The sequence below is a fragment of the Xyrauchen texanus genome, chromosome 20 (genome assembly GCF_025860055.1).
Source record: "Xyrauchen texanus isolate HMW12.3.18 chromosome 20, RBS_HiC_50CHRs, whole genome shotgun sequence".
Classification (NCBI taxonomy): Eukaryota; Metazoa; Chordata; class Actinopteri; order Cypriniformes; family Catostomidae; genus Xyrauchen; species Xyrauchen texanus.
The window spans coordinates 7,089,157-7,191,055 of NC_068295.1; the positions used below are offsets into that span (position 1 = coordinate 7,089,157).

Genomic DNA, 101,899 nt, shown 5'->3' on the forward strand with positions numbered 1-101,899 from the left:
AGATCATTGGCATTCTAGCTGTCAGTTTGTCCAGATACTCAGGTGACATTTCACCTCACCCTTCTTGTTGGGCACTTCTCACACACCTTACAGTCTAGCTGATCCCACAAATGCTCAATGGGGTTAAGATCCATAACACTCTTTTCCAATTATATGTTGTCCAATGTCTGTGTTTCTTTGCCCACTCAAACCTTTTATTTTTGTTTTTATGTTTCAAAAGTGGCTATTTCTTTGCAATTCTTCCCATAAGGCCTGCTCCCCTGAGTCTTCTCTTTACTGTTGAACATGAAACTGGTGTTGAGCGGGTAGAATTCAATGAAGCTGTCAGCTGAGGACATGTGAGGCGTCTATTTCTCAAACTAGAGACTCTGATGTACTTATCCTCTTGTTTAGTTGTACATCTGTCCTTCCACATTTCTTAATGTCCTTGTTAGAGCCAGTTGTCCTTTGTCTTTGAATACTGTAATGTACACCTTTGTATAAAATCTTCTTTTGGCATTTTTGACCTAATATTGACCTTAAGACATGCCAGTCTATTGCATTCTGTGGCAACTCAAAATTAAACTCAAAGACAATGTTAATCTTCATTTAACGAACCAAATAGCTTTCAACTGTGTTTGATGTAATGGCAAGTGATTTTCTAGTACCAAATTAGCAATTTATCATGATTACACAAGGATAAGATGTTGGAGTAATGGCTGCTGGAAATGGGTCCGTCTAGATTTGATCAAAAATGACTTTTTTCAAATAGTGATGGTGCTGTTTTTACATCAGTAATGTCCCGACTATACTTTGTGATCAGTTGAATGCCACTTTGGTGAATTAAATTACCAATTTCCTTTAACTTTTCTTCAGCCTTTTCTTAAAAAATTTAATAAAATCTGGGTTCCAGTGAGGCACTTACAATGGAAGTGAATCGGGCAAATCCGTAAATGTTAAAATACTCACTGTTTCAAAAGTATAGCCACAAGACGTGTTCTCATTCAGTTAAGGATATGCGTGTTTACATGATTTTTAAGTGATAAAATCGCTTACTAAGCTTTTCTGTGTAGGTATTTCCAATTTTACAACTTACTTGCCGTGACAACGCAACACTGTAAACACTAATACGACTGTTAAATGATGATTTAAACAAGATAAGTCACTTTTATTTGTATAGCGTCTTTCACAACACACATCGTTTCAAAGCAGCTTTACAGAAGATCAGGCATTAACAGAAGATAAAACTGTAATATCTATAATGTCTATGAGTCATTGATATGTAATTAGATAAAATACGATTTTGAATTGTGTTTAAAAATAAGTAATTAAATAATAATTGTATTTATAACCCCAGTGAGCAAGCTGAAGGCGCCTGTGGTAAGGAACACAAAACTCCATATGATGTTGGTTAATGGGAGAAAAATAACCTTGGGAGAAACCAGACTCACTGTGGGGGCCAGTTCCCCTCTGGCAAACATCATGAATATAATGACAAAATTACTTTTTATAGTGCAAGTCATCGTTTAAAATTATTACAACTTTAGAGCTCAAATAATACAACAATTTTGACAGAAGAATTAGTGTAATTGCTTTTTTAATTATAAGCTTCACGTGTCTGCCTTTTAAAAAAATTGGCCCTATTCAGTTTAATTGTAAGTGCCTCGGTGCAATCTCATTTGTTTCTTTAAAGTGTCTACATAATCTTTTGTGGTAATTCAACATTATGCCTCAAATGCTGTGCATTGAGCTTAATATTTAATCTAAAACTACCTTCAAATTTTCTCTATAAAAAATAAAATCCGTTTTGGAAAAACATGTTGGTTAATAATGACAGAATCTTCCAGGGTGAACTAATTCTTGAAAATAGTGAGTTCAGTTGCTACACTAGAGAATGACAACTAAGCTTTCCAAAAGATCAGACCTACAAAAGTCAGCCTGTTGTCCAGATGGATGTCCAACACTCTCATGTTGATAACATGCATCACCAAACTTACATCCTAACATAACATTATAAACTCTGAGTGTTACTACTACTACTGTATGTTGAACTGGCAGCAATTCCTCTTTCATCTGTCATTACTCAAAGGAACACATTCAAGATGTTTAGCAATTAACAGAGTTTTATTTGCTTCTTGAATAAATATCTAGGGGTGAAAACCCTCGTGCACTTCTCACGCGCCCATGGCAACCCGCTGGTTTACCCTCATGCACTCAGATGACACATTAATAAATAACGGCACGCGCAGCAGGCCCCCGCAACTTACTACGCTGAAAACTTTACGCAAAAAACAAAACAAAAAAATAACAACGATTAAAAACACACACACATACGCCAATAAACTATACAACAAACGCAAATTTTTATATATATATATATATATATATATATATATATATATATATATATATATATATATATATATATATATATATATATATATTATCCAAGCGAGAATAACGCATTAACTTGTTAGAATACAGTGACTATAGGAGACGACGAGCCCTGACTTTGTCTTTTTATTTTTCAATGCAGCGTCTCAGGTCTCTGACAAGAAATCATAAAGAATCCCCAAAAATATTACGAGCTCATAGAAACTGAACGGCCAATGTTAAGATTAGTTATATAATTAGTGTCTAATTTTCTAATACATCTATGTGATGCTGAAGTAGCTAAAAGTAGCTGTTATCTATGGTCAATAGTTTTCCAGTGAGAGCGAGTAAGATGCTAGAGGTTGTCCGATTTGTCTATCTGAGCTCCTACCTGCTGCCTCCTGATCAGTCCGACACGAGCGTGCTTGACAACCGACCGTCCGACCGCTGATCCTGCTGCTGAGAGAGTGCTGATGCTCACCGTGCCTCTCTCTCTCTCTCTCTCTCTCTCTCCTCTCTCTCTCTCTCTCGGTCTCTCTCGCTCTCAATTCAATTCAGCTTTATTGGCATGACAATTGGAATATAGAGTTGCAAAAGCATTTTAAGGTTATGTAAATACAAACAGTTTTAAATAATATATATATATATATATATATATATATATATATATATATATATATATATATATATATATATATATATATATATATAAAGACCATTTAAACATTTAAATACTAAGAATGATTTAATAAAATAAAAATATATATATGATATGCAAAATAGGAATATATACCATATGAATGAAATGTATACAGTGAATTAGTCATGTCTAACAGTGCTAGACACATAGTATGCAGCTCTGGCTGTGCTGTCGTCCTCTCTGAGTAGGCTATATAGGCGATTTTCTCTGTATCACTGAGTATAAGGAATGATGGATTCAGTGTTTCAAATTTGGGGAAAAACATTTCTCTCACAGTGTGATACTTGTGAAAGTCTCTCTCTCTCTCTCTCTCTCTCTCTCTCTCTCTCTCTCTCTCTCTCTCTCTCTCTCAAATTGAAATGAGCTTTATTGGCATGACAAATTGTACATTGTATTGCCAAAACATTTATATAAGCATGAAAAATAAAAAAATAAATAAAAATGAACAAAGTACAACAAATTCTGTATTGAACAAGTGTGGAAAAACAGGAAAAAAAACAGTGTATATACTTTCAGTGGTGTGTGTGTTTGCATATGTGTGTATGTGTGTGTGTACAAAAGTTTGTGTGAGTTCACATGTATTTGTGTGTGTGTGTGTGTGTGTGTGTGTGTGTGTGTGTGTGTGTGTGTGTGTGTGTGTGAGCGTGTATTTATCACTTTGTGGGGACCAAATGTCCCCATAAGGATAGTAAAACCCGAAATTTTTGACCTTGTGGGGACATTTTGTCGGTCCCCATGAGGAAAACAGCTTATAAATCATACTAAATTATGTTTTTTGAAAATGTAAAAATGCAGAATGTTTTCTGTGAGGGTTAGGTTTAGGGGTAGGGTTAGGTTTAGGGGATAGAATATAAAGTTTGTACAGTATAAAAACCATTAAGTCTATGGAAAGTCCCCATAAAACATGGAAACACAACGTGTGTGTGTGTGTGTGTGTGTGTGTGTGTGTGTGTGTGTGTGTGTGTGTGTGTGTGTGTGTGTGTGTGTGTGTGTGTGTGTGTGTGTGTGTGTGAGTAAATGGGAGCATCACTGTTTGGTCGACTCTTTCCTCTTTTTGTGGCAGGAATTGATGTACTTTGCTGCTAGTGACATGTAGTCTCTTTGTTCACCAAGTAAATATTGAGCTTGTGCATCATTCTTCAACTTTTTGAAGTTGGTACAAATAATTTCAAATTTGGGAAAGAAGTGTTTTTGAATTTCATTATAATTAGGGCAGGTGGTTAAGAATTGCAGTTCTGTTTCTATTTGTCCTTGGCTACAGTACGGGCATAACTTGCTCTCTCTGGGCATCCAGCTCTGTCTGTAACTGCCCTTCTCTATAGTCAGGCTGTGGCTCTCTCTCTCTCGCTCTCTCCCTCTCTCATCATTTTGTGGTTTCAAGTTTAAAACAAGTTGAACGTTGCCGAGAGAAAGAGAGCAAAGTCAATTAATCTGCTGATATTTTGGATGTTTTTGTCAGTCAGGCCTGTTTGGCCGATTAGCAGAAGTGGTCATTTGCGTATGTGTCAGTTCCAAAACTTACCCACAGCTTTGCCAAAAGATATACGTGAACATTTTCTGTTTTCAAATATTTGAGATAAGTTTGAGTAATAAGAGTAAAACATGTGTATATATTCAGTATATTCAAGAAAAGTGTGTACATCTTTGTTATCATTAGCCTACTTTATATTGTGCATATAACGGCCAAACCGTTATCGCTTATTAGTCAACCACTTTCTTTAGATGTGACTAATCGCAGCCTGTGACTGTGTATGCCTGTATTCTGTTCATTTGCAGCCACCCTGTATAATACATAAGATCACAAGGTGAATTATAGAAGCTTAAAAAGTACAAAAACACCATGAAGTCATCATCAAAGTAGTATTTACAACACGTGTGCATTTTTCAAGTCTTGTTCTGGAGTCATATCATAGATCGAAAAACAGAGCGAATCCATTTTTCATGGACAAATCTTCCCATCAGCCTAAGATTTAAAAATAACGCCTTTTAACAAGCAGGTTTGTTGTCACTGGCATCAAAAGCTAGTCATAAATATTCATAAAACCAACTGAAAAAAATAACTGTGTGCTCACAACACCCTTGACATAATATTTAACAAGTTATTCATGCCAATACATACAATATGCTGTATAGCAGTGGTTCCCAACCCTGTTCCAGGAGGTCCACCAATGCTGCACATTTGTATATCTCCCTTTTCAGACACAACCAGTTCAGATCTTGGAGTCTCCACTAATGAGCTGATGAGCTGAATAAAGTGTGATTGATTAGGGAGATATCCAAAATATGTAGTGTTGGGGGCCTCCAGGAACAGGGTTGGGAACCATTGGTATAGACCTTTGCTTACCACATTCAGTTTGATGGTTGATCCTGTTTCTGAGAGCACATTATGTCCTAGTTTGAATCCTATACAGACAGTTATAAATCATTCTCCATTGTCAATAAACGTACGTGGTGCTTGTTTTTTTAAATGAAAATGGGATGTTGACTGTAATTTGGCATGTCATTTTTAGTTTTTGGTTAGTCAGCCCTCAAGAAAAAAGTGAATTATCTTATCTTTGAGCGTTGGGTAGCTATTTGGTTTATGAGTTTCACAGATTTTGAATGTGGACTCAGTAACTTTTGTCTTTGTGTCATCTTACACTGACACTTAGTGGCTTGGATGGAGCATCATTTAGAATCAATGGTATTCCTTTTCAGATGCCATTGTAGAAATGTTGTATTCACAGTCAGCCATGATTACTTTAATCTGAGCATGTTTACATGCACGTTTTTAACAAGTTAAGGTTGTGCAAATAGGAGGCGGGAACCGGAAGATCCATCAAAATAATGTTTAATGAAAATGTAAAAAACCATACAAATTACACACATGCATGCATGTGGCTCTCTCTCTCAAACTGCCGCATCCCGCTGCACTTATCTCTCTCCTCGGCTGATTAGCTCTCCTCCTCACACACCTCACTCCTTTGCCTCAGGCCGGGGAACCCGAAAAAAAAAAAATAATTTGCCTGTTCCCTGACACGCTGTCGCCTGTTCCTTGATCACCCCTCAACCCACTGGAATACAACAGCCGCTCCTCCCCGGGCAGACCGGAGCGAGTCCTCTGAACCCTGGCGGATAGAACACCCCTCCGTGTCAGCGGTAGCGAGCCCCTCCGCCCCTTGCAGCGGCTCCACCACTCCAGGCGGCTGTCAGCAAGCCCCTCCTCCCCTCGCGGAGGGCGGCCATTCCGCCGCGTCCAGGCAACCAGCAGCGAATCCTCCATCCTATGGTTCCTTTGGGCAGGTGGCAGAGGCGAGGACTCCATGACAGCAAATCCCTCCTCCTTCCCGGGATTTGGCACCAAAGTAACACGGTTAAAATGGGAAAGGGGAGGTGGGAACCAGACTAACCATCAAAAAAATGTTCAATGAAAACACAAACAAATACACACACGGCAGCTGTGTGTGGCTCTCTCTCTCTCGAACTGCCGCATCCCACTGCACTTATCCCTCTCCTCAGCTGACTGGATTTTAGAGAGTAATCAGTGTATTGGTGTGCATGTAAACGTGCTCAATGAGTGAAAGTGTCAAATGACAGAACGGCTACTCAGACTAAGCGAGTAGTATTCGGCTGGTCATGTGATTCTAACATGGCAGCCCCCATGAGGGGGACCCTCTCCATGTAGAATAAAACAGCTTTTATTTATTGTATTTTTTTCTCCCCTTTTCTCCCAATATGGAATGCCCAATTCCCACAACTTAGTAGGTCCTCATGGTGGCGTGGTTCCTCGCCTCTATCCGGGTGGTGGAGGACAAGTCTCAGTTGCTTCCGCTTCTGAGACCATCAATCCGTGCATCTTATCTCGCGGCTCGTTGTGCATGACACTGCAGATGCTCCGTATGTGGAGGCTCATGCTGCTCTCCACACAACCAAGTGCACGACTGAGAGAACCACTAATTGCAACCACAAGGAGGTTACGCCATGTGGCTCTACCCTGCCTAGCAACCAGGCCAATTTGGTTGCTTTGGATACCTGGCTGGAGTCACTCAGCACACCCTGGATTCAAACTCACAACTTTAGGGGTGGTAGTCAGCTTCAATACTCACTGAGCTACCCAGACCCCTCCATAAAACAGCTTTTATAAGGTTACTGATATGACTGCAGTCTTCATTATAATGTGAGTCATGATTTCCTACATATATATTTAACTCCTAAAGACATGAACTGGACTTTTGCAATATATATATAGCAAATAACAATTAATGTCTATAGGAGTTAAACTTTTTTAATGAGGAAATAAATTGCACCTTTAAACTGTCATTTGCAAGCTCCTCAGAACATAACACTCCACTTTAATACTCAAACCAGCCCTTCTGGCAGTGGTCAAGTGAGTGTATTTATGCATGTTTTTGCTACGGGTATATTCAAAATGAACTCCCGAACCCAGCTTCTTTATGGAGTTCTAAACTAAATTTCAGGAGGAACACGTTCATCTAATCTCGCAATCTCACCTGGAGTATATTAGGCTCGCTTACCTCTCTCCAGCGACAATCCTTCAGGCATCCCTTCTCCACCCCATCTCCTCCATTATCATTCAATATAACTCCTCATGTAGTCTGGGGGGAAAACTTGGAGCGCGAGTCAAGTCTTGCTCTCAAAACCTTCAATCGCAGACAGCAAGCCAAACCAGTTTAACCATTTACTGCTATCTCAAGATTATGTGAACACGTGAACTTGTGAGTTTATGGCTGGATAATATAACACATGATATAAATACACGTAATGTGCATTAAGTAAAACAGGTATAGCATAAAATATTGTGCATAACATTTTAAATAATATTAAAGAACACACAGCCTCATGGTCTTTACTTTATTTTATTATTGCATATTTGTATTGAATTCAGGGTTTCTTGTGCATGGTGTGAAAAAAGAGCACCGTTACAGGAATGTTTTATGTGTTATTTGTTAGAGCTGTCAGAATTAACTCATGCATGCGATTAAATAAAAAGGTTTAATGTGTTAATTTTTCTTAATGGTGATAAACGCATTTACCGTTAATACAGAATAAACACTGGTGTGAAGGGTGGAACCTTTGTATGTCTCCACCAGGAGTCATTACACTGATGCACGTGTCACAAACAGACAGCACCAGAGCCCTTCTACCAGCCCACAAGTTAAATATATAATGTGGATGTCCCATAGACATTCTATTGGCGGTACTGTCGTAACACACTCCTTTGAAAGAGCCGCAGAGTTTATATCAGAAAATAAAAGAATCTCTGACGCTTCCCTGTCAGTGATAAAATGATGGAGAAAGGAGCTCTCATAGCTAATTGATGTACAAAAAAAGCCCAGATGGGACTTGTGAGGAGACGTGTTATCTGCACGTGCTTTTAATGGTTTTTCAAGTTTAAACATTTATATTTATTCATTTGGCATATACGTTTATCCAAAGCGACTTACAAAAGAGGAATACATTATAAGCGAGTCATCTTAAGGAGACAGTGGTACAAAAAGTGCTGCATTACATAGTTCCACTAACATCAGAATAGTAGTATTCAAGACAGAATAAAGTGCAACAAGATTTGTATTTTCTTTTAGTGACTGGTTAAGTGCTCATTGAAAGATGTATTTTTAGCCATATTTTGAAGAGAGAAAGTGAGTCAGCTACACGGATGGATTTGGGAAGGTCATTCCACCAACATGGTACGATAAAACTGAAAGTCCAGGAAAGTGTTTTGGTGCCTCTTTGTGTTGGAACAACAAGGCGCCGTTCCATGGCTGACCGCAAGCTTCTGGTGGGAATGTAGCACTGCAGAAATTATTTTAGGTATGCTGGAGCAGACCCAGTGACTGTTCTGTATACCAGAATCAGAGCCTTGAATTTGATACGTGCATCAACCTGCAGCCAGCGAAGAGAGACAGTGAGTGGTGTAACATGTGCTCTCTTTGGTTCAATAAAGACCAGACGTGCTGCGTCGGTCACTAGTGAACCTCTTGAGGTTAGTAGAGTGAGGTTTATACACAATGGACAGCTTTCTATCAGCTGGCCACTATTAAACTCACCCCCCATCCGGGTCACGGCACCATTGTGACACTCCTGTTCTGCCCTCTCCATATGGGACTCAAACTGCCGTCTCTGGCATGGGAGGCAGGTGCGCTAACAAGGAGGCTAAAGGCTACAGCCTCTTGAGTCAGTCGCTAGTGCACCACTTGAGGTCAGGAGAGTGAAGTTCTATCAGCTGGGCACCATTGCAAATGCAGCTTCACGATTGCTGTAGGAAAGCGGATAGCCACAGTCAACTGGCAGATTAATATTATGGAGGATAATGGTTTAAGAGATTTAATGCCCATTTCAATGAATATGCAAACAATGGGGAAACTGGTTATTTTAATTAGTCAAACTCCCACTTATATTTTGGGAAAGGTTTATAAAACATTATATTGTTACATATTGTTTTCTTTTCTTTCCTAAAATGGAAATAAATGTATTTTGACAAGAAAATATGTATACAGTATAGTCAAATTTCACCACTTTATGCTATTAATCCCGATTAACTACAAAAATGTATGCGATTAATTGTGATTAAAAAAATTATCGACTGACAGCACTAGATATTTTATCCTTGCAATAAAACTAGCAGTGCGGTTCAGCGATTCGTTTTTCTGCACTTGTAGAAAGGAACTCTTATTATAAGAGTCTGATTATGTGAGTCCAAACGTATTGCAGAACCCCACAGCTATTTTTAATGGCTGAATAATATAACAGACACAGTAATAGGTATACACATATAAAATAATATACATTAAGAGAAAACACCAAGTATATTATATAAAATATCAAGTATTCTTTACAGGGTATGAAATTGAATTTTTTGCCCACCAAATGGGAGAATGCCCAATTTTACCAGCCATTTTGGTTTTGCAGACATGTACTGTGCGTGTGTGTGTGTGTGTGATATAAAAAATACCAAAATGCATAATTCCATAGTATTATTATTATCATATTATAATTTTGCAACATACAAATGGAAGCTAAAGAGTACACAAGCACAGAAGAGAAACTTTTCTCTTAAATTGGAGTGTTCCCACCTGTATTAAACTAAGCAGGGTAGATTGCCTCAAAGATGTCTTTTATATTCAAGAAACTCTGAGTAAACAAAGCTAGTGGCGTTGTATCCAAGTTAACGTAGAGTTTCAAGGTCTTTGACACTCTACTACCCTCTGTTGGTCACACATAAAAAATACACTGGCAGCCAAAAGTTTGGAATAATGTAAAGATTTTTCTCTTATGGAAAGAAATGTGTACTTTTATTCACCAAAGTGGCATTCAACTGATCACAATATATAGTTCAAACATTAATAACGTTAAAAATTACTATTACAATTTGAAAGAAATGTTCAGAACTTCTTAAACTACTTCAAAGAGTTCTCATTAAAAAATCCTCCATGTGCAGCAATGACAGCTTTGCAGATACTTGGCATTCTAGCTGTCAGTTTGTCCAGATACTCAGGTGATATTTTACCCCACACTTCCTGTAGCACTTGACATAGATGTGGCTGTCTTGTCGGGCACTTCTCACCCACCTTACAGTCTAGCTGATCCCACAAAAACACAATGGGGTTGAGATCCATAACACTCTTTTCCAATTATCTGTAGTCCAATGTCTGTGTTTCTTTGCCCACTCTAACATTTTCTATTTGTTTTCTGTTTCAAAAGTGGCTTTTTCTTTGCAATTCTTCCCATAAGACCTGCACCTCTGAGTCTTTACTTTACTGTTGAAAATGAAACTGGTGTTGAGAGGGTAAAATTCAATGAAACTGTCAGCTGAGGACATGTGAGGCATCTATTTCTCAAACTAGAGACTCTGATGTACTTATCCTCTTGTTTAGTTGTACATCTGGTCTTCCACATCTCTTTCTTTCCTTGTTAGAGCCGGTTGTCCTTTGTCTTTGAAGACTGTAGTGTTCACCTTTGGATGAAATCTTCAGTTTTTTTTAGTTTTTTTTTTGGCAATTTCAAGCATTGTATAGGCTTCACTCCTCAAAACAATGATTGACTGATAAGTTTCTAGAGAAAGCTGCTTCATTTTTTGCCATTTTTGACCTTTTATTGACCTTAAGGCATGCCAGTCTATTGCATACTGTGGCAACTCAAAAACAAACACAAAGACAATGTTAATCTTCATTTAATGAACCAAATAACTTTCAGCTGTGTTTGATGTAATGGCAAGTGGTTTTCTAGAACCAAATTAGCAATTTAGCATGATTACTCAAAGATAATGGAAATGGGGCCTGTCTAGATTTGATCAAAAATAACTTTTTTCAAATAGTGATGGTGCTGTTTTTTACATCAGTAATATCCTGACTATACTTTGTGATCAGTTGAATGCTACATTGGTGAATTAAAGTACCAATTTCCTCCAGAAACAGCAAAATCTGTAAATTATTCCAAACTTTTGGTCACCAGTGTATATGTTAATTTATTTTATTACTCCTAGCTGAGATTTATACTTCTTTCTCTCCTAGAAAGAAAAACGTATTCTCAAATTGACTATAAAACTGTCTCTCCTCATCTAAATCAGTGTGTTTATTGTACAGACTTCCTTACAATTATACTTTCTGATCATGTCCCACTTTTACATATTTTAAGCCACATTTAACCTCTCTCACTATCACATGTAACTTGTGTGGTAATATCATCCACGTGTTTTCTTTTCCATGGTAATCACTATGAAAATAAACTGTCCATTTTGTAATGATCACCGAGGAGCTATACCTCACCTAATCCTTAAAATTGCTTTTGTTGGTGTAACCTCATGTAATAGTTCATTCCAGTAGTCTAAATGTAAATTTGCCCACCTTCTGGTCTGCTGTGTACAGAACACAAGAGGGCAGTAGCAGCTCATCACATAAAAAAAAAACGACCTATCTTCAGCATTCTTCAACATTTGTAATATACAATACATGTGTGTACATAGTTTAATTGGACTTTGTTTTGCGTAATTAGCGGCATGTTTAAAGGATGTCGTGTCAAGAAGTTCCAACTTTGAAAAAGTCGTCTCGAGTCTGACGCATCTACATCAACAACAATTAAAAGAGTGCACGAGCGTGTCCCGTGTGAACGTCTCCCAAGTTTGGACAACATATGATAACAACGCGTTGAAACTTTGAACAAACTCGTGCCCCTTTTGCATTCCGTTAAAACTCCGTCCATCTGTTTTTGAACGCAGCATCGACGCGTAATGTGTATGTGGACGGCCCCTAAAATTGTAGGCTCTCGCGACCACGCCTGTCCTTAAAGGAGGCGTAGATGGAGTAAAAAGAAACATTTCACTGTCAGAAAAGTAACTGGAGAAAACTTTTCTGTTGAAAATGGCCGGAGTGGCATCCACACTCGCCAAAAAGAGAGCCTTGGCGGCTGGTTTTGGGACGAATACCAATGCCGTGAAATATTTGAACCAGAACTTTGAGGGTCTCCGAAGTGAGTGTCTGAGCCGCGGGGAATTGTTCTGTGATCCAACATTCCCACCCATACCTGAATCTCTAGGCTTTAAAGAACTCGGTTCAAAATCACCTAAAACCAAAGGCATTCAATGGAAAAGACCTAAGGTGAGTTCCTATCAGATCATCATAACTATTGATGTAGGGTGACCACAGTTAATGCACAACGCATTTAGCTATAAACCGATATAGATGAGTGTAGGCCTAATTATGTGTAAATTGTCATTGTGCATTTTCCCCGTTTATTAGCGGAATTAGAATCGGGGAGAGTTGTTAATTTGAGCAGTGTTAAACTCTTCCTCAAAATTTTTTATTTTGCAATATATGCAAACAAATGACTCATAACTGAAGTATTTGAATGCAAAAGATGCATCATTGCGTGTTTAACCATGAATCCAGATGCTTATTTAGTTAAAACTGATTTCTCAAAGCTCAAAAACATGGGGTGTGATTTCTTTTTTTTTTTTTTTTTTTTTTTTGTGGAAAATATGTTAATGTCAATGCTTTTCTACTTCCTGTAGGAACTGACCTCCAATCCTGAGTTTATTGTTGGAGGGGCTACAAGAACAGATATTTGCCAAGGAGGTTTAGGTGAGTGTATTTCTTACGTTTTTGCACACAGTTTTTCTAAGTAAATTTTAATGGTTGGAATAAATCACAAATAATATTTAATTATAAACTAGAGCATTCATTCAAGTACAAATGTAGAATTTACTTATTATTTGCAAGTGTAAGCTAAAACGAACTTATTCGATTAGAAAGTTATTAATCTTTTCTGCTATATTGACTTCACCACAAAATTGTGTTTTTATTTCTTCTTCAGTGTATAGTCTAGACTACTGCTATAAAGTTCTAACTGTCCAGAAACAAAATGGTACTGTTTTGAAGAATGACATGAAGATGTGCATGTGACATTGCACATCTTTTACCAGGCATGTCTTGCATTTTGAAAAGTTATTTGTCTTTGTGTAAATCCATTCTCAACACATCAGGAAACAATTTAAGAAGCGTCTAACCACACATCCACTATTTTTGATGATTGTGTTCAACTATTATTAAACCATTTTTTAATGGTTTAATAATCAGTTAAACTGATGTCACCAAATTGTTCATCTTGCACACGTTCACAATGAAGTAATATTGCACTGATGTCTAATTATGTCTAATAACGCATGTTTTGTAGTTGCTCACATGTCAAAGAAGCCTTTGTGCATTTTTTGGGTTGAATCCCAGCCTCTGCTGTTTTCAGCCCCAGATTCGAAATGCTTTTCTTTGTATCTTTTTTGTATCTGATATTAAAGAGGAGTGTCTTTAAGTACCATTGTGTAAGAACAGGAAGGGATTACATTTCTGCTAGTGGGGTGTGTGGGAACAATATACATTTTGGATTTCATCTTATTTGTATATATTTAAACAAATGTATTTAACTGCATATGTGTATGTGTAGATCAATGAAGATTGAGAAACTAGGACAAAAAGCCTCCAAAGTTTGTATCTGACACCTGAAACTGAATACCCCAGTGATTTTATAAATGTGATGGGCGTGCAAGCTGTGATTTGATAATGAAATTTGCAACTTGGACCAGATTTTGCATCATACAGTGCATAAGCACAATATTTAAGGATTTTTATTTTACAGTATACTTACTGTAAAATAAGTAGTAGTTAGGCATATATAGTTATAGGCATTTCGAAGCTGATGTAGCAGGGGAGAATCTGAAAGATGCTTATATCGAGGAAGCCAGCTTAACTGAGTTTTCTTTGTGAAGACTGTGGAAAGTGAAGGACTCTTAGGCAGGACAAACAGTGCAGGCTTACAGAACAGTAAACTGCTAGAGGACAGAATCTCAATTCTGTCATTGGGCAAGTCATAGGAGGAGTTCACCAAGAATGAATTGTGCCCACTGTTTGCGTGGAGTATCTGCACACACTGGAGTAAAAAAACATACAAACAAAAAAACATACCTTTTAAGACAATTCTGTTTACCCCATGTTTTCCACGGGTGGTAAAAGTACAATGTTAATTAAAGCAGGCAAATAAGGCTGAGTTTTGTGAATAAGGTAACATTTATAATAAATGTAATTTACACTAATTGAGCACTTTATTAGGAACACCTGTACACCTACATATTCATATGATTATCTAATCAGCTAATCGTTTGGCAGCAGTGTAATGCATAAAATCATACTGATAAGGGTCAGGAGCTCCAGTTAATGTTCACATCAACCATCAGAATGGAGTTAAATGTGATCTCAGTGATTTTGACCATGGCAGGATTGTTGGTGCCAGATGGGCTTGTTTGAGTATTTCTGTAACTGCTGATCTCCTGGGATTTTCATGCACAACAGTCTCTAGAGTTTACTCAGAATGATGCCAAAAACAAAAAACTTTGGAAATGGAAACGTCTTATTGACGAGAGAGGTCAACAGAGAATGGCCAGATTGGTTTGAGGTGACAGAAAGGCTACAGTAACTCAGATAACCACTCAGTACAATTGTAGTGAGCAGAATAGCATCTTAGAATGCACATGTCGAACATTGAGGCGGATGGGCTACAACTGCAGAAGGCCTTCGGGTACTTTATTAGGAACATAGTGTTTCAAATAAAGTGCTAAGTGAGTGCACGTTGAAGGAGTTGTGTTTGCACTGACAAATATTAAAGTAATAAAGTAATTTAAATACTTATGACACAGTTGTATTTTAGTTCATTTAACACCTGGTTAAACTGGATGGCGAATGGTTAATGAGTGAATAAGACACAGTTTTCTGTGCTGAAATACTGCACTTAAAAGTGGTAACTTTTAATTGACTTAGCGTTTTTGTCACTAACTTAACTCCTTTATGTTTTCCCTTTGGACATAATCAGAGCCATATACAGAGAGTTGCGACAACGGAAGTTCTAAATGCTTGATCGTCACGTGATTCACGTAGACTTCAGATAGTTCCAGGAAGTGCTTTTGCGGTCATTCCAAACTGTTAGAGTAGAGTGACAGAACTGCGATTTCTGGTAATTAGTAGTCAATAAATGCATTTATTTTATATATTTATGTAACACACCAACATATGTATGTAGCATGAGTATGTTGTTACAGCGATGTTGTTTTTTTAAAGATCAAATCAGCTAATATTTGAGGATTAGTGTTCAGCTACCGTTATTTGCCTCAACTTATTTCAGGCTAGGGTTTCTGTTGCCTTTTTATGTTACCTCATGTTCATTGTTTTCACTAATCTCATGGTAACTAATGTCATATTTATGACTTTTCAGATAGTACAGAGACAGGCTGGTGACAGGTGATTTCCAGCTCGCACCGCACAATGGGTCAATTAACTATTAACTATTAGCAGCAGTTACGTAAAGGTAAAATTTAGTGAAATGAAGCTTATTGTTTACAATTCTTACATTTCTATATATAGTAATATAATTATTTATGTATTATAAATATTATATATCTAATGTATAATTCTTACAATACTTATTCATATACACAATATATTCAGCTTTAAAACAACTTAAGCATACTCATATATAAACTGCCGATCAAAAGTAATGAGGCTGAAAATTCAGCTTGGCATCACAGGAGTAAATTACATTTTAAAATACATTAAAATAGAAAACAGTTATTTTAAATTGTAATAATATATTACGATATTACTTTTTGTATTTTTATTCAAATAAATGCAATAACTATTTACAGCAATTCATGAATACATTTCTAATAAATTAAATAGCATGCCAAGCATTTTGTATGTGTCCTTTCTTTCATGTTGTCGTTGCATAGTCTTCACCATGGTTTGCTGTGCTACATGGGGATGCTCCAATCAGCTCAGAGAAAGGTGTGCTGAATGTATGGCTTCCCCACTGACATGGAGAGGAGAAAAAATGGTTGGCTCAAGTCAGCAGGAGCAATCTAAATATAAATAAAAATTACAACAACAAAAAAATGTGTGAGGTATTTGCAAAGATTTTACAATTAATAGGGTGTTCAGTTACTAACTGTTATCCAGCTCCAATCCTTGCCTAATCTGTTAGTTATCCGATAACATCCTTTATCTCCTAATTTAATGAGTAATACTCAACTATAAGGTTTTAATTTACAACTTATTTTTATTTAGATGTACTGATAATATACAGAATAAGATAATATTATTCTTTAAACGTCTCACCTTTTAAAAGTGCGTCGCAAACGGTTTGTTCTGCTGCATCTCTACGGCGCGGCATGTGTTTGCTGCTACTTCCGGGAACTATTGAGAGGCTCCACGAGCCGCCATTGCTGTAAAAAAAAAACGTTCCATTGGAGTCAATGGAGTTGTCGCAACTCTCTCTCTATATGGCTCTGGACATTATTAAGTGTTACTCATGATTATTAAAATTCATTATACCTTTGCAGTTGTTTATTCCAACATGGTAAAGTTGATCAAACCTCCACAACTGAGTTTGTTTATTAATTTCAGGTGATTGCTGGCTCTTAGCGGCCATTGCCTCCCTAACCCTCAATGAGGAGGTTCTGGCTCGGGTCGTACCATCTGACCAGGGCTTTGGGCAAGACTATGCTGGTATTTTCCACTTTCAGGTAAAAATACTCTTGTAGATTAGCAAACTGGTGGATTATGAGTCATCTAGCATTTCTCAAATTTTTCTTGAGAGGTATTCATGGTGTGACATTCACACCAATACAATGATTAAAGCCTTGCCTGAAGTTTAAAACTATTTGAAGGTTAGTTTGAAGGTTACATAGGTCTTTTGTAGTTTGAATACTTGTCAAGTTTGGAGTGAGATTTGAAATGAAAAATGGATGTACTTTCTTGGGCTGTTTGAAGAGAGTTTTACAGTGTGAAGGGATGTACAGTAGGCCTTGCTAAGAGTTTGATAAATTGTTTGTTGTGGCAGTTGCTAGGTTGCCTATTTCTGGTTGCCAGGCTGTTGCTAGATAGACAGTCTTCCCCATATTTTCTCACTCAGAATTTGCTTTCTTCTAAAGGGTGGGGTGGTGATATATTTTAGTCAGGGCAGGAAGTCGTACTGACTCAGATAACTGAACAACATTGAACCTAGAGGAAGAACCCACCCAATGTGTGAGATTTACTGAGCTTTACTTTGCAGTTTTATTATTATTATTTTCCAGATTCCATCGTTTCCAATGCCACTGACCTAAATTATTAAATCAAGTAGTTCCCAGATTGTTACTGTAAGTCATGCCTTGCTATACATGTTTCACAGAGCTATGCTGAAGTGTACAAGTTTCACAGGTCTTTCAAATTTAGAAGGCATATCAGATGGTGCTTTGGCTATTGATGCTGTAAAATAGTGCTATCACGTGGATTTGGTTGTATTTTGCTGTAATCTGCTGTGAATTCCTCTTTAATTAAAGTATGTGTTATTTTAATGGTTGCAGTTTTGGCAGTTTGGGGAATGGGTGGATGTGGTGGTGGATGACCGATTGCCTACAAGAGATGGGGAACTGCTGTTTGTTCATTCAGTCACAGGCTCCGAGTTCTGGAGTGCCCTGCTGGAGAAGGCCTATGCCAAGTGGGTTTGGAATTTCAACCACAATTCTGGTCTTTCTTTCTTTCTTTCTTTCTTTCTTTCTTTCTTCATTGTTTTATGATACCTCATCTTGCTTGTCATCTCTTCTGTTATTTAGGGTGAACGGATGCTATGAAGCTTTGTCTGGAGGTTCCACCACAGAGGGTTTTGAGGATTTCACTGGAGGAATTGCAGAAATATACGAGTTGAAAAGTGCTCCACCCAACATTTTTCAAATCATCAGGAAGGCTCTGGACTCTGGAGCTCTGTTGGGATGCTCCATAGATGTATGAGCTCTTTAGCATGGATACAGATTAAAAATACATAATTATTTATTCTCCCTCATGCTGTTGCAAACGTGTATACTGTCATTTTTTCAGTGGAAACAAAAGGATAAATTTCAAGAATCTTCACGCAGCTCTTAAACATACAACAACGATTCAGTGCTGTTACTGAATTGACCAATGCTGTCAAGCTCCAAAAAGGACAAACAAAAACACAAATAAATATGCCATATAATTCATCCATTATATAATATACAATTTCTATTACAAATGATGACACACATTGACGTTTAAAGGAATATTTCAGGTTCAAAACAAGTTAAGCTCAATTAACAGCTTTTGTGGCAAAACGTTCATTACCAAAGAAAATATTTCTTTTGTTTTGTATCTCATTTTCTTTAAAAAAAGTAAAACTTTGGGTTAAAAATATTCGCTATTTCAAAAGTATAGACTCAAGATGTAAACAATATGCATTAACATGATTTTAGTGCAATAAATTGTAGTTATATCCAATTTTACAACTTGACCATTGCCATGACGACTTAAAGTTGTAAAGACGTAAACCATCTAATCCTACAAAAACAACAATACACAAGCTTTTAACAGAAGAATTTATGTACGTTCTTTTGATTTTTAACATTGGAAGTGTCTCGCTGTTACCTCAATTGTAGCTTTTTATAGAAAAAGAAGGTAAAGTCTAATACATTTTTTAGGTAATAGTCAACATTATGACGATGCTGTCGATTGAGTTTAACTTGTATTGAACGCAGAATATTTCTTTAAGATGACATGATGATATTTTTTAATCTAAATGCAAACACGGATGAGATTTCATAGCTTTGACATTGAATAATGAGTTTAATTTAGCTTTGTTTTTCCACACAAATCTATTGTATGTCTTCAGAATTTAGCTTGATAGCTGTGGTCACCATGAACTGTCCTGCATACATTTACCATTTGTGTTCCACGAAAAAATAACATATGGGTTTGAAATGACATGAGAGTGAGTTTCTTCAAGAAAGATATAGAAAAGATAAGTAAAGATATACTGTATATAAATAGTGCCTTTATTAATAGTTCTCCTCTTCCTACAGATCACCAGTGCTGCAGACTCTGAGGCCATCACTTCTCAGAAACTAGTGAAAGGACATGCATACTCTCTAACTGGGGCAATTGAGGTTATTTATTTGAGTGTTTCCTAATTTTTGGGTATCTTTTAACTTATGTATAACCACATTCTAATTGTAAGAATTTTACCTTATCAGGTTAATTACAGAGGCCAAAAGGTGAAGCTGGTTAGAGTTCGTAATCCTTGGGGTCAGGTAGAATGGACGGGAGCCTGGAGTGACAAGTAAGTGCATATTCAACAATTCAAAACAACAAGAGACATTAATTTGATTAAAACCTATATCATACACTTGCATGAGCTTGTAAGGGAACTATTATGACACAGTACTATTACCTAAACTGTTGTGCAGTGGTAATATATATATATCTGCATTTATACACATTTAGCTCTTCTGAGTGGAACGCTGTCAGTCCATCTGAACGTGAGAATGTGAAGGCAGACGATGGAGAGTTCTGGTAAAAATCTAATTAATTTAAAAACCCTACTGGATTTGGCATCACCAAAGCGCTTCTTGACAGATTTATTTACCTTCTGTTCCTTGTGCAGGATGTCATTTTCAGATTTTGTGAGGCATTATAACCGTCTGGAGATCTGCACTCTGACTCCGGACACACTGACCTCTGACTCGGTCAAACACTGGAGTGCGTGTAAATTTGATGGCAGCTGGAGAAGAGGCTCTACAGCTGGTGGCTGCAGGAATCATCCCTGTGAGAATCTTTAATGGATGTTTATGATTTTATCCTAAAGGGGGACAACAACTTATAGTGAACTATAAAAATAAAAAGTCTAACATTAATTTAGCAATCCTCATGTTGTTGCAAACCTGAATAACTTTCTTTTGCTGTGGAACACAAAAGGTGTTTGGCAGAATGTTAGTCTCAGTCACCATTCACTTCCATTGCATCTTTTTCTATGTAATTAATGTGAAAGGTGACTGAGGCTGTCATGAGGCATGTTTATGTGTTTGTGTTCCACAGAAGAAAGAAATGCAGGTTTTTATTTTTGTGTAAACTATTCCTTTAAATGTTTAGTGTGTAATGTTTTCTGCATAAATCCATGTGAAAAGATGCTTTATATGAAATTATGCAGTGTAACCTGTTGCATTTATTGTCAGCTGATACTTTGTTCGCTTCCACAGACACATTCTGGATGAATCCTCAGTTTAAGATTAAACTGGATGAGGAAGATGATGATCCGGATGATGATGAAGTGGGCTGCAGTTTAGTCATTGGCCTGATCCAGAAGAACCGACGCAGGATGAGGAAGGCTGGAGAGGACATGCACACCATTGGCTATGCCATCTATGAGGTAGGGTTGCTAAGATATCATTTCATTAGTTATTTGTTGTAGTGTTTATGACATGTGTTGGGAGCCGTTTATTCATTTCTTTTCCCTTTTATTTCAGGTGCCTCCTCAGGTAAGCAATGGACTTATTTAAAAGTCAGGATTTCTGCAAATGGAGCATCAACATACTAATTATAGTACAAAGAAAACATTATTACATAAAATACTCTCTATGATTTTTTTTAACGTTCTTTCTGATCATCTCGTTGCAGTTCCATGGGCAAAAGGAGGTTCATCTGGATAAGAACTATTTTCTGACGCATGCTCAGAAAGCTCGATCTGAGACTTTCATCAACTTGAGAGAAGTCAGCACCCGCTTTAAACTTCCTCCTGGAGAATATCTCATCGTTCCCTCTACCTTCGAGCCGAACAAGAATGGAGATTTCTGTGTGCGTGTATTCTCAGAGAAACAGTCCGAGATGCAGTAAGGACCCTAAAACATTTTAGGTTTATATTTAGAGGGGTTTACTAAGGATATTTGTTTTATGGGATATTGAGATTTTAACTATCCCCTAACCCTAAGTATTAGACTTACTGTAAGTGTTTTACTTGTCCACACTGTTTGTGAAACAGACATTAATGATACCTCAAATGATGTGGCTTGTTGAGGTGTGCAATTACTTTTCTAAACAATCAAACTTACAATTTTTACTATGGCGGATGATAAAACGGGTGAAAAAATACACAAACTTATATTGAAGAATTTAAAATGTAGTCATTGACAATGTTGGGTGTAATTGGATTACAAAGTAATTAGTTACTGTAATCAAATTACTTTTAGGTACAAATGTGTTGTAATGAGTTACATTTTAAATTCTTGTAATCAGATTACAGTTACTGACTTTCAATGAATGTAATTACTTTTAAGTACATTAATTGGGTTACAAATATTTAAAAAATAATAATTATGCGTAATAAAAAATGTGAATTGATATGTACGTCTGTTTGCGTTTCTGTGACAGCTGAAGGTTGTGCGACAATGAACAAGGAGAAAATAGAAATTATTTTGAATTTGATCGGAGAACCATTGTTTGTGACAAATGTTTTAGAAATGAACTTAAAAGTAAAGTGATTAGTAATGTGGTTACTTTTGCAATTAAGTAATTATTTAAGTAATCTGATTATCATTTTTTAGAGAAGTAATTAGTAATTTGTAGTGGATTACTTTTTTTAAAAGTAACTTACCCAGCATTGGTCATTTATAAAATCAAGTATCATGTTCATCATATTTTCCAAAAAAGTGAATTATAATGAATATTACAAGTGATTCTATGTGATACACCAGCTATTATCTTTCCTCCAGACAATGTGATGACCCGGTGGAGGCAAATCTAGAAGATGTAAGTCACATTTTCCCTGTGTCTCACTTATAATCTTACTAATGATTGTATTACTGTGGATAGCACTGATATAAGTTTTGTCTCCTCAGGAGACCGTATCAGAAGAGGACGTGGATGCTGGTTTTAGGGGCCTTTTTACCAAACTTGCAGGAGATGTGAGTTATATCAGACCATGCTTAATGCTGATGGATAACTTTACTTGATAATTGTGAAACATGTTTAAAAAATTCAGTATATAAATATGAAATCATTCATGTTTGTTCTTGCAATAGGACATGGAGATCTCTGCCACTGAGCTGCAGACAATTTTCAACAAAATCGTTTCAAAACGTGAGTTGTCTTTTTTTTTTATATATATATATATACACATTATTGACAAATGAACAAAAGTATCCTATATTGAAAGATGACGTGTGTAGCTTCACCAAACAGAATTGCAAAAAAATGCCATTGGTCAAAAAAGAGATAGCCCAACCTAAAACTCACACCATTAGTTGAGACAGTGTTGCCATGTCAGACTGGTTGGAATGCTCAAACAAACGGAGCAATGTTTCGATAGTCCCATTCTGTTTATACTTTGAGGAATTAGCCTATGTTTGGATTACTTTTTCTTGTCTGCATATTACAGTGGGATAGGAGGATTTTAACAGCTGATAATTCTTTAGATTTAAAGATATTAATGGAACAATTTTCTTCTCTGTACAGGGACCGATATAAAGACGGATGGTTTCAGTATGGATACGTGTAGGGTCATGGTGAACCTTATGGATGTATCCTTTACAAATAGTCAACCAAGCAGTTTTTTTTTAAAGGTGTCCAATAGCCTTTTATAAGATATTTGAGAGTCTGAATCAGTTTTTATTTAACTCTAGTACAGGACAGTGGCAATGGTAAACTGGGAATAGCTGAGTTTGCCTCTCTTTGGAAGAAAATTCAAAAGTATCTGGTAAGTTTGTCTCAAAAGCTGCATTCAAACTCAAAAAGTTGACTGGCAAATTTGGTTGTCTTGCTAATGTCATCCTCCTCCTCCTATTTTTAGGCAATCTACAAGAAGAATGATATGGATGGGTCTGGCTGCATGAGTACACCAGAGATGCGAATGGCTTTGAAGGAAGCAGGTGCACTGACCTTTTGACCTTCATTTAGACTTTATTGGCAGTAATGAATTAGTTTATGAAAGTAACTGGATTTATTGGTGATCACTGCACAGGGTTCTCTCTGAATGACTGCCTTCATCAGATTCTGGCAGCACGTTATGGAGCAGATGACATGACCATTGACTTTGATAATTTTGTGGCCTGTGTGATGCGTCTGGAGATGATGTTCAGTAAGAGCACAGTCACATGAATACATTTAGTACACACCTCTCTGGAACACTTCATTTTGATTGGTCAATTGTGGCATTCTGCACTTAAAGTATATTCTGGGTTTAATACAAGTTAAGCTCAATCACCAGCATGTGTGGCATAATGTTGATTACCACAAAAAAAATATTTTGACTCGTCCAAACTATTCTTACAAAAAGCAAAAATCGAGGGTACAGTGAAAGAGAATGGAGTCTGTTTTTGGAGGGTTTAAAGGCAGAAATGTGAAGCTTATAATTTTATATAAGCACTTTCATTAATTCTTCTGTTAAAACCTGTGTGTTATTTGAGCTGTAAAGTTGTTTAAATCGTCATTTTAACAGTTTTAGGGTTTGTTGACATTCCATCATCATGTCAACAAAGTTGTTAAATTAGCATATAACTGACGCTGACTACATCTGGTGTTGCAAGTTTGAATCCAGGGCGTGCTGAGTGACTCCAGTCAGACTTCATAAGCAACCAAATTGGCCCGGTTGCTAGAGTGGGTAGAGTACCGTTGGGTTAACCTCCTTGTGGTCACTACAATGTGTGGTTCTCGCTCTCGGTGGGGCACGTGGTGAGTTGTGGGTGGATGCCGCAGAGAATAGTGTGAAGCTTCCACATGCGCTAGGTCTCCGCGGTAACACGCTGAACAAGCCACGCGATAACACGGATTGACGGTCTCAGACGAGGAGGCAACTAGGACTCCACCACCCAAATTGACGCGCCACCGCAAGGATTTAGAGCACATTGGGTATTGGACATTGCAAATTGGGGAGAAAAAAAGAACGAAAAAATAAATCTGTTATTTGTGCATTAAAATGTGATTGGAATATTATTGAAATATTATTTTAAATAAGCGTGGTTGTCTCTGGTTGAACTGCGGTTCAATTAAATAACCATGATCAGATGGTTGTTTAATAATCGCAACAGGCCTAATCTTGTATCTATACTTTTGAAACAGAGAGTTTTTTAATGTTTACAGATTGGCCCCTTTCAATTTTATTGCAAATGCCTCAATTTTTTGTTTTTTAAGAAGAGGATGGGATGAGTCAAAATTACATTTTGTGTATAATGTATGCAAAGCTGTTTAATTGACCGTTGTCCCAGGCAACCATTTCCCACATAGATATGCTAGTTTAATATTGCTTAAACATAAGTTGAATGTACAGTACATTAAGATAGACAGACAGACAGACAGACAGACAGACTATATAACAATAAGTATATTTTTTTCTTTGTATGCTTTAATATTTTATAACTGTCAAGCAGCAAATTCTTCTGGTTTACTTTTTGTAGAAGTGTTCAAGAAGATCGACATAGACAGCAGTGGCTTTATTGAGTTAGACTTCAGCCAGGTACTGTATATCTCACTATGCACAGTACATGTACTCTATGTCTCAGTCTTTCTTTTTGTGTGTGTGTTTGAGTATATGCTTAACGTGTTATTTTATCTTTCTTTCAGTGGCTGACATTTGCCATGATTTAAAGGAACAGGATTTTGAAATAAACTTGTATTCTATTAGTTACACAATTATATACCTAAACGCTTCATTTGAATTGTGGACCACCTGGCTTTTGTAAATGTTTGGAAGGAGAAACAAGTAAAGTTACCTGTTTTATTTGTAATGCACTTTTACAGTTATTGTAGTGCTAGTAATCACTGCATTATTATTTTTCTTGTTAGAGGTGCTTGCTGTTACTGTGTTTCAAACTTGGTTTAAGTCTTAAATTTTATATATAATATATATATATATATATATAGTTTTATATGACATTTTTTTAAACCAAGCCAGAAACTTACAAACACTGGTATTTCCTTGTAAATGCAAATGTAGTTTGTATTGTGTGCCACCTGAAATTTACATTTAATAAAGTCTGATTTTAATTTTGTAATGCACTTGTCCGCTATTTCATTTCAAGTGTTCTTGTCGGTGTGATTGACGTGTGCAGTGGCTCCGCCCCCTCTGCACTTAAACACACACTGAGCGTCTCTCTAATACACACCAGTGCATCGCTGGTATTTCAGGCCTAAATAACGGTTTATACAGTGTAACATATCACCCTGACAGAAGAGACAGACAGTACCGCAGTTATAAGGCAAGTTGAAAAGTCTCTTTTGTCGCTATGAATGATTCATGTCGGGAGTTATTTTAGTCAGTCAGTGTTGGTCTCCGTCGGCCTCTTGTTAATCTGTCGTATATACACTGTTTTTAATGTCCTATGTGAATATGTTTGACGCATTTATGATCAGAAATGTAAACTTTAATCCTTGGCGTAGTTTCGCGTCAACCCAGTTAAAATTATTAATTAATTCGACCGCCGTGATTTAATGATAGTTTTAGACAACAGCAACGACCAAATGTTTTGCATTCCATAAGTAGCTTTTGGAAAAGAAACGAAGTGAACAATCTTTTAAACTTTGTTAATTAGTTTTATAATGGTAAATCTAACCAATATATACCATTTGAAACAGTCCTGTAATAGCCTATGTTTCTGTCTTCATTTTTACCAGATTTACTGTAAAGCATTTGGGTTTTGGTGTGTGTCTGATTTCTGTGCTGAATGAATGGGAGGCATTTATCTGGAGTATTGAGGCCAGCTGCACAATGCAACCACTGACATTAACTGTTTGTTGGAAACAGATTGAGATAGCAAATACTAGGTGTAAATGGTTTTGCCAATATGAATACACCGTTATTTGCCATGCATATCGTATACAAGTGCATTAAGTCTGGCACTGGAAATTGCAAGAGCAGCTGCAAAGGACATGATCTAACTTGTGCAGACATTGTGTACATATTTACATATTTCACTGAGCATGAGCCATAGAGCAGCATTCATCATAGTTATCAAAGAGAGCCTTTTATTTCTCTCCACCCACATTACTTTAAGTGCTAAAGATCTTTAAATACACCATTTAATTTGAGATAATATCCTTATATATATATTGCATGACTTTATCATTAATTTTAAAGCCAGATTTAGTATGACCTTTTTTGCATTAGATAACAAAATATCAACCCATGTGGCATCTGCAAGCAAATTATGTCTTTTATACTTTTTGGAGCCCTTTTTGCAATTATAAATATATATATATTTATTTTTTACATTAAAAGTAATTGGTCCCATGGTAATTCTTAGAGGACGTGTGAAGTCAGTTCACATGTGTCCTAGCAGAGTTAATAATGGTGTAGTCAACACACTCTCCCGACGAAACCGTCTGGACTCCTATGACTTTTCTAAATTTGGCTAATTCGTATGATATCGTACGACTGCACTCGTTTGAATTCTTACGAATTTTACTACATCTTGTGACATCGCTTGACATTGTTTCTATCTAATACGAGACAATTAAATGCTTCTGTCACACACAACAGCTTCTTATCTTGTTTACACACTCTACTGATGGGTTAAGTTTAGATAAGGGGTTTGGGTAAGGGCAAAATATTAATAAGCATGTCCTTAACGCCTCGTACGCGGAACTCGCGCTTCCGCATTAGACATCCGGGAATTTGCACACGATGAAGTCGTACAAGTTTATGCGAACAACTTCGTGCGAGACCATACGAAATTATGTACGGATTATGCTGCTTACGTCCTGCTCATGGAGAATATGTGAAACCGATTTATGCACTGAACACAGAATGTTGCACTTCAGGGCGATCCTCGCTGCACATTCGAAATCGCTCTTCAGGGTGACATCTAGTTACACATCTATTTCGACATCGAGCAGTTTAAACATTTTTATTGCAACAAATTATTTAATCAGTGACAGACAGAATCCGCAAAACACTTTAATCTCTCCACAGCACCTCACAAATATGGGAACATACTCACAGCAGAGCAGAGGATTTCATGTTCGACAGTGATCGTCTTGTAATGTATTGTTGTTGTGGCGTTTTGCTGTAACAGTTCATAAAAAGACTAAACCTTAAGCATTAAAAAGATCAATGTTCTTTCAGATGGTTTTTACTGTGCTGACTGTTATACATTTTTAAGCAGAGCAAGCTATCATCACACAAAAACACTCTGTAAGAAGTTGTGTCCCTCAGCTAATTTGAGATTTGCCATTTACCATTAAAACCACCACCACTAAAAATATTAATGTTAGTATTCGACCCCACTAATCGACTAGTCAGTTTTTTGACATCTAGTCGATTAGTTGACCACCCTTGCACATCCTTATTGAATACGGAGACATACAATACTCCTCATAATGTCTTTACAACGTAACAAAAAGTATGAGAAATTTAGAGTGAGGCTTAAATGTTGAGTGAGTGTGAATCATCTTGGAATCAGTTTTGCTATTTATACCCGCTTTGCATCTCACCACTCCAGCATGTACTCATATGGAGGGATCTCGGCACATATCAGTGCTAACAGACTGAAGGCAGAGGGCATGGGCTCTTTTGAGCAGGCCATGCACTTCCAGAACCAGGACTTTGAGGCCCTCAGACAGGAGTGTTTGGAAGGCGGATATCTTTTTGAAGATCCCCTCTTCCCCGCTGAGCCACCCTCTCTTGGCTTTAAAGAACTCGCCCCGTATTCCTCCAAAACCTCCGATGTGGAGTGGATGCGTCCAACGGTGAGGGGAAAAAGATAATGCTTTGGGTGTTGGCCATGCTTATGTTGTCAAATATTCTCTGTTTAATGTTTAAGATGTTGTCTTAAGGAACAAACATTTCCAACATAACCAAGATATTTTGGAAGAGATGTTCGCTCTTATTAATGGCAAAGTGTGTAATTTCAGCACCACTAGTGGCATCAAAGGTAACTGCAAAAATTATTTGCCGAACAGGTTTGCCAATATGTATACACTCACTGAGCACTTTATTATCAGTCTGTAAACGTTAAAATACACACTGTTTCAAAAGTATAGCCACAAGACATTAACATTATACGTGTTAACATGGTTTTAGTGTGACAAAATCTTACTAACCTTATCTGTGTGTATATCCAATATTACACATACATTGCCATGGCATCATAACACCGGCAATCTGATAAACGCTGTAACGCTGGTAAATCCTTTATCTTTAATTGAACCCGGAAGATTCCTTTAACATAAAAAATTCACCTTTAAGGGTTAAAATTGATTGACTAGGTTTAACTCGCTTTCAGTCAGTTAAATATAGTCTGTTACCATACAACAGAAAACAATCTTGCTGTTAAATACTACGTGCAATGAGCTTCTGTACTGTTGCAGTATGCTGCATGTGCTAATGGGTACTTTCATTTTAAGGCATTCATCCATAACACTGAACAAACAATGTGCATTATAGAGGGTCTAGATAACAACATGCCTGTGAGTGTGGGCACACATATTCCTGCTACAGAGAATGAGAATGTGCCCACATTTAACCAAGCTGACCCCTCCCATCTCTCTCTTTAGCAGCTGTTGTTACACAAGCATGTATAATAAAGTTTCTGTAGCCACACTTAGTCATCGAACATGTGATTCATATCAAGGGTGGCAGTATTACTGTTTTTGTGTTGAATATGATAATGTTGCCCTGACAACATAGGTCTGGTTGCTGTCTCTTACACGTAAACTTAAAAACGTGCACTGAAGCCTCCATGGAATAGTTCACCCAAAAATTTACATTCTGTCAATATTTACTCTTATATCCTTCAAGACCGATGTCACTTTGAATTCAACAACAGAAGGTCAAAATTCCTGAGTCTGGGTTGAAATGTCCACAGAGAGGCACCAAAAAGAGTTGAAAAGTGAGTTGTTTTTAGTTTAGTTTACAGTAAACAGGAAGGGATATTTTTAACTATATGCCCTAACCCACACCTTAACCCAAAGCCTGAATGTCCATGGAGTACAAATGTAATCTTAGAGGGAAAAAAAGGCAACCTCGTTATTGCGCTGATTACTGATTATGTGAACACAATTACATCCTGGTTTCCACAGACCAGACCCCTTGTCTCTAAGGCTGTATGCGCAATGCGGTATCAGTAGTGCCACATAAAAAAACTAAACTCAGTTGGAATTGATGCAAAGATGTCTGCAGGGAGATGTCGCTTGTCAGTAACTCAGCAGAATGGGGCTGATGCAGGGCTGGACTAGAAAGTCGTCAACCTTTATTTATAGCACATTTAAAACAACAGAAGTTGACCCAAAGTGCTTTACAGATCAAACAAACAAAATATATAAAAACAGATGGATTTAAATATATAAAACATAATAAAAAAAAATAATACTTGAAATACAACATCAAAATTGCTAATGATGAAGCTGACCTCACATGTAAAGGTAGACTATTCCATAGGTACGGACCTATTACAGAAAAGGCACGGTCACCCTTAGATTTATAATGGCAACGAGGAACCTTCAATAGACGTTGATCAGAAGACCTAAGCGCTCTGGTGGGAAGATAAATCGTCCCGGGATTTTACATGGCAACTGGCCCAAAACTCGCTGTCTTTTTCTGCATATCGCGGTGGCGTTTTGTTGTCCGTTCTGCATAACGCGGCGGCTCATTTTAGCTTATCGCGGCCCATTCGGCACATTTCGCGGCCATCCCACGGTCCCGCTCTGTTCTCCTGATTGCCAGTCCACCCCTGATCGACCCCAAAGTGCGTCGGCCCACCAGGAAATAGCCCGGTATGTCAGATTACAAGTCCAGCCCGGTGCTGACCAAAACCTTTGGTAGCAATGTTGAGTTCCTGTGTGATCATGGTGGTCATTCTAAAGTTGTATGCTGCTATTTTTTAAACTAAAATGGAGAACGCCACTCTTTTCCATGCAAAATAAAAAAAGGGGGGAAAAAAACTATTATGCATTGCACCATTTCCATTATAAAAAAATAACAGTTTAAGGGTGTGGAACGACATGAGGGTGAGTAAATAATCACAGAATTTCAATTTTGGGGTAAACTTAAGATCTTGCTTCATTTAAACCTAGAGGGCTCAACACATAAAGAACAAAGACCCTAGGGTTCCTCGATTCCAGTTTGGACCCTTCTAATCCCTCTTTTCCCACAGGAGCTCTGTGATGATCCACAGTTCATTTTGGGCGGAGCAACAAGGACAGACATCTGTCAAGGAGCTCTGGGTAAGTTTCTGTTTTTACATGAGTTCTCCATGTTTCTCTTATTAGGTGCTCTGCAGTTATTATATAACATGGAATCCTGTGAAAATGATTACTTGGGTCTACCAGCAAACTCAAAGCATTAGTCATGACAGAAAGAGCTGCCCTTATAACTGGCCTGGGGCGCGTCTGCATGTGAATCACCCGTTTCCTGCTGACCTTGAGTCAGCGCGTGTTTGAAATCATGCCACGTTTTTTTTCCTCCTCCTTTTTACTACCCTACTGGCCTTATACAGTGGCCCCAAAAAGGATTTGCACACTTAATCCACACTATCATTTCCATTGCATATTTCAGTGTTTCACAATCCTGGTTCTGATGTATCACCAGCACTACTCAGTTTGTATGTTTCCCTTATCTAACAGGCTTCATGACCTGTACTAGGTGTGTCAAATAAGGTAAACATCCAGGATTAGATACTAAAATATCAAACCAACTGGTATCTGCACACTCAAAAAAAGATTTTTTTTTGTGCTATTTGTTCACTTTACTTAATAAAATGAACTATAGCAACACAAGTTTAGACTGTTTGGTTATAATTTGATTTCATTGCTTTCAGTCTATTTGTAAAAAAGGAAGTTTACTTAATCCATTTGAGTTGGGACTACATGAACACCTTTTTGTGGTGTTAATGTAGCATTGATTAAACTGGGCAGGGGATTTCCATTTCCCAGCATGCATTGGACTGGATAGAGAACAAGTGTTGAAATTATGTGTTATTTTATTCATTTTTGAATGTGAATTGGAGGAGATTTTTTAATGTTTAATGTTCTGTTAATGAGTGTCTGTTATGGTGGTTACCATTGTGGTGAATAGCTTGTGCTTAGTTTGAAGATGGACTTTCACTTTCAAGGGTATACTTGATTTGAGTGCTGCTTATAAGCATCTGCTATTAACTTGACATTGCAACAGTTTCACTGTACTTACACTTTCTCACCGGGCATATACTTACGATTAATAAGATCAATTAAATTGAACAAACGTAAGAAAATTTATTAAATAAACCTTAGTAAATCGAGTCTGACAAACCTAATTAAGATGGGTGTCCTGTTTCATGGGACGTCACCATATGACCGCGCCTCCATGTTTGTGACCAAAATTCCATTTACCTTTATCGCTCATAGCTCGCAAGTAAAGATGCCGACTACCACACTTGGTATCACAAGTTTGAATCCAGGGTGTGCTGAGTGACTCCAGTCAGGCTTCCTAAGCAACCAGTTGGCCCGGTTGTTAGGGAGGGTAGAGAGTCACATGGGGTAAACTCCTTGTGGTCGCTATAATGTGGTTCTCGGTCTCAGTGGGGCACGTGGAGAGTTGTGCTTGGATTCTGCTGAGAATAGCGTTAAGCCTCCACACACGCTAGGTCTCTGTGGCAACTTGCGCAACAAGCCACGTGATAAGATGCGCCGGATTGACGGTCTCAGACGTGGAGGAAACTGAGATTTGTCCTCCGCCACCTGGATTGAGGCGAGTCACTATGCCACCACGAGGACCTAGAGCACATTGGGAATTGGGTATTCCAAATTGGGGAGAAAAAAAAAATAGACCAGAAATTGTTCTTTGTGTGCAGTGGAACAATGTGTGCAACAATGGAAATGAATTGTTAAAAATGCGTGGAAACCCAAAATTCATCACAATAACTGTGGACATGTTCCAAAAAGTTTGACAAAAAAATTTTAACACTGTTTTATCATTTAAAGCCTTTTTTTTTTTTGTGAAATTTGTTCTTTGAAAACTGTGTCTAATGCAAGGACCTTCCAACATTTTTAAGTGTGATTAAATATCCAAATAACTTTTGGGGCCAATGTAAATTTGTTTGCTTCTTTGCAGTCAGCTGGTATAAAACTATCAAATGCATTCAGTCTGCTATTGGCCCTCACACAGTTTTGAGGCTCTGGAAAATTCCTCTGCTCTGAGTTGGAGATGGTAAACAGGAATTTGTGTGCACAGGCCTCACAGGGGAAATAAACACCATGTCCTTCCTTCTGTCCCCCTGCTGGTTGGTTAAGGCAGTTAAACTGCTGTGTTGTTATCAGAAGGCAAAATATTAATGTTGGCATTTTATTCAGGAATTCTAATGACACAGTCCTAATTGCTTTTTTCTCTTTGACTCATCTGTTTTTTTTTTATTTTCTCTGGTCAGGTGACTGCTGGCTCCTTGCTGCTATAGGATCGCTGACTCTAAATGAAAAACTTCTCCACAGGGTTGTGCCTCATGGACAGAGCTTTCAGGATGGCTATGCAGGAATTTTCCACTTTCAGGTTCTGAAACACACTATGCATATTCTAGAGCTAATAAAAATTATTAGATGGCTCTCTGGAAACTTTATTCTGGTAATTTGGGGGGCAAATTTTTTTTTCTGTTGTTTTTGCTGAACTTTGCAATTGACCGTTGTCCCCAGCAACCGATTTCCTTCATGGTCGTGCAAGTTAATGTCTCTCGTATGACTCTGGAGGCTCTTTTATCACACGTTAATAAAATAGTATAAACATAAATCAATATTTCAAGTCCATTTGTTTGGCAAGTAGCCATATTATAAGTGCTATTTTGTTTTAGTATATTCTATACAAGTTTGTGAGCATTTAAAGGGATAGTCCACCCAAAAATGAAACTTCTGTCATAATTTACTCACCCTCATGTTCCAAACTTATGTGACTCTCTTTCTTACATAGAACACAAAAGGGAATTTTCAGCAGGATGTTGATTTTTAATTTTTTTTTGCCATGCAATGAAAGTGAAAGGTGACTGAGGCTAACATTCTGCCTAACATCTCCTTTTGTGTTCAATATGGAAGAAAGTCATACAGGTTTGGAACAACATGTGAGTGAGAAAATAATGATAGAACATGCATTTTTGGTTATCCCCAACGGTCCCTTTAAGATTACAGTTTTGAACTGATAAGAGTGTATCTAATGCAGCTTTATAGTTTTTTGTATTTGTAGTACCTCGCAGTATATTCTTCAAGCTGTCTATCCACAGTGCTTAGTTCATTATGGTTATGCTTCTTCTGTTGTACAGTTCTGGCAGTTTGGTGAGTGGGTGGACGTTGTGATTGACGACCGGCTCCCCGTCAAATGTGGAGAGCTCATGTTTGTCCACTCAGCAGAGGGGAATGAGTTCTGGAGTGCCTTGGTGGAAAAAGCCTATGCTAAGTATGTCCGAATTTACATACTTGGCATACATACTTAATCCTTAGGAAAAATATCAAAGGGATAGTTCACCCAAAAATGAAAAGTCTCTCATTTACTCATGCCATTTCAGATGTGCATGACTTTCTTTCTACTGCTGAACACAAACAAAGATTATAAGAAGAATATTTCAGCTCTGTAGGTCCATTCAATCCAAGTGAATTGTGGCCAGAACTTTGAAGCTCCAAAAAGTATATCAAGGTGACATAAAAGTGACCCATATGATGCCAGTGGTTAAATCCACATCTTCAGAAGTGATATGATTGTTGTTGGTGAGAAACAGATAAATATTTAAGTTCTTTATTACCAAATTCTCCACTCTCAGTTTTACTTCCACATTCTTCTTCTTTTGTTTTTGGTGATTTCCATTCTTTGTGCATATCGCCACCAACTAAAATATTGATCTGTTTCTCACCCACACCTATCAGATCACTTCAGAAGATATGGATTAAATCACAGGAGTAAATTGATTTATTTTATGCTGCCTTTATATGCTTTTTGGAGCTTCAAAGTTCTGGCCACCATTCACTTGCATTTTATGGACCTTCTGAGCTGAGATATTCTTCGGAAAATCTTTGTTTGTGTTCAGAAGAAGAAAGAGAGTTATACGCATGTGGGATTGCATGAAGGTGATTTTGTTTTGATGAGAGATGAGATGAATGAGAGAATTTTCATTTTTTGGGTGAACTGTCTCTTTAATATTCTGAATATTTTGCAGTGAAACAATTATGTAGTGAAACATTTGTTGATAATTTTCTTTGAAAGGTAGTTTTCTCTTTGCCAGTGTTGCCTCGAGAAATAAGTTTTAAGTTTTAATTTACAATAACATTATAAATAAACTCAATTGTTATCCATCATGGTCTAAGGACACAATTTCCCCCACTTATGCTTATTGCTAAATGTATAGCATGAATCACAGTGATAAAGATGTGTTTGTTTATGTTTTTGCCAGGCTAAATGGCTCCTATGAAGCTCTGTCTGGAGGTTCCACTACTGAGGGTTTTGAGGATTTCACTGGTGGGGTCTCAGAGATGTACGAGCTCAAGAAGCCTCCCAAAGACCTGTACCGAATCATTAGCAAAGCCTTGGAGAGAGGCTCCCTGCTGGGCTGCTCAATTGATGTGAGAAAAACATTGATAATCATACTTTAGCCAATTATGAAAATTGTCATAACAGAATGTCCAAGCTTCTCTTTTCCATTCAATGAAAGTGAAAATTGACTGGGCCATCAAGCTCCAAAAAGGACAACAAGCACCACAAAAGTAGTCCAAATGACTTTGCACTATATTGTCTAAAGTCATCTGATAGCTTTGTGTGATCAACAGACAGATAATTAAGTGGTTATTCAATATAAATCATAAGATCTGCTGTAGCGCAGAAATCTCTTCCACACAAAAATCTGGTGTGTTCTTATTAGGGATGCACCGATCCGATGCCTGGATTGGTATCGGCTCCGATACTGACATTTTTAAACGGATCGGGTATCGGTCCGATGAACCCGATCCAAATCCGATACTGTTGTTAGTCATGTTCATTACTGTCAAGCTCAAAAAATGACATAAAGAACCATTAAAACACAATTAGAGTAGTTCATATGACTCGTGCATTTTATTCAAAGCCACTTGAATATGTGCAATAGCTCTGTGAATCACTAAAGGCTGTGTTTAATAAGTAAATATATCAAATGCACGCGTTGGTGTGCGTTGGTGAATGGCACTGATCTTTTTACACACACTCCCAGCTTTTATCCGTCACGGTGGTGTGCAATATTTGAGCGGTACTCGTGAACAACATCTCCGACGTAGGTGCTCAAAAGTTCGGTTCACTTATAATATGCATTTAGAATGGCACTGGAGGTGCATTTTACCAGAATTTGAACTGTGAATTTGCTTACAAACAGACACACTTAAAGGACTTCCTGGAGAGTTCAGAATGTCAAAATAAAAGCGTGAGGGTTTAAAAGTTAAAGGTGCATGATTGAGATATATAACTGTATATTACTATTATAATATATTATAATTTTTTTTACAAATGATAATCAGATTTAAGTTGAACGGGTTCCAAAAAAATAACTGTGTGAAGGAAAAGTTGACTGATATCTTACAACTAAATTGAACAAAAAAGAGATCCGAATCCTTTAAAGTCCAGATATAAAAAACGGCGTCTTGTCCTCATGACTTATACTGGAATTACTGTTAATTTTGCTGCTACATTATCCAGTATGCTAGTTAATAATAAAGTGTTTCTTAATAAGCTATACATTTATATTGAAATAATGTGTAGTTTGAGGTTTGTATTTCTTTACATATTAAAGAGTACTCCCAATTAGTTCCACACAATAATGTAAAGATACTCTAAACTGATTATGCAAAAAAACAACACTGGTATCGGATCGGAAGAGAAAAAGTGATATCGGTGCATCCCTAGTTCTTATATTGCTATATAACTCCTTTTGTGTACAACTGAAGAATTTGTTTTTATATTTTTCAACCAACACGAGTGTAAAAAGTGAGTGGTGGTGGTGTAGTGGTCTAAAGAACATATCTGGTAATCTGGTAATCAGAAGGTCGCTGGTTCGATCCCCACAACCACCACCTTTGTGTCCTTGAGCAAGGCACTTAACTCCAGGTTGCTCCGGGGGGGATTGTCCCTGTAATAAGGGCTCTGTAAGTCGCTTTGGATAAAAGGGTCTGCCAAATGCATAAATGAAAATGTAAAAAAAAAAACATTTTTGGGTAAAATATAAGTGATAGTTCACCCACAAATGATAGTTCTGTCAACGTTTACTCAGCCTCTAATGTTGTTCCATACCTATGTGATTTGTTTTTTCTTCCGTGGAACACAAAAGGAGATGTTAGGCAGAATACTAGCCTCAGTTACCATTCACTTTCAGTGCATCTTTTTTAAATACAATGAAAGTGAATGGTGCCTGAGGCTGACATTAAGCCTAACATCTCCATTGTGTTCCACAGAAGAAAGTAAGTCATTAGGGTTTGGCACAACATGAGGATGTGTAAATGATGACAGAATTATCATTATTTGGTGAAATATTCCTTTAAGTACTTGTGCATGTACATTTAAATTGCACACATGGATGTATTACTGTAATAGCAGTAATACAGATCACTATAGTTTGCTCTAGACAACTATTTGCCTCATTCTAGATTTAGATTAACTCCATTATTTATGATTTTGTACCAGATCACCAGTGCATTTGACATGGAAGCTGTGACGTTTAAAAAGCTGGTTAAGGGTCATGCTTACTCGGTGACTGGTCTCAAACAGGTAATACCCCAGTGTATGTTGATTATAGATGCCATGGTTTGATTCTGTATTCCTTCTTGTGCAAGATCTCTCTTCTCTTTAACAGTTGGAATTTAGGGGTCATTTGGAGAGGCTTATCCGTATCCGTAACCCGTGGGGTCAGGTAGAATGGACAGGGGCATGGAGCGATAAGTGAGTAAGAGCTCTCACAGACTTTCTAATTTCAGTCCAAATTGAGTAAGAAGAGCGCTATATGTTCCCCCTCCAGCTCCCCTGAATGGGACGAGATAGACCCATCTGAGAAAGACGACTTTCACTTACAAATGGAGGATGGAGAGTTCTGGTGAGATTTATCAGCGACTGAAATAAAATTAAATGCATTTAAAGACCAACAAAGCATTCTGTACTCTGGCAACATAAAGAAACAGATTTCTTTCTCCACCAGGATGGCTTTTAGTGAGTTTTTAAAGCAGTTCTCCAGGCTGGAGATCTGTAATCTGACACCTGATGCTCTGAGTGATGATGACATGAGTCACTGGAACACCACCAAATTTCACGGTGCCTGGAGAAGAGGCAGCACCGCTGGAGGCTGCCGGAACAATCCCAGTGAGGAAAAGAGGAACACTAACATTTTATTGATTAGTTTTAAGCTTGATTGGTGGTATATTTTTATAATTTTATCCCATAACAAAAAACATGGAAGTGTAACACTCTATATTCAAAGCTATAGCTTAGTCTATAAAGTATGAAGATGTTTTAGTGCCACTTTAAAATAAAGGGAAAAAAAATTACATTTCGAGAACAATATCATAACATTACGGGAATAAAGTCAAAATGTTATGAGAATAATCTTATTCACACAATATCACACTTTTAATCTCCTAATTTGTTGATGTTATTCTCGTATTATTACGACTATATTCTCAAAACATTATGTCTTTATTCTTGTTATGTTAAGACTTTTCTCTTGGAATCAAAATATTTTTTAATTGTAAATTGGCACTGAAATACCATCATAGAAAAGAAAGAGACATTTGCAGTTATGCTTTTCCATTTATGCCATTATTACGTTTACACTCAAAATAAATATAACACAATCAGGGTTGTCCCAAGCATAGGCCCATGGCGAGGTCGAATGCATGGCCCTCGCAACACAATTGATAATCTTGAGCTACGTTTTGCACTATACTTTATTAGAATAGAATATTATATTATATTATACGTTTTGGCTAGCTCATTATATAGAGAACCAATGTGACTTAATTTTGCCAAATTTACTGAGAGTACACCTGCATATATGCCTCAAAGCTCAATTTGGCAGAGTTGGCATCCACAAGCAAACAAATCTCACTGCCATTGTTATCATTTGATAGTATTTGAAGCTCAGCATAGTTGAGCTTGTGTGTGTTGCTGTCCTGTTTGGTAGACACATTCTGGATCAATCCGCAGTATAAGATCACTCTGCTGGAGGAAGACGATGACCCGGAGGATGAAGAGTTGGCCTGCAGTTTCCTGGTGGCTTTAATGCAGAAAGACCGTAGACAGTACCGGCGCCATGGACAGGACATGCACACCATTGGCTTTGCAGTCTACGAGGTGAACAGCAAACAGGCAAAAATTGTGTTTTGTTGGTGTTGATGTAGTTCTGGCTTTTTTCTGTGTGTTCAGGATGTTTGTTATGCTTAACATGTTGTCTTAATAATACGTTTGACGAAAGTACACTGTGAAAACTGCGTTTTAACAAAGGAATGTTATTTATACAATGTAGACTGGCTAGTTTTTCGTTGTTTTTTATTTATGTTTTTTTAATCCCCTTTTCTCCCAATTTGGAATGCCCAATTCCCACTACTTAATAGGTCCTCGTGGTGGCAGAGGACAAGTATCAGTTGTGACTCCACTTCTGAGACCGTTAATACGCACATCTAATCACGTTGCGCATAACACCGCGGAGACTCCCTGCATGTGGAGACTCATGCTACTCTCCGCGATCCACGCACAACTTACCACTTGCCCCATTGAGAGCGAGAATCACTAATCGTGACCACAAGGAGGTTACCCCATGTGACTCTACCCTCCCTAGCAACCGGGCCAATTTGATAGCTTAGGAGTCTTGGCTGGAGTCACTCAGCACACCCTGGATTCGAACTCGCGACTCCAGAGGTGGTAGAATTGTCAAAGCTCGCTGAGCTACCCAGGCCCCCAGTTTTTGTTTTTAGTTAAGATGCTTTGACATGTTTAGAGACCAGAATTTTTTAAATGTTGATTGTTAGATTTTTACCAAACATTTTGAATGCCAATGATGATGACACTCATGATGTCACTTTCTTGGATATACAGTGTCATGAAGGGTGCAATGTTCTCCTCCGTTATTATTATTTATTTATTTTGATAATTGTTAATTATTATTATTATTAATCATTCTACCCAATTCAAAAGATAGTTAAGATAAAACATTTGCCTTCGATTCAGAAGAGCATTGATGGATATTGGTGGAATGTAGCATTATAGTTACATAACACTTATTGAACTAATCAAATTGTGATGATTTTGGATCAAACTCTATCTACATTATGTTCTACCTCAACATTGATTGTTTTATTTTTTTCTTACATCTTTGCAGATTCCTGAAGAGGTATGGACTGATATCAAATACTGTCTCAAATAGGTTTGCCTGCAACATTATATACTTCCATTTACAGGTGATTTTTGGTCTACACACAGTGACAATTAATGGCCATTCACACCGGAGACATTATTGCATTCCATCTGTGCTGTTTTAATTGATGGTTTTAAGACAGTGTCATCTTTGATACATACAGTACTGTGCAAAAGTCACATAGCATGTTTCACAAAAACATTTGTCTTAAGATGGTTGTTTATATCTTCAGCTTTAGTGTGTCAATAGGAAATATAAATGTTATGCTCCCAAACATTCCTTTTGCAAATAGAATAGTAGAACAGGGAGCCCTGAAACAGATGGCATGGCCCTCACAGAGCCCCCACTGAACATCAAGTCAGTCTGGGATTACACAAAGAGACAAGTAATTGAGACAGCCTAAATAGATAGAAGAACTGTGGCAGATCCTCCAAGAATCTTGGAACATCCTATCTGCCAACAACCGAGAAAAACTGTGTCCAGGTGTAAGTAGGAGAATTGGTGCTGTTTTAAAGGCAAAAGTATTCACACCAAATATTGATTTAGCTTTTTTATGTTTACTGGACTTTGTATGATGTTAATTGATTAATGAAAACTTAAAAGTGCCTAAAACTTTTGCACAATACTGTTTGTCTTAAGACACCTGTTCCATTCCATTACTTTCCATCAAATTATTTTGAACGTGTTCTGTGTGAACGACCTCTTAGTTATTATGTTGTCTGCATTGGTAGCTGCATTATCCTATAGAATATTCAAAGAGGAATAACAGAAACAAAATGTTGCATACCACACTGATTTGACATTTCCACCTGTGTGCAGTACGCAGGCTGTCAGAACGTGCACCTTAAAAAGAACTTCTTCCTGAAACATTCATCATGTGCTCGCTCTGAGACCTTCATCAACCTGCGGGAGGTTAGCACTCGTCTCCGCCTACCCCCCGGGGAATACATTATCGTCCCATCCACATTTGAACCCAGCAAGGAGGCTGATTTTGTCCTACGGGTCTTCACTGAGAAGCAGTCACAGACAGAGTGAGTTTGTGTTTGTATGTGAGCAATGTAGTCATGTTATTATATTGTGGCAGAGTTAGATCTGGGGCTGTATGTATAAAGCTTCTTAGAAATACGCTTAAGAATAGTCTTAAGCTTCGACTTAAGTGTCAACAAATTCTTAGCAAAGAGTAGGACTTGTGTAAGAGTAGGAGCTTTTTATAAAGGTGCTAAAAGCAACTTAAGTGCTGACCGAGGTGGCACTTAAGTGTTGTGAAATAAGGACTACAATGATGTTGACCCAAAATGGCCACCCTCAAACACTGAATAAGCCAATAGTGAGCCTGCAAGTGTAATATGTCCCAGCTGGTATGACACCATTCATTCATTCATTCATGATTCAATACAACACATTATAAAACAATGTTTTTATAATAGGTTATTTTATGTTGATTCATTATTTGCTAAAGCAAATGAGAAAGCCACATTTAATTTCCTGTATTTTAAACATTATTCCACATTTTGCTGAATTTTGTCCTCAAGAAATGTGTCAGTTGAAGGCAACAAAAAATCAAAAGGCAAAATCTTGCAATATAATCACATATGCTTCTCGTGTTATCAAAAAAAAAATTCTCCACATAGTAAATGTAGATGGATAATTTAAATCACACAATGAAATGAGAATAAAACAAACTATTGTAATCCCATTACAGCTACATGTAATATTTCTGTTAAACATGGTTCAATTTTGGGGTAAATTTGATGTTCAACATATCAGCACTATTTTATCATGGCACACCATTTAGTTGAGCGGCATTGGCGCACGCTCCATTAAGTATGCTTATTTTTTTTTTAACTATATATTTTTTGGCCTATTTTAAGTAATAATGACTGGCTGTTTTGGATAAGTTGATTTGCAAAATGGAAATGCAAACTTGGATGACTGAGTTTATAATATTTACAAATAAGAATAAATCATTAAAATGTAAATTATGAGCTGGGGTTAAATGTCTCTCAAGCACACATAACTGCAGAAGGAAACCACTGTGCTCATTGGGACCTTCAATGCTGCAGACATTTTTCTGTACCCTTCCCCAGATCTGTGCCTCGATACAACCCTGTCTCGGAGGTCTACAGACAATTCCTTGGACTTCATGGCTTGGTTTGTGCTCTGACATGCACTGTTAACTGTGGGAATTTATATAGACAGGTGTGTGCCTTTCCAAATCATGTCCAATCAACTGAATTTACCACAGGTGGACTCCAATCAAGTTGTAGAAACATCTCAAGGATGATCAGTGGAAACAGGATGGACCTGAGCTCAATATTGAGTGTCATGGCAAAGGCTGTGAATACTTATGTACATGTGATTTTTTTTAATTTGTTTTTATAAATATGCAAATATTTCAAACAAACTTCTTTCACGTTGTCATTATGGGGTATTGTTTGTAGAATTTTTAGGAAAATAATGAATATAATCCATTTTGGAATAAGGCTGTAACATAACAAAATGCGGAAAAAGTGAAGTGCTGTAAATACTTTCCGGATGCACTGTATCTCCGAGGAACACAGTCATTGTGCTTCTCCTAACTAGGTTAGAATACCTCTCCAGCACTCTTAAACTATTTAGGAGCTGAGACAAAAGTCTTAACACTTATGAACCTTAAAGTATTGCATTTATTCTTAAGTCTAGGAATAAGAGTATAACGATGTCATTCTTCGAATTTTGACACACTTAAGACTAAAATTGTACTCTTAAGCAGCTTTATACATATGACAGACTTTTCATCTTTTTTTAATTATCTTTATGTGTTCGTTTTTTTCTTTTGCAAGGGAGTTGGATGATGAGATTTCAGCAGACTTTGAGGATGAGGTGGGTTTTTGCATCTACATTGTGTCAAAGTCTAAACCTCAGTCAAAATTCAGATGCAATGTGCATGAAACTATTGAACAAAGTGGACCACTTTGGTTTCCCTTTAGGATGAAATCACAGAGGATGACATAGATGACTCTTTTAAGTCCATGTTTGCACAGCTGGCTGGTGAGGTGAGGGATTATTTTGCTTTTGTTCACAAAACAACTCAACACTTAGAGCTTTTAAGTTACATCCACCAAACCTCACATAGCTGAGTATAACCTTCAAATTTCAAGGCTCTAAAACTTTTTTAACATTTAGACAAAGCTTTGTCAAGCCAACGTTCAAAGTTTGTCTTGATAAAGTGTCAATTTTTTTTCTTTAAAGTGTTAGGGCTGCATAAAATGATCCTCTAGTATTAGAGGATTGTATCTAAATTTTTACTTTTGATAAAAAAAAAAATATATATTTTAGGATATGGAGATATCTGTCCAGGAACTCAGGACCATTCTCAACCGAGTAGTGTCCAAACGTAAGTAACAAACTTCTCCACTCATACCTCTCACAGTTTCTCTGTATGGTTAACTTAACTCAATCAAACTAACCCCATTTATCAATACATATTTATCAGATTTGAATCAAAGGGGTAGTTCACCCAAATATGAATGTTCTCTCAATGTTTACTCACCCTCATGCCACCCCAAATGTGTATGACTTTCCCTCTTCTGCTGAACACAAATCAGGATTTTTAGATGAATATCTCAGCTCTGTAGGTCCATAAAATGCAAGTGAATGGTGACCAGCATTTTGAAGGTCCAAAAAGCATATAACGGCAACATAAATGTTATCTATACGACTCCAGTGGTTAAATCCATATCTTTAGAAGCGATATGATGGGTGTGGATGAGAAACAGATAAATCTACACTTTCACCAGCCATTCCTACAGTTTGTGTTCTGGGATGGCATGAGGGTGAGTAAATTATGATAATGACATTTTTGGGTAAACAATCTCTTTAACTGTGTTCTCTCAGACAAGGACATCAAGACAGATGGCTTCTGCATGGAGTCCTGTAGGACTATGGTCAACCTCTTGGATGTATCCTTCACTATTTAAAATATTCCACAGAAATTTACCATTGAAAATAATTAATTTTTTTAGTATGTTAAAAAAAGAACTAAAATCATGTTTACAGTCTATCAGCAGTATGTTGTGATCAGTTGAACTGTGTCTGTTTTTACTCTTGACTTGACTGTTATTCAGAAAGATGGTAGTGCACGTTTGGGCTTAGTAGAGTTTCAGATGCTGTGGAACAAAATCAGAAAGTTGCTGGTGAGTGGAGATTTAACTTTTTTTATTTTATTTTTTGCCTTGAATCAAAATCAAATAAAAAATTGCATTTAGTTTTGCTTAATAAGCTTAATGCACCTGTACGTTTTTTTTTGGAGGATTCACACTCTTAACATTTGATAGAGGTTTCTGTGTAGTGTTCAATAATAATTTATACACTTTTCAACTCAGGGGATCTTCAGAGAATTTGATATTGATATGTCAGGCACTATGAGTTCTTATGAGATGCGTCTTGCAGTTGAATCAGCAGGTAATTCAAGCATTCATTTCAGTAATTGGCATACACTCACAAACAGGGTACAACAACTTGACAATGACAGGTGAATTGAGAACATTTCCTGGCAATATTTTTTTTATCTGACATGAAACTATTATTTCCTTAAATATATATAGAAACTCAGCAAAAAAAGAAACGTCCCTTTTTCAGGACACTGTATTTTAAAGATAATTTTGTAAAAATACAAATAACTTTACAGATCTTTATTGTAAAGGTTTTAAACAATGTTTTCCATGCTTGTTCAATGAACCATGAACAATTAATGAACATGCACCTGTGGAACAGTCATTATGACACAACCAGCTTACAGACGGTAGGCAATTAAGGTCACAGTTATAAAAACTTAGGACACTAAAGAGACCTTTCTACTGACTCTGAAAAACACAAAAAGAAAGATGCCCAGGGTCGCTGCTCATCTGCGTGGACATGCCTTGGGCATGCTGCATGGAGGCATGAGGACTGCAGATGTGGCCAGGGCAATAAACTGCAATGTCCGTACTGTGAGACGCCAAATATTTCACAAGACAACACTACAGGGAGACAGGAAGGACAGTTGATCGTCCTCGCAGTGGCAGACCACGTGTAACAACACCTGTACAGGATCAGTACAGCCGAATATCACACCTGCGGGACAGGAACAGGATGGCAACAACAACTGCCTGAGTTACACCAGGAAAGCACAATCCCTCCATCAGTGCTCAGACTGTCCGCAATAGGCTGAGAGAGGCTGGACTGAGGGCTTGTAGACCTGTTGTAAGGCAGGTCCTTACCAGACATCACCGGCAACAATGTTGCCTATGGGCACAAACCCACCTTTGCTGGACCAGACAGGACTGGCAAAAAGTGCTCTTCACTGACGAGTTGCAGTTTTGTCTCACCAAGGATGATGGTCGGACTTGCGTTTATCGTCGAAGGAATGAGCGTTACACAGAGGCCTGTACTCTGAAGCAGGATTTGGAGGTGGAGGGTCCGTCATGGTCTGGTGCGGTGTGTCACAGAATCATCGGACTGAGCTTGTTGTCATTGCAGGCAATCTCAACACTGCGTTACAGGGAAGATATCCTCCCTCATGTGGTACCCTTCCTGCAGGCTCATCCTGACATGAACCTCCAGCATGACAATTCCACCAGCCATACTGCTCGTTCTGTGCTTGATTTCCTGCAAGACAGGAATGTAGGTGTTTTGCCTTGGCCAGCGAAGAGCCCGGATCCCATCGAGCACGTCTGGGACCTGTTGGCTCGGAGGGTGAGGGCTAGGGCCTATATATATATATATATATATGCTGGCGGCCAAAAGTTTGGAATAATGTACAGATTTTGCTCTTTTGGAAGGAAATTGGTACTTCAATTCACCAAGTGGCACAACTGATCACAAAGTATAGTCAGGACATAAATTATGTAATAAAAAAAACAGCACCATCACTATTTGAAAGTCTTTTTTTATTTTGGAATTCCCAATGCACTCTTAAGTCCTCGTGGTGGTGTAGTCACTCACCTCAATCCGGGTGGCAGAAGACAAATCTCAGTTACCTCCGCTTCTGAGACCGTCACTCCAGCATTACTTCACTTCTATTCTCTGTGGCATCCATGCACAACTCACCACATGCCCCACCAAGAGTGAACCACATTATTGTGACCACGAGGAGGTTACCAAATGCGACTCTACCCTCCCTAGCAACCAGCACAATTGGTTGGTTAGGAGACTTGGCTGGAGTCACTCAGCATGCCCTGGATACGAACTCACGACTCCAGGTGTGGTAGTCAGCATCTTTACTTGCTGAGATACCCAGGCCCCCAACAAAAGTCATTTTTTATTAAATCTAGACAGGCCCCATTTCCAGCAGCCATTACTCTAACGCCTTATCCTTGAGTAATTATGCTAAATTGGTATTAGAAAATCACTTGCCATTATATCTTACACAGCTGAAAGTTATTTGGTTCATTAAATGAAGATTAACATTGTCTTTGTGTTTGATTTTGAGTTGCCACAGTATGCAATATTGTCTTAAAGTCAATATTAGGTCAAAAATGGCACATGAAACAGCAAAGAAACAGCTTTCTTTAGAAACTCGTCAGTCAATCATTGTTTTGAGGAATGAAGGCTATACAATACTTGAAATTGCCAAAACAATCTGAAGATTTCATACAAAGATGTACACTACAGTCTTCAAAGACAAAGGACAACTGGCTCTAACAAGGACAGAAAGAGATGTGGAAGGTCAGATGTATAACTAAACAAGAGGATAAGTACATCTGAGACTCTAGTTTGAGAAATAGATGCCTCGCATGTCCTCCGCTGACAGCTTCATTGAATTCTACCCGCTCAACACCAGTTTCATGTACAACAGTAAAGAGAAGACTCAGGGGCTCAGGTCTTATGGGAAGAATTGCAAAGATAAAGACACTTTTAAAACAGAAAAACAAAAAGAAAAGGTTAGAGTGGGCAAAGAAACACAGACATTGGACAACAGATAATTGGAAAAGAGTGTTATGGATCTCAACAAAAAACTATTGAGATTTTGTGGGATCAGCTAGACTGTAAGGTGCGTGAGAAGTGCCCAACAAGACAGCCACATCTATGTCAAGTGCCCTAGGAAGTGTGGGGTGAAATGTCATATGAGTATCTGGACAAACTGACAGCTAGAATGCCAAGGATCTGCAAAGCTGTCATTGCTGAATGTGGAGGATCTTTTATGAGAACTCTTTGAAGTAGTTTAAGAAGTTTTTTGTTTTTTTCTCCATATTTTAATATAAATTTTTCATGTTATTGATGTTTGGACTATACATTGTGATCAGTTGAATGCCACTTTGGTGAATAAAAGTACCAATTTCTTTCCATTAGAGCAAAATCTGTACATTATTCCAAACTTTGTTCCTATGACAAAATAATTATTTGGCTGTTTTCCTGTATATTTGAACAAGTCTTAGTGTCACTCACTGTATCTCTCTGTGAAATGCTACATCTCAATCTCAAAAACACTGAGATTGTGATTTTATTCCTCGTTGTTGTGGTGCCTTAATGCAGGAATGTATGTAAAGTTTTGGAGTTATGACCGTAAAAGAAAATAAATGTTTGGCTTCATATATAAGCATATGATGATCAATGAATAATTTATTTAAATTTGATTAGATTCTTATGTCCTTTTCCATAATTTGCCATTTCAACCATGCATTATTTTACAATTCTTAGAAAAGTTACAGGCTAACTTGAGTAAAAGCACATTTTTACTAGTATGTGGCACTTGACGAGTGTAAATTTTGGACCCTTCTCAGAAACAAACCATTTCACGAATAAAGTGAAATCCTGTGTCCTTATCAGTGTCAGAAATGTCAAAGTTTTTCAAAATGGGGCAACAACTGCCCTGTGGATTTAATTTTCAAGGGCATTTGTTTTTTACATTATGTGAGGCTTTTCTGAAAAAAAAAAAAAAAAGTTCTGTCACTCTTTACATAATTAAATCAATTAATTTACATAAATTGTCAAATTCAATTGAGAATATATTACGCCTACCCATAAAATTAACTCATCAAAACAAATCATATTTTATGTGTTTATATGTATAACTAGGCTTAGATGGAATATTAAGAACTATATAATGTTGTAAATACAAAAAATGAAAATGTTATTACAAGGCATTTATTGCCACCACATTTTAATTTTCAAGGCCATTTTTGTCACTTTTGGTGGTATTTTTGCCACAAGCCCCTCATAAATTCTGACCCTTGTCCAAATTAATCCTGCTTGCCTTTTCTTTAGGCTTCAAGCTCAACAACAGACTGAACCAGATCCTTGTAGCCAGATATGCGGAGAACGAGGTCATCGATTTTGATAACTTCATCTGTTGCTTGATCAAATTGGAGATCATGTTCAGTAAGTGTTTATATTTGTATTACATGGTGCAAGGTGCTGTAATTGTGTGTTTTAGTTTATAAGACAATGTGTGTTTGGGTTCGCTGAAATGATGGCGGAATTTTGGAGAGAGAGACTTGCAGATGTTAAAAAAGTGGGTGAGATCGCTTGCATCGCCTTTAAAGGAATAGTTCACCCAAAAATTACAATAATCTCATTCACTTACCCTGATGCTATACCAGATGTGTATGACTGTCTTTTGTCAGCAGAATACAAATGAAGATTTTTTTGAAGAAAGAGCTCTTTCAGGTCCTTATAATGGAAGTACACGTGTGCCAGCACTTTGACGGTCCAAAAATTACATTTAGGCAGCATAAAAGTAATCCCCGCGACTCCAGTCAATCAATGAATGTCTTCTGAAGTGAATCAATAGGTTAATATAAGAAACAAGTCAATAATTAAAAAGTTTTTAACTTTAAATCAGTGCTTTCATCCAGGGCTCTGATGCGGTTTGAAATGGCTGAACTCTCGTGTGACGTACGTTCGTTTGTTCGTTCTTCTCTTAGGCTTGTTTGAGACGCCAAAGCCTCACCTTGAAAGTTGACGAGAGTAGGCAGGTGCAGTCAGGGGAGGAGTGAAAGTCAAGTCGTTCAGTTCTTACATCTCATAGTGGAACAGACACCTTCGAGATCAAAGGCAGATATCGGGATTCGCGTTCATGCTGTTGCTTCTGTTTTATTGGCGAATCGCATCTTAACAGTGCATTACCACACCTGCTGTTATGCGCCATTTTTTGTTTAATAAAGACACGTATTTTACATATTTCAGAAATATGATAATCACATATCCCATACAGAGATCACACTGTCAGAATGTTGGGAATATTCACATATAGGCTCATTTATACACATAAAAACACGATATTAGAGATAAAAAATAATATATTTTAAAAGAGAACAAAACATCACAGTTGTTTAAGCCAATGAGCATTAAGATGTGTCGTCAGCAAGTCGTTTCCCATTATGCCTGTATTCAGCAGTCGGGGGAGACAAATTGTGCCCAACTGTGCCACGTGGCATGGCTGCCTTGCCATCACAAGTTTTTGCATGACATCAGCGCAAGTGGTCATGTCTAGAAGGGATCCCTCTCTCATCGATCTCGCAAGATTCTTATACGCCGTTCATTTGAAGTCGCACAGCAACGAGAAACGCTTGTAAAAGGTTATTTTAAATTGTCTGTTTTGATGATCAGTTCAAGCTCTAAAATAAATATTTCACATAATAAATGTTGTAACTTTAGTTCTACGTCTGCTACAGTTGATGCAAGTTTGAATGGGTGGTCAAGTAGTAATATTTCGAAAATGGGGAAACTATGTCAAAGGGAAGATTAAAAATCAGGTCATCCACTAAGAAAAAGCACAATCACACCATCGTATCATACTAAGCCATTGCAGAGACAATCACAGAGCAGTTTGTTTTTAATTTCTTTGTTTCCACCAGACTAATTCAGTTATTCATAATAATAATAATAATAATAATAATAATGTTATATTATGGATATTATTTAAGTTTCTAATGCTTTCCAACATTAATACACTGAGATACGAACAAAACAAATTCAGATGAAAGCATCTTAACAGAATCACCCATTCACACACACATTCACCTTCTAGGCTGCGTTCCACTTCACTTTTATTATCCACTCGCTAACTCTAAGCACTTCCCCTCAAGGGAATCCACGCCGCCATTTTGGAAGTCTGTTCCACTTCGTTCAGTGAGCGAGGGAAGTTTCTACTGACAGAATCTCAACCCCTCGGTTTTGACTGACGCTGTGTTCCATTTCAAATTTTTATCCTCTTCCCTTGCAAACTTCACTCTGTCTTATGCACTTTGGTGTTCTTCACTGCTTCATTGCACGAGTGTTCACTACTTGTGGACGGTGTGCAATGGGTTTAACTGGAACACCCTTGATCACTTAGAGCATGTTGAAGGCTGATGACAATTTGTGGAATTATTTAGTGAGTTTTGCACCTGAGAAAACAATGTTTTCGGAGATTGATTTCAGCGGCTCGTATGTTGGATCTTGTATGTTTATTTTTATTGATTTTTTCATTAGTATGAATTGTTAGAAAGGATTAATCAATATTTACACAAACGAAAATATAACTGTAACTGTGTGATAAACAGGTACGCTGTTAAATGAAATCTCAGTACAACTTTTCTAAACTGCTTAATTGACCTAACTTCTCTTCCATCACACATTAGAGTTGTGTGGTGGTAGGGTTGAGGAAGCGCAATATGCTGTTACATCACAATCGAGTTTCATTGTGGGATATGGAGCTGCCATCAGAGTAAACTCGCTCACTCTGTCTAAATCGAGGAGTTGACGGTTTGTCAACAGAAAGTTCCCACACTCACTTAAAGAAGTGGACTTCCAAAATGGTGGTGGGGATTCCCATGAGGGGAAGTGCATAAGGAAGTAAGGGAGTGGATGTTAAAAATGAATTGCATCCTGTGTCTCATTTCAAATGCTGCATCCTCCGGAGGTCACATTTTCCAACCGCAACCGTCATCGAGGCCGTCTCGTTTCCGAAAAGCGAATAGGACATGAAGACTTTGAATGTGACCATCTTTCACGGGAATTCAGAGGATGCATGAGGTGTATCCTTCGTGGGCACTCACAACCCATTATTATTTGCTTTAACAGAAATTAACAGCATTTGTCTAAATAAAATTACGCCAATTTGCTTGAAATATGTTCAAATGCAAGAAATGTTAATTCCCAAGTTGAAGTACCTCAGTAGAAGGGTGTAGAGTATATAATATGTGCAATTATTGTAATATATGATTAAACTTAAGTGTTATAGACTAAAAGAGCACTTGTAAAATCCATTTTCTTTTCGTTCTACATCATTATAACTCTACTAAAATTTACCTCATACATTCCCTTCCATAGGGACTTTGTTCCTTTCTTACTCAAAAGCACTCACGCACGCTTAAAGAGTGGCTTGGTGGGGGCCTGGGTAGCTCAGCAAGTAAAGACGCCGACTACCACACCTGGAGTTGCAAGTTTGAATCCAGGGCGTGCTGAGTGACTCCAGTCAGGCTTCCTAAGCAACAAATTGTCCTGGTTGCTAGGGAGGGTAGAGTCACATACGTTAACCTCCTCATGGTCACTATAATGTGGTTCTCGCTCTCGGTGGGGCACGTGGTAACGCGCTCAACAAGCCACATGCTAGGATGTGCGAATTGACATCTCAGGCAACTGAGATTTGTCCTCCGCCACCCAGTCTGAGGCAAGTCTACGCCACCACGAGGACTTAAGAACGCATTGGGAATTGGGCATGCCAAATTGGGGAGAAAAGGGGAGAGAAAAGAATGTGGCTTGCTGTCATAGTAACCATTCGGTTTCCATTTGTCCTACGAAGGCCTTCTCATTTAAACAAGGCTTTTTTTTAAAGGAGGATGCTCGGTATACTGCAGCCTTCAGAGGACGCATCCTACTTAGCACACAGCCTTCGAAACGAAACAAAGTAGACGTTTGCAAGGGAAGGGGGTAAACATTTTATGTGGAATACAGGACCACACTCGGATACATTTCTAACCGGTGTGCAGTTCGTGGTGATCACCGGTGATCAGTGCTGTGTAGATTTTGCACAAAAAGTCTCTTGTAAATAAGCAGCACTTTCAAATTCTCTCTTGAACTCACACTTCAGGTCAGCTGCTGGCCGGAAGCTTTTTTAAAAAGTTAATAACGTTTTAATTCTCGATTTATTTTTTTACACAAACATATAAATTTGCTTCAAAAGGCATTCATTGATCAACTGGAGTCGTGGGGATTACTGTTATGCTACCTAAATATGACTTTTGGACCATCAAAGTACTGGCACCCATGTACTTCCATTATAAGGACCTGAAAGCGCTGTATCTTCTAAAAATCTCCATTTATGTTCTGCAGAAGAAAGACAGTCATACACATCTGAGATGATATCAGGGTGAATAATGAGAGAATTTTCATTTTTGGGGTAAACTATTCCTTTAACGTTTTTAAAATATACTGAATCTCTTTAAACTAGCATGATCTTCATATAGTCTTGTACTTCCTTGTAGGATCTTTTCAGCAACTGGACAAAGATGAAACGGGAGTGGCTGAGATGAACACAACTGAGGTGAATTGGCTTGAATTCTTGCCAAGCTAATGTTTAAATGAACACCTTGTTTATCGCTCTTTCTTTTCCCTTTTACATAGTGGCTCCTCATGGCCATGTGCAGTTAAGGTGACCAACTGGTGAAAGTCCAACGCGAGAATGTGCTGCGAAGTGCCAGAACTCTTCATGCAACAATCCCATTTCTGTGATATATAGAAATGCTTTAACGTCATTAGAAAAGTGCTGCTTGTTTTAAGTTTTCCTAAATCTAAGCAACACTACTGAGAAAAACACTAAGTGTAAAATACACAATGTCTAAAGAGGGCCTCCTCTCACTATTCAAGTAACTGCTGTTGGAATATCTGAGGAAAATCAAGTGCATGAAATGAATATCAAGTGTTCATCATGTTTTGCATTTTCCCCTTAATGACCAGTGTTTGCAAAAGGTTGTCTACTGAGTGCCACTGAGTTTTCCTACAAGATGAACCACTGTATCCTATTAAAAAAGCCTAAGATGCTAAATGTAACCAATGCATACACTGTGTCTGTTGTCACTGATCAGACCATGTTTTATTTCATAACATATTCTGAATATGATGTGCACTGGAAACCTGAAACAAGTGAAATCAGTTTACTGTAACCATCTCTAAAAACATTAGCACCAAAAGAAAATACTACATTTTATGGTTACGTTCACATATTTTATTATAAATTATTCAGCAAGCAACCATGAGAACAAATGTCTTGAATAGCAAGAACAGTTCTTTTGATATTTACAAAAATAGGAAGTTCAGTAGAGGAGACTCATTTGGGATTTTCCCTCCCAGAATACAGAAAACGCTGATCTACACAAATCGCTGAGCAATGGCTAAGAGTTTAGAATATTCCCCCTCCATTTTGCGCAGGTGTGTTGGTAAAGGAGCTTTAATTCTAGTTCCAGTAGGGTTTCCATTTTCCTCAATCAAAACAACGTTGTTTGAATCGAAGCGTGGTGTCATTCGAGCACCAGGCATCTTATGACCGACTATGAGAGCTTTTTTCTTCTGTCCTTTAATAGCCAGCAAAACTCTGTCTCCCACTTTACCAACTCCATTCTTGGTGTAAACATGAATGACCTTTGGTGGACGGTGATGATGGGCATTCCCAAGAGCGCTGTTGTCGACCACTCTTACTCGTGTTAACTTCTGAATTGCAGCCACAGCTGCTGAGACACTGGAATGACAGTAGGTATTCAGAAGTTGTGAGACACGATTGTACTTGGAGGTTTAAGTCAAGTCTAATGTCATTTTTACACATTGCAGTGCAATGAACAGAATCAAAATGACGTTATTTTTGGAACTACAGTGCGACATTTAACATACACTCATGTAGACGTCACATAGTGAGCGACGTCTGGATAGAAGTGCATTAACCGTACATTTATGACACTGATACAAATGGCACATCTATCATGATGAAATTATTCTTAAAAATTGGCTACTGACCGATGTGTAACATTAGTTCGTAAATGTCAAAGCTTTGACATAAATACGTACTCTCAAAGATTAAGACATCGACATTGGGCATATAAAACACGACAATATAGTGTTTACCTGAAGGCCCTTTGGTGCATCAGTTTGGCCAGAATCAATCCAGACTGAAACAGTGCCATACTGATCTGAATGTCAAAATAAAGATAAGATATTTTTGTGAATTTAAATAGCAAAACGCCCCTTCAATTACTTAACTGTTCCATGCTATTTCGAATGCTTTTAATAGCAGTAAATCACGGTCTAATTAAATACTGGCAAATTGTTCTTCTAAAGTGATGTTAGATGTTATAAAATACCTGTTTAAATATTTCACACCACACCAATGTCACGCACACGTTGGACTTGCGTCATAACAAGGCGACGTTCGTTCTTTTTCTTGTAATGACGGCGGCAGCGAACGGACAATTTCAGCTCATTAGCGCCTCCTGCAGTGCGTATAAGTTTGCATCAGATTTTAAAGGGATAGTTCACCCAAAAATGAATATACTCTCATTATTTACTCACTTTCATGCCATCTCAGATGTATATGACTTTCTTTCTTCTACTGAACACAAACGTTTTTTTTAGAAGAATATCTCAGCTCTGTAGGTTCTTTCAATGCAAGTGAATGGTGAGCAGACCTTCAAGTCGTCTGTGTGTGGGTGGGCACATGGGGGTTCAGCCAAGAGGTTTAACCGCCCCCCCCCTCCCCCCCAACCCCCCACCTCACCCCAAAAAAATGATGACGAAGTATAACGACTCTCACGAGCCATCAGACTTTCGCAAGCTTACAGCAGGAAACTTTTGAGGAAAAAACAAAATGATAAATGTCCTTCGTATGCAACCGTAGTTCCCAGTTCTAGCCCACAAGTCACCATTTGATGCACCCTCGATTTCAAGGACACATCCGGGTCATTTCCTGCATTCTCTGTGCTGCCGTTCTTGATGATTTGAATCGAACTTCAGGAGTGGATGATGATGTAGAACGAGTCCACGAGAACATAAGAACACAAAAGAACGCACATTGAGAAACAGCCATTGTTACATTTTATTTATATCCATTGTCCTCCATCGTCTTTAAAGGTGCACTCAGTAATCTTGGATTTACTCTGATACCTAGTGAAATGGATGAAGCATCATTCAAACACAATAGTTTTCATTTTCTGATGCCATTGTAGAAAATCCCCATTCACAATCCGCCATGATTAATTTAATCCATGTGTGAAAGTGTCCAATATCAAGGCTGTAACGAAGATTAATCGAGTAGTATTCGGCTGGTCCTGTTATTCAAACATGGCAGCCCCCCTGAGGGGACCCTTTCTGTGTAGAATAAAACCGTTTTTATAAGGTTACGGATGTAACTGACATCTCATGCGAGTCATCATGACTTTATACATGTTTCAAAATTACTATTTATTTATTTAGGAGAAAACATACGTGAAAAAAAAAAATACGTAGTGCACCTTTAACAGCTAGAGGTCGTTATTAGACTGTAAATGTTAACGGTAAAACGGAACAATTTATTTAGTGGTAGCACAGTCTGTTCTCTTGTTTTAGGTTAAAACAAATATGTTTTCTTCTATAAATGATTCGTATTGTCATTAAGACTAAAGTAGACTTGTCAGTTTTAGAGTTGAGATTATAAACATTAAATAATGGGTTAGGTTTAAGTTATTTGCGTGACTTTGATTAGTTAGTGAGGGGTTAAGGTAAGTGGTTAGGCTTGGGCTCGGTACTAGAGTACATCAGTTAGGGCTAGTTTATTAGTTAGTAGTTAGTCTTTTTTTACAGTCTATGGTCTATGCGTGTTAAAACGCCACGCCCCTTTTACAGCATCCGGGACTTTCAGCGCGAAGCTGGAAAACAATTCTGACTTTCAGAAACGACCACAAATATACACTTTATCAAATTTCCCAGAGATTTAGTGTGTTTTGGAAATATTAGCGTTGAACCGGTGCTTTCAAGCCTTCCGTGACATAATATGAGCCGTATTCTTGGAAAAATTTACAGTGGCAGTTTATGACTCTCACGCTGGCACGCGCGCACATTCGAACAGCCGCGCCGGGTGCACGCGAATCGCTCTCGTGCTAGTCAGCGGGAACGCGCCCGGGTCTAAGTCAGTCAGAACCGACCCGAGTGCCGAGCGGAACAGTGACGGACAGAAACGGTAAGAAACCGGCACTATCGGAGCAAGCTGTAACGAAAGTCCAATCAGGTCACTGTAGTGTAATACGTTAATTAACAGCAAGAGAGTTCTGTGACATTTACACACTTTATGTCTATAAGGACATGCTAGCAAGCTAACCGCTAACTATATTTCACTAATATTGAATTTTACTTAATATAATAAATATTTATTATCTTTAATTACGTTAAATTATAGTTTTTTTTTGTTTGTTTTTTCACTAAAGCTCTTTGTTTATATCTTTATATTCTGGAATATTAATTGCTTTAAGTGTGTCTGTCACGGAGCTGAATGAGTGCTGGTTTATATTTAGCACCTCTGCAAGAATATCAATATAGATGTAGATTTGTATTTATAGAATTTACACATTTAACTGTTCTTAAAATATTCTGATATACCGGCCATGCATTTATAGTAACACAATAGGCAAATACATGACAAAGATAAAGGTGATATCTAATACATTTTAAAATAAATATCTTAGTGTAAGGTGTAAAACTCTTATGACTGATCCTTTTATGAATCAAACTAAAGCCTCAGGAACATTTGCATCCCTGCAGGACTAGTGCTCCATGCATATTATTAGGTGTATGTTGTGTGTCTGGTGTTAACAAGCACAGAGCGCAGACACACATGACTTAAGCCTCTATTTGTGGGTGTGTGGAGATAGAGTGTGTGAGGTCAGGCGTCTCTAACCTACATTTGAACCTTCATTTTTTATTTAATCAACAATGTTCAAACAAAACTGTAAGCAATAATTTTTGTCTTCATCCGCAGAATATTACGGGAAGTAAATTGATCCTTATTTGGCCGTGGAGCAGCTCCTAACATGGGGACACCAGGATCCGGACGAAAACGAACCCCAATTAAAAATCGTTTTTCAGCAGAGGATGAAGCTTTGAGCAGCATTGCCAGAGAGGTAAGAGGTCTTCTTCTGTGAACTCTGTTTATCGCCATGATGTCATCTTGTGGCTGGTAGTTTAAAAGCCTGTTAAAGCTAAAAATGAAAATTCTGTCATAATTTCCTTACCCTCATGTTGTTTCAAACAGGACTAAAAATTCACAGTCACAAAAATTCCATGTCTTCTACAGAACATAAACAAAGATTTTTAGAAGAATATCTCAGCTTTGTAGGTCCATACAATGCAAGTGAATGGTGACCAAAAATTTGAAGCTCTAAAAAGCTCATAAAAGCCGCAAATGGGTAATACATATGACCATAACATACATCCACCATTTCCTGAAGCGATCCAATTGGTTTTGGCTGTGAACAGACCAAAGTATAATTCCTTTTTATTATAAAACTTGACACCTAAAGTCTCCTTGGCAATCATGATTTTAATCTTCGAACTTGAAATCATAAATGTGCCTAGAAACTGCAATGTAAAGATGTATAGTGAAAAGGAGTTATATTTTGATCTGTTCTCACCCAAAACTGAATGGATTGCTTCAGAAAACATGGATTAAACCACTGGTGTCATATGGATTAGTTTGATGCTGCCTTTATGTGCTTTTTGGACTTTAAACTTTTGGTCACCATTCACTTTCATTATATGGACCTACAGAGCTGTGATATTCTTCTAAAAATCATTGTTTATGTTCAGCAGCAGAAAGAACATTGTACACATCTGGGATGGCATGAGGGTGAGAAAATGAGAGGATTTTCATTTTTCGTTGAACTACTCCTCTAATATCAATACCACAAGAATTTATATATATATATATATATATATATATATATATATATATATATATATATATATATATATATATAGCTGTGATACTAAAAAATAAAAGTTTTTGAAATTGATGACTTGGACCAAATAATAAAGAAAAGCAGCCAAGCAGTGCCCAACATAGATGGGAATAGGTTTGAAAATTTAGTGTTATCATACCATGTGCATTTGCTTATCTACGGTATTGGAAAAAAAGAAAGAAAGAAAAAAACACAACCGGACGGAGGATCTCACCTTCACTTGCGCATCTCTTTTCCTCATCGTCTGCCTGTCAGACTCGTCAACTTGCGCAACATACACACATGCAGCAGAGAAATGTCAGAGAGAAGCGAGTTGAGGGGGTCTGACATAAGTGAATGTGTGTGTGATTTAAAGCAGTGTTTCACTACTTGTGGGTCACAGGTCTATTCGGACTGGGTCGTGGACAGCAGGGAAAGAACAATGTCATGGTTCACCCATTGAATATATTTCGGTGGCCACCCAAGTGATAGCCTATTTTGTACTGCCGAGGCAGATTTAATGATAATCTCACAATCAGATAAAGGCTTCACATCTGCACTTTCGCACAAGTGTGACAGAACCAGCTCACAATCATGATCTGCTCTTCTCTCTTGCGAGCGCGTGCAACAACCAGGCTTCCCTCCAGTGCAGACCTCAAAACTGATGTGACCAATTTCAATTCTAGTGAGACTTTTCTAGTTTAAAGTGTTACGGAGGAAGTCAAGTCAAACCTCTCAAACAGTGTGCAGCTCTGACATGTCAAACAGCACTGAGGAGGAAAAGAGCAAAACTGTGCTATGCGCAAATGTATTTTTCAATATACCTGTACATCATCAGCTTTACAAAATTGTTTCACGATTTTACATGAATAAAAGTAACTGTTATATTTTGACAAAATTGTATAGTTTTATATGAAATAATCTAAAGGAAGAATCTATTAGACATCATTTTATATCAACAGTGGCAGTTGTAGTTAAAGTTTCAAGATTTGTTTTAGGTAATACTTATTTTTTCATAAATATTTTAATTTATTACTACTACTATTTAAGACTAACTACACTGATCTAACCATGTTAATGAGGAGCCTTTCCTTCTGTGTTATATGTATGTTCTATTTGAATCATGTTTGAAATTAGGAAACAAACGGGATAATAATGAGCTCATTTAAGTAAATATGCTCTTCAATTTTTAAAAGGGGGAGAGAAACTTACTGTTGCTTTTGTTGTTGACATCAACCACAAAAATAATGTCACTTGATGCATGTACTTGTACTAGAAAACCATGAACAAAACTATGGAGCATAAAAGGAAATGTGACCCAGGATACATTAAATACAGGTTATGTTTTTATTATGGTGGGTCACCACTTGATTTCCAATGTAAAATCTGTCCTGAAGCACCATCCTTGAGAACCACTGAGTTAAAGGTACAGACAGGAGCAGTCTGGCTGTGCTGTCATGCACTTACAGTACATGTTGATTGTTAATAATCATAGGACATTACTTTAAAAGCTCACACAGCTGATGTTATCTTTCATTTAGTAGTTAATTTAACATGCAACGTTAACAAGTAAACTAACATGCTTTAATTATATAACATTTTATATTTACATGCTATTTCTTATCATGTTTATAATTAGGTTTATTATTATAATTCTGTTAGCTTTCTTATTTATTCTATTAATTTTATTTTCACAAGGTAGACTTTTTTACACAAATTTCAATTAAAAAAAATTGTTTGAGGTTTCATTTATAATAATGTGTTTGCTCATCCAAAAAAACCCTTCTGTTTACACTCTTTTAAGGGTCATTGTAACTGATAATAATAATTGTGTTCCATATACCGTGATACAGTGAAACCTTGATATTTTCTGTAGAGAAAATACAGTGAAAATCTCATACCATTGCAACCCTAGATGGGAACTTCTTCAATACTTTTTGAAATGCATCCCAGGGTGATACCTCAAGAAGTTGGTTGAGAAAATGTAAAAAGTACATGTCTGCAAATTCTTGGCACAGGTTGACTACTTTGAAGATGCTAAAATATAACACAGTTTTGTTTAATCACAACATAATTCCAATATTTCCATTTATGTTATTCCATAGTTTTGATGAATTTACTATTGTTCTAAAATGTGAAGGAAAAAAAATTATAATAAAGAATATGTATATGTATATCAATGAATAAATAAATAATAATAAAAAAAAATTATTATTATTATTTTAATTTATTCATTCATTTTTTTCATTATCTGGTGAAAGTTAGCAAAATAGCTGAAATCACACCTGTACATTTCTGCACTTTTATCTGGATAAATAAAATATGACAATACCCCTTTTAAAGTTGTCGCAAATTCTGTTCCAGTAATTATGACTTCACGAATAAGTGTCCTAGTTGAATTCAAGTGCCGCCCAAAGATGAAAAAAAAATCTGATATGGATCTCATCTCTACATTGAGGTCCAAAAGGTTTGAAACTGGATTGTAATGTCAGTCAGCAGCCATGTTGTGATGTGTTGATATGTGGATGTTCAGGTTCGGCCAGTTGGAGCTGCAGCTGATGTAGTTTGACTCACAGCTTAAGCAGGGAGCAGCCAGTATGGACTTGTTGTAGATTTTTCAACAGCACACATGTATGAGCCCATCACTCTCATGAGCAGAAAGCTCTGACTGCTATCAGCTCTGCGCTCTGGGACTGTTCTTGCTGAAATTAACTTGTTTGACCCACATTCATAATTACAGAGCCCTCAGGTGACTAAATTGGATGACCTTAGTGTTCCATATTGCTAAGCCTTATCATCAGTTTTGATATCACATTTTCTAAATTATAAAACTTTATCTTATTCCATGACTTATGCATTTCTTGTTGCTGTGAAAAGACAGGCTCAGCTGAGGACCTAAACATGAGTGGAAACCTGCATCTATCACTGAAAATTGTGAAATTGGAAGTATAAGCGATAAAGCCAACTGGTCACTATTGCAAAATAAATCATGATAGGGTGGTCGTTAAACAAAAAAATTGGACCACTCAGTGCTGTTATTGACCAATCAGAATCAAGTATTCCAAAGAGCCAGTAATACCTACAAATAAGGGTTTGATGTGAAGAGCAAACTTTTTATGCAGAAGTTTAGTAAGGCAGTCAAATCAGGGGTTTGTTGCTGACACATTAAATGGAACTCAATTGTTTAAGTGTTTGGCGTATGGGAAAGTGTGAAGGAAATGGAAGACTGTTGTTTAATTTTGAACTGTCACAGAATAAGTAAGCTTGTGTGGGAATCTGTCCTCACCTGAATATGGACCATATCAATTTTGAAAAGAGGGAACAGAGAAATCTAAAGCTGAAGGGTGTGGGTTGCACTGCAGAAGTGAAACTGCAGTCATTGTAAAGTTATTTGTGAAATATCAGAACTGTTACAGGGACGTTCACTCAATTTTTTTTATTTTGTCATCATTTACTCACGCTCATGTTGTTCCAAACCTGTATGACTTTTTTTTTTCTTCCACACAAATGGACTGTAGGATTTTTACAGTCCTTTAAGATTGTTACTTGTCAGACTGTATGATATGAACGCATTGAGATCGCTATGGCACACTGTGCGACATTATGTCTGACTGTATGATGCACATCGGTGGTCCCAATTGTCCTGATATAATAGAAGTATATAGATCGTTAATAATGAATAGAAGCGAAACGGCAAGGTTTGCCTAGAGGAGCGTTTTTTTTTTTTTTTCTTCTTCTGATAGTCAGGGCATCAGCTTTTCCATTGCTCAAATACCTATCACCTGTCAAATAGGCATTTGATTTAAGACATCCTGATCACAAAAACAAAATAACAGATGTTGAGAATGAACGCCAGTGGGGGAGGTAGCCTACAGTAAAATTAGCTACCACGAGCAAAGATCTTTGTGAAAAAAGAATACATTATTACAAAATTCTGTGTTCACATAGGGAAACCAAAAAAGGTGGGTTATAGTACGTCTTTCTCCTCTTTTAGGCCACACAAAATTTCGAAAATTCATGTAGACTAATAATATATTGCGCTTGCAAATTCCCTATGGATAATGCACAAGCATGACATCGATTTCTACTATTGTATCCAGTCCCATAAATACTTAACAATATAAATTGATCTTTTTTTTTTTTTTTTTTTTATGAAATTGGAGTGGTGTGAATTTTAACTAGAAGTTTACAGATGCTTAAAGTAAATGTATTAAAATAATTATAATAATGTTGTAAAGAAAATGCATGATAAATGTAAAGAAAATACCATCATTTATTTTCGTTTTTGCTCTGGATTTAATTTGGGGAACAATGCTTTCATATTGCCGAAGTGTTAAACTTTTCTCAAAGTATTTTCTGCTTATTTATTTATTAAAACATGTTATATAAAATTAAAATAAGAAAAAACATCAAAAGAGCTTGAGTAGAGTGATAACTGGGCACAAATGTTGCTATGGTGCAGATGCGGAGCAGGTTTATTTCCAAGGAGCTCTGTGGTTTCTCCGAAAACAGAGATTAGCGGACTATTTCATCTGGCTGTCGTTATGGCAGTCACACTATACAAATGCAATGCAAAATTTCTGACACTGCCAAAACTTCGTCAGAGGCTAAAGATCATCGCAATTGCTATTAATCAGCTATTGGTGAGCATGACTCCACTAAATGCTGTAAGATTGCCGAAATTTGTCTCAGACGGCAGAATTGTGGCCAAAATCGTACAGTGTGCACTGGGCTTTAGGTAGCCTCGGTCACCAATCACTTTCATTGAATGTAATAAAGATGCAATTAAAGTGACTGGTGAATGGCTTTCAGTTCCTTACATTCTGTATAGCATATATCTTTTCTACAGGGTTGACTTAGTAAATGATGATGTACTTTTTTATTTGTGGGTTAACTACCCTATAAAGATGATTTATACAGCCAAGTTGACAAAAAAAAAAACCTTTGTGTTCACATCTTACATATTTATTAAAAAAAGTCAGTGACCGTGAATTAACCCAAGATACACTATTTTTATAATTGAGAGAAGCTGAATTACAAGCTGATCCATTAGGACATTTGCTACTAGATACTGTATGTGCTGTCATCATCTTGAAGTGTCACTGAAACTGGAGTCATTCCACCCATGCAGTCCAAAGATTATGAACTATAGTCTACCTACGAAACGCATAAAACACTTTCTTGTTTAATTGAACCTGTCTTCAAATCCAACCATCTTAAGTCTGCTGCAGAAGAAACTCCCTAATTATTTACGGAAAGCTCAGTTAACCCTCTGGGGTCTGAGGGTGTGGAGAAGTTTTGACATGCCTTGACATTTGTGCTTTTATCAGTTGCTTAAAAACATATTAATGGCTAAAGTCTGATAACACTGTATTCAGCACAAACTGGGCTACAATAATATGTGAGCAACATGTGTGTACATGTTTGTATTTTTGAGAAAATAACATTTATTCATGGTTTTTGAAAAAACTAAATGAAGTCATTAAAATAAGGCCATATAACACATAATAAATATTTGTCCACAAGACTTTTGAGAACTGGATCTTGTAGCCTAGAGTTTTTGCTACAAAATTATGTGAAAACCACCCTGATCACTCATTCATACCAAACAATATAGTAATTTAACTTTTGTAAGACAATTTTAGTGTTAAAATGTAATATGCGAGGAGGCGTGAACGATCATGAATATTGAAGTAATTTACACCTGAAGAGACAAAAGACACCTGGCTGGCAAGTCTGGAAACAGTCCCACTAGTAAAATATGTACATGTTTATATAAAATAGCATGTCAACTAATGAAAACTAAATTACTTACTCGTTCGAAATTGTGTCCTCGGCTGGATCAAGTCTCTCTTCAAAATACGAGTTCATCAGAGTCCCGCTCTTCTTCTGAGGAAAATGTTAACTCTTCCTTAATATCCAGGAGTTTGATCGCCTGTGTATCGTTACAAACACGCAGAAAAGTTGAGTTGTGTTGTGTTTACATTAAACCTCACCGTCGGGGGGCGTGCACCATTTGCATTGATCGTCTCAGCACATTAGTGTATGAATGGCGCATTCTGCTGGTGGGTGTGATCACATTAGCTTTAATGAGTTGAGCCAGAAGAAACTGTACATCGCTTTGTTTCATACAGATTACATTGCAGGAGAATATTTGTTTTAAATTTGAATTATTTTATTTAAAAGTTGAAATCTTAAGCTTTCTTTAGACATATGTTTCATGTTTGTGTGATAAGTATTCACGGAGTTTCAGTTCATTTTTGTGACGCGTTTCAGAAATATGCTCGTGAACACAGAGACGTCTGATAGCTCACCTTTTTATTTTCTTTATTTTACAAAAGCACAAGATTTTGTTGTTATTGTCAGTGTACACAAATAAAAGTAGACCCTTTAGTTTCTAATGATGTCTTACACTTATCTGTATACCCAAAAGTGGAGTATTTTAAGTTGTTTCCGCTGTATTGATGAAAATATCAAGAGGGTTAACTGAAAGCATGGCATTCAATTTCTCTGTTCATGGTCAGGAGTACTGTGGTTCAGGGGAGGTAAATTTGAGATGCACTACTGCACATTTTTCTTTGGTGGTACTTGTGCCACTAAGGGTGCTTTCCCACTAGCACTTTGGTTCGTTTGATGTCAAACTTCGGTTCGTTTGGATAATATGAATGCTGGTCTTCGGTTATGAACGCAATCATCCTGAAGGGGTGTTCACCCTACACTTCGTTCTATTCACTCTCAATTATTAATTATGATATTTTTTGTTATTTATGAAGTGAATCATATGATACATTTTCCAGATGGGCCAATTCGTTTCTTAAGCCGCGACAGCACCGAAAATCACCTTCTCGCAAGTGAATGAGTCATTTGAGATGGGTAAAAGTCCAGTCACAGTTTGTTTTGTGGTTACGTGCTATCGTGTAACCACAATAATAGACTGGTGTGCAACAGTCTCATTTAAACGGTGCTGCATATCAGAGCCAGACAAGCTCATGATGTTATAGTGATCTGTTTCATTTTCTCTCTCTCTCTCTCTCTCTCCCTCTCCTCAACAGTTTTCTGTAAATATTAAAGGTGGAGTGTATAATTTCTGCGCTTCTAGTGGCACCAAATGGAATTACAATGAAAATCGTTGCAGAGGAATAACATTGACAGTGTTACAGTTCAACTGGTTTTCATGTTAAAGATGGAGTAAGCGATTCCTGAGAAAGACTGTTGATATTTGAACTCAACAACCAAACAAATACACCCCTCCCATCAGTGGTCCTTCTGAAGCTCCGCCCCCCAAATTCATGCACGCCCAATGCTGTTATTTTCCCATTTACAGAGCCAGGCTGTGTACAAACACCTGTTTTTTTTTTTTTTCAGTGCACACACACAGAACAGACAGCTAGCGTACCGTGAAGAGATATTAATTTGACAGTGTATTGGATTAAAATTACACACTATAACTTTAACTTTTCTGTTTTAAAGGCATAGGGTGGTCAAATATCAATTTAGTTTTTTATGTTTCCTTTTTTTTTTATGAAGTTAATTGTAGGGATGGGTAAAGATATATCGATTTTATAATGCATCGCAGTCTCCATTTGAACGATCTTGATATTGATTCTTAAATCCCACGATTGATATTTTACTCTATATGCAACCCTTTACTACAATGAGAGAAATTTTCCCCGATTAGCAACCAAATTTCACGCTATGTGACTAAAATGCATATTGGCAACTGGTTGGTAAATGTTTAGATTTCATTCACCTGTAATTGTGTTGTATAGTGGAGTTTTCAGTAGTGAGATCCTTTCACTACGTGTTGAGAGTAAAAGTTGTTCCATGTTAGTCCAAATACGAGATCCACTCAACCCATTTATCATTTAATAATGGCTATTTTTCTAAACCGTTTCTGTTCTCTACAGTCAGTTGTAGATCAAAAACATCAAAAAGAAACATTTAATTCTAATCACTCCCAGGACAGATAAGATAAAGTCGTTGAAGTCTCTCTCGTTAACATGCTTATTTACAGATGCTGTTTACATAAATGCCATCTGTTTTAAAGAGACAGTACCAGTTTTTAACACGTGTTCAACAAATCAATGTATATACCTGTAAATAGTACAAATTATTTTATAACAATAAACGTGTAACATATATGGAATATATTATCATTTGTTGATTGAATACATGGATTATTTTATTTTAAAAGTGTGACCACAATGATGAATAACTAATAAAATACAATAAGTAAAAAGAATGTTTTCATAATGTACCTAGTTAGAAGGTCCCCTGTATAATTAGCAGCATTAGTTGTGAGAGAATTTCTTTCATAAGTAAGCAAACAGGATATTATAACTGATATTATAATATACCCATATGAATCAATACAGAGTCTGAATCGAATCAAGAGCTTGTGAATCGGAATTGAATCGGGAAATCTGTATCAATACCCAGCCCTAGTTAATTGATAAACAAAATTATTCATGGCATTATTGTTTAAGAAACATCCTCACTATACAACGTTTTTCACAACTGCTTAAAACATTTGCACCATACTGTACATAAATCAACAACATACACTACCGGTCAAAAGTTTTAAAACACTTGAATGAAATGTTTCTCATGATCTTAAAAATCTTTTGATCTAAAGGTGTATGCTTAAATGTTTGAAATTAGTTTTGTAGACGAAAATATTGTGGCAGCATATTCATTTATTTCATTATAAAACTAAAATTGAATTAAAGGTTTTTTAAATTGATGACTTGGACCAAATAAGTGCCCAACATAGATGGGAACTCCTTCAATACGGTTTAAAAAGCATCCCAGGGTGATACCTCAAGAAGTTGGTTGAGAAAATGTAGAGAGTCTGCATGTCTGCAAATTCTAGGCAAAGGGTGACTACTTTGAAGATGCAAAAATATTACACAGATTTGATTTATTTTGGATTTTGTTTAGTCACAACATAATTGCCATAGTTCCATTTATGTTATTCCATTGTTTTGTTGACTTTACTATTATTCTAAAATGTGAAAAAAAAAAAAAAAAAAACTAAATTATAATAAAGAATGAGTAAGTGTTTCAAAACTTTTGACTGATAGTTTACATAATAGTGCTTGGTTTTAACTGTGATTTTGAGATTCACTAAGAGTAATACAATCTATAAAGGTGCTATATGTAATATTTATAATAAATTTGACCATAATATATCATTAGTGAATTATCATTAGAGAATTAGGAAACATACTAAGTTTAAATACTGGCTTCTCTCCGATAACTATGCTACAGCAAGTAGATTCTACATTGAGGTTTCCATTCCGGGCTGGAATTTCTGTTTGTCTTTTGGGCTTTGTGATCCCGCCCACTGCCCACTCAACAATAGTATTTCAACACCGCCGTGCTGCAACCATGGAAGCCAGCAAACGAACTGGATCAGAGATAACAGATTCCACCTGACCTAAAAAGCCTCGCCATCCATCTAAAAACCACCATGACCAGAGTCGTTGTAAAATAAGGATAAATATTGGAGATGCCTTTCTATATTTCGATCAGGTATCAGAAGCCACCCACATCAGTGGGCTTGAGTTATTTTCCACATTCGCACAGTAATTTTTCACTCGCAAATGTGTCTATATCGTTTGCTCTGTAGAGGCCTTTTTTGGGTGTGTGTTAAATGGCAAGATATTTATCATTCCGAGTGCTCTTTGAATAACGAACCAGAGCAATAAAAATGCTTTGAATTTTATTGTGACCTGCAGTAAGAAATAGTCAAACATTTCAATATCATATTTCAATATCATACTTTGATAAGCAGAAGTAATTGTGTTGTCAGTCCGTGGCATCTCATTGGTCTGTCTGACTATAGAACTCTTGTTCTGAAGAATACAGTAAGACTCTCTCGGAAATGCTATGTTTGCTTGTAAGTGTGCTTCCTCTGCTCAGATTTCTTGTTGCTGTCTCATGATGAAGACTGGTCTATAGATAGAGTTGGAGACACTGGGCTCAACTGAGCTGCTCTGGTGAGGGGGTCAAACTGTCAGACAGCTCAACAGGTGCTGAGTATAAGAGCCAGGTCTCAATCACACATTGAGTCTACCCTCACTGCCCTCTCCATATGTGTAAAAATAAACGTTTGTTGTCAGTTTGCCTGATTTGTGAAGTTACTGATGTCTCTCAGGTCATAATTGCTTCCAGTATTGTAATGTTATTAATTATTGTGTTGGTAATTGGGCAGTAGAGGAAGGTCAGATTGCACACATGTATCACATGAGAAATGTAAGTCAGATATCAGACAGCATGTGTTTACCTGCAGTGTCCAGAGTCTGGTGAGGGGTAAGACGTGTTGATCTTAAATTAGACAGTGTGCCTGAATTGTGTTTGTTGTTTTTCATCTATTTAAAGGTGCTGTAAGCGATTTTCAGCTGTTTTGCTGCTAGCTTCCGTTAAATTAGACCTACTCTATTTCTTCAACTACACGCCCTCTCTCCAAATCCCTGTCCTGCAGAGACATCAACAAAAGATGCACAATTATTGACAAGCCGAGTGTGTTTGAGATTGACTATGTTTTTAAATGAGCACGGGCCGCTCCCCTGATTTCTCAACATTTCTCAGGACACCTATTTCAGTGATCCAAGGATATTGCTGAATTAGACACTTCCTTTAAGCCACCAAAAGTTTTACCTAACAGTTCAGTGCAGTTTTACAAGAACACCCAACAAACCATGGTCATGTACACACATCTTAACTGACATCTTTCAGCCTAATCATAATGGAGAGCACATGAATGCAAAATGATGACAGTATTATAAAGTTGTTGCTTTCCCATTACTGTGATCTTGTGGAAACCCCCAAACACACGCATGTTTGGGATCGGCACATGACTCAGATTTAAACTACTTTTATATAGGCCTCTGAATGTGTGCTATCAACTATGCCATGGCTTTGATGACTATTCCCATTCATGGTATGATTGTAGACTTCTGAACCATGAGCCTGAGATGCCAGCAAAAACAGAGATCTCTAGGGATGTGCAAAACTACCCATTTTCTTAGTCGACTAGTCGGCTGTTTAAGTGACTAGGCTGTGTTAAGGATAATATAGTATAATTAGGCACCGTTATGTTCACGTAACCCAGATCAGACTCCTTTGAGAGTGATATGCGGATGCAAAGTGGAGAACTTCAACATAGTGAATAACGGATATTCAAAAATGTATTTTGTATTTGCCAGGTTAATTTCGCAGTGTCACCCACTGTTTGCTTTCTATTAATGCCTGTGTCAGCTTCTACAAGTAATGTTCCAGTTTTGTCCTCAAGGGGCCTGTAAAATAAACAGACTGTGTTTTTCAGCGCTGCAACGCTGCTACTAAATCTACAGAGCGAGACATAAAGTGTGACAAGTGTAGTCCGATTCCCAAAACAAAGGAGTCTTTTAAACCTACAACACGATACATTAAGCTTCCTAAACAAAAGACTCTTCGAGCCATTTTTTTATTCTCTATTTTTAATTTTTTTTATTTTAAGAGAATCAACAACTACACCGCTATCAGTTTTGTTCGATTCCCGATTGAATGCCTGAGCACACTGGATAAATATCTGACTGAATTAATTGACTCAATCGAAATAACCTAAGAACTGTTACTGTGTTATATGTACTTAACATGTAGTTTTGATGTGATAAGTGAATAATCTGAAGAAAAAAAAATCTAAATGGACTTGTATTTCAATATTTCATACATAATAAAATGGTAAAATTCTTTTAAAAGCATCTTACTTTTAAACATTCAAACAGTATTGCTTGTTTGTTTTCTCATGTCTATCAAATCCACTTTTAAAATGCAATAAGAAATCTGTCTGGCTGGTAATTTTTTTAATCTACCAGCCACCTCAACTGAAAAAAAGTTAATTTTGGATCCTGACTATTGCATCTTATTGCAAAGTAAGAAAATTAAGAAATATGAAATTTTCCAAAACAGAGCGGTACAAACCCGTTTTTTTGCATCCTGAACGCAGAATGACGTGCTTCAGGGTGATCCTCACTGCACATTCAAAAGCGCAGAACTGCTAGATAATATTATGGGTACACATCTATTTCACAACACCAAGCAGTTTAAACCTTTATTGCAACTGTTTATTTAAGCAGTGACTAATAGAATCAGCAAAAGACTTTAATCTCTCCACAGCACCTCACAAATACAGGAACATTACTCACTGCAGAGGATTTCATATCTGATCGTCTTGAAATGCATTGATGGATTGATGGAGCGGTTTGCTGTAACAACAGCGCATAAGAAGCATTAAAGAGATGAAACTTCTAGCAGAGGGTTTTACTGTCACAGCCAGCCATCACCATGCAAAAACCCTCACTAAGAGGTTGTATCGCTCAATTAATCAGAGAATTGCATCTCCCATTAAAATCACCACCACTAAAAATATTAATGTATGTAGTCGACCCCACTAATTGACTAGTAAGTTGTTAATTGACTAGTCGACCACCCTGGCACATCACTAATGGAGATGCAATCATGTTTCCTTAATAGCTACAGAAGGACATTACCCCCGTGTTCCAAGGATCAGAGGAAACAATCAATTGATTATAATTTCTGTCCTGTGTACACTGTCTTGAAGGATATGGATTTTGCAGCTTATCAAGTCTCCAGACAGAATCTTTCTTTCTTTGACTGTTCGATGCTAGAGCTATTAAGATCAATACTCAGCTCTGGCCTTTCTTTTGCAGGCTGAGGCCAGACTTGCTGCAAAAAGAGCTGCTCGTGCAGAGGCTCGGGACATCCGGATGAAAGAACTTGAGAGGCAACAGAAAGAGGTGAGTCTTCTAGAGCAGAGGAAATGCAGAGGATGAAAACAGACACTTTAACTTGAGCTGCTCATGTTAAGTGTACTGTAATGTGCAGTTTCTCTTGAAGGGCTTCAAAGTTACAGAACACTCCTGTTCATCTGGCCTGTATCCAGAACATGTCTATGTGTTTACTAGACTTATTACTTTCAGGTTTGCTAACCCTGCAGATCTATCCTTCATTGATCTACTGTGTATAAACTGTGGCTCTGTTCCAAAACCTGATGAACTGCCTAAGTAGGCAGTAGGGCTGCACAATTATAGCAATATTTGCCGATTATTGCCTTTGATAATGTAATCGCGATTATTAATGTTGATTTAATATTTTAAATGATCGTGACATCACAAAGCCACCTTGCGGTTCATCAACGTAGCAGATTTCAACGGTGCTCCAGTTTCTTTTAAGCATTAAATATTGTCAAAATGTTTGTTAATGTTAGGCCAAATAAAAATTATGGATAATGGATATGTGTTATAGAATAAATACAATTATTGCTAAATTACTGCTTAAATTATTAGTTCACGTACAGTGAATAATATGATATATTCAATATTCAAACGTATTAACAGCCGATTTAAATTGATCAAGTTACTTACGCCGTTCAGTAAGCCCTTTGGTGGCCAGACAGGGGACCATTTATCCCGATAGATCTTCAATTGTGATCTTGTTCATGTAAGCTTCTGAGTTTGCTTCAGAGTAACTTGGTCAGTTTTAATCATTTTTGTTGAGAAAACAAAGTAAAACTGCTATTGCAAACAGTTCCAGATTCCAAACCCAAAATAGTTGCTATCTGTTGCCTGAATCAAATGTTAGCTAGCTGACTAACTAAGTACATAAGTGGAAACAGACATTTGACAATACAGTGTGTTTCCAGTGGTTTAAGATAGATGTGAACGTTTCAGTTTGGATCCGTCAGTAGCTATGTTTCCATTCAAGTTGCTAATTTTATGTGTTAATAATTTATGTGAAAATATATATTATAGCAAAAACAGTGTGCGAATAAAGCTGCGTTTCCATCCAAGGGTGTTCAAAAGGATGAAATCGTCACTTCCGGAGAAATTGTAGCCACTGTGACTGTTTTTTTTTGTTTTTTTTTTTATTGTTTTTTGTAATAAAATACTGTTGGTTTAGAGCAGACAAAACACTCTAAAGAAGTTTGTCTCATGTTTGGAGCGACGACACATCACACACTTCTGAGCATTATATATGTGCGTTCATCCATCCTAATGACTGTACCGTTTTTCAAAAGTGTAAATAAACCTTCTCTTCCATACTGTTAGAGTTTGTTTATTGTTTATTTACTATGCAAACTCTTTGTTGGCTTTCGATTTTCTATACACCGTTATTTCGGGATGACCAGAGCAACATTTCGAGGCTGGTTAGTCTGTTAGTTAGTCCAGTAATGAACAAGTTTTTCAGTCACATGACCTTTTTGATCCGCAACATTTATTCCTAACAAATTCAATAGGAGTTTATGCAGTAAATGTGTTTCCATCATAGTTTATGCGCATTTCTTCTTATCGAATTAAAGATTTATCCTCCTCAAGCGAGTGTATACATTTATTATGCGCATTTTGGAGATTTATTCGTATCTTGGTGTTTCCATCCAGCAGTTTTTATGCGATATCCCAAAATGTGCGTAAAAAAACATTGATAGAAACCTAGCTAGTGTCAGCTGGATCTGTCAGTATTTTGTGTATTTATGAATGTACAGACCTGGCTCCAGTTGTGGTTCTTAATAAGTACATACTTTTAGTAAGTGTAATTGCATCTTTATGTGTTTATTTACCAATACTGTGGGTATGTTTTTGCAAATGTTATGAATGTCAAAATTCACAAGAAAATAATTCACATGCGCTTTCCTGTCACCATACAATCACATTGAGTTGCAATAGAAGTCTTGGTGTTTGTGTTGTGGCTGTCTCTCTCTCACAGCTGTCTTACCATCAGCACTCCTCCTCTAGCAGAAAATGGGGGCAAATCCACCAATGGATGGTATGAGCCAGATTAGGCCAGTTTGGACATGCATGTACTTTTGCCTTTAACTAATAATATGGAAGTGTGTGCTAGCTGTATTCTCTTACAGTCTTTAATGATATTCTTCTACACTGAATCAACTGTAGCATGCATGCTTTTTTAATATATTACTTATGCCTTTTGTCCTTTTTGTTGTGTTTATGTCTTTCAGAATAGTATTCCGTTAAGGTAGCATTGGATTCCCTTTTTTGGGAGAGGTTTCTTTTTTTGCACATGATCTATTGTACAACTTATCTTGATATGTGGAATTACATGCAGTTTATTGATGGATGATAAGAACACCAAAGCTCACAGTTTATCTGTGATGACTGTATATGAAATACTGTCTGATTGTATTGAAAAAGAAAGTAATCTGCAGTACTTTTAGCAGTGACTCAAAAAGAATCAAAAGAAATATACCCTTTTTTTTTTTTTGTTTTTAGTTACAGAATCTGAATTTTATCAGTCTTAATAAAAAAGTAGCTAAAGGTCGGTATTTGACTTCTGTCAACAGTTTCTATAAGAAAGCAGTTATAGTTGTCACCACCAAAATTTCAGTACCAATACTAGTGAAATTTCACAAATACCGATACCATGGCAAAAACAAATATCCGATTGAATACACTGCTTTATTTAAAAAGTTAAATATTAATATAAATATTTAGAAATCAAATTTAAACAATGGCCTTCAAGTAGCTTTCAAGCTTTCTCAAGTAAGTAAACTTCAGGTATTTATAGTAGTTTTTCAGGTATCTAACAACAGTATTAACTATTCAACTATACATGCTGTCAAAACACTGGTGATGATCATTTTAGGGATGGGCATTTTAAAAAAATTACTCTAACCCACGAAAAATGAGTAATTGATTACTCATAAATTAAAATGTTATTTAAAATAAAAGGTTTGACACATATGGGACATTTTATATTTTGTTTAATTCACAAATGTTTATTTTATGCATTTATAAAAAAAAAATATATATCTAAAATTAAAATAAAAGATTTAATAGTAAATAACATTTGCACTCACCCGGAGCTTAGAATCCAGTGCTGATGGCGTTTGAGATATGCACATATATAAACTCTGAATCTACATAAAGGCTGACACAGGCATTAATAGAAAGCAAACAGTGGGTGACACTGCTAAATTAACCTGGCAAATACAAAATACATTTTTATAATATCACGTGTTTTTATTCAGAAAAACAAGTTGTGAAATTCAGTTTGAAGTGATCTTACAGCATGACTATTATGATTGTTCTCCCTTCAAAGTGCCCTTCGGAGGCTGATTCATACAGTTGGAAACACAGGGATACTTGTCAGATAAGCCTCCGAGTTTCTCATACCACATGCAGTTTCTTTCCACAATAAAAGCAGATCTTTGTCCATTGGTTTGCAAGACTCCAACAAGAAATGAAAATCAATAGAGTAGAATTCAATAAGAATCAAAGTATAACAATTATTGCTAGTGCTGCACTAGCCCTGTGTTCCAAACGGGTTAAATCAGCCTCCAAAGGGCACTACGAAGGGAGAACGATCATGATAGTAATGCTGTAAGATCGCTTCAAACTGAATTTCCAATAAAAATGACTCCAAAGGTGACTTCCAAATAAACTTTATTATTGAGGCCCACAACTTTCAGCCTTCCAAAGCTCTCACATTTGATTGTAAAGTCTTTGAAGGGAATAGGGCATAGGGATGAGCACTTTGGAATGGAACGTACGCTAGCTTTGCTTTCAAAAGCACAGACGCCATCATATCTTCTCTCATCCAACACCTCGACTACACACATCCACAGTGCCCCCCCAGTGGACCTACAATTGTTAATGTGAGATTTGGTGAAAGATTCAGTGGGAAAGTAGAGTTTTCAGCGCTTCACGGTAGGCAAATGCGCAAAGAAAATTCTATTTGTGCTATTCGAGTAGTGTTTTTAAATTCAACTAGAACAAGTATTCAATTAAGCGATTACTCTTGCACATCCCTAGATAATTTATGTCTTGGTTTTTTATTGACTTGGTACCAAATTACCAGTATTTTTGACATCCCTAATGATTGATTTGTTGTCTTAAAATGGGCTGTACGATTATATATCCACAGACAAAGACATTTTGCCCAGAAGGGCTGATGATTTGTGAAAATTTGAGTTTAACCAATTAATTTAATTTTAAAGCGTTATTGTCAAAATGCTGCTAATAAGCTGGTATGCTCTTCTTTGTTTAATATTAAAAGCATATTTTTGAATGGGCCTCATTCAGGCCAGTGTGTTTAATGTGTGTTTAGAGTTTGTTTAGGACAGCTGGTGAAGACTAACAGTGAACATGGATTGTTCTTATGTTTATGCTCTCTCTCCTTCGTTCTCATCATCACCTCAGGCTGATGCAGAAAAGGCCCGTCATGGTCATCATTCCAGTAGCCACAGTCGACGGGTCTGTATCTCCTGATCTTGATCACTGCCTCCTGTTTTTTTCTCCTCTTGTTTTATTTCATCTGTCTCATTCCATTTCCTCCTTATTTCTTATAAACAGGGATTGAATGATGACACAGCGTCAGTCCGCAGTGTTGGAAGTTACAGGGTGTGTTATGGACTTTCAGTAGATGGAGGTGTTCAGATGACATAAAAGTGTAACACATTTCCTTTATGATCAAGAAACTAATTAAATTTTTTCTGAACATCAAAGTAGTTTCAAAGGCTCATCCATGTTACTTTTTTCATGCCACTTGAATTTAAACGAATAGATCACACTAAAATGAAAATTCTGTCATTGTTTACTCACCCTCATGTTGTTCCAAACATATATGACTTTTTCTTCTGTGGAACACAAAAATAAATGTTAAGCAGAAGGTTGGCCTGCCCTGAGTCACCATTCACTTTTACTGTATGAAAGCAAAGAGCAGCATCAACATTATTCAAAATTGATCCTTGTGTTCCATGGAGGAAAGAAAGTAATATGGGTTTGAAATGATATGAGGGTAAGTTCTTAAAACTTAAATTTTAGGGTGAACTTACTAAATTGATATCCTTGTTACTGTGTTGGCTACTTCATTGTGCCATTGAAATTTAACTATTGCCTATTGGATTTCTCTCTAATTTTAAAGTCAAATTCGTCCTCTTTAAGAGACTTGAGCAGTTCCCATCACTCGAGTCGAGCTAGTTCTTCCAGGAGAAGAGACTTGGTGGTATGTCACTTTGTGTGCATTATTGTGTGTGTGTGTGTGTGTGTGTGTGTGTGTGTGTGTGTGTGTGTGTGTGTGTGTGTGCGTGTGCGTGTGTGTTTTCAGCGAGCATTGTTGTGTGTATTTCGGCAACATGTCAGTTCATTTCACTGCATTTTTCTTGTGTGACTGTGAATACAGACTAACATTATTTGCTACCATAGATGGACAATCTTTGTTAAACTGGTTAGATCTTACTTACATTTTATGATGCTCTAAAAGCAGAAAAAAACAAACTCAACTAGTACATTTGGAGAGCTGTATTTGATTTAGCGTGCAGGTGCCAAATGTGTAGCAGTTGTTAGCAGAACATTGTAGTCAGATTGGTGCCTAGCATGGTCAACTGTGGGTTTTTAAGTTTTCTCTAACGTTGTACACTAACAAAATTAGGTGTTTGGTGTTATTTGATGCAACATGCCCTTATTAGTGCACATGGCATGTGGAATGGATTACTTTGTTGTGATATCCTGCATTTATTTGGGATGGTGATGGTCTTGACTGCTGTTTTCTCTGCAGTCTGGTATCTCCAGTAGTTCCTCTTTGAAGAGCTCCTACTCCACTGTATGTATCGATATAGCAGTCCAGCTTATATATTCATGATTTTTAACAAAATAATTACTGTGAATGCATTATATAATGTGCTGAATGAGCTAATCTGTAAGCAAAAGCTTCACACATTTGTGCTCTTCTCTTCCAGAGCTCTGTATATAATGATCTACATAAAAAACCTGTTGGCAATAGCTCCAAAAAAGACCTGCTGGTCAGTGCTGATCAATATCTTGAACTTAAGTGCTGCTTCATTCAGGATGCATCATCATAAACGGTGTCTTCCTGCTTTAGAGCATGATATTAAAGATGTATAGTGTATAGGAAAAATTGTATGGCCGTGACTGTGTGATTGATATGTATGTCGGATATCTGTGTTCATTCTCCATCGCTTTGCACTATTTTCTTAGACTGGATTGTATCATGACCAAAGGAACTACTCCAGCTTAAAGACTCCCAAACCTCCTCCCTCTACTGTCTCTACCTATACACCACGGGTAAAGTTGGAGACCCAGTATAGTTCCCTTGTCGTGTTTTATAGTTACTTGTGTCTTATAAGCTTTAAGCCAGTTTGTCATGATCTGTTGATGGTCTAATTCAGTGGTCAATAGAGGAGGTCTCTGACAGCTGTTGCTTGTTTGACCTTCGCAGGCTCCATCCAGCAGCAGTTCTACAGTTCTGATGCGCAGCTGTAGTGTGGTCAGTCTGATCTTCAGCACACATGTCATATGATCAGACATGCTTTAATGGAACAGTTCACCCAAAAATAAAAGTTCTGTCATTATTTACTCAACCTCATATTGTTACAAATGCAAATTACTTTCTATATTCCTTCACAGAGAAAACGAGAAAAAGGAGATTTTGTAGAACGTACTCTTGTTTTTTTTTTTTTTTATGTAATTATAAAGAATGGGGACTTTAGCTTTCAAGATTCAAAATTGATGCAAAAACAACCAAAAGTAGTTCATACAACTTGTACATATGTATGTATGTGTGTGTATATATATATATATAAGTCTTATAAAACCACACAATAGCATTGTGTATGGAACAGACCAAAATGTAGGCCTTTTAGGTACAGATACAGTTGCAGTCCTAATTAGGTTGTGGAACACCATAGACACTAAAGTTATGAAGGATTTTGTATTTCAAGAATGAACAAAGCGACTTTAATGAGTTTGCAGGTTAATGTATAAAACTGTTGTAACTGCGCCAAAAAAATGAACGGCTATTTTAAAGATACATACAATAAATCATCCAGTAATAGCTAGATTTGGGTCGAATTTAATGGAAAACAGTGCTTACTCCGTAGCACTGCAGAATTTTGAACAGCCTACTCCGGAGTACTTGCTGGTGTCAGTGTGCGTAGTACTGTAATAGAATATAACTCTTTAAAATTTTAGAACACGCCACAAATATATATTGATAATCATCGAGAAAATCTTCTGATTATCGATGCGTGAAAAAGGCATCAATCCCAAGCCTAGTGCTTTTGCATCCTTCTTTTAAGCTTGAAAGCCTTAGTCCCCATTTATTGTAACTGCATAAAAAGACAAGTACATTTCTATTTTATTTTTGTATTCCGTGGAAGAAATAATGTCATATGCATTTGGAAGAAAAGTCTGATTAAATTATGACAGAATTTACATTTGTGTGTGAACTAATTTTTAAAAGGGGCATTTTATTAAATGTTAACAGTTATGTACACATTGCTCAATACAATTATAGTATTGTTAATTAAGATATTTAGGATAATTGCTCAAGAAATATTAATGTGAGATTAAATTATTTTATTCTATAAGAAGAACGTGTAGCTCTAGAAAATAGTTTAGTACAAGCTAGTGATTGCCTTCTCATCTGTCTTTTCTTGGCAAGGACGTCTCATACTTTGCCCAAAATGAACACATCAGAGGAACCCATTATCCCGTATTTAAGCAGCCAAACAGTCCATGGCGATCCCCCCCATTCGACGGCGAACATCTCTTATTTCCCATTACATGGAATGCGTATATAAGCGGCCACACTACAAAGCCAAACACTCAGATTCCATTAGTTGGATAGAGATTTATTAACCCTGCACATTTGTAATTTGTGTTAGTCTGGACTATTTTACTGTTCTTAGCCTTGTATAGCATTATTGTATCACTATATCTTGTACACCTAATATACAAGTATATGAGCAACAGTATGTCGACTTTGTTTGGTTTTTGATTATTTCTGTTGTAATGACTGTAGTAATTTGCTTCACATAAATTCGGACATTAAGTTATTAATGCCTGGACTTAGTGCTTTTAGGGGATTTTGTGTTTTGTGTTTACCTCTTCATTGAATAGCTTCTTTAATGGAATGTCGTAGCTGGATTCCAACTTATTTTGGTGCTGTTTTGGTCTGTTTTCACTTTCTTTCCCTTTGGTGAGACACTTCTGAAAAAGAAGGAATTGCAGATTTACCGCTCATGTTTTTATGGTCGTCCTAAAGCTTGCACTTGCCCTCTCTGTCCACAGGCTTCCATATGTGATGATGGTCTTTATGGTTCATATAGTTCCAGAGCTGTAAGTGATTTGTCCAGAGCATACAGTTGACGTCAGAAGTTTACATACTCTTAGGTTGAAGTGACCCATTTTTTAACCAATCCACAAGTTTAATATTAGCCAACTATAGTTCTGGCAAGTCATTTAGGACATCAAATTTGTGCATGACACAAGTAATTTTTCCAACAATTGTTTACAGACAGATTTGTCCAGAGCATACAGTTGACGTCAGAAGTTTACATACTCTTAGGTTGAAGTGACCCATTTTTTAACCACTCCACATATGTAATAATAGCAAACTATAGTTTTGTCAACTTTGTGCATGACAGGAGTAATTTTTCCAACAATTGTTTACAGACAGATTGTTTCACTTTTACATGACTATATCTCAATTCCAGTGGGTCAGAAGTTTAATAAACTAAGTTAAATGTGTCTTTAAGCAGCTTGGAAAATTATTATGTCAAGTCTTTAGACAATTAGTCAATTAGCTTCTGATAGGGGGTGTACTGAATTGGAGGTGTAACTGTGGATGTATTTTAAGGCCTACCTTCAAATTCAGTGACTCTTTGCTTGACATCATGGGAAAATCAAAATAAATCAGCCAAGACCTCAGAAAAAAATTGTGGACCTCCTCCACAAGTCTGAGTCATCCTTGGGAGCAATTTCCAAATGCCTGAGTGTACCACATTCATCTGTACAAACAATATTCAACAAGTATAAACACTATGAGACCATGCAGCTATCATACCTCTCAGGAAGGAGACTCATTCTGTCTCCTAGAGATGAACATAGATTGGTGAGAAAAGTGCAAATCAATCCCAGAATAACAGCAAAGGATCTTGTGAAGATGCTGGAGGAAACAGGTAGACAAGTATCTATATCCACAGTAAAACGAGTCCTATATCGACATAACCTGAAAGGCTGCTCAGCAAAGAAGAAGCCACTGCTCCAAAATCAACATAAAAAAGCCAGACTACAGTTTGCAAGTGCATATGGGGACAAAGATCTTACTTAATGGTGAAATGTCGTCTGGTCTAATTAAACAAAAATTGAACCGTTTGGCCATAATGTCCATCGATATGTTTGGAGGTAAAAGGGTAAAGCTTGCAATCCGATGAACACCATCCCAGCCGTGAAGCATGGGAGTGGCAGCATCATATTGCATGATTTGCTGCAGGAGGGACTGGTGCACTTCACAAAATAGATGGCATCATGAGGAAGGAAAATTATGTGGATATATTAAAGCAATATCTCAAGACATAAGCAGTTAAATCAAGATAAAGCTCTGTCGCAAATGGGTCTTCCAAATGGACAACCCCAAGCATACCTAAAAAGTTGTGGCAAAAATGGCTGAAGGACAACAAAGTCAATGTATTGGAGTGGCCATCACAAAGCTATGACCTCAATCTGAAAATTTGTGGGCAGAACTGAAAAAAAATGTGCAAGCAAGGAGGCCTACAAACCTAACACAGTTACACCAGTTCTGTCTGGAGGAATGGGCAAAATTCCAGCAATTTATTGTGAGAAGCTCGTGGAAGGCTACCCAAAGTGTTTGACCCAAGTTAAACAAATTAAAGGCAATGCTACCAAATACTAACAAAGTGTATGTAAACTTCTGACCCACTGGGAATGTGATGAAAGAAATAAAAACTGAAATAAATAATTAGCTGTACTATTATTCTGACATTTCACATTCTTAAAATAAAGAAGTGATCCTAACTGACCTAAGGAATGTTTTCTTCAATTAATGTCAGGAATTGTGAAAAACTGAGTTTAAATATATTTGGCTAAGGTGTATGTAAACTTCTGACTTCAACTGTATGTACTGAAATAATAATCATATCCTCTCTAGAGCAATGTTAGCTCAGTGGTCAGTGTTTTTTCCCCACAGCCATCTGAATGCAGCTGGTATTCTTCTGGTGCCAGTTCCACACGCAGCAGCCCTGTGGTGAGCGTTACATGTGTCATCTTAACACAGCACAGAACTGCAGCCTGACGCTCTGCAGTTGCTCATGCATGTGTTGTTTCTCAAACATCAGCATGTGTTTATATATACTGCACACAAATCTCTAACGTGTGGTCAAGTCAGAAAATTCACCTTCTAAATATAGATGTTCCCTCAGTCTAACCCTAGTTTGTATGAATTAATTACATAGACTAAAGGGGAAGTGTGTAGTTGTAATAGCAGAGACAACTATAAGGAAGCCCATTGTAGGTTGACCTTCTGAAGAGTGTAAACACTGTGGCACTATCAAAACATTCCGCTGTTTGTTTAAGTGTCAACTTCTGGCTCAACGGAAAACCTGTTCAGAAAACCATTATTAGTGGGGTTTGTTAATGCAAGGATCACTATAGAGCGCAAGAGTGTCCGCTCACTTTTTCAGTCATCTTGGTTCCGGAAGTATTTTTCCAATTCTTTTTGTCTTTGGGATTTCATAAAATCCTTCATAAAAGAGTGCTAAGCCATGAACCAAACCAACCAGTTCCGATATGAATCACAACATTACAAGCTCTCTTTTGAAGCAAAAAAGTATTTGATAATAAGACAAAAAGACAAAGGTACAAGAGGGCGTATTTAATGTTTTAAATTCGGGAATGAACTATAATCCCATAAAGCATTGAGAATGCTTTTAAACTTTAATTAAAGTTGTTGATTATATGAAGGTTTTGAAACCATTTAAATTGTTTTCCAAAACATCCATATATATATATATATATATATATATATATATATATATATATATATATATATATATATATATATATATATACGTAGTTTGAGAGTGTCGTCCTGAATTGTTTGTGCTATGAGTTTGTATTTAATCATGTGACTAGAGGAGGAGTTGTGCTATTACTTTTCTGAGCAATTTATCTTTTAGTTTTCACCTTTCAGATGATGAAACAACCAAAATATCCCATAGACTTGCATTAAAGGAGGGACTCAAGCGATATCTAGGGACAAAAGTATTAAAGAGTCTTGATTGTGGGCTTTTTGAGTAAGGCAAATTAGAAACCAGCCAGAATACCCTAGCAATTGAAGTGGTGAGTTTTGCACGGGGAAGCAGCTCTCATATTTTCTTCAGAAAATGTAATGTAGAAATTTGTGCTACTCTGTTTGTTGCTGAAATTACACATCACCTTTAAATACGCCCACAGAAATTGCTCTAAAAACATAGCAACAGCAAATTTAAACATGTTAGCTGAATCTTAAGTACTGGTGGTGTTTTGATAGTCTGTACTCTAAAGGTGGGGCAGAAATGCAGCTGGTGTCTTTGTTACTTTTGTGGTGGACTTGCCAAAACCTCTTTAGTAACATATTGACATTGTTTGATGACTTGCCATTTTCACTAATACTAATATGTATGGCAGAATGAGACATTTATGACAGATAATACTGTGACAGATTGAGTGCTATTGAAAGAGTTTGATTTTCCTAAAATTATTGTGTTTCTGCTTAACAATTAATGACCGATATTTTTCAGGTTAGATGTGCACTGTTTATGCACCATGCTTTTTATACCAGAATCATTTTACTGTTAATTTTTCAGTCATCAGATGACGATTCTTCCAGCTCTGTGTCCCAAAGTCGACGTGGGAGAAGGGATAGTGTGGTGAGCCAGAATAGAACTGTGACTGCGTATTTCTAGTGTTCAGACTGCGCTCCTGCATATTCTGTTATTAGTAGAACAATGAGATATCACAAACACAGCTGATTATTTGCACATTGCAAAGTTCATTTAATATCTTTGCAGTTCACCACTGCAACTGTTTTCTGTCTTTTTCTCATGATCTTGTTTGGCCCTCACCAACTTTGTGTAGTTGGCTGATTTCTCTGAGACAGCTGCTGATTATTTCAGCCGCTCTAATCGAAGAGGCAGCATTGTCTCTGATGTTGATGATCTGAGCATTCCAGACTTGGACAGTGTAAGTCAAGATGGCATCAGCAACTGCATTAACTGTATTAACCAATGTGACAAAGTCACTGAAGAGCACTGAATGATGACTTGAAAGAATGGGTCTTCCAAAGCTGACATTCCTCCCGTGGAGTACAAAATAAGATATTTTGAAGAATCTGACTATAAACAAAAGCATGTAATGACCCAAGGGGGTTGTCAAGCTCCCAAAAGGGAGGAAAAAAAAGTAGTATGATTTCTGAGGACTTTGAATAAAACACAGTTTTATTTAAAGTTGAATGGACTTAATTTGTGGTCTTTTATAGTGCTTTTTTGTCCTTTACCTCAAAAGGTGTACAATGTGGCCCCACATGCACTACTTAAAGCCCGATGTGGACTCTGAACAAAAATAATTGCCCATCCCTGTTCTTTTGTGTTCCACGGAAGAAAGAAATTAACATGAGTTTGGAACTACTAGAGGCTGAGTAAATGATGACATTTTCATTTCTAGGTGAACGATTCCTGTAAAACACCAAGTTATTGAATTTATTTTATTCTGCATGGTTTGATACTTGGTTTAAAATAGAAACAGTGTCACTGACTTTATTTGCTAACTCTTTTATTTTAGTTTGTGAATGATTATTTTTAAGAAGGCATCTTATATGTAACAAGCCAATGTATCAGTCTGTGATTTGAACCTATAGTCACCATTCACTTACATATATTATTCCATTAGCAAGCTAATCAGCTCTGAACTGTTTTGATACTGAAACTCATTCCTGCATAAATACTTCTAGCCGTGAGCACTATAATATTTGTGGCTGTACCTTGTTAATGTTTGTTTTTAAAGCTCAGAGTTTTGATAAAGGGAGGGGCCAGAGCACTAACTCTAAATGTTTCTGGTTGATGTGTGTGAAGATGAGAATCACTATGTGATTCATAGACATGCGTCTAACACGTTTAACTAGTGATTAGCATCCCACTCACTTTATTCTTTCTGTTTTATTTTCAGGATGAAACCAAAACCCAGTCAATACCGTTTCACGTTTCGCTCATTATGTATTTGTAATAATAACTGATGAGAATAATAGTGTTTTCTTCTTTTTCAGATGGATGAGAAATGTGATAAGCAGTTTACAGACCCCTTCAGTCGGGTAAGAGCAAGAAATATTCTTCCGCTAGCCTTCTTAGAGTGTGCTCAGACATTTGCCTCAATATTAATTTGATAACTATGCTTGTCCAATTAGAGCATGAATTGTTTCTGGTCAATTTCCTTAGTCACTGCCAATTAAAATACCAGAGAAGGTTTCAGTTTCTTAGATTTTTGTTGTATTTAATGATTCAATCCGACCCTAAATTCTGCTGAAAAAAGGGGCATTTATCTGTGATGTTTTACATATTAAAACAGTCAGGACATTGTTCAAAATAATTCACATGTAAGCCAAATCTCCTGTCAGAAATGTACAATAAACCTAATGTGTTGTTCTAAACATTGCGTGCACATAATGAAAATAGCCTTCTTGATCAGCTGGATAAAAATAATTTGCATACCTAGCCTAAAATAGTCATTTAGGCTACTTAAAAAGTATACATTTTGATTAACAAAATTAACATGTCAGCATGACCTGGTGAAAGACGGGACCTGACTCACCAAAGGTGATTATCCTGCACTTGAAAAAGCCTGCTCGATGGGAAAATCATTTGCGAGCACGCACAGATATAAAGACTCAAATGTGAAAATATCCATTGTGACTTGCAAGCCAACGTTTCCGAAATCTGCTTCCCACACCACCAACGTAGTGATTTCCATAGCTACTTTGCTAGTCTTTTGAGAGGACATTTTCTTACGCATGCCACAAATGAGTGAGGGAAGAAGCATGGGCAGCCTCAGGTGAAATAAAACTTTGAACCGGCTCTGTTTGGGAATCAGACTACAGTGAAGGTGGTGGATGCTTGCGCTGTACATAAAAAAAAAACAGTTTGTTAGTCATTTGTTCGGGGGTCATTGTACACTGGCCGAGCTATGTTTTTCGCGCTGTATATTCAAAAGAGCCGACTCATTAGAATCATTCCTTCAGGCATCAGAGTAGAATTAATTTGATGTGTGTTTCAAGCTGTAGATCCAGTTGGTGTCAGTGCTGCCACTGAAGTATGCTGCAGGAAACCCTGTATTATAGTACAGTGTTCATCTGCATCGGCAGAATATTGCATGTGTGTGACCATAAATCAAATGGTTCTGGTGTTTGTTTATATATATATATATATATATATGAAATGGAATAGATTCTGAAGAAGAACCTGTTCTCTGTTTCCTATATAATACTTAATAGATTTAATGAGTGTTAATGGGGTATCTGTCCTCTCATTTCTTACAGCCATCCTCTCGATGTGCCACCCCGGCATTGTCTGCAGCTGCCCTGGCATCTCTAGGGGGCAGTTCTTCTAGGAGGGGCAGTGGAGACACTGGAAGTGTCATTATGGATCCAGAGGCTTCGCTCAATGAATTAAAGGTAAAAATGCTCTTTTTCTGCATGCGTTGAAGATAGACACAAACAGGCATCGTCTATTAATCTAAAGAAAGATTCGACACAGACTTGGATTGCACGGTTATTTAATTAAGCACGATTATCTACATGCCTTCAAACATACCGGTAGTTTGACTGAGAGAAGAGTATCATACAAACACAGGACCCATTGAAATGAGGCATTTACACACACAGTTAAATCTCATGATGTGCTCCAATCACATACATTCTACTCACCTTTTGAATGCATTTGATCTCAGAGAATCCACCTGTGTTTATTTACCATCTATTTCATTTTTTTTTGTGTGTCTTTATTAAAGCTTTCATTAAAATGCCTGTCTTTCCTCTTTGTGTCTGAATGCCTTTTGGGAACCTCACTCACTCTCTATATGCAAATGTAAAATTAGAGGTCAACGCTCTGACCTTCCATGAATGCAAAACCTTTCCCATGATTCATTCCTCCATCTCAACAGGACATCTATGATCTAAAGGACCAGATTCAGGATGTAGAGGGCCGATACATGCAGGGTCTTAAAGAGCTGAAGGTAGAGGGTCCTGAGCTCACTGCATGCTTTCCCTCATCCCCCACTAACCCACCAAGCTTTTAGAACTCCTTAGTTTGCATGAGCCTTGCATGAGAATTTCACACACTACATTAGCTCTTTGCAGTCACTTTTAGCCTACAGTTGTGTTGCCTGCAGAGAGAATCACTCCTGAAATGGAGCCTAAGTAACAAGCAAATCTTCCTGTCTTGACTCCCCACTGTTATGTTAAGAATAATATGGAAAACGAGACACATGTGCACGCCTTTAATCGGGACATTTCAGCTGTAGCTATATGAAAAATGTCAGGGCTTGTCCAGTTTACTTTGGGAAGCTGCATCTCACTTTTAAATGTCCTGATAACATTGGCATCCTGTGAATAAACTGAACATGAGCAACCAAGGGTTCATTTGACAATCAAACCTGATGTTCCTCCTAATATCTAAATTGTAGTATTGATACTAGAGCCAACAGCTTTCACAAAGTCGACATGGTAAATACCTTTACACAACTTTTGTGTAGCGTTTGGTGGTTTTTTTTTTTTTTTTACTTCAATTTATGTGTACTTCACATTTGACTCTAATCTTCAGTGCACTGGTCAATGTGTGGTTTGGTTTGCCTGGTATAAGGTGTTTTTAGTGGTCAGCATCTAATGCTGTTCCAGTCCTTTTGTTGAGGATTTTTCCTCTCTTTCCTTTAGGAATCTCTATCAGAAGTGGAGGAGAAGTATAAGAAGGCCATGGTCTCTAACGCCCAGCTGGACAATGACAAGACAAACCTCATCTACCAGGTGGATACACTCAAAGATTTCATAGAAGAAATGGAGGAGCAAATGTCAGAGCTACGCAGGGAAACAGAAGATAAATCAAAGGTACTTTTAGTCAAAAGTCTCATCTGAATTAATTTCTATGGCTAAACAAATTTGGAGATTGTGTTAGACCCTTATCTCACAGAAGCTAACAGTAGCTTCTAGTTTTCCATGTATTTAAGGCACAAAAAGCCTGTGAAGTCCAGATGTTGTTTTTTAATTTATTGATTGTTTCACTGATTGACTGATAATGTGTTATTTGTTAGTGGTGTTTGCACATGAAAGCATCCCTAGTACTGATAGATATGCTACTATTTGAATAAACCTTTAAAGGTATATTTCACCCAAAAATGCAATGTCTTTCATCATTTACTCACCCTCATGCCATCCCAGATGTATATGACTTTCTTTCTTCTGCTGAATTCAAATGAAGATTTTTAGAAGAATATATCAGCTTTGTTGGTCCTTAAAATGCAAGTGAATGGCAAAAGTTTATTACGTTGCTACATCGCCAATAATGTAATAACTACCGTTAATGTAATAACTGGCAATAACGTAATACATTTTCCATTCGTAATGTAATAAAAGTCAATAATGTAATAACTTAGCAATAATGCAATAACATTTCTGAACAAGTAATGTAATAACTTTTTGCCCATAATGTAATACGTTCTTACATTAATGGCTGGGCAGGTGACCAGCATTTCAAACTCCAAAAACCACATAAAGGCCATTAAATGTTCACATTTTGAAAGTGAAAGTGAAATTGGACATTTATGGTAAAAAAGGACTTAAATATTGATTTGTTTCTCGACCACACCTATCATATCTCTTCTAAAGATATTAAACCACTGCAGTCATATAGATTACTTTTTTGTGGCCTTTATATGATTTTTGGAGGTTCAGAGGTCTGGTCACCATTCACTTGCAATGTAAGAACCTACAGAGCTGAGATTATTCTAAAAATCTTTGTTTGTGTTCAGCAGAAGAAAGAAAGTCATACACATCTGGGATGGCATGAGGGTGAGTAATTGATGAGAGAAATTAGATTTTTGGGTGAATATTCCTTTTACCCTTATTATGTATAACTCGTTGTGTTACAGACATGAATTATACCTCAAGTCCTCCAGCTTTTTAAGCAGAGATGTGCTATTATTTTTATTATTATTATCATACTTGCGACTTAAGTCCGGCCAATGATAAAATTGATTAAAACATTCCATAGACTTGCATTAAATGAGAGAACCGAGCCATATCTAGAAACCAGAATATAATAGAGAGTTGTTGGTGAGCTCTTTATACCCTAGCCACTTCATATTGAGGTGAGATGTTTACAATAGCTTCAGTTGTGGATCATCCAATAATAATTCAGTGTGAGAACTGTATGTTTTACAAAATAATATCTATTATTCTGTTGAAGATTAATCCGATAGAAAGTTTGATGTTTTTATATGATTGTCCAGCAATTTTATCATCACTGTGCATAGAACTAGCTTCGTAAGAATGGCATTCGTTTTCTACTATTTCAATTAGCATGTTGATTAGTTATTTGCAGAGTAAAGACGCAAGCTTTGGCAGACTGGGGTATTTTATGTTTTTTTTTTTATATATTATTTACAGGATCTAGAAAGGCAGAAGCACACATGTTCAGTACTACAGCACAAACAAGAGGAGCTGAAGGAAGGTATCCGGCAGCGAGATGAACTCATTAAGGTAGATCTCAAAACACGAATGGTTTATCTGGCCTTTAAATTCCAGTTGAATGCATCAGGGAAGGATGCATTAGACTTTTTAAAAGCTTTTGCATAAGAGTTATAAATCAAGCTATAGATTTCAAACTGTTTTGTTTTTTAAGTTCTTCAAAGATAAAAGAATGGTAAAAGAATTAGGTTCAACATCCTCATATCATTAACACTTTTCCATTCAGATCCTTCTGTTCTCCTCCATGTCTTCTGTCACATTGTGTCTATCTTGAATCTGTCCTCTTTTTTTCCTCTGCTTTATTAAACACCTTTCCAACAACTCGACTCCAGGAGAACAAGAAAATTCCGCAAAAACTAGATACCCTCATGAGGGAGGTGTTTGACCTGCAGGAAACGGTTAACTGGAAGGACAAAAAGATTGCGGTAGGAGGGTTTAGGAGATGTTGCCTGTATATATGGGGGGAATAGGCTGCTATTACTGATAATCCTCATGAAATGGACTGCTGATACATCTATTAGCCATCTATTAAAGGAATATTCCAGGTTCAATACAAGTTAAGCTCAATCGCAGCATTTATGGCATAATGTTGATTAACACAAAAAATACATTTTGACTTTCCACTTATTTTCTTAAAAAAAAAAAAAAAAGAGAGAGGCACTTACAATGGAAGTGAATGGGGCCAATCCGTAAACATTAAGTAACTTACTATTTTAAAAGTATAGCCACAAGATGTAAACAATGTGTGTTTTTAGGCGAGTTGAAATTATTTTATGTGGTAATCAACATTATGTCCCAAATGCTGTTGATAGTATTGAACCTGGAATTTTCCTTTTAAAGCTGATGTGTGTAATTTTTCAATGTTGAAATCAACTATTAAGCAAGCCACTGTTGGTTGATTTCATCTAAAAGTGTAAACATTGCTCTGTTTGATTGAGCACTCTGTCCAGTCTGACATGGTGAGTTTTGGGGCAGGACTATCTGTTTATACAACCAATAGAAGATGAGGGGAGGTTTTTCTAATCAATTCAGTAAATGATTTATTTTTTTCTATTCTGTTTAGTGCCATTGGTGGCACAGAAATTACACACTTAAGCTCTTAATTTTGCCAGACAGCCATATTTCTATAGAAGCAAAATTATAGTTAGTCATATAATAATAACAACAATGCCTTCCTAAAAGGATTATTGTGTTGCTTATATAATGTGCATGTAAGCATTTACACATTGTCTTTATAGTTTGTGCTCATTGGCTTGTGTATTTGGTGAATTTAAAGGGGTCAATTTTCCTTGATCTTTTGAAATAACAGTACATTGTATACATAAATGATAAAAGGGGGTATGATATGACCCCTTTAATACTGAATCTTTGGGCAGTTTCAGAAGTTTTACTGTACCTCTGTTCCTAGTGCTGCCCTCTGCTGGTTACCTGTAATCCTCAGCCCTGTAACCAGTGGTGTTGGTGGAATTTGTGAACTATTGTTGATATAAAAAAATGTTAAGTGCCACAAAATACTGTTGAGTTAAACTACTGAAGCTGCATAGTGCATGAAATGTTATTACATATTAGCTTGACTTGTTTTCAGTAAATCAGTTACCTTTGACAAAGCTATTTTTCTGTTGCTTAAAATCCATGAATTGTTCACAATATATACTCAAATATACATACTACTTAAAGAAAATAAGAAAATATTTTTTTTAAATAAAAAAAAAAAAAGACTTGTCGAGTATATTTGTGCTGCTCTTACGCCTTCACTTCCTGTACTGCTCATTTGTCAGCATGCTGTTTTCACCCAGCCATACTGTGACTGCCAGTGTTCATCCTGTGTTTGCTCCTGTCTCTTGCTCTCTTCACTCCCTCTCTCTGTTTTCCTGCCCTGTGTGTGGCCAGGCGTTAGAGAGACAGAAAGAATACTTTGATTGCATTAGGAATGAAAGAGATGAGCTCAGGAATGAGCTGGCTGATCTCAAGGGGAAAAGCCGAATGGGAGAGGTACGTTCTTAAAACGGTTCTGCACGGAATAAAACAGATCTAGTGACTGGAAAATATTTGGATTACTGCCTGTATCTATCATTTGGTAATTCTAGGTTTGTATCCATTTTACCAACATTTTACTGATCACGTACACACACACTGCAATATCCACTAACAAAAGGCTGTTGTGCTTTTATGAGGCTTGTTCCTCATTGAGTCCTCTCCTTCCCCTCACAGGAACATGGGCTGGTCATTATACCGGAAGACATGCCCAACGGAGATGTCAATCATGAATCCCCCTCCTCAGGCATCACTGTGGTAACACAGGAGGCAGCGCAGGTTTTGGAGTCAGCAGGAGATGGACCTTTGGGTTAGCCTCTGAATATATATAGTCAGGCATTTTTATTATTGTAGTATGCTACAATGACATGCTAACACTTCTTTCCTGTGTTCATATGCCAGATGTAAGACTACGAAAGCTTGCTGATGAAAAGAATGAACTTTTGGCACAGGTATAAATATAGAGGGAGGTCCAAAAGTTTTAGATAACTAGGGAAAATGCTTATATTTTGCATTATTTTCTATTTGAATTTTAATTTAAGTAAAAAGTTGAATTGAAACACTTCTACATCTTAGACTTTTGAACCCCACTATATATAAAATAAAATTAGGATTAGAAATATAACAGATTTTTGACGCAGCTGAATTAAATTAACGTGTGTGCTCTATTAGATCAGAAAACTGAAGATCCATTTAGATGAAGAGAGACAGAAACATACAAAGATTGACAGTGTTTACAAAGAGGAAGAACGAATGGAGAACGGCACTGATCTACAATTCATCGAGATGCAGAGTATGACACAAACAATTCAAACACTGATGTCTGCATTAATATACTTCACATTTACCACAGACACACACATGCATTAACATTTCTCTCTGTTTCCTGTAGGGGACTCCAATAGGCAGATAAGTGAATACAAATTCAAGCTTTCAAAGACAGAACAGGAAATGGCAACAATGGAACAAAATGTAAGTTTGTTTAAAATTTGGGTGGGTGTTTTGTGAATAAAATCATTAGACATTGAATGTTTTTTTAGTATTTATGTGTTTAAATAATGTGAAATGCATAATTTAAAGGTTTATTATTGTTGATAATAATAGTCATATTTAAAAGAGATCCAAACAGCCATTGTTGCAATATTTCAAAAGTTTGAAGCAATAAATAAAACTAGCTAAAAAAAATCTAGAGCATTTTTTTCAGTTTTTCTTTTTTGTTTTAATAAAAGGACTTTCAGGAACAATGATACTGAATCATTTTAATTTATATGCACCAGTATAACAATACATAATAATAAACAGCAATATTTACCTACATATATTTTTACTTCAACATTTTAATATATACTCACTGAGCACTTACACCTATGTATTCATGTGATTATCTAATCAGCCAAGCATGTGGCAGCAGTGCAATGCATAAAATCATACAGATACGGGTCAGGAGCTTCAGTTAATGATCACGTCAAACATCAGAATGGAGAAAAATCTGATCTCAGTGATTCCAACCGTGGTATGATTGTTGGTGCCAGACGGGCTGGTTTGAGTATTTCTGTAACTGCTGATCTCCTGGGATTTTCATGCACTACTCAGAATGGTGCCAAAAACAAAAAACATTCAGTGAGCGGCATTTCTGCGTACAGAAACGGCTTGTTGATGAGAGAGGTCAACAGAGAATGGACATACTAGTTCGAGTTGACAGAAAGGCTACGGCAACTCAGATAATCACTCTGTACAATTGTAGTGAGCAGAATAGCATCTCAGAATGCACAACATGTCGAACCTTGAGGCAGATGAGCTACAACAGCAGAAGACCACGTTAAGAACTTTATTAGAACCATGTTCCAAATAAACTGCTCAGTGAGTGTATGAAAAATACTACACAGAGACTTCCATAAACATTTGAGTGATGATGCAAACTATTCAAGAGTTGTGAATCGATCATTGAAATTGACCGTTTGAACTGATTCACTGATTTTAGTATTGTAGTAAGTGTTGTGATTGTTTTTTTTTTGTATGTGTCTTGCAGATAAACAGACTTGAAGGACAGGTGTCTAGATATAAGTCTGCATCAGATAATGCAGAAAAAGTAGAAGATGAACTAAAAGCAGAGAAAAGAAAACTTCAGAGGGAGGTATGAATCCAACACTAAAGAAACCTGCTGTTCAGATGATCATCTCTAGACCTATATTAAATGTCAGGGTTCCCACGGTCATAGAAAACCTGGAAATATCATGGAACTGGGATTTTTAGGCATTGAAACATCATGGAAATTAATCAAATCTTAAAAGTAATGGAAATTTACGAGTGATTTTTGTAGTTATACTTTGCATTGAGTTTAGAAAGCCAAATCCTCCATTGAGTCACTTTGAAATTATAATTTTGTTTTTGGCTTAATGGAGACAATTGTAGATAAAGTATAAATGTATAAAGCATCTACACTAGTTTAAATGCTTAAATCTATTAATTCCAGGGAATTAATAGATAAATAATTTTCAAAAAATTCATTGAAATGAATCTGTCAAAAGGTGTGGGAGCCCTGAATATTAATAAACCAAATACAATCATCAGGCACTTTTCATTATAATATTTACAGTCCAAGTGATACCAAGTCACCCTGACACATTTTATTTTGCAGCTTCGTACAGCCTTGGACAAGATAGAAGAAATGGAAATGACCAACAACCACCTTGTAAAGCGTCTGGAAAAGATGAAAGCAAACAGAAATGCTCTTCTGTCCCAACAGTAAAGAGACTCTTCTGCCAGTACTGCTCACTAACACTATAGGAAACCAAAAAGAAATGTGCTGGCCTGCCCTTTACCTCGTCTCTTTGCCTCTCGTGGTAAAAACATTGATAATGCACCCTACTGGTGCACGGTCAGGTAGGGAGCCTCTAAACCTTTGTGGTAAACACATTTTTTCTTTTCTCAACCTAAGAACATTGTACTAATTTTGTTTTTGAAAGCTTTGTACATCATGTTTGCCATCAAGGTTTCATTGCTCAGACTGGGTGCTTTTTTGTAAGTTGCACGAATATGAAAGCGCTTTTTAAACATGTAAATTCACACTATTTTAGAACCCTCAACATAAATGCTTACACAGCAATGTGCCTTTACAGGGAGAACTGAGGGTTATATGCATTATAACACTATACAGGAAAAACATATTTCTACCGGTACGCAACAATTTGTTTAATAAGGGTACAGCCGTGAGCTAAAAATATATAAAAATCAATCATGTCTGCTATGATTTCAATTGTTTAGTTTTTTTCTTTTTGTTCCAAATATTTAAAATATTTCTTAAATAAATGTGTAAATGAAAATGCATTAGGAATGGGTGGGTTATTCATGAATTGTGATTGATTGAATGTTGGGATTGAAGTGCTTTGTCACAATGGATTACATCATTTCTACACAAAATGCAAAGATTTTAGTAAATCTCAGTAAGAGACTGGTGCTTCTACTGTACAAGATTTCAGATTTATGTCCCAAATGCCACTCAATGCCTTCTCAATGCTAATGTATTCAGGTTTGGTGCAGCATTTAATCACACTAGAAACTTTAAATTGTCTGACACTTCATACACACAGTGATTGTGACTTAAGCAACTGCAAAAGTATACTGTAAATAAACTACACAATTTACAATGTTAACTGATCTGCCTTACCTAAATTATTTTGGACATTCAAAGGAGACTGTAAAGGCAAAATGTTTGATTTCTGAATTAGCAAATGGATTTGCACTCAGCAATTTCTATATATTGATTTTTTGTAATGCAAGCGGTGCAGAAATTATAAGTTTTACTTTCAAACAGGATTTTGTGTACTTAAGCATTTTATTTGGCATCTTGGTTTGTAAAACAATTCGTTACGAGTCTGATAAGGGAAGTGCTTTGTGAAAATTAGTCTCAATGGGTTAACTGGTGCATCTGACATTTTTTTATGCTGTCATTGAATCATGGAGAAACATTTATATGGGTTGGCAGCTCAGTCAGTGGTCAATAATATAACAATTTATGTTTATTAATTTCACAAACAGTTTGATACAGTCACTTTCCTTATTAATCTGGAGGACAAATATCTGCAAATTCGCAGTTTAATGTTTGCTGGCCATACGAGACCTTGTCTGCACTGCAACGGGTAATGACAGTATGTTTAACAACATAAAAGTGCATTTTAATTCAGTCTGACATTTTTCATAGTATAGCATTTAAAGAAATAGTTTACCCCAAAAATGTAAATTCTCTTATTTACTCAATTTCATACCATCCCAAATGTGTGACTTTATTCTGCTGAACAGAAAGATCTTTCGAAGAATATCTCAGCTCTGTAGGTCCATATAATGCAAGTGAATGGTGATCAAAACATAAAGGACATAAAGGCAGCATAAAATAATCCATTCGATTCCAGAAGCAATGCAATCGCTTTGGGTGAGAAACAAATCAATAGTTCAGTCCTTTCTACTATAAATCTCCACTTTCCCATTCAGAATGTGGAGTGTTAAAAAACAAGTGAAGATTTAAATAAATAAAAAATTACTTACAAATGTATCTATTTCTCACCCACAACTATTATATTACTTCTGAAGATATCTGATAGTCATATGGATTACTTTTATGCTGCCTTTGTGCTTTTTGGAGCTTGAAAATGTCTGGTCACCATTCACTTGCATTTTAAGGACCAACAGAGCTGAGATATTCTTCTAAAAATCTTTGTGTTCTACAGAAGAAAAAGTTATACACATCTGGGATAGCATGAGGGTGAGAAAAGGATGAGAACATATTAATTTTTGGGAGAGCTAACCTTTAAACTCTACATAAAAAGTACTGAATTTCAGCATCTTTCAAACAGTTTGTAGAGTTCAGGCAGGCTGGCGATTTGGAGGACACTTTCGTCTTCACTGAAGTGTTTTGAAGGACTGAAGCTTTGAAAACCTTCCACTGCCAGCTCATCTTCACATCCTTGAAGTAATTAAACTATTAATCAAAGTCTCAATCAAAATTGTTAGGGTTTTAGACAGGTTATGTTGAAAATGTAATGTATATACTGCATTACTGCCGAAGTCTAAATTATGGGTCAAGAAAGAGATGTTGCATTCATGGCTGATATTACTTCCAAATCATTTGTCAAATGGATTGTAAGGTTGAGCACAATGCATTATGAGATATCATACCAAGGGCAGTTTGCACTGTTGTATACTGCACATTTTAGCTAATTTAGTAGGCTATTCTATGCACACAGGAAATGAGCATACTATGCACAGTATACATACTATTTATATACAGCAGAAATAGTAAGCATAGTAGTATTCTATTCAGAAGTCATATTCCAAAGTCCCTTTAATGCTAACTATCCACATTTAATTTCTAGCTATTTGTGTGAAGTGCACTACCTGGGGCTCTTCTGCGTCTGTCTTCAATTTGTACTGTTTCCTTATGGAATAGAAGTGATTGCATTCTACACTGAAGTCATGGAAACACTCCTCTCGATCCCAGTTCACCTGCATCATCCATCAGATATAGAGCAACAGGAAATTTCAGTTATTTGTTTAAAACCCACAGGTTTAGATCATTTTAATTTTAACACCAATGTCTATTATACACAGTCCAATATACCATGGTATCATGAAATGCAGACCTCGGTGGCTAAACGCAGAATGAACATTGGAAGACCCTCCATGGCAGGAGTGTAATTGTTGAGCAACATCGGTAGACCAGTCAAGTTCCCTTCCTATAATGAAATGCAGGATTAACTGCAAAATCTTTCTTAATTTGTAAACCATTATGAAGTACTAGAATGTAAGTCCCTTATTACAAAAAACTGCAGTTCAGTTATCTACATACACTCACAAGGATTTTATTAGGATCTCCAATACACCTACTTCTTCATGCGATTATCTAATCAGCCAATCATGTGGCAGCAGAGAGCTGCCACATGATTGGCTGATTATATTATATATAAGATAAAAGATAAATGGCTGATTGAGTAAGTTGAAAATGAGATACATTTACATTTATGCATTTGGCAGACGCTTTTATTCAAAGCGACTTACAATGCACTTATTACAGGGACAATCCCCCCGGAACAACCTGGAGTTAAGTGCCTTGCTCAAGGACACACTGGTGGTGGCTGTGGGGTTAGAACCTGCAACCTTCTGATTACCAGGCCTGTGCTTTAGCCACTACACCACAGATGAAATTCTATATATCGCTCTTCTTAATCCATACGTTTGCTGGTTGTAAAACATTTGCAAACTATTTCCATATCTTCTTTCTGCAAAACACACACACACACACACAAATGCAATCTCCAAACAGAACATTTGCCATTTAAAAAAGTCTAGCCATGTGTGGTGCAAATATGTGATGTACCCTGATGCCAGTGCCTTTGTCCTGGATAAGGATGAGCTCCAGTCCACCCTCTTTCAGTGTTATCTGGATATTTGTGGCCTTTGTATCTAGACTGAGGATTAAAAATACAATATCAATGTCTCATTTTATCACAAAGGCCTTCAAACTTAAGGATTGTTATTGGAATTATATATTAGTAAACAGATAGCTAAGAAAACAAATACACATGTAAAGTTTAGTGATATTAGTAATCATATTAACAATATGATGAACATGAGTAACACTACTCATTAACGATCAATAATAAAACTAGTCTCTAGTATCTGTTAGTGATAAATAAACATACATTAAAGGTATTATTGATCAATAAATAAAGTGTCAGCAGTCATTTGTTATTATTTATTAACATAAGTGACACCGATTATTGATTATAAATAATTGGATAAAGAAGTGTCACTAGTTACAATTTGATTAGTTATCAATAAACATAATAAATAAACACTAACATACAGTTGGTTTACAATTGTCACCGATTACTAGCAGTGTTGGGTGTAATACATTACTAAGTAATTACTATTATAAAAGTAAAGGGATTACTCTTAATTTGTAAGTAATTTAATTACAGCTACTTCTGATGTAATTCTGTTAAATACTGTATAGACTATAGAACAATTCTATATAAACAATAGTGTACTCAGACCGATATATCGGATTTAAGATTAATCGGTGCCGATAGTTGCTGTTTGGAACAATCATTATCGGCTAAAATCATTGGCAATATTTGCAGATAGTTTTTCATAATTTTGTCATTTCAAAATAAGGTGTGTTTCGGACTTGTTCGTACTTAAAAGTCCCGTGTTATGCACCACATTTTTATATTGTCTGGTTATTTTGGGTAATTTTGGTTGAACGATATACTGCATCTGGGATATTATTTATTTAGGACTAATCCCGTCATAGTAAGGGATTTTTTATTTTAAAAACGATTGGCCAACTAATCGGATATCAGTCTTTCCCACCACCTTAGCTATTGGTATCAGCAAAATCCACTATCAGTCGACCTGTAAACAATAGTGAATTTAAAATCGAAATGTAATGTCTAATGTTAAAAATGTAACACTGCCCATTTAAAATCTTTGGGCAGTATATGAATAATATATTTGATTTTATATGATTTATTGAAAGAATTAAAAGAACAGTTTCATGTCTATCTTTGTATTTTTCATCTGGTCAAGGTTGATTAGGGTAAGTAATTAGTAATAAGTAATGCAATTACTTTTCAGACAGAGTAATTTGTACAGTAATCTAATTAAACTGTAGAAGATGTAGTTAGTAATTCATTACTTTTTTTTAGAGTAACTTACCCAACACTGATTACTAGTGATCAATAAATGTCACTGCTCATTATTTTATTAGTGATACATAAGTGACGCCAGCTATTTGTTATAAATAATTGTGTAAATTTATGTTAAATAATTATGTTACAAGTTATTTGTAATCAATAAACGTAACTAACAGCAGATATTAATGACATAATAAAGTGTAGCTATGTTACGGGTGATCAATTAATAAGTGTCACTGTGTTTAATAGTGATATACAAAATAATGAATCAGTTAGTATTCTGTTAGTAAATGAAGTGTCACCAGTTCTACGTCATCTCTTTAATGGCGTTGGCAGGCCACTGAATTATTTCTCCCGCAGCGATGCGGTTCACTACAGTCTCGTCGAGTCTCAGGGTGTCTCCCGCCACATTTGCGACCGCGGGCCGCAGCACTCTAGCGACAAAGAAAGAGCAGCGCCAGACTCCTGTGCGCTGTGATTGGTCGGTAGCATAACTCCATCAACTGACGTCACACAGGAAGTAAAGTGTATGTGTTTAAAGCAATATTTTCTGTATTACACACATACAGATGATATGCAATCTAGGCTGTATTATACATGCAGCACATCATTGAAGTCTTTGGCAAATAATTTCACATCCTCTGTCATCTTGTTCATTTCAGCAATGGGATGATCACAAAACCTACAGCCAGCAGGGGGCAAAAACCTGGCGCCAGAGGAGAGTTATTGTGTAATATTTCCCATTTAAGGGAAGTTCTGTTGATGATCCAGTTCAATAAAAATCTCTAACAAAAGTGGATTAATATGCCTGAGGAAGCTGCTGACTTCTGTTTCACACAACTGACAGTTCTCTAAATTTACTGTGTGCATATGTGTCCTGGACTTTAAGGCATATAACGAAATGCAAGTATGCATCTAGTCATATCTTATCATCATATCATATCTAATGTGTATAGGGTGAAAAAAAGTTTTCTGTTTTATGTATGCACTGTGGTCTATAACTGCTTGCATTTCATTTAGCTTAATTTAGGTTCTTAACGCAATTCTTCTAGTGCAATAAACAAAAAATTTACAAATGTTTTAATGAATAGTCCACATATAAATAAAAATTGCATCATTTACTCAACCTCATGTTGCTATATACCTTTGTTAATTTCACTGAACACAAAAGGATATATTTTGAAGAATATCCTGGCCGCTCTCTTCCATATAATGTATGTGAATGGAGAGCTCCAAAAAAGGCATCATAACAATATTATAAAAGTGTCCAAGAGTTCTCTACTGTTTGGTATATTCCAAGACTTCTGAAGCCATACGTTATATTTGTGTGAGTAACAGACCACAATTTTTGTCATTGTTAAAATCTTGCCCTAATCCAAAACTAATTCAAATATTTTGATTTCATTTACTTTTATGGTGCTTTATTTTGGAGCTTGCCCATCTTTGAGCCAAAAACATTATGACCACTCACTGGTGACACGAATAACATTGATCATTTCCTAACAAGGTCACATGTCAAGGTCTGGGTAGATTAGATGGTAAGCAAACAATCAGTTCTCGAAGTTAGAGTGGTAAATGCAGGAGAAATGGGCAGGAGTAAAGACCTGAGCAACTTTGACACGGGCCAAATTGTTATGGCCAGACGATTGGGTCAGAGCATCTCTGAAACAGCAAGGCTTGGGGTGCTCCCGGTCAGCAGTGGATAGGACCTACCGACAGTGGTCAGAGGGACAAACCACAAACCGGCTACAGAGTGCTTATCGATGTGCGAGGGCAACGAAGGCAATCCCATCTGATCTGAACCGACAGAAGGTCTACTGTGGCACAAGTCACAGGAAATTGTAATGATTGTTACGAGAGGAATGTGTCACAACACACAGTGCATCGCACCCTGCTTTTTATGGGGCTGCATAGGTGCAGACCGGTCAGAGTGCCCATGATGACCCCTGTCCACCGTTGAAAGCGCCTACAATGGACACGTCATCATCGGAACTGGATCTTGGAGCAGTGGAGTGGTGGTGGCGTAGTGGCTAAAGCACAGGGCTGTTAATCAGAAGGTCACAGGTTCTAACCTCACGGCCACCACCATTGTGTCCTTGAGCAAGGCACTTAACTCCAGGTTGCTCTGGGGGGATTGTCCCTGTAATAATTGCACTGTAAGTCGCTTTGGATAAAAGCGTCTGCCAAATGCATAAATGTAAATGGATGAAGGTTGCCTGATCCGATTAGTCCTGTTTTCTTTTATATCACGCGGACGGCCGTGTTTGTGTGTGCCGTTTACCTGGGGAAGTGATGGCACCAGGATGCACTATGAGAAGATGGCAAACTGGTGGAGGGAGTGTGATGCTCTAGGAAATGTTCTGCTGGAAAACCCTGGGTCCGGCCATTCATGTGGACATCAATTTGACACGTGCCACCTACATAAACATTGTTGCAGACCAGGAACACCCCTTCATGGCAATGGCATCCCCTGATGGCAGTGGCCTCTTTCAGCAGGATAATGCACACTGCCACACTACACATATTGTTCAGGAATGGTTTGAGGAACATGATGAAGAGTTCAAGGTCTTGCCCTCGCCTCCAAATTCCCAAGTTTGAGCATCTGTGGAATGTGCTGGACCAACAAGTCCAATCCAAGGCAGCTCCACCTCGCAACTTACAGGACTTGAAGGATCTGCTGCTAATGTCTTGGTGCCAGATACCACAGGACATCTTCAAGGGTCTTGCCGAGTCCATGCCTCAGCGGGCCAGCATTGTTTTAGCGGCACATGGAAAACCAACAACATATTTGGCAGATAGTAAGGTTTTGGCTCATCGGTGTATGTATATATATAGATAGATAGGTAGATAACACGCTCTTGTGCTGGATCGAGACCCGTTTTTCGAGACCCGACTGGAGATGTTGTAATGTGGTGAGATGCGATGCAACCAAAGTAAGACACTCAAAAAGCATTCGTCTGCCGCGTGAGTATCTTACATTGAACAACAACTAAAAATAGCGTTATACTGTTTGCCAAGAGTACTTTGACTTTTAAGACACTTTTTGAATTTCTGCCACAAGATAGGCCTCTGATGTAATATATTTGAATTATCTGAATTATCATATTTATTTTATATTTTAATAATTACATACCAAATTATCTTTTCTCAGTAAATATTGATTATATGCAATTAATCGCGATTAAATATGCGCTACATCATGTAAATAATTTGATTAAATGTTTTAATCAATTGGCCGCCCTAATATGTATATTCTTTATTTTCCACACTTCAATTTAGTCATTAGTTCTTGGAAAATGGACAATAAAGGACTACATGACCTATCCTGAGTTCACCCTTCGGCTCACTCTTATCATGTTCTGAAATCCTATTGTTCAGCTCCACATGGTCCTCCTACAGCTGAACAAATATGTCATTTCACTCAAACACACACAGGTAGGTATGCGAGGAATTGTTTCTTTTTTGTTTCATATTTTGAATGCGAAAGTGAGCAATACCTGAAACCAACACCCATCCCCCCTGGGTAAAGCTGTAACCCTTTCTCTTCAACATTGTTCCACGTTACGCTGGCCCAAAGTAAACAGTACACTGAGCCTTTTTAGATACCTGCTTAATGAACAGGTCTGACCAATGAACAATGAACTCTGTGCGCAACATTCTCTTGTCAAGTCACTGTCACATTGTTCGTGCTTTCTCTGACTAATGTCCTGGTTCAATAAAGTATGTTTTCTTTTTGGTGAATGTCAAACTAGCCACGGGCTAAATTAATTTAGTCAGCTTTGAACAATTTGCCAAAAAGGAATTTGTTGTTATCTATGTTGGTGCCCAGACATTAGCCAACAGCTTCCTCTCACTATGAGTTTCTATGATGTTACAGGTCATGTTTAAACTAAGTAGCTCAAAGTTGATCATATTCAGTCAACAACACCAGTCATATTTCTATGACCAGTGCTCAAGCAAC

The 101,899-nt window shown here is 37.0% G+C and overlaps 5 protein-coding genes across 15 annotated transcripts; 3 read left to right on the top strand and 2 right to left on the bottom strand.

The window, feature by feature from the left end:
* The first annotated feature begins 12,164 nt into the window (after window positions 1–12,164).
* Window positions 12,165–25,378, top strand: LOC127660424 (calpain-2 catalytic subunit-like). The gene is made up of 21 exons (XM_052150631.1): window positions 12,165–12,645; window positions 13,059–13,128; window positions 16,990–17,108; window positions 17,931–18,064; window positions 18,180–18,348; window positions 19,440–19,523; window positions 19,611–19,696; window positions 19,861–19,929; window positions 20,021–20,181; window positions 20,613–20,782; window positions 20,880–20,891; window positions 21,031–21,242; window positions 22,122–22,158; window positions 22,248–22,313; window positions 22,431–22,488; window positions 22,864–22,928; window positions 23,036–23,104; window positions 23,198–23,276; window positions 23,369–23,485; window positions 24,801–24,859; window positions 24,967–25,378. The coding sequence occupies exons 1-21, from the start codon at window positions 12,409–12,411 to the stop codon at window positions 24,988–24,990; spliced, it is 2,097 nt and encodes a 698-aa protein (XP_052006591.1). The 5' UTR covers window positions 12,165–12,408; the 3' UTR covers window positions 24,991–25,378.
* An 83-nt stretch (window positions 25,379–25,461) lies between these two features.
* On the top strand, window positions 25,462–52,708 carry LOC127660422 (calpain-1 catalytic subunit-like). Of its 3 annotated transcripts, none has more exons than XM_052150626.1 (23): window positions 25,496–25,601; window positions 27,314–27,385; window positions 27,843–28,089; window positions 30,495–30,564; window positions 32,742–32,860; window positions 33,618–33,751; window positions 34,740–34,908; window positions 36,989–37,072; window positions 37,158–37,243; window positions 37,320–37,394; window positions 37,497–37,657; window positions 38,478–38,647; window positions 39,672–39,683; window positions 40,527–40,738; window positions 42,530–42,569; window positions 42,677–42,742; window positions 43,026–43,083; window positions 43,584–43,648; window positions 43,814–43,882; window positions 44,072–44,150; window positions 47,934–48,047; window positions 52,136–52,194; window positions 52,275–52,708. In XM_052150626.1, the coding sequence occupies exons 2-23, from the start codon at window positions 27,360–27,362 to the stop codon at window positions 52,299–52,301; spliced, it is 2,142 nt and encodes a 713-aa protein (XP_052006586.1). In that variant the 5' UTR covers window positions 25,496–25,601; window positions 27,314–27,359; the 3' UTR covers window positions 52,302–52,708. The 3 variants fall into 3 exon arrangements, with proteins under 3 accessions (XP_052006587.1, XP_052006586.1, XP_052006588.1); XM_052150628.1 differs by having other exon boundaries at window positions 25,518–25,601; window positions 27,314–27,380; XM_052150627.1 differs by lacking the exon at window positions 27,314–27,385 and having other exon boundaries at window positions 25,462–25,601; window positions 52,275–52,707.
* A 142-nt stretch (window positions 52,709–52,850) lies between these two features.
* Window positions 52,851–54,093, bottom strand: mrpl14 (mitochondrial ribosomal protein L14). Its single transcript, XM_052150629.1, has 3 exons — window positions 54,002–54,093; window positions 53,766–53,830; window positions 52,851–53,385 (listed from the first exon to the last, which is right to left on the bottom strand). Exons 2-3 carry the CDS (start codon window positions 53,822–53,824, stop codon window positions 53,019–53,021), a joined length of 426 nt encoding a protein of 141 aa, XP_052006589.1. The 5' UTR covers window positions 53,825–53,830; window positions 54,002–54,093; the 3' UTR covers window positions 52,851–53,018.
* Window positions 54,094–55,532: 1,439 nt separating this feature from the next.
* LOC127660668 (leucine-rich repeat flightless-interacting protein 2-like) lies at window positions 55,533–93,900 on the top strand. 9 transcript variants are annotated; one of them, XM_052151016.1, is made up of 28 exons: window positions 55,533–55,851; window positions 56,647–56,788; window positions 70,321–70,407; window positions 72,374–72,433; window positions 74,827–74,880; window positions 74,980–75,027; window positions 75,551–75,631; window positions 76,184–76,228; window positions 76,365–76,427; window positions 76,624–76,710; window positions 76,865–76,912; window positions 78,718–78,765; window positions 80,636–80,692; window positions 82,293–82,355; window positions 82,564–82,668; window positions 83,747–83,791; window positions 85,013–85,147; window positions 85,636–85,707; window positions 86,405–86,575; window positions 88,133–88,225; window positions 88,546–88,638; window positions 90,104–90,205; window positions 90,425–90,557; window positions 90,650–90,699; window positions 90,920–91,040; window positions 91,140–91,219; window positions 92,277–92,381; window positions 92,886–93,900. In XM_052151016.1, the coding sequence occupies exons 2-28, from the start codon at window positions 56,699–56,701 to the stop codon at window positions 92,994–92,996; spliced, it is 2,247 nt and encodes a 748-aa protein (XP_052006976.1). In that variant the 5' UTR covers window positions 55,533–55,851; window positions 56,647–56,698; the 3' UTR covers window positions 92,997–93,900. The 9 variants fall into 9 exon arrangements, with proteins under 9 accessions (XP_052006976.1, XP_052006978.1, XP_052006977.1 ...); XM_052151018.1 differs by lacking the exon at window positions 85,636–85,707; XM_052151017.1 differs by lacking the exon at window positions 72,374–72,433.
* Window positions 93,901–94,028: 128 nt separating this feature from the next.
* LOC127660670 (DNA mismatch repair protein Mlh1-like) lies at window positions 94,029–98,350 on the bottom strand. The gene is made up of 5 exons (XM_052151026.1): window positions 98,250–98,350; window positions 96,618–96,708; window positions 95,884–95,976; window positions 95,639–95,746; window positions 94,029–95,207 (listed from the first exon to the last, which is right to left on the bottom strand). The coding sequence occupies exons 1-5, from the start codon at window positions 98,252–98,254 to the stop codon at window positions 95,052–95,054; spliced, it is 453 nt and encodes a 150-aa protein (XP_052006986.1). The 5' UTR covers window positions 98,255–98,350; the 3' UTR covers window positions 94,029–95,051.
* Window positions 98,351–101,899: the final 3,549 nt, after the last annotated feature.

What these genes read in the sequence shown, in the direction of transcription:
- LOC127660424 (XM_052150631.1), top strand. Translation starts at nt 12,409, where the DNA reads ATGGCCGGAGTGGCATCCACACTCGCCAAAAAGAGAGCCTTGGCGGCT. An exon ending in ACGGGAGCCTGGAGTGACAA is followed by an intron (nt 19,697 to 19,860) that starts GTAAGTGCATAT and finishes ATACACATTTAG; the next exon opens with CTCTTCTGAGTGGAACGCTG. An exon ending in TCATGGTGAACCTTATGGAT is followed by an intron (nt 22,929 to 23,035) that starts GTATCCTTTACA and finishes ACTCTAGTACAG; the next exon opens with GACAGTGGCAATGGTAAACT.
- LOC127660422 (XM_052150626.1), top strand. Translation starts at nt 27,360, where the DNA reads ATGTTCGACAGTGATCGTCTTGTAAT. An exon ending in ACAGGGGCATGGAGCGATAA is followed by an intron (nt 37,244 to 37,319) that starts GTGAGTAAGAGC and finishes TTCCCCCTCCAG; the next exon opens with CTCCCCTGAATGGGACGAGA. An exon ending in CAGCAGACTTTGAGGATGAG is followed by an intron (nt 42,570 to 42,676) that starts GTGGGTTTTTGC and finishes GTTTCCCTTTAG; the next exon opens with GATGAAATCACAGAGGATGA.
- mrpl14 (XM_052150629.1), bottom strand. Translation starts at nt 53,824, where the DNA reads ATGGCACTGTTTCAGTCTGGATTGATTCTGGCCAAACTGATGCACCAA. An exon ending in ATGCACCAAAGGGCCTTCAG is followed by an intron (nt 53,386 to 53,765) that starts GTAAACACTATA and finishes CTGTCATTCCAG; the next exon opens with TGTCTCAGCAGCTGTGGCTG.
- LOC127660668 (XM_052151016.1), top strand. Translation starts at nt 56,699, where the DNA reads ATGGGGACACCAGGATCCGGACGAAAACGAACCCCAATTAAAAATCGT. An exon ending in GCTCCAAAAAAGACCTGCTG is followed by an intron (nt 76,428 to 76,623) that starts GTCAGTGCTGAT and finishes CTATTTTCTTAG; the next exon opens with ACTGGATTGTATCATGACCA. An exon ending in GGAAAAGCCGAATGGGAGAG is followed by an intron (nt 90,206 to 90,424) that starts GTACGTTCTTAA and finishes TTCCCCTCACAG; the next exon opens with GAACATGGGCTGGTCATTAT.
- LOC127660670 (XM_052151026.1), bottom strand. An exon ending in TTCTGCGTTTAGCCACCGAG is followed by an intron (nt 95,747 to 95,883) that starts GTCTGCATTTCA and finishes TGGATGATGCAG; the next exon opens with GTGAACTGGGATCGAGAGGA. An exon ending in CAGACGCAGAAGAGCCCCAG is followed by an intron (nt 95,208 to 95,638) that starts GTAGTGCACTTC and finishes AATTACTTCAAG; the next exon opens with GATGTGAAGATGAGCTGGCA.